General features: G+C 40.5%; 3 protein-coding genes and 1 pseudogene across 3 annotated transcripts; 2 read left to right on the top strand and 2 right to left on the bottom strand.

Annotated features, from left to right (window-relative positions):
* Window positions 1–6,689: 6,689 nt before the first annotated feature.
* On the top strand, window positions 6,690–11,460 carry LOC127193022 (heterogeneous nuclear ribonucleoprotein D-like; annotated as a pseudogene).
* Window positions 11,461–47,298: 35,838 nt separating this feature from the next.
* Gabpa (GA binding protein transcription factor subunit alpha) lies at window positions 47,299–73,649 on the bottom strand. Its single transcript, XM_051150163.1, has 9 exons — window positions 73,507–73,649; window positions 67,563–67,707; window positions 64,604–64,688; window positions 62,469–62,714; window positions 55,924–56,118; window positions 52,490–52,543; window positions 51,533–51,673; window positions 51,142–51,334; window positions 47,299–48,302 (listed from the first exon to the last, which is right to left on the bottom strand). Exons 1-9 carry the CDS (start codon window positions 73,581–73,583, stop codon window positions 48,074–48,076), a joined length of 1,365 nt encoding a protein of 454 aa, XP_051006120.1. The 5' UTR covers window positions 73,584–73,649; the 3' UTR covers window positions 47,299–48,073.
* Window positions 73,650–79,477: 5,828 nt separating this feature from the next.
* Atp5pf (ATP synthase peripheral stalk subunit F6) lies at window positions 79,478–83,026 on the top strand. Its single transcript, XM_051150162.1, has 3 exons — window positions 79,478–79,682; window positions 82,292–82,416; window positions 82,895–83,026. The coding sequence occupies exons 1-3, from the start codon at window positions 79,492–79,494 to the stop codon at window positions 82,930–82,932; spliced, it is 354 nt and encodes a 117-aa protein (XP_051006119.1). The 5' UTR covers window positions 79,478–79,491; the 3' UTR covers window positions 82,933–83,026.
* Window positions 83,027–88,529: 5,503 nt separating this feature from the next.
* On the bottom strand, window positions 88,530–139,587 carry Jam2 (junctional adhesion molecule 2). The gene is made up of 10 exons (XM_051150161.1): window positions 139,445–139,587; window positions 110,727–110,795; window positions 105,603–105,710; window positions 103,026–103,178; window positions 97,494–97,693; window positions 95,355–95,454; window positions 94,280–94,387; window positions 91,913–91,928; window positions 90,140–90,182; window positions 88,530–88,855 (listed from the first exon to the last, which is right to left on the bottom strand). The coding sequence occupies exons 1-10, from the start codon at window positions 139,509–139,511 to the stop codon at window positions 88,823–88,825; spliced, it is 897 nt and encodes a 298-aa protein (XP_051006118.1). The 5' UTR covers window positions 139,512–139,587; the 3' UTR covers window positions 88,530–88,822.
* Window positions 139,588–144,179: the final 4,592 nt, after the last annotated feature.

Genomic DNA, 144,179 nt, shown 5'->3' with positions numbered 1-144,179 from the left:
GAAACATCTCTGTTGAGGGTTAAGAGCTGCACTAACCTACGGGTAGAGAGATAGGAATTTAATGTGAAATTTGACACTGTGTTCATTTGGCAAAATTATAATAGAATGTTTAACCCTACAACCTACGAGCATCACAACAGTGGGTTCTTGGCCAGATTTACAGTACCAGGTATGCATTTCTGCCTATGGAATGGGCCCTAAATCCAATCAGAAAGTGGTTCGTTATCCCTGTAACCTTCATGCCACTATTGCACCCATGGGCATATCTTATTGTTGTAGCTAATTATGTTCACAGCCAAGTTTTGCTGTTGATGATTTTTTTTTCTCCCAAAGCTGACGTAAGACTTCTTGGGACTATGAAAGCTAGGCAACAGGGAAGAAGCATCTTTGTCAACTCCAACATGATTTCTCCGTGTTTTACGTGCTAAGCTTCTCTCATATATCTGAGTAGCTTTCTGTCGTTGAATTATATCCTACAGAAGGATATAAGCAAGGTCTTACCTCCTATATAAGTGGATGTGAACTTATTTAGGAATAAGGCCATTGCAGATATAATTAAATTAAAATGAGGTAATGCTAGATTAGGGTAGATAAGAATTCCAAAGACCAGTGCCATTTAATAACATGGAAACATAGAAGTAGTATACAAGGAGGCTACGGTGTGATAATGAGGGCTGACTAGAGTCACCCAGAAGCAAACCAAGGAGCACAGGAAGTGCTGGAAAATACCAGAGACAGGAAGAGAGGCCTGGAACAGATTGCCCCTCAGCTTCAGAATGAGCCATCTATGGCTACTATCTTTACTTTGTACCTCTTGCCTCTACCACTGTGAGAGAATTTGTTTGTGTACCACTAAGGCCCATAAGTAATCAGCATTTGTCTTGGCAGCCTTAGAAACTAATACTGCTTTCTGTTAGATATGCTTCAAAGTTAAACCAGGATTCCCCCCACTCCCTGCCTTGGCTTAAAGTTAACTTTCACTTCTAAAATCCTCAAAAGAAATTGCTATTGTTTTTCTCCATGTAAGTGGAGCTCTCTTGTGTAATTGCCTGTCAACAAGTAAGGTCATGGACATTCATTCTTTGTTCTTATGCCAAAATACACAGGGTAGAGTTGCTAAAGTGGGAAAAAAAAAAAAAAAAAAGGCCAATCATGTTTGTTTGGTTTGGTTTGGTTTACCATACTCTCAAGTACTCCTTCCTCAAACCACCAGTTCACTACACTTCATGGAACATTTTTTATGATGGTAGATTTGTGAAATTGTTATACATTCAGGATTACTATATATGTAAATATTTTATCAATATTCACAAAAAAGATGAGTCACCAAAAATCAAAATTCTCTTTATAATATCTAATATTTAAAGCAAGTTTAAACTATTTATTTATTTTACATATTCCTACTCTGGTATTATTAGATATGATAATATATATATATATATTGAAATCTAGGTTTACAACAACATGTAAATATTTTTATCTATAGCTTGGAGCCTGTAGAAAAGTCATAAAAAAGGAAATGCATGAGTTCTTGGAAGAGTAGAGTTTTCAAATTGACCAAACAATACAGAGTTTAGGAGCCAACTGGTCTCACAGTCCTGCTAGTGTATGGGGGTTTGGACCAGGCCTAAAAGTAGTTTTTAAAAAATGATTTTTCAGCCCCTTTCAAAGCATGCCTACAATCCCAGACCCTGGGAGGCTGATGCAGGAGGACCAAAGTTCAAGACCAGCCTTGGCTACAAGACAGATTCAAGGCCAACCTGTGCAGTCCTCTTATATCAAGCAGAGACTTCCTGCCTGGGTCAGTCCAGGCATCTGTCATCAGCTCTGACTGCTTATTTCTAATATGGAATACTGTTTACAAATATTCTTCACTTTAACAAGGAAACCTCATTTGGTTTAATTTCTTCTTTTCAGAAAAAAACATTGTTTTCAAAGAGAAGTCCATTCCCTGTGCATCTTCTATACTCTTCCGTCTATGGTGATGTGGCTTTCCAAACTGCCTTAATTCTGTCCAGCTCCCAAAGCATGCCTCCTGATTAACAAAGCTTTTCTAGTCATCAAGTCAAAATGACAGTTTTCCTGGCCTCAGTTGACCACCTTATAGCATTTAGTCACCTTTCCTTGGACACTCTCTTCTCCTGTGGCTTCTGAGCTATCACCTCCTTCCATTATGATATCCTTTCATGGCAGTGCTTGCTGATCAAAACAGGGAAGTGGGTGTCTTTTTCTTCTTCCTCTTGTTTCTTAATCTCCCGCTGTTGTCCCCATTGTCACAACTAACAGGATGCTATCAAGTGGAGTTATGCATTTTGTTTGGAGCAGAGGCCAGAAATCAGTTTTGCAACACTTAGGGATAAAATAAAATGCAAACCAATAACAAATCTACTTACAATATCTTAAAACATGGGGGTGCCTGGGTGTGTCTTTTTTTTTAATAGGAAAAAAGCGAGGGGTGAGCATCACTTAGTCAAATGCCAGGAACATGGCCAAGGTGTCCTGGGCTGCCTACATGTCCGGACATCACATTAAGAGCATCTAAAAGGAAGAAGAAACCTCACTTGCTCCCAGAAAGCACTAATTCTAACTCTGCTAACTGTTTATTGACCACAGCAGTGCTAAATGTTATCTCAGTAACACGAAAGACGGGGAAGACAAGCATTGGATTTCTCTGTGCCTGTAGTAGGCAGATGCAGGAGAAGAGGGATGTGTTATGCAAAGGTAACAGCAGCGGGTACTCCGTGATCTATTGGGGGCCAAAGTTTTGAATGTACGTATATAGGTGTAAAAAGGATGCAGAGAACTCGATGAATAAGGATGTTAGAAGATGCTTCTCATGTCACTGAATGCCATACATCTGTAAACCTAGCATCCTCATCCTATAATCTGAAACATGGGGGTCATAGGTTCAAAGCCAGCATAGGGAGTTCAAAGCTAGCCTGAAAATGACCTAGGGAAACATTGCCTAAAACAGAACAAAAGTTCCAGAAATAAAAGAAGTTTCTACCAGGTTCGTCCAAGGCAGTAGATGCAAACAACCATACCAGATTCTGAAGCACTTGAAATAGGGTGGGTGCAGGCTGAACGGAAGAGTACCTTAGTATAAAGTGTCTACTGGACCCCAGGTGTACAACATGAAGAAAAAGAATGCAAAACATCATGTCAATATCGTGCTTTGTCGGTTTGGTGTTGAAATAATAGTTCGGAATGAGCATAAAGCTTTAATACTTATTATTCTGTCTTATGTGGTGCTGTACGTGTGGTTCCCACTGTATTTCTAATGGATTGTTTTGCACTGATTACCAAATGACTCCCCATTCCTCTAAAATGAAGGCCTGCTACTCTGCCCCAATATGGGTTGTCATGGTTTTCTAAATCTGGGCAGATCTTACCAGAAAAGCATTTCCTATGGCCTGGCAACTCAAAAACTGTCCCTCCTAGTGATCAACCATAAATCATATAAAATGATTAAGCGGAGAAAAATATGCAAGCTAGGAATCAAATTATTCAACATCAGTAATACCCAAGGCTATCAAATGAAACAATTTGAATAATTGGCTGGAGTGAGAAATCCAATTTAATTTAATCCTTTACTTAATCCTAAGCTTTTTTATTTATTATTATTATAACAGGCAAAGAATCATGAAATTCTAATTTTGCCACAGCCTTCTTCATGACTTTGCATCAAAAATCTCAGTGTCTGGTGAGAAAAACAGGTCAGATATGAGAAGTCTACAACCCACCCGTGACAGAACAAAGTCACTTCTCAATGTGCCGATGTCCCTTCCCCAGACCTGTGTGTGTACTCCCCCACAGCGCAGGGACTTTACAGGCATAACTAGAGACCAAAAAGCAAGTTGGAGAGTAAATGGTTTCTCTGGCCTCCTCTTCCTATTGTTGTTCATTACTAAAAGAAATCAGGACAGAAATTCAAACAGGGCAGGAACCTGGAGGTGAAAGCTGGTGCAGAGGCTACAGAGGGGTGCTGCTTACTGGCTTGCTCCCTGTGGCTTGCTCAGCCTGCTTTCTTATAAATCCCAAGACCACCATCTACAATGGGCTAGGTCCTCCTGCATCAATCACTAATTAAGAAAATGCATCACAGCTGGATCTTATGGAGGCATTTTCAATTGTGGTTCTCTTCTGTCAGACACCTCTAGCTTGTGTGTCAAGCTGACATAAGACTAGCCAGCACAGCTTGAGATGAATAGACAGTTGTTGGTCAATCAGGAAGGTGCCATCAACTTGTATGGGTTCTTAAAGCAAGTACCCTTTTCCGGTTGGAGTCAGGGGACGTGACTATGGAAGAAAGTAGTATGGCAAGTGGCTTTTGGGGATAAAGAAGGCATGAGCCAAAAACAAGTGGCCTGCAGTACCTAGAAAAATGAGAGAAAAGTTATTGCTTAGAACCACCAGAAAGGCATGTAACCCTTGATTTTAGTCTAGCAAAACCTCTGTATCACTGTAGAGGAATTTAATCTAGTAACATGGTTGCTTTGGCAAGGGATCACATCCAAAGACCTTCTAGGTTTGTGTGTCTGGCTGGGATAACACACTTTTAATCCCTCTGGCTAGAATACAGACACACCTTAGTGCATACCTTTAATCCCAAACAATGAAGGTAAAGTTAGTTTGTAGAAGGAAGCACACAAGTTTGAAAATAGTATTTAAGCTGGGTGTGGTAGTGCACGCCTGTGATCCCGGCACTCAGGGAGGCAGAGGCAGGCAGATCTCTGTGAGTTCAAGGCCATCCAGGTCTAGAAAGCAAGTTCAGGACAGCCAAAGCTACATAGAGAAACCCTGTCTTGAAACACCCACCCACCCCCCCCCAAAAAAAAAAGAAGAAAGAAAAAAAAGAAAGTAACATCTAATTGAAAGGCAGACAAAGGGATGAATCAGAAAAATTGACAGAATGAGTCAGAGATAGGATACGCCAACCTCTCAAGAGAACAGGAAAGAGAGGCTACTAAGAGCAGTACAGTGAAGTTGAGACAGGAGAGTAGGGTACAGAAGAGAGAAAATAGAGAAGATGATACAGTAGAGTTGACTATAGTAGAGAGCTCAGTAGAGCTCTCAGTAGAGAGAAGACAGTCAACTGAGTTGAGGTCAGGCAGTTGGCAGTCAGGGGGGAGTCAGTTGAAGCGCAGTGCAGTGACAGTTCAGTCCATGGAGTTTAGAGGCAGTTTAACTGGGACAGTTTTACAGAGACAGGCTGTAGATAGAACAAGCTAGACTCAGGTGAAGACAGATGAGGCAGAGAATGAGAAGAAACCAGAAGATTAGAACAGATTGTTAGAGTTAGTTGGAGGCCAAGCAGAACAATTCAATCAGAAGCTGAGAGAAGCCAGTTTGAATCAGTCAGCTTGGAGAGGAGATTGAGCCAGAATAGCTGAATTAAACCAGCCAGTCAGAGTTCAGAAAGAATTAGAAAGGGTGAGCTTCTAAGATGACAAGTGCATCAGGCAAATAGATACTTTTATAGGCCAGGTATGGTAGCGCATGCCTCTATTCCCAGCACTCAGGAGGCAGAGGCAGGTGGATCTCTGTGAGACTGAGGACAAGCCTGGTTTACAAAGTGAGTCCAGGATCGCCAGAGCTCTGTTACACAGAGAAATCCTGTCTTGAAAAACAAAAAACAGGTCAAAAAGATACTTTAACATATCACTTTCTACAACTATAAGGCAATAATTTGTAGCAGTTCACACATGAAGTCCATGCTGATTTGTCCAGAATCAAAAGAAAATCTAGTACCCAACTCTGTGAGACAAGCACAAAAGGGCTGGGATATGGCTCACTTGGTAGATTGCTTGCCTAGCATGTGCAAGACACTGAGTTTGATGACCAGCAATGGTAATGGTTCATACCTACAACCCCAGCACATAGTGGGTAGAGGCAGGAGGATCCAAAGGTCAAGGTCATCTTTGACTACATAGGGAATTTGATACCAGTCTTTTTGTCTCAAAGAAGAAAAATAAATAATTTAAGGGATATAAATATGAAAACAACAACGCACACACTGACTTTGAAAATACCGCAGCTCATAAGGTTGTTAGCTGTCACCAAATCCTTCCCTGCATCTCTGTCACTCTCAGAATGTAAACCTAACGGAGCATCTACCACATGAGAAGCAATTCCATTGTGATGCGTTTCTTTGTCCATCTTTCCTTCTCCCCACAAACACACATTATTTCTTCAAATAACATAGCAATAAGAATAAAAAGGGTCTTACATGTTTGTGTGTATGTCTTATTTTCATTAGTTTATAGATGGATTTCTTTGCCTTAAAATGTCTCCGTTTCGTATGTATATAGCAGGAGTCCTTCTGTGACACTAAAAGTATGGTGTCTTTTTCTGTCTCTGTGAGGATACTGGTTCATTTGATGGTTTGCGTGGGGGAAAAAAAGGCAAATGAGACAAAGGAAATAGAACCCACGACATCTTTCTACACTGTATTTGGATTAGATAGTCAGATATGAGACACTGCTAATTTCATAAGCAAGGATATAGGGATTCCAGTACACTCATCTACAATGGCTGAGGCATCCCAAGCCAAGCTGTCACTCCGGTCCTCTCAACCACTCACCCATCATTTCGGGTCCTCTGACTCTGCCTACTGAGACTATTTAGAGGTGTCTGGTGTTGGTTTGTTTCATTTGGCACGCGTCAAAGTACTATCCTCTAACACCGGGATGTCGTGCAGTAAGATTAAGAATACAAGGGTGTGATACGCAGCAGAGGAAATCAGACAGCCCCGATGCTAAAGTCCAACCCCAGAAAACCCCCCTGTGACTGTCTCCCGGACGTCCCCATCTTCATCAGGAGTCTTCACTTATTGTCTCTAAATTCCAAGAACCTGGAACTGTCTAGAGTCCAATCCTTTTGGCACCTGGTGAAGGACCGCCCACATACTCTCTGGAAGAGCCTCCAGGTCTGTTTTCCATTTTAATTACTTATGGAGAGCAGTGTGGCTCCCACTGCTTTCTCCTCTCTAATCCAGATGGATCTGAGAGCCCTTGTTTTGTAACCAAATGGCACAGTAAGCAGCTTTTCTAACAGATAAGTAAAAGTTTCCGTGAAGTGAAAGCCGCCATCCCTACATACGCTAGTCAGCTGCGGTTTTCCTTCAATAATGTCTTCTGTCCCTCTGTAATCTAGGATCCATTTTCTTCTTTCATTGATTTTAGCTGTGTAAGCCCACAAACAGCTGCATCAGGATGGGACGCTGGTTTTAATAAAGTGCAGTTGCAGCACAGTGAAAACTGATCTGCCAGTCCAAGAAGGATACACATGTGCTTTTCAGGAGAGGAAAGCACTGGGATAGATCTAATTATATGCCTGCCATGGGGTGATGCCATAAAGCAATTCGCGAGGGAGTCTGCCTTCACTCCAGCGTCCCATAAAAGGCAACAGCAACTCCTATGTAATACAGCCAATTTCTCAATTTCCCTTTGTAGTTTATGTCTGTTTTCTCAAAGGATATGTACATATTCTAGAGAGACTATATTAGAAGAGTCTGTACTTGTCAGAAGAGTGGGTGCCTGCTGGGGAATCCCTTCCCCAAATGCCATGTGGAATCCAGGGATGCACTTTCTCAAAGACACAATTTCATTTTTATAGTTAGGCAAGCTTAGGGGTCATCCAGGACCTGGAGAGATAACTCAGAGGGTAAGAGTGCTTGCCTTTCAAGCATGAGGACCCAAGCTGAAATCTGAAACACTCACGTGTAAAGTCAAGTGTGAGCTCGGTGTGGTGGCATGTACCTTTAATCCTTATATTCAGGAGACCGGAGCAGACAGATCTCTGTGAGTTCAAGGCCAGCCTGGTCTATTTAGTGAGTTCCAGGCCAGCTAGGAGTTCTCCACACCCTGTCAAAAAGGAATAAAAAAGTCAGATGTAACCATTCAAGTGTGCCCAGAACATGTGTACTGATGGCGGGGAGGTAAGAGGATGCAGGGATACAGGGAAGGCAAAGCTGGCAGGACTTCATGGCTGCCAGCCTAGCTCCAGGTTCAGTGTTTGTGTCTGAAGGAATTAAGATGAAGAATGATAAAGATACTCCTCCCTGTCCCAAGACACACACACACACACACACACACACACACACACACACACACACACACACACACACACACAAATCATATCCAAAACAAAGTGCTCCCAATATGGAGTTAAACCCCTAACTTATTCTAATAAACATGAGCCATCCTCTGCATTTAAAGCTCTCTTGGTATAAAAGTAGGGTAAAAAAACAGCAGCATCTTCACAAGAGCAGCACATTTCCTCCACCTGATCATGGAGAAGAGTAACAGCCTTGACACGGTGCTATAAAAATGAAGCTTTGCCAAACTCTGTTCTTTCCTTTAATATTCACAGTCATTCTCTAGCCATGAGGGAAAAAATCAGAATAATCCTGACTGAGCTGCATGCTATAAAATACATGATGAGTAAGTCTCACAACTGTCAAGGTCATGTCAGTGTGGGGATTTCAGCACACTCAATCATAATTCTATGGTACAAAGCAAGAAATGTTTGAAAACTGCCAGAGCCAGCAAGAGGCCAAGAAGCCCTAATGATGTGGTGCAGTTTCACGGACAGGATTCTGAAACAGAAAAGAAAGAAAGAAAAAAAGGAAGGAAGGCGGGTCATGGTGGAATACGCCTTTAATACCAGCACTTGGGAGGCAGAAGCAGGAGGATCACTGTGAGTTCCACGCCTTCCTGGTCTACAAAGTGAGTCCAGGACAACCAGGAGTACAAGAGAAACTCTGTCTCAGAAAAAAACAAAAACCAAACAAACAAAAAAGGAAGGAAAGAAGGAATGAAAGAAAAGTAAATACTAAGTAAGACAGGAAAGTATGGAGTTACTTCTAGCATGCTAGCTAGAGGGGCGTTAATTACTTTGAGGGAACCATGCCACTAATGTGCATGCTAATATCAAGGGGAGCACTGCTGCTGCTGTTAATTTAAAGGTATGATTTAATAAATGTTATTAGGCTATTACTACGGTGGTATTTTCTAACCAGCTATCAATCAATAAAAGACATAGGCAGCTGTTGTATTTTAGAACAGAGCAGATAGTAATCCCCTAAACTACTTTCCAATGCCTCCCAGCCTCCATCCCATGCTATCTTTCTCTAATGATTCCTACTGAGCTGTTTCCAACCATAACCCTGAAGTACTGGCTAATGTTGTCCATCTCCTCCATCCACACCAATTGGGCCATGTGCTCTCTCCCATGGTGACAGTCCTGCTGCCTCCTCTTGTGCCTGTGCTTCCTTCCTCCCAAGATCCTCTCTGTCCTGCAAAGCCCACAGACTTTTGCCATGCCTACCTTCCTCTGGCCCTGCCCAGGTATGAGCTTTCTTTACCAGTCAAACAGGGAGGCGAGGTTAAAGAGCAATACCTGGGTTGCTTGAGGGACTCCAGTGAGAGTCGCAGGGGCAAGCGATTAACAAATACAAAGCACCAGACCATACTCCAACACCCTGCCACCAGCATGAGAGCCATCGCACCACTCTACCAACTGCTCTAGAAGCCTCCTATCAGCTTTACCGACATCTATTTTTAGAAACTTTTAAAATGAGAGTCAAGACAGAGGATGAGCTATGATTGTGTCCTTGGCATTCCCTTTAAAATCTTGCCTGTCTATAAAAACAACATTCCATATAGCTTTAAAAGTGTTAAAGTGAAAAAAAAAAAAAATTGATCCATTGATTTGACATCAAAGTGTGCCTAACTGTCAAGTTTAATTCTTCTACGCGGTTTACACACAAGGCTCACATGTTGTGTAATTACACATGGTTCTAGTAACATAAAATGAAGGTGAGTAATAAGGTCATTTCTTCTTACTATGCTGTGAATATTTGTGGAATTGCTCTAACTTCTGCCCGTTAGATATTCCTTATAGAAATTACTACCCCAAGAGTGTCCGTGGATAAAATGTACAAGGAAACACAGGAGTGGTTAAGCAGTCGCCATGAGGGCTTTGTATTTCTTTCTCAAGGCAGTGTGGCAGGAGTAAAATGGAGGGCCCACTTTAAATGTATCTGTTTCTGTACCACAAATCAATACCGTACTCACCCTCCAAGTGGCAGGACATCAGTCTTCTTGCACACCCCTTCTTGCAGCTTTCTGCCTAATTTGGTCTCTTCCCGCTGAGCTCCATGTCTCACCATTCAGGTAAGGCTGGGAGGATAAAAAAGAGCTGAAGGTCTTTCCCTCCCTGACCCTACATTACAGTAAAGCTACATGCTGAGTTTCATTGGCCTGTTGTTGAATTTCCAGGAATTCTTAAGTTGACCGTTCCACCGTCAGTAATCTTAAATCAGCACAGTGGGATATTTATGCCCCAAACACTGGCAGCTCTGTGGATCAGGATTTTTTTTTCTTTTGGTCTCCAGAGAGCCAGCTGGTGGCATGTTATTCGGCTGACTTAACAGAGCCTTGGTCCTGTAAAGGTCTCCAGGTGGGGTTTCCCTTTGAAATGTGTGTGTGTGTGTGTGTGTGTGTGTGTGTTATGTGTGAGTGCATTAATACCTTTTATATACGTATATATTTATGCAGATACATTAATGCATATATACAGATATGCATACTTTTGATTCTTCAATTATAAAAAGTTCAGGAAACTTTGAAGACCAAGGCTGTGAAAATTACGGATTTACAGTTGATTTCCTTCAGTGTTGAACAGTCCAGAAGTAATGCGCTGTACCTTCCATTGACTAAAATCATGAAGGTGAAATTGAATTCCCACTGTCTCCTCCGCGGTGGGTACAAGACGTGGCGGCCCTGCCTCTAGATCCTGTGGAGGTCTTTTTGTGTTGGAGTCATAAGCATGAAGGCCCTGCAGCTCTTGCTCTCTAAATTACAGAGTTTAAGGTACTCAAAAAAGAAATGGAAAGGCTTGTTTAAATACAGCTACACTCAATGCTTCCCCACCAGGACTGACTGTGTGCCAGCACAGCACTGCCAACAGCTCTGCCACCACTGGGGACATGAACTGATACAGAAAAACAGAGGAACTCCCAAAGGGATTCAAGACCAACTCGAGCAAGAACAAGCAGGATAACGGTGAACTATTTCTAGGAGGTCTAGATGCAAGCAAGCAAGCTCTGGCTGAGTCCTTGTCTCAATTTGGGGAAGTCGTAGAATTCCCAATTAAAGCAGATCCAGTAACTGCAAGATCAAGAGGCCTGGAATTTGTGCTTTTCAAAGATGCTGCAGAGTGTTGATAAAGTGTTGAAACTGAAAGAACACATTCTAGATATCAAACTGATAGACCTTCCCCCAAAGGGACAAAGCTTTAAAAGTAAAAGAATCACTTCAAAGGATTTATTAATTATACTGAGCCAAGAATATTTTGTAGCCTTTGGAAAGACTGAAAATATAGAACACCCCATGGACACAAAACATATGCAAGAAGACAATTCTGTTTATCACATACACAGATGAGGAACACTAAAGAAGCTGCTAGGAGCTGGGCAGTGGTGGCGCATGCCTTTAATCCCAGCACTCGGGAGGCAGAGGCAGGTGGATTGTGTGAGTTCGAGGCCAGCCTGGTCTACAAAGTGAGTCCAGGACAGCCAAGGCTACACAGAGAAACCCTGTCTCAAAAAACAAACAAACAAAGAAGAAGAAGAAGAAAGAAGAAGAAGAAGAAGAAGAAGAAGAAGAAGAAGAAGAAGAAGAAGAAGAAGAAGAAGAAGAAGAAGAAGAAGAAGAAGAAGAAGAAGAAGAAGAAGAAGAAGAAGAAGAAGAAGAAGCTGCTAGGAAGCACCTATCATCAGCAAATAGCTTCTATCAAATGTGAAACCCAAAGAGGTCTGCAGGCAGCAACAGCAACAGCAACAAAAACAGGGCCTACCACTGGTGGACAAGGCTAGGGGTCGTGAACCAGGCCAAGTTAAAACTGAAGTCAAGAATTAATAGCTATTACAACTGAAAATTTAGAAATTATAATAGTACCTATGAAGGTGATCAAAAATATACTGGTTATACTAGATGAAATTTTACTGGGTATATAGGCACCCATGTAACCCTGTCCTGTGGGAGGCAGAGACAGTGGATCCCTGGGACTTGCTGGCCTCCAGCATCTGCTAAGAGAATGAGAGAGAGAGATATAACAATAAATTTGATGTCCTCCTGTAGTGTCCACACATGCATAGATGCATGTTCCTGGATGCACACACACACACACACACACACACACACACACACACACACACACACACACACAGAAAAAATGAGTCTCCATTATTAGGTCATGAACAGCTAAGAAATTTTTGTTACTGCAGCAAACTCCTGCCCAGCCTCCCTGACACACTTCACAGAGCCAGTGATGATTGCACTCACTTGCTCTGATTCTGAGGTCACTGAGGTCATATACTGGCCACACCAGACGTAATTATACAGGATTATAATTATAGGAACTATGGCTATGGACAGGGGTATGCAGGTTATAGTGCTCAAAAGACCACTTAGAACCGGGTATCTCAAGGAGGTGTCAACCACCAAAGTAATTACCAGCCATACTAAAGGAGGCCATTGTGAGAAAGGAGGGGACGTAGGGAAACTGTTTTCCAGGATGACGGTTTGTAAGACTTTCTCGTGTACATCACACAATTGTATCTAACTGCAGAAAGTTGCCAATTAGTTTTTTCTTCCTTTTTTTGCGGCGGGGGGGGGGGGGGGTGGGGGGGGGGGGGGGGGTGGGGGGGTGGTGAGAGGGTTGGTTTGTTTTTTTGTTTGTTTGTTTATGAGTTAGTTGGTTGGTTGGTTTTGGGTTTTTGGTGTTTCAAGACAGGGTTTCTCTGTGTGGCCTTGGCTGTCCTGGACTCGTTTTGTAGATCAGGCTAGCCTCGAACTCACAAAGATCTGCCTGCCTCTGCCTTCCTGAGTGCTGGGATAACAGGCATGCAGTATTGCACCCAGCGTTAGTTTTTCTTTTTATAATTTGTCTTTTTAAAATTTTTCTATTTTATGTACATTGATGTTTTGCCTGCACGTATGTCTGTGCGAAGGTGTCAGATCTTGGGAGTTACAGATAGTTTTTGAGCTGCCATGTGGGTGCTGGGAATTGAACCCAGGTCCTTTGGAAGAGCAGTCAGTGCTCTTAACTGCTGAGCCATCTCTCCAGTCACTATAATTTGTCTTTTGATACTGTGTTGTGACTCAATGTGGATTTATATCTATGCAAATTTTATTTACATGACTTTACATTAATTCTTCAAAAATGTTTTATGTGAAAAATAAATAAGCAGCAAGAACTCAAGGCAAAAACCAGTCTCTCTGTGCACTCATTAAGCTCTGAGAAAGTCGCCTACAAAGCTTTATTGACTGCACACTTTCCCTAGTACCGGAGAGTGGTGCTGGCGCATGAAAAATACAAAGTTCCCTGAGAAAAGCCTTGAGAAGTCCTGTAACTTGAGCATTCTTTATTCATAGTTTGACACCAGAAGTATTTCAAATTTGCTTTAAAAAATTATGAAGTATTTATATATGGGACCACAGGGTAAGCTTGAAATTGATTTCTACTTTATCTGTAGCTTAAATACATGCATATGGGAATGAAATATTTTCAGTGTGTCTGCATTTTAATCGCCATAATTTCTTTTCTTTTCTTTCTTTTTTTTTTTTTTTTTTTTTTTTTTCTTTCTCTATTTTTTTCTTTTTCTTTTTGGTTTTTTGAGACAGGGTTTTTCTGTGTAGCCTTGGCTGTCCTGGACTTGCCGTGTAGACGGCTGGCCTCGAAATCACAGCTATCCACTGGCCTCTGCCTCCTATTTTTTCTTAATGTATATATACTGTGCGTATGTCGGTGCAGGAGTGTGTGTGCCATCGCTGGAGTATGGGGGTCAGAGGACAACTGCCAGGACCTGGCATTCTCCTATTGCAGGTTTTGGTGACCAAACTCAGGTGCTCTTCTACTGAGGGACACTGAGGGGCTGTTGCCATGATCTGGCTATTATGAATAAAGCCACTATGAACATGGTTGAGCATATGTCTTTGTTGTGTGCTGGAGCATCTTCTGGGTATATATTTCAAAGAACGGAATAGCTGGGTCTTGAGGAAGCCCTATTTCCAGTTTTCTGAGATAGCGCCAGATAGATTTCCAAAGTAGTTGTACTAGTTTGCATTCCCATCAGCAATGAAGGAGTGTTCCTTCTCCACATCCTCACCAGCATGTGGTGTCGCTTGAATTTTTGATCTTAGCCATTCTGATGGGTGTAAGATGAAATCTCAGAGTCGTTGTGATTTGCATTTCTCTGATGACTAAAGACATTGAGCATTTCTTTAAGTGTTTCTCAGTCATTCGATGTTCCTCTGTTGAGAATTCTCTGTTTAATTCTGAGCCCCATTTCTCAATTGGGTTATTTGGTTTGGTGGTGTTTAATTTCAGAGTTCACACGAACTCTGGTGCCCCATATTTACCATGTCCCCTGGATGGGGAGGCCCAGTGGCACTCAGAGGAAGGATAGCAGGCTACCAAGAAGAGACTTGATACCCTAGGATCATATACAGGGGGAGGAGGTCCCCTTCAGTCACAGTCATAGGGGAGGGGAAAGGGTGAAAGTGGGAGGGAGGGAGGAATGGGAGGATACAAGGGATGGGATAACAATTGAGATGTAATATGAATGAATTAATAAAAATGCAAACAAAAGAAAACAAAACAAAACTCAGGTCCTCAAGGTTGAGTCGCTGAACCACTATCTTCTTAGGAGATCAGATGTGGAATTTTTCACCGTGATGTCAAGTCGGCATACCAAAAGTTTTATATTTTGGGTTTCCAGTCCCAGTCTGTAGCTCACAGTTACATAGTTCTGCCTAGGGCACTTAAGCACATACATTCTGTGTTATCGTTACTAGCATATGTTCACTGTAGAAAATAACAGGCTTCACTGTAGCATTCTCAAGTATGTAGAATGTGTATTTGATCCTATTAAACCCCAACTTTACCCTCTCCCACCTCTCTCCACCCCTGCTGGCCTCCTTCTCAAATAGTTCCCATTAGGCTTTCAGATCTTTTCTTTACTTTCTTACAGTCTCATTCAACATATGAGATAAAAATACAAAATAGTATTTTAATTTGGCTTATTTCACTTGGCATGCTGATCTTCTGGTTTCAGTCACTTTCCTGTTTATAACGTAATTTTATTCTTCCTTATTACTGGATAGTACAAAAGTGTATGCATGAGCACAGGCGTGTGTGTGTGTGTGTGTGTGTGTGTGTGTGTGTGTGTGTGTGTTGTATCACAGAGCCTTTATTCATTCATTTGACCACAGATACCCAAGCTGAATCCATTATTTGGCTAGTGTGAAAAGTGCTTCAATAAACACAAAGAGGCTGGCAGATCATCTACATCATAAAATAGTCCTAATTTTAGTTTCCTGATGTCTATGGTGGTTCTACTAATTTATGCTCCCACCAAGACTATAGGAATTCCTTTCCATCTCATCCCTACTATCACTTTTAGTTTTCTCTGTGAATGACAGCCATTCTGATAAGAGTGATATGGAATCTCATTGTAACTTTTCTGTATTTTCTTATATTTTGTTAATATCATTAACTTGGGGAGATGGCATCATTATAATGAATTTTGGAGATGGAGAAACAGAGGTATAGAAAGTTTGAAACCAATGTAAAGAATCTAGCAGAAAGTAATATTGGAGTTTCATTTCAAGTCGTGAGTGAGTCTTGATATCAAGCTGTGATTTTATGCAAATTGTGTTTGTGTTGCTCAAAACAAAACCAGTCTGTTCATGGGCAAGCACTATGTCTGAAAAAAAAAAAAAAAAGGGAGAGACAGAAAATAATCAAATATTTAAAAGGAACTGATTAACTTGCGAATGAATCCATGAATCAAACCATTTCACATTAGTTTCGAGAGCTGGTATAGCAGGGTGTCAAGATCAATGGAGCAATGGAGTTTATGACAACACATTTATTTTTTTCTCCTTTTATGGGGCCCCAGTACTTAGTCACAATCCCCCCAGGATCTAGAGGGAAAAAACACATTCTTGTTTTTTTTTTCTGTTGTTTTCTGCCATTCACTAGCTTGTGGCAGCATTCCTCTAAACTCTGCTTCCTTCTTGCTCCTGTGCTCTGAGTCTCAGTCTTCTGAGTCTGGTAAGGGTACTCCATCTGGGTATCAGATGCACCTAATGAAGTATGCCTTCATCTCCATCCTTATCTAAGAAACATCTCCAATGGTTCTATTCCCAAACAACATTAGACTCTCAGACTGTGAGTAGACACAAATTGAGTGTGGTTAAAATACTTTTCTACTCACTATAATCCCTTAAAGATTATTTGTTAAAGTCGAGAAGAGTTTTAAGATTTGTAATGTCAATGCAAAACAGCTCATCTCAAATGAAGTAGAATTTATTATGACAAATATAAATGGCTATTGCCTACAATCACAGATTTAGGTTTTCTCAAAGGGTATCTTCCAACTTGGATATATATAGGCATTTGGCAAATCAGTCTTGGGTTTCTTTGCCATTTCATCCAAGCAAAAGCCACTTAGTGGAGAAAGGAATTGATCTCAGTTCACAGTTGCATACAGTCCATCACTGTGTGAAACTCAGAGTAGCAAGCACTTGAAGTCTAGAGCAAAGACAGAATGAATGCAAGCATGCTTCGTGCACAGCTCTTTCTCATATTTTATATAGTTTGAGTCCAAAGCTGGGGAATAGTGTCAACCATAGTAGGCTGGATCTTCAGCTAGCACAATCAAGGTAACCCACAGACATGCCAACCCAATCTACACAGTCCCTCACTGAGACTCTCTTCTAGGTGATTCTAAATTGTGTCAAGTTGACAAGTAAAACCATCACACTGGATAAGCAGGTTATAGCTAAGTATAGACATTTGTGCAAGTGTTTCAGATGTTATCTGATAACACTTAGCTTTTGGATGAGTGAAAGGTAGTGGTCTACTAAATGTATGTATTCCAAAGGATTTACTCAATAGGTGAAAGGATGCTGGGTTATAAGTAGAAATATATTCTAAATGACTGGTAAGAAAATGAAAGATAACCTGGAATAATTTTGCTCTGGGTCACCACGTTCTACTCAACCAGGTTTGTAGAATCTTCAACATGGGTGTGGCTTATTGTTTTCATCTTGAGGACTTTACAGTGATCGAAAGATTACTAAGAAGTCAGGCTTAGAAAACGTTGGGTTAACACAGTGCTTATTAATCTGAAAGCTAGGGTTAGCTTTCACACTCCTCAAAGAAATTTACACAGAGATTCTTTACCAGAATGAAAAGACCCTGGTAAGTTGGCATTCCCGGATTTCCCTCGTAGGAAGTTCCTGCCTGACTCTCACCTGCAGGAAGAACTGGGCCACATCAGTACCTGCCATGATAGAGCACCTTAAAAATATAGGATTCCATCCCAAATGCCGAAACCCAAAACACTGAGAGGTGAGCCAGCACTGCAGACCTGAAGCTGCACAGATGCAATCTCCTGCGAGGCCAAAAATAGCCTTCAGCAACTTAAAGGAAAGTACATCACAACGAAGTCCTTAGTACTGGCTATTTTTAGAGTCATCAGAGAATGGAATTAGAAGACAGCAATGACATTCAGATGAAAACATCATCACAGACTCTAGCCTGTCTTCTAAATGTTACATGATCCGGACGGGAAATGAACTCCGTTAGATTCCCTCAGAAATGCACACAGCCAGCTTTCTGAGGAGAGTTCAAGCTAGAGTTAACCGACTGAAAGCATTTCTAATTATTGCTGTTTCCTAGAAAGTGTCTGTAGCAAGATCCTACGGGAAATGGCATTCAATATGTCCACCACAGGGTGATGTTGGCAAGAGGGCCAAGCAGGAGGAGAGGAAGCTTGTCAGGGCTTCCAGGTTGATGAAGTTGTCCAAAAGGACCAGTTCCCTTCCCTGAGCTTCAGAAACAGCCAGAGAATAGAGAGTGAACACTGCAGCTCCCTTAAGGTCAAACTCCCAAAGGCCAGTGTAGAGGTTTGGGTAAGAAACATCCCCCCAAGAATCAGACATTGAACACTTGGTAGAGATATTTGTGGAAGTTTAGTAAGTGCAGCCTTACTAAAGGAAGTACGTCACTGGAGGGGAGGCTGTGATAGTTTAACGCCACCCTCTGCCACTTCCACTTTTGTCTGTGCGCTTCATGCTTGAATTGGAAGGTGTCAGCTCTCAGCTTCTTGCTCCCATCACTGTGCCTACCACTTGCTGCCATGAACTATTTTCCCCTTTTCTTGTGTCCAGTGACATTTACTCCACATCTTAGGGTTACTATGTTTCTGTGTCATTCATTTCTAATATCTCTAAATCAGTTACTCTTTGTCTTCAGTCGTTCTTGATTTATTTATATAACTTATCAGTCCACCATGATGGACTCTGATCCCTCAGGAATGCTGAAGCAAAATAAACTCTTCCTTCTGTTCGTCACCTTGGTCATGGCATTTTATCACAGCCACAGAAAGTAACTAATAAAGATAGCGACATAAAATGTCAGTCACCTAGGGTTCTTTGTCAACTGCCATTACATGCAGCTTTTAAACATACAAGCTTGGGCCTAGAGAGCTGGCTCAAAGGTTAAGAGCACTGGATGCTCTTCCAGAGGACTTTGGATTTAATTCCCAGCAGTTACATGGCAGTTCACCCCTGTCTGTAACTCCAGTTCCAGGGACTTCCAGTTTCAACACCCTCATACAGACACACATGCAGGCAAAACACTAATTCATATGAAATTAAAAATAAATAAATTATTTTTAAAACACACGAGCTTTCAGCCAATGATAGCACTGCTCTAGAAAAAATATCCTTACACATTAAGGAGACTGGGTGATTCTGGGCTTTTCAAGCATCATTCTGAGTCATCTCTTTAGACACTCAATTATTTATTAAATAGTCCTCAGGTGAATAATAAGCACTCTTGAGAGTGTAATGTTCAAAACAACTTCAAAGAACTTTAGAGAAGTCATGAATCGCCAAAGTAAATTCATATTAGATTTGGGCTCCAGGAGAAAATATAGAAAGCAGAAACTTCAACTGATACAATAATGAAGAATATTTGCGAAGTATATAAGCATAAGAAGATATGAACATATATATACAGATGACATGAAAGTAAAAGCTAAACTGGGGAATGAAGCAGACTAATGCTAGAGAGGAGGAAGGTGAGAGTGGGGGGTATTATATGCTTTAGTAAAAATACACCGTCTAACTAGTATAATAAAATATAAAGAAATAATTTACCAAAAGGATACTATAGCAAAGAGAAGAGCCAATAATATACCAAAAAGATGTCTACAGATATTAAAAGAGAATAAGGAAACGTCAACTAGCCTTAGCTTGCAAAGATCTTGAAAATCAATAGGAAATATTTAAAGGTTATTGTGAATTGGAAAAAAGGACTTGAACAGAAATATCCTAAAAGAAAACAAGTGACCCCAAACACAAACTAGCATTCAATACAGTCTACAGCAGAAGTGATTCTCAATCATCCAATGACACACATTGCGTTTGTCTGCAACATTTACTAGACATCATTATGTGCTGGTGGTCTAACATGCTGGCTTTCAACAGCTCACAATTAATAGGCACCATTGTTCCATCTCCTTTGGAAGTGAGAAAATGAAAGCATATGAATATAAGTAGTTTAGATAAAATCACAGTTTTAACAATTAACAGAGTCAGGCTCTAAACCTCGTCATCTAATCTCATAGCCATGCTCTCATGCACCATATTTGTCTAAGTAATGTTAGGTGCAGGCAAATTTGTACACCTGGCATATTTGGTAAGCAGAGCCATGTTTTACACAAAATTTCTATAATATATTTTGAGTGGGTTATTAGAAACTTAATGCTATGATGCATGCTTGTGTGATAGACCCTTCCACACTGCCCCCTAGCAACTATGACACCAAGAATAAACAGCAAGAAAAAGATCCCCTTGACAAAGCTGAAAGTATATAAGAAACAAATGTAAAGTCGTATTCTTTATCTTCACTTCATTTTCTTATTTTTAGTAACTAATCTATGAGACATAGTTAATGTTTGTTACTGACTTTTTTCCTGGCTGCAGAATCTATTTATTACTACTCGTCAGGTAAAATTTTTAAAAAGCAAGAAAAATAAAATTACAAAAGAAATTACAAAGGTATTTAATCTACTAATTTTAAAGTTGATTTTGGGGGGGGGGAATGAAATAGTTTGTAAACATTAATGTGAAGTATACTGAGTTGACTTGAATTTTTTTTTGAAAGATGACACAAGGGGCAATGGTTCATGGGATCTCAGTTATCTGGTCCAATCAACTTTTCAAACTACCTCTGATAAATATTGCTCCATCTCACTCAGTGCTCCTCATTTTTGTTTGGATTACTAAGAGTCTTCTCTTGGCCTGGGATTATGTTTCAGTCAGTAAAACATGGTCTTTTAAGCTTGAGAACCTGATTTTGACCCCATCTTAGTTCATCCCTCTTTTTATAGCTACAAAACTCACATATCTATGTCCTTTGGACACAAATCCTTGCTGATAATGACTGTTTGGTGGTCAGTGTACGTAGTTTTGAGTTTTACCAAGCACCATCCTGTTAAAGGAGCTCATTAGGTATGTGGGCTTTCTAGGAGTGATCTGGTATTTTGCAAGGTCTGTACTGTGATGCACCCCCACAATTGCTTCCAGCCTCTGACATGACATCAAGAGCCATTGATTTGGGAAGTTCAGTAGGCATGAGAGAGCTCTGGAAGGGATGTGGTATTTTGCAGGGTCTGTACTGTGGTGCACCCCAGAATTACTTCCAACCTCTGACAACTCTGTTAACTGTGCACTGCTGCATCTCTCTAAAATCTGGCATTAACGCCAGGTGTGGTGGTGCATGTCTTTAATCCCTGCATTCAGGAAGGCAGAGGCAGGTGGAATGCTGTGAGTCTAAGGCTAGCCTGGTCTACAAAGCAAGTCCAGGACAGCCAGGACTACACAGAGAAAGCCTATCTCAAAAAAACAAAAAGAAAAACCATCTGGCATTGGTATGAACTATCACTTTCTGGGTATTGACCAGCTCTGATTGAGCAAACTTCCTACAGGATCTTGTCAAGGATGCACTGTTGTTCAGATGAATTAATCCCTGATTATGAAATTCTTGATTTGATTCAAATAGTTTTAAAAGTCAAATTGTTTTAGATCTTCTAAAACAATTTTAGAGAGTTTATGGCTGCAATAAATACCTTTGTGGACCTCCAGATGCCTCACTAGGGGATAGATAGCCTTGTAGATTTGTGGCCTCAGATAAGCCTTTACTCCAGATGGCACCACGAATCCTCGTATTCATCACAAATATAGGCAAGATGGTTTAAACTTTCCATGAACCCAGGATATAATGGAGCTACCTAGAAATGTTTAAATTAAGTACAAACTTTAATTCTAAATATACAAACTGTTCTAATTCCTTATACCTTGTCACTTTGTGACATCTTATGTTGTCATTTTAAATTTACTCTGTTTCTTAGAATGAAAGATAAAATTATTGTCCTGAACTCATTATGAACTAAGAGATAGCTGGATAATGTATAGTTAGATCAGTCCTAATTAAAAAAACCATATATTATGGTAAGTTTTAGACCCTGTTAGCCTTTAGGCCTTGTCAACCTTTTTGTCACTATGAACTCACTATGAACTTATGTAATGGACACATAGATAAGAAATATTTAGCAGGCAGATTGCTGTGAGTTCAAGGCCAGCCTAGTCTACAAAGCAAGTCCAGGACAGCCAAGGCTACACAGAGAAACCCTGTCTTGAAAAACCAAAACAAAAAACAAAACAAACCAACAAAAAGAAATGTTTAGCTTTAAAACATGTAACCTGTTATATTTTAGAATTCATCTGTTCTTGTGATTAATTGCCCTTTTTTGACTATGAGGTAATTCCCTTTCTCAGAAGTATAAGTAGGGTGACCAACAATAAACGGCATTGAAATTGGGAAGCTTAACTTCAGTTGAAGTTAAGATGCCTAACTTCATCCACCTATTTGCTTGAATTTGCCCAAGTCATCAGTTCTGGCAACCCAAGAGATGAAGTGAACTGGAAGGGAATCCGCATCCTACCCCAGGACCCTACCCTGGGCCTTCTCAGAGTTGCAGCTGGGTATTAACAGTGTTTCTCCCAGGCAGCTCATGAATCCCTTAAGGGTTTTGCTATGTTTGCGGTTTAGGTTTGATTTAATTCACATTCATTGGCACTTGGATTACTCTTAATGTTCATTGGCACTTGGATTACTCTTAATGTAGAAATCTATGTTTCCATTCAGTGTCTGGGGAGCCTTATTGAAGGCCATTTTTCAACATCATTTTTTTTTCAGACTCTTCTATTGGAGATACAAGAATAGTGTTCGATCAAAGATATCGTTCATCATGACCAAGTAGGCTTCATTCCAGGCATGCAGGGATGGTTTAATATACGGAAATCCATCAATGTAATCCACCATATAAACAAACTGAAAATAAAAAACCACATGATCATCTCCTTGGATGCAGAGAAAGCATTTGATAAAATTCAACACCCATTCATGTTTAAAGTTTTAGAGAGATCGGGGATACAAGGCACTTTCCTCAACATAATAAAGGCTATATACAGCAAGCCAATAGCCAAAATCAAAGTAAATGGTGAGATACTCAAGGAAATTCCTCTCAAATCGGGAACAAGGCAAGGCTGCCCACTCTCTCCATATCTCTTCAATATAGTACTCGAAGTTCTAGCCAAAGCAATAAGACAACAAAAGGAGATCAAGGGTATCCAAATGGGAAAGGAGGAAGTCAAATTATCCCTCTTTGCAGATGATATGATAGTGTACATAAGTGACCCTCAAAACTCCACCAGAGAACTCCTAAAGCTGATAAACACCTTCAGCAAATTGGCTGGATACAAAATTAACTCAAAAAAGTCTGTAGCTTTCCTATACACAAATGACAAGCTTGCAGAGGAAGATATTAGGAAAACCACACCCTTCACATTAGCCACAAGCAATATAAAATATCTAGGAGTTACCCTAACTAAGCAAGTGAAGGACTTGTATGAAAAAAATTTCAAAACTCTGAAGAAAGAGATTGAAGATGACCTGAGAAGATGGCATGATCTTCCTTGCTCATGGATCGGGAGAATTAACATAGTAAAATGGCCATCCTACCAAAAGCAATCTACAGATTCAATGCAATCCCTATCAAAATACCTACACAAATTTTTAAAGACATTGAAAGTTCAATTCTGAACTTCATATGGAAAAACAGAAAACCCAGAATAGCTAAAACAATCTTGTACAATAAAAGGTGCTCCGGAGGAATCTCCATACCTGATTTCAAACTGTACTATAAAGCAATAGTAATTAAAACAGCATGGTACTGGCACAGCAACAGGCTGGTTGATCAGTGGAATCGAATCGAAGACCCTGATATGAATCCACACACATATGGTCACTTGATTTTGACAAAGAAGCCAAATCCATTCAATGGAAAAAGGATAGCATCTTCAACAAATGGTGCTGGTCTAACTGGAGGTCTATGTGTAAAAAAATGAAACTAGACCCATATTTGTCACCTTGCACAAAACTCAAATACAAGTGGATTAAAGACCTCAACATAAAACCAGAGACACTAAGCCACTTAGAGGAAAAAGTGGGAAAGAGCCTGGAACATATTGGCACAGGAGACAACTTCCTGAACAGAACACCAACAGCCCAGGCCTTAATGTCAACCATTAATAAATGGGACCTCATGAGGCTGAGAAGCTTCTGTAAGGCAGGAGACACGGTCAAGAGAACAAAGCGACAGCCTACAGACTGGGAAAAGATCTTCACCAACCCTACATCTGACAAAGGTCTAATATCCAAAATATATAAAGAACTCAAGAAATTAAACACCACCAAACCGAATAACCCAATTGAGAAATGGAGCTTGGATCTAAACAGAGAATTCTCAACAGAGGAGTATCAAATGGCTGAGAAACACTTAAAGAAATGCTCAACCTCCTTAGTCATCAGGGAAATGCAAATCAAAACAACTCTGAGATTCCATCTTACACCCATCAGAATGGCTAAGATCAAAAACTCAAGCGACACCACATGCTGGCGAGGATGTGGGGAGAGAGGAGCACTCCTTCATTGCTGGTGGGAATGCAAACTAGTACAGCCACTTTGGAAATCTATCTGGTGCTATCTCAGAAAAATGGGAATAGGGCTTCCTCAAGACCCAGCTATTCCACTCCTTGGAATATACCCAGAAGATGCTCAGCACACAACAAGAACATTTGCTCAACCATGTTCATAGCAGCCTTATTCATAATAGCCAGAACATGGAACAGCCTAAGTGTCCCTCAGTAGAAGAGTGGATAAAGAAACTGTGGTACATATACACTATGGAATACTACTCAGCTATTAAAAACAAGGAATTCCTGAAATTTGTGGATAAATGGATTGAGCTAGAAATGATCATAATGAGTGAGTTAACCCAGAAGCAGAAAGAATCAAATAGTATATACTCACTTATATCTGCATACTAGCCCAAGGGGCATGTCCCATGAAAGCCTTCACTTACCAGGAAACTGGGACAGAGGGGAAGGCATCCTATTGGGACTCTAAATGAGAGACGCATGGGAGAATACCAAAATAAAAGGATACAGAGGGTCCTAGAAATCTACAAGTAGAACAATATGATAGGCAGATTTGGGCCCAGGGGTCCCGCTCAAACTAAGGCACCAGCCAAGGACAATACAGGAGGTAAACTTTAAACCCCTTCCCAAATCTAGCCAATGGTCAGAATATTCTCCACAGTTGAGTGGAGAGTGTGATATGACTTTCTCACGTACTCTGGTGCCTCACATTGGACCATGTCCCCTGGAGGGGGAGACCCAGTGGCACTCAGAGGAAGGACAGCAAGTAGCCAAGAAGAGACTTGATACCCTATGAGAATATATAGGGGGAGGTAATCCCCCTCAGGAACAGTCATAGGGGTGGGGAATAATGGGAAAATGGGGCGGGGGGGAGGAATGGGAGGATACAAGGGATGGGATAAACATTGAGATGTAACAAGAATAAATAAATTAAAAAAAAAAAAAAAAGAATAGTGTTCGTCCTAATGACTATTTGTGCATGAATACGCCCATGAACTATTTTCCCTTCACTTGTTTCCAGTTGCCTTTAGTCCACACCTTAGGGTTATTTGTTTCTAATATTTCTAAATCAGTTATTTTTGTCTTCACTCGTTCTTGATTCGTTTATATAGTTTATCAGCTCTCTGTCTGTCCGTCTGCCTCTCTCTCTCTTTCCTTTGGAGAAGAATGTCCCTCTCAATTTTCCCTGTGTCCAGGCTGACCTACCACTCACTATGTAGCCTAAGCTGGCTCCCACTACAGAAAATATTTAGTTCGGTTTGAGATAATTCTCCCGTCTTTGAGTTCCTTGATGGCTATTTTGTCAGCTTCCTTTCTTTGCATAACCTGTCTTCAAGAGTTCCTGACGTTTGGTTTTCAGGCTCCCTGGGGCTGTGTTGGCTTCCTTTTTTTGTAGTCTGCTCACCAGCAAACTCTGCCTGACCACCTCACAGGAGGCATTGCAGTTCCGCATTGATCCACTAGAGGGCAAATGGCCACAAGTTCTTGCTGAAGTGTCTCTGCCTTTTAAGTCACTGAAAATGAGTGTCAAACAGGAAGGAGCAGAACTTCTGAATGATATATGCAGGCTAGAGGGGCCACTGCTAGCCTTACCTTCTACTGTGAATTAACACTGGCCATTGGCTTTTCTGGAGCAGTTTTCGCCACCAGTGCCAAATTCTCACCTCCCTCCGCCCAACTCTAGACTCACCAGGGTTCAAACCGTAATTTTGTCTTGGAACATCCCTGTACCTTTCCCTTTTTGCATCTTTAGTCAGCCATTGACACATGTTTTTAGCAAAAAGTGTATTCCTCAAAGTGAAGTCAGGGCTCTTACTGAGGGAAGGGGGCAGAGGTGTCCCTGCGTATTCAGGATCAAAAACCCCAAGGGTCTTTTTTTGTTTGTTTGTTTGTTTTTCAAGACAGGGTTTCTCTGTGTAACAGCTCTAGCTGTCTTGGAACTCTCTTTGTAGACCAGGCACGCCACGAACTTACAGAGATCCTCCTGCCTCTGCCTTTCAAGTGCTGGGATTAAAGGCATGCACCACCACCGTCTGGCTGGCCCCAAGGGTCTTAAACTTGGTTTTAATGATGAGAATGTTTTATAGTGATTTTTTTTCAGCAGTGTTGATGTGTATTGGGTAAAACAGCTATGTCCTCTGGCAAATAAATGTGTGATATCCCCATATCCGGTGGGACAATGACACAGAAAATAAACAGAAAAAAATCCATTAGGCACTGTAGTAAATGTATTATGGTGGTTTTTAAAAATATTTGTTTATTTGTGTGTATGTATGTGGGCATTCAAGTGCCACATGACTCTGTAGAGGAATTTTAATCCAGTAACATGGCTACTCTGGCTGGACATGCCTTTAATCCCAGGAGGCAGAGGCAAACAGATCTGAGTTCAAGGCCAGCCTGGTACAGAGCAAGTTTCAGGTAGAGAGAAGCTTATGTCCAGATGTGGTGGTGCACGCCTTTAATTCCAACACTCAGGAAACAGAAGCATGCAGATGTCTGAGTTCCAGGCAGTTCTGTTCAAGCAGTTTGCTGACAGTACAGTGGAATGTAGTTCATTGCAGCTCAGCTCCTGTAATTCAGAGGCAGTTTTACCAGGAGAGTTTTAAAGAGACAGGATGCAGAGAAAACAAACGAGAGACATAGGTGAAGACAGAATGAGCCAGAGAATGACATGGAGCCAGAAGATTAGAACAGATTGCTAGAGTTAGTTTGAGGCCAAGCAGAGCAATTCAGTGAGAAACTGTGAGAAGCCAGACTGAATCAGTCAGCTTGGAGAGGAGTTTGATGTGGCTGAGTTGAACCAGCCAGCCAGAGTTCAGAGAGAGCTAGAAATGGTGAGCTTATCCAGCAGTAAGTCTCAGAAACCAAAACATTCTAGGCCTAGATGAGATTGTATGGAGTCCTAGCTTCTAGGACTAAGCTTAGGTGAGCAGATGGAGGTGTAAGGCTCCCAGATGATAACTAAACCAGGTGAATAAAAGTTACGTTTACATGACCCATGTTTGGAAGTCAGTGAGCAACTTGGAGGAGTCAGTTCTTTCCTTCTAAGTGGGTCCTTGGAATCAAACCTAGGTGGCCTAGGCACTGCAATCACCTTATCCACTGAGCCATCTCAACTGCTCCATTTCTTCTTTTTTTTTTTCAATTTCAAAAAAGTGGAACATTTTTCCACAAACCCACAGTCTTCTCACCTTTTCAAGAGTAAAAGGTTTTGCCAAAATACTAGTAGCAGGTACAAAAAATATAATTGTGAGGACTCTACTGTGATGTCTCTTCCAGTTCTGGTGCTATTGGATGGAGTACTTGCTGTGTGGGCCTTGATAATGAAACAGACCGGAATCATAACTCCGTACAGCAACTGGTTATGGGGTGAAATGAATCTCTGCCTCAGGGAACAATTCTTTTTCTGAAAACCTTATTAGCTTTAGATTACTAGTGTGTCAGATACAATATGATTGTACTCAGATACAATACCTCTGACATTTCCTTTTTTAAAAAATCCATGCCAAAATGGAAGCCTTAATTCTGTGTTGTGTTTGTTGTTGTTGTTTGAGACAGGCTGTCTCAAACATATGGGCCTCCTGTCTCAGCACTACTCCTGGCTGAAATTACAAGCATACCTGACCACACCCAGCTCAAGTATGCCTTAAATTTAATGGAATGTTAAGATCTTACATTTCAAAATAGCAAGACAACAGAAATGACTCCTAAGAGTCAAGAAATCTCACTGAAAGCTCATTTCCAACCATTTCTTGGTCAGAGGCATAAAAATGGACCCTCTCCTTGTGCTGTTGCTCATTCAATACACACCAGCAACATAAAGTGATCATATATACCACCTGTTTCTGCTCCACCCTCCCATTGCTTCCTCTTTTGTATGTTGTTGTTGTTGTTGTTGCTGCTACTGTTGTTGTTGGTGGTGATGGTTTCGGTAGTCCAATAAGCCCAATTAATGCTGCTCATGTGTGCATGTTTGTGGGGCCATCCACTGAAGCATGGGCAACTTACTAGTGGCCACACCCTCAAGGCAGAGTGATTCTCCCTCAGCAACTATCAACTGCCAACCAGTTCTCACTAAGGCATATGGTGGTCCAGAGATCATCTCCCCCATCCAGAAATTTTTCTGGCTTGAGTTTTTGTAAGTGTTGTGCTTTAAGTCACGGCACTTGGAAGTAAGGCTGGCGGATCTATGTGACTTGGAGGTCAGCCTTGTCTGTATAAAGAGCTCTAGGCTGTCCAAGGGTACTCAGTGACATCGTCTCAAACATAAACAGAATTATGACCTTCATAGCATTCCTCCCTGTGCTCCAGTTCTTATGTTTCTTTCAGCCTCATTTTCTGGGATGTTCCCTGAGCATCAGTGGGGTTGAAGGATCAACAAAAATGTACCATTTAGGTTTTATCATGCTCCAATACCCCCCTGTCTGGCAAGGTTCCCCTACAGGTGCAGTACTAGCATGGCTCATACGGGGCGACAGTGTTCTTGTTGGATTTGAGATTTGTTCTATAGAAGTAACTTCAGATCTGGAACTTCAATTCTGATTTAAAAAAAAAAAATCCATGGCTTGGGGGATCCCAGACCTTACAGTAGAATTTACTGTTTTTTGCTAAGTGATCATGCTCCCTTGAGCCTTTGTAGCCCATTTCAATACATCAGTGACTGATGTGAATAGAGTCAGCTTTCCATATCTATGAGTTCCCACATCAGCTGCTTCAAGCAACTGTACATAAAAAGTTTGAAAAAAAAAATGCATCTGGCCAATCATGATGTAAGAGCCTGTAATCTCAGCATTTGGGAGGTGAACATAGGAGCAGGAGTTCAAGGCTACCCGCAGCTCCACAATGAATATAAAACCAACCCTGGGCAACAAGAGAATGTTTAAAAAACAAATATTTCATTGGTAGTGAACAAGAACCATTTTCCTATGCCCCTAAAGGGCGCAGCTAAACGACCATTTCTTTAGTGCTTACAATGTAGTAGGTATTCAGCTAGAGTTTGTGTTTATGTTATTTGCAAATTCTTGCCATATGAGTATTGGGCATCCTCAAAGTTTGGTATCTATGTCATGAGCCATTCTCCTAAGGACAGCAGAGGACAATTGACCTGGAGGATTGCTGAAAGACTATTCACGACCCTGTTGCCTTTTTCTACTAATTTCTCCTTAGACTTCTGTTGGGCCACTGAGCCTCAGCAACAGGTTCCTCCTCTAGTCCGTGGATGTCAGGGAGGTGCTGAACATAGGGACATCCTCTGGCAGAATTCCAATTGAATGCCGTTTCCATGGGAAGCATTGTAATCAACCCAGATTCCAAGAAGGGGCTCTGTGTTGGCTTTAGAACTGTTGATCTTGCACCCATGGATGGAATTTCCTTCAACTTTTCCCTAGGCCCTTTCTTCATTGAGGGCATTCAAAATCTTGATAGGGGAAGTTGGATTTTAAACAGGTAAAATCCTCTAAATTTAAGCGGGGGGGGGGGGGGGGGGGGGGACAACTACTCGTTAACCTGTAAATGTGTTTATTTCGTCAGATGAGGGCATGAGATGAGAGCCATAAAAAAGCTGTATGAAGACCCAGCTTGGGCTGAGCCCAGAGAATTCCTTTTCTGTTCTAGCTATCCCTAGGCCTAGGGCTAGAAGCTTCTAGCCTCTGTACAACCAAAATTGTCTGCTAACCAAATCTTGCAGGCTTCAGGTTCCAGCTTCCAACTGCTAACCTAGGCCTAGAATGTTTTCAGCTTCCGAGATTTACTGCTGAATAAACCCACACTTTCTGGCTCTTTCTGAACTCTGGTTCAACTCAGCTGTTCTGGTCCAAACTCCTCTCCGAGGTGACTGAATCAATTTGGCTTCTCTCTCAGCTTCTGACTGAGTTGCTCTATGTGGCTTCAGACTAACTCTGGAGGTATGTTCTGATCTTCTGGCACTTTCTCCTTCTCTGGCCTGTTTCTGTAAAACTGTCCCAGTAAAACTGCCACACACACTACTCCCACTACACTCCTCCTCCTCCAACTCTTCCTCCTTTTTCTCTCCCAGTGCTGCTCTGTTTTTGTTTGTTTGGGTTTTGGTTTTGGTTTTTTGAGACAAGGTTTCTCTATGTAACACCCCTGGCTGTCCTGGACTCACTTTGTAGACCAGGCTGGCCTCAAACTCACAGAGATCCTCCTCCCTCTCCCTCCTGAGTGCTGGGACTAAAGGCGTGCACCATCAGGCCTGCTCTTACGTAGCCTCTATCTCCTGTCCTCATGAAAGCTGGGCATATACTCTCCCCGATTCATTTTGTCAAATCTTTCTCTGAATTATCATTTTGTCTGCCCCTCGATGAGATGTCACTTCCAAACCTCATTGCTTCCTTCTATAAACTAATCTTCTTTTCATTGCTTGGGATTAAATGTATGTACTAAGGGAAAGTCTGCATTCCAGCCAGATCCTTCATTGTTTGGGATTATGGGTGTGTACTAAGGGTGTGTCTGTATTCCAGGCAGATCACATAGGCCTAAAAGGTCTTTAGATATGATCCCTTGCCAGAACAGCCATGTTGCTGGATTAAATCCCTCTACATTAAACCAAGGTATAAATCTACATTATACTATGTTCATAAGAAAAGACTCACCTTTCACACCAAGTGTGACACTAAGAAATGGTCTTAAATGAGACCTTTAAATGAGAAATTATGGTCCTATGGAGACAAGTTTCATAACAGACAACATTTGTGTAACCTCACCTCCAGCACATGGAATGTGTGAACAGTGCAGTATGCTGTGCAGGGAGCGTTAAGGAAGACATCTGCTTACCTCCCGAACAGCTGAGTAGGCTCTGAAAAACATGTCTTCCCATTCCAAAAGAAAGAAAGGAAAAAAAAAAAAAAAAAAAAAAAAAAAAAAAAAAAAAAACCAGGGAGCCCTTGTTGATGCACAGCTTTTAGTTACATAAATTTCCTTACCTTGCCGTTTAGACTGCATGTGTGAATACCCAAACAGCTGGTGGAGCTCAAGCATACACTGTTTATTTTGAAGCTACATGTCCAGGCAGATATTTTTTATCCTAGAATTTTCAGACACTGTCATCTAGGATAACTCTAATTAATAAACAACACTGGGCTTGCTTTGGGCTTTCTGTCACATGTCCAGGGGATGTGCTGGGAGGAGGACAGTGCCCCAGCCCGTCCCTCTACACCTTTCTGCAGAGCTCAGACTCAAGCCGGCGAGCTGTAAGCGGGGATCTGCCTGTTACTGAAGCACAGCACAGGATGATTTATCTATCTATCTATTTATCTATTTATTTATTTATTTATTTTCAAGTTTCATTCTGAGTTTAATCTCAGCTCCTACAGGCAAGAAAAGACAGGGAACATATTCACTACTATTTTTTTATGTTCTATTTTTCTTTTTCTTTTTTTATTAATTTATCTTGTTACATCTCAATGGTTATCCCATCCCTTGTATCCTCCCATTCTTCCCTCCCTCCCATTTTCCCCTTACTCCCCTCCCTTATGACTGTGCCTGAGAGGATGATGATTTAAATGCTGTGCCACTGCAAGGCCAGTGACTCCACCAGCTGCAGAGTCATTCCAGCTTTGTCTGTGAGTTTGCTGTGCCTGCTCCAACGATCAGGTACACGTGTTCTCTCAGCCTGATTCCATAAGAACATCAGCCACACCACCCCTTGCTTCAGCCACACTTTCAGACTTGCAGCCTTCTTACTCCAGGGTCTTGTGCCAGCTGTGTGGATACTTTAGCCACAGTGACATCAACTGGAAATCACTGGAACTGGGACCTTGCCTTGTCACAGGAACCCCACATTCACATGTTTCCACTCCTCTTGTTTAGACATATAACTCAGCAGCAGGCAGATCAGTAGCATAAAAAAATCCCAGTTGGATTAGGGGCAAAGGGGTTATCAAAATTCAACAGAAAAACAAAAATAATTTTAAAGATGTATGTTAATAGATATGATCGTATATTTTGGGAAGCATATTGATGATCATTTGAAGTTGATCTCTAGCTTTCAAGGTCTGTAAAAGTAGACTTCTTTTAATCATGACACAAGACAGGCGAGGTGGCACATGCCTTTAAACCCAGCACTTGGGAGGCAGAGGCAGGCAGATAGCTGTGAGTTCGAGGTCAGTCTGGTCTACAAAACAAGTCCAGGACAACCCATGGTACAAAGAGAAACCATGTCTTAAAAAACCAAACCAAAGTAAACCAAGCCAAACCAAACCCACAAATTAATAGTCAGTTAATACTAACACTTTCAGATTGTAATATTCAATGTCTCACAATTCCAGCTTTTCCCCTGTGGCTGGTGGGAGCACGGATCCTGTGTCTGCCAAGAATCACTTCCTGCTCTACTCAAGTATTTTCTTCCAGCCTCCGGCAGGCTGGGCCCTTTGATCATGTGCTGGTCAGAGAGTATGGGAGAAGCTTCTATGGACCTCACAAAGTGTCACCTGACAGCTGTGTTCTGGGAGCAAACTCTTAGACCCCAGTGGCCTATACCCTTTCCTGGTATTGTGCCCTGGAATCTCACTTCTAGGCACATGCCAAGACAATTGCAGGCTTTATCTCATTTATTTCACCCCCGCCCAACACCCTGTGCCTCATGCTGCCTGAACTCAGCACGCGAAACTTGCTTTGCCTTTGTCTTGTTTTCACAGTTACTTGAGGTGGGAAGGTATGAACAGACCGTTATTCTCTTCCAATGCCATCTTAATCATACAAGGAACTGTAACTACAGTGCTTTATTTTTTAGAGAATAAAATCTAGAATATACAAATTCTAAAGAAGTCTCTACTGCTAACAGATTAAAAAATGCTAGGGAAATATTGTTTAATTCTCTAACGGTACTACATAAATATACCGCATGTTAACACAAACACAATGTCTGTCTCTGTGAGTTCGAAGCCAGCCTGGTCTGCATGCAAAGCAAGTCCAGGACAGCCAAGTCTACACAGAGAAACCCTGTCGAGAAAATCCAATGGAAGTCATCATATCTAAATATATAGGTCCAGAAATCTAAGTGAGAACGTCTGGCCTGGGCAACGTGGTAAGAACAGAGGATGGATTTGTGGCCATGTCTAGTGATAGAATCATCACTGTTAGATTGTGTGCAAGGATGGAAAACAGGACCAAGGGCATTTCAAAGTCTTTCTTTAAAGCATTTGGGCTGACAGAGATTCCGTTAACTGAAAGGGAACCCTGAGAAAGGGCAGAAGTGAATAGAAGATGCTAACTTTGCCACATTTTGAATGAAGCATCCTATTATACATCTTTGTAAACACTTAACACTATTTGTCGATTCTGGGAGGTCATTAAGATTGTTTTATCACTACTTGCAAGTCATGTCAATGATTTGTGAAGCTATGGTCGCCTACCTTGAGGCTGAAAGAGGGGAGCCCAAAACTGAGCCACAAGGTAAGGATCAGGTAGAGTTGAGGTGGATGTGGTTTCAGAAATCATGTTCAAGGAGGATCTTGTCAATTTAAGACAGCAAAGGATAATAAGGTTTTTGAAGGCATAGGAGGAAAAGAAAAGATGGAGGCTGGGGGTGGGGAGATGCTCAGTCAGTGGAGTCCCCATCTCATAAATAGCTCTCCACATTAACCCCTTTGTAACTGTAGAATACTACTATATATAACAAGACCAACTTTTTATAAGAAATGTACCTGGTAGGCCCCACTGGAAGATAAAAATTCAACTATTTCTCCCCTGAGAGAGAACAGTTGAGTCACAGATACTGCCGATGACTTGAAAACAAACAAACAAACAAACAAAATTCAGGCATGTTCCTGGGCAAGAGTGAAATGTAGAAAACAACAACCACTTACTTTGATCTCTTTTCAAAGACACATGGCATGGCTTGCTTCTCAATGCTAAATAAATGGCAGGGGGATTCTCTTCCTGCAGGTGGAAAAGTCTATCAGATATACATCACAGCATATTTCGACCACAAATCTACTCAGGCAAGTGATTTTAACTCTGAGAGTTATCTGCCTTCTCTTTGCCAAACTCCTCAGAAGCTACAGCTCCTTGAAAATGTCACTTGGCAGTCCTGAGATTTTTGACAAGAACATGTTATAAGAATTCTGCTTAGCAGCTGCTTTTTCCAGATTATTAAACAACAAGTGTGAGTGTGAATTTTGAACCCCTGAAAACTGGGTTGGCTGGAGGGTGATCTAGCCACTTCTAGAATTGTGTACCAAGAAACAGGCTTGAAAGATAAAATATTAAAGATGTCTGACATTCCTCACTTTTTCTACCAAATACCTGTGATGTAATCAGCATGTTTTGTAATGAGATTTGAAATAGTCACAGACACATTAATCCAGAAAAAAATATCCCTCAAAATTTTCTATTCACCACTCCTTTTCACTCAAGAAATCTTTGCATGACTCTAAGTATCCTGGTATATAAAATAGGCTTAGAAATCATGCCTGTATTTATAATAAATTGCAAAGAAATTTATTTACAAACAATTCCATCCTGTAGGAAGCCACTTAACCAGGAAGGTAAGCACCTCAAAATGGCCTCAGGAAGTCCCTGAAATGGACCAGATTCACTACGTTCCTTCCTGACAGAATAAGCAATAAAAGCTGAGCACTCCTCTTAAACAGAAGGATGCAGAGCTGCAAGGAAGAGTCTTGTGAACATCCCAGCTGCCTGGAAGAAGCAAACCAACTTGCTGAGCTGCCTTCAGGCTGTGCAGCATGCTTCAGACTCTCAGCTTTGTGAGTTGTCACCCACGCTGGGGTCTGTTGTGGTTAATTTAGAAGTATGGCCTAATAAATGGTTATTATTAGGCTAATTATTATTATGGCAGTATTTTCTAACCTGCTAGTAATCCATGAAGTCATAGAAACCTGCTATACTTTAAAATTGCCTTGGTTCACCTGGGGCAGGGCAGATATTAATCCTTTAAACTGCCTCCCATGTTGGGGCAGGTATCCCATACCCTGCCCTATCCCATGCCATCTGCTTCTAATAATTTCTATTGCGCTACGTCCCATCCATAACCCCAAACACTTGCTAATGCTCTCCATCTGGGCTGAACCCTCCATCCACACTGGCCATGTGCTTTTCCTCCACCTAAGCCATGGTGTGGGCCTCCTTTCTTCTCCCTCCACTGCCTCTAATCTCCCTCCAGTATCTCACTGCATCCTTTCCCAAGAATCTCTCTGTCTGAGCAGCCAGGGAACCTTAGCCACACCCATTGCATTTATTTGCTCTACCAGCGTGTGTTAGCTTTTTATTGGTCAAAAAGGAACAAGGTTTTAGGTAAGGTTGAAAACATTTTGGGCAGCAACCAGCCCAACCTCCAACAGATGCAACTGCCTTTGAGTCATTTCTATTCCGCTAAGTAATCTCTTCCCCATATTCCTATAGCCAGTTGGACTTTGGTGGTATCTGTACTGTTGGTCTGTTGTGGGTTCCTTATCTGAGGTGAGTAGATGTGTGTGCTGTGTCTACCCCAGAAGTTTTGTCACACAACAGATGCTAAGACTGATGGATGTATTCCGGTATCATCAGACAAACGCATCCATCCTTCATAAAATAGTTTAACAACTGTCCCCCCTAGTGGTTTAGTAGCCATTGGTGATGCTTGTAGCCATTATTTGACTCAGGGTTTGTTACAGCTTATAAAACCTCAACTTATTACAGATGGAGGGAATTAGAGAAAATTTAACAAAAACATCTCACTTTAGGTAAGACAAAGCCAAGTAACACAAGAAAGGTACTTGGTGTGAGTTATTTGTTAAACAAATTGGTCACACCTTCCCTTGGTTAGTAAAGCTGTTAGCTGTCTTTACTGAGATGAAATGATCATCATTGGTTTCAAGTCTAGCCTGCCCATACACAAGTAACCTTGACAAATCCAGGCTTCAACTCCATCCTGTAAGTGTGATGGTACCAAAAGCCACATCAAAGGGTTAGGAAAACTAAGTGAAAGGTTAATTAAATGCTTGACACACCTAAGATGGAATTACTCAATTGAGCATTGAGCCACTTACTCAGCACTTTTTTTGGGTAATGCTATTGTTTTACCATTACATGAGATGAGCACCAATTTCACTTTCCAGGACAGAAAGTTGTATTCTTGATGAGTACTTTCCCCCATTGGTCCTTATCATTATTTACTGTAAGCAGATATATTAGCAATCCTAGTTTAGGATGAAATGGTTCTCATCACTCTTTTTTTTTTCCCCCTTATCATTCCTAACTGAAGGGAAATAGTGCATTTTAAAAGCAATGACATTTTCTAGACTGTAGAAAGAATCTCTTGTGTACTGTATGGACGCATCACCTATCAATAAAAAGCTAATGGCCTATTAGCTGAGACAGGAAAGCGGAGGTGGGAGTTCTGGCAGAGAGAGGTGAACTCTGGGAGAGTCAGAGACAGGAGAGTCACCCCAGACTCTGAGAAAGACCAACGTATGAAACTGAGGAGAGGTAACCAGACATATGGTGCACAGAAGAGAATAAACAGGTAATGTAAGTTATGAGCTTGTCAGGGAGTGAGCCAAAGCTTATGGCCTAGGCATTTCTTCATAAATAATGAAGTTTCAGAGTCATTATTTCAGGAATTGAGGCACTGGAGGGAAAACCCACGCTTACAAATGGTGTGCCAAACCTGGGGCAAGAACTTATTTCCTAGCAGCTGAGAAGCCGGTGCAAAGCAGGATGCTGCAGAGAGGCCTAGAACAAAAGACGTGGCTAAAGTCCCCGGTGCCACTTTGTCTGAACGGTCTGTGGGTGGAAAGCCACTACAGGTTTTCCCAAGCTTGGCATAGCACGTCTGCGGAGCCCTGTAAAGGCAACTGATCTCCTGCATGGTGTTGCTCTGAAAAGCGCGGTGGCTCAGAGAGGCTTGGGACAGACAGAGGTCAGAAGCAGCAGCCCAAGGCCAATGCACGTGGGACCAAGACTGAGATGGGGGTGTGTCACAGGCCAGTCCGGGAGGCACAGCTGCTGAGCAAACAGGAAGTGTAGCTGGGATTAGGAGAACTGCACTGGCCTGAGGGGAGCAGAGTCAGTCATAGCCCCTGAGGTCTGTACTTAATGCAGACACAGACAGAGAAAAGGAAATCCTAGCACAGAAAAACCTCTGAACATTTACAGTATGCTTAAAGATGCGCTGAGATGTTAAAGAATGGAAACTGGATATAGACAGTCATAAAAAAAAAAATAGCTTAAAATAATAAAGTCCTTTAAAAAGAGGGTTAAGTAAAATTAAAAAGTAGTAAGACAAATACAAGCGCAAAATGCAATTACAGAGAGCATTTGCAGACAAGGCTCTGCCTGCCTCTGCCTTCAAGTGCTGGGATTAAAGGCATGTGCCACTAGGCCTGGCTTGTTAGAGAAAATTTAATTGAATCTTTAGGCTTTGGAAATGCTAATGCTAGAGCTGGCGTGGTGGCGAATGCCTGTAATCCCAGCATTCAGACAGCAGAGACAGAAGAATCTCTGTTCAAGGCCATCCTGGTCTAGAAAGTGAGTCCAGGACAGGCAAGGCTGCACAGAGAAACACTGTCTCGAAAAACAAAAACAACAAACCTAAAAAATGCTAGTAGACCATTAAGGGCCAGATCTGTACCTCTTCATGAATGGATTAAAACTACTGTGGATATAGAATCTGATGCTCACAATTCACTTGTGGTTGGACAATTACAGGAGACATAAAAACAAAATGTCCATTACTACAGTGTGAAAGATGAGGTTATTCCCTAGAGAACTGTAGCCAAACAGCTCCTAAGGACAAATTCTTCTACAAGCATCATTATCATCATCCTTAGGGAGATAGTTTCCTGAGGAATGTAGAGGATGTGGTAGGAATAGACATAAGGCTCATGAATGTAGGTCATCCAGAGACACTCGAGGCAATTTCTTAATGTTGGAAAACTGACTAAGGGGCTTTGCTCAAGGCTTGAAAAAAACCAACATGAGCCATTCATTTCCTGTCCACCAATAAAGACCATTCTGAAAAACAACTAGAAAAATCAAGGCCTGATTGGACAAACAGAGCTGCCCAAAACATAAATAATCCAGTTAACAGAGAAAACTGGCAGCTGTGGATCCAACAAAAGATTCTAAAGATAAGAAGAAACAGGTATTTTGGCAAACTACTATAAATGATAATAAACCAGAGTTAAAATTACAGTTAGATGGAATTGAGATTGAAGGCTTGGTGGATACAAGGTTAGATAAAACAGTAATTTCAAAAGGTTCATGAATCCAGCTTGCTCACTTCAAAGCTTCAAGGAATTGGGACATTGTCTCAGGTTTTAAAAAAAAAGTCTAAATAGATTGAATGCACAGGACCAGAAGGATAAATAGGAAAATCAAGGCCATATGTGGCTGTTTTTGCCATAAATCTATGGGGAAGAGATCTACTGTAACAGTAGGAAACACAGATTAGCATTCTTCTAACCATAGAGACAGACAGTAAAAAAAAGAGATGCTCCTAAGAAAGAAATTATAAAATGTTATTGGGGATAGTTACAGACTGTCCAAGCTGTACATAAGCAGGATACAGCAGAGGCTGACTCTTCAACTTTATATGAGGGAGCCACTGCTGGTAGATCACCAGGTGTCTTACCTAAGGTGGTTGACTAACCAACTTGTTTGGATTGAGCAATGTATGAAAAAGCAAACATTACAGGTACTAGGACAGGTGGTCCACAAGTATCTGGAGGCTCAACATACAAGAGTCGACCAGCCCTTGGAATTCTTCTGTATATGTCATTAAAAAGAAATCTGGCAAATGGAGGATGTTGACAGATTTGAGAGCAATTAACAAAATCATTTAGTCAATGGGCTCTTTATAACCTAGAATCCCATTGCTTTCCTTGTTATGTAAGGCATGGCCTATTACAGCGATTGATTCTTCTTAGTATCCTCTGAGAAACAAGATAAAGATTTGCTTCCACTGTCCACGTTTAACCATGAAAAAACAACTAAGAGATACCAGTGGAGGATCCTGCCACAAGGACTTTAAACAGCCCCACTTGTGCCAATACTTTGTGCAACAGCTATTAGAAATCATTCATAAATAGTTTCCTTAATCCACAATTTACCATTATATGGATGATATCTTACTGGCTGATACAAATACAAATACCTTTGGAAAAAAATGTTTGATGAAGTAAAGAGAATTTTGCCTTGCTGGGGATTGCAAATAGCTCCTGAATTATCTAGGATATAAGATAGGTCTTAAAAATAAAAAAAAAGTTTTAAAAATTAAAAAGTTGACCACAGAAGGTATAAATCAGGAGAGACCAATTAAAAACTCCTAATGATTTTCAAAAAATTTTGAGAGACATTAGTTGGCTAAGGTCCACAATCGCATTAACTACTGAAGAGTTAAGTAATTTATGTCAAACTTTATGAGGTGATAAAGACTTAAACAGTCCAAGAAAATTATCAGCTGAGGCTGAAAAGGTATTGCCCAGAAATTACAAGGTGCACATATAGATTGTTTGGGCTCAAAGATGGCTTGTATCTTAGTTTTTTGTTTTGTTTTGTTTTGTTTTGTTTTTTTGCCTTCTACTCTTTCTCCAACATACATTCTTATGGAAAAATAAGATTATATCTTAGAATGGATATTTTTGGCACATAAACAGAGTAAAAAATTGAACACCTACCTTTTTTTGGGGGGGGGGGGTGACACCATAAGACACATCCTCCACCCTATGCGCCCCCCCCAAAGTATGTGTGTGAAATTAGGATGCACCTTATGGTCCAATTGCTGTTTTTACTGTTTTTCTTGTTTTACTGCTCTAAAAATTGTGTGCCTCTTATTGTCAGGTGAGTCTTATGGTCCGAAAAATATGATATACAGAAAAGGTTTCTGAATTGATTCTGAAAGGAAAAATGAGACTTTGTCAATTAGCAGTAATAGATCCAACAGAAATTGTGGTATCTTTTAGTAACGTAGAAATCTCCTTATTATGGGCAGAAAATGGACATTGGCAAAAAGCATGCGGTAATTTTTTTGGAAAAATTAACAACAAATATCCCCAAAGCAAGAGACTTCAGCTTATAAAACGAATTAATTGTATTCTCTCTCATATAGTAAAAGGGACACCAATTTCTGGAGCCCCTAGATTTTATACGGATATAAATCAATCAGGAAAGGCAGGTTATAAATCAGAAAAAATAAATGCAGTGGCTCAGAGCCCTTATAATTCAGTTAAAAAATCAAGAGTTGTATTCCATTCTTATTAAGATTTCCTGAATCTTTTAATATAGTTACTGGCTCTCAACATGCAGAAAGGGTTGTTTTGCATATAGAAACTGCTGAACTTATTAAAAATGAATTTCAGTTTTTAATCAACTAAAACAAATGATCAGAAATAGAAATCATTCATTGTATATAACACATATCAGATCCCAGATGGGTCTATCAGGGCCTCTATCACAAGGTAATGATGAAATTGATTGGCTGTTAATAGGAAATGTGCTAGAAGCTACAGAATTCATTAAAAAAACAAAAATAAAAACACCATGTTAACAGCAAAGGATTAAAGACTTTTCTACCACTTGGCAACAAGCCAAAGAAATTATAAGGCCATGTCCTACTTTTTCTTTGTATAACCAAACTCTATTACTTGCAGGGAATAAACCAAAAGGCACCCAAAGAAATAAAATTGGCAAATAAATGTTTCACTTTGCAGAGTTTGGAAAATTAAAACACGTGCACCATACTATATACACATATATAGGATTTCAGTTGGCAACTGATTGAAAAGGCTGGTTCTGTAATTACATATTTATTATAAATTATGGCAATTAAGGGAATACTGGTACAAATTAAGACTAACCATGCTCCATCATATATTTCTAGTAAAATGAAAGTTTTTTTTTGTTTTGTTTTGTTTTTTTACATATTATAATATAAAGCATGTTACGGGTATACCACACAATCCTACAGGACAAGCAGGTGTAGAGAGACCTAATTGTACTTTAAAGATGCTTAACAAACAAAAAGGGCAAGAACAACCCCCAGAGACATATTACATAGTGCTGTTAATTTTAAAATTTTTAAATGCTAATGATCAGAACACTACAGCTGCTGAGAGACATTAGATTATGGGGGAAAACTGCTGAACAGCAGCCTGTGTATATTAGAGATGTCTTAACTTTCAAATGGAGGGAAAAAAATGTGTCCTGCGTGGGGGAGGGGGGAGGCTTAACATATGTTTTCACAGGAAGAGGAGCCATGGATTCCTTCCAAATTAATAAAGATAAAATTTGACCAGGGGAGACCTCCTGAAGATCTTGGCTACAGACAGGAAGAAAGAAATCAAGAAGGAAAGCAAAACAGGTAAATAATATGCTCATCCTCTATTTGGGAACATTTCTGAGACTGGCTGAGTTATGAAAAAGTCTCTAGACAGGGCTTAGTTGTGCTTAGGCAGTAAATCTTGTTGGCTACAGATTTCTTAGGTATATCAATGCCATCATTTCATATGGCACAGATGAAAATCTGTATTAGTTTGGTTATATAGTCCACACTGCTTTATAGAGAGATGCCTTTTAACTGCTCCAAGAGCAGAGAATCATTTTCAGCTCAACTGTGCACACCGCACATTCCATACATGTGCTAATGCAAAAATGTGTATCACCTGTGAAGGTTTATGTTTACAGAACTAAAGAACCAGGCACCAACAAAGTTAAAGTGGACTTGACCATTAAGGATGCGGAGGATGCTGAGTTACTCCAGCATCTGATTACAGACTGCCTCAATAATTGTTTCCTCAAACGTCTGCACCCAGAAAAAATTCTATATGCTAGCTAGATCATTCAGCATCATAGACTGTTCCAATCAAGGCTTCAATTAAGCCCTGCACTTTCACAGCACACAGAGACAAACGATACAGCTAGCTCACTTAGGACTTGACCAATATCCCAATTTCCTTGGGCTCCCGGAAAGAAAAATGACTTCACACAGCAGGAAGCAGTTTATTAGAATGCCTCTGGGGCTAGACAGATGGCTCAGAGATTAAGAGCACTGACTGCTCTTCCAGATGTCCTGAGTTCAATTCCCAGCAACCACATGGTGGCTCACAACCATCTATAATATGATATGACGCCCTCTTCTGGCCTGCAGGTGTACATGCAGGCACAATATTGTATACATAATAATAAATAAATAAATCTTGACAATGCCCTATTTCCACAAAAGTGGGGTGGGTATTTTTTGGTTGTCCAGTTGGTTACAAGTTGTTAAATGGTCTTGGTCAGGGAGAAAAGGTAGAGGAGCTTAGATTCAAGAATTTCTCTTTTTCATTTTCTTCCCTCTATTCTTCCTCTCTTAACTCTAGTGTTTGGGGAAAGGCAGAGAGGGGATAAAAAAACAAAAACAAAAACAAAAACCCAGGGGATATAGGAATAATAGGATAAAAGGGTAGATTATTGAATCTTCTCTGAAACTATAGAGCTACTACTAGCCAAAAGTCTTGAATTGGTATAGATCTTTGTATCCTGATAAAATTTAGGTTATTTTTGATACACGTATTGTTTCAACTCTTGTATAAGGTATTCTATGCAACTCATTTAAAGATGCAACGTGAAATTCTATGGCGCCCGCGCCACCGCAGTACCGAGTCGAGGGCGAGGGACTGCGGATTTAACTCATGCACATACACACACACATACACACACACACACACACACACACACACACACACACACACACACACACACACACACACACACACACAAAATAACACAGCAGCAGCCGCGGCATCAGTTTATTCTTCTCCCAGAGTTCCAAAGAGCCTTCTTATAGGCAGCAAAACAGGAATCCTCCTCCCAGGTGAAATCCCTCAAGAGGTGATTGCACACAGGAGGAAAAGTCTCGAGGAAGGGAGGGGCGCGTTCTCAGAGCAGTAAACGGGACTAGCTAACCAAGATAAACACAGACGTGGAAGCTGCTAGAAACAGGACATGAAACAGCAAGACAGGCAGGCAGCCCAGTCGGGCCTGGTTCCTACAAAGTTCTAGTTCTTGAAAGCTACTATTACCAACTGTTTAGAATTTCATAATGCAAGTTAGCAGTCAAACTCGATACTATTCCAAATAATTACAGAAATGTTTCCTATGTTGAACAAATAATAAATAGCTAGAAATGAGTAATATTTGCCCAGATATACTACTGATAAATAGATGGTCTTCAAAAACCTTAGCGATCTGCTGTGGGCACGCAAGAAACAAGTTGATTGCCCAGTTTTGACAAGATAAAATAGGCAACACTTCCTAATTTCTGCTTCACAAGAAAGTCTACCAGGTATTCTGGGCCAGAGGCTGAATATGATGGCCCAATATTATAGAGGAAACTTGGGTGACTGTCCAGGCAGCCAGCTGTCTCTATCATTTCTATAATTTTGCAAGCTGCCTGTTCTGCACTTCCTCCACACTCAGGTAATATTTATTCCTTTTCAAGTCTGATGTGGTTGAAGAGTAAATAGTTATAGTCTCAGAATTAAGCTTAAGTTGTTTAGGATTTAAATATTTTAAAAATATTTTTTAGGTTGATAAGTACAAACTTTAATAGAAAATAATTTAGGTACAGAACTCTAAAGTCACTAAGACAGGATCGATAGTAGGGTAATTTCTCCAAAGTTGCCAAATACATTATGAATATAATTCTTATATGATAGTTTTCATAGATTTCTTATTGTTTAGTTTATTGTAAGAGAAATAGTCTTTTATTGAACTAAAAGGGGAGAGAATAATTGTACTAAACTGAACTAAAATGGAGAGACTATCTTGTATACTGTGCAGAAGGATCATCTGTTAATTAAAAGCTGATGGCCTATTAGCTGAGGCAGGAAATAGGAGGTGGGAATTCCAGGAGAGAGAGAGAGAGAAAGAGAAGAGAGAAGAGAGAAGAGAGAAGAAAGAGAGAAGAGAGAAGAGAAGGGGAGAGAGAGAGGGAGAGAAAGGAGAGAGAGAGGGAGAGGAGAGAGAGAAACTCTGGGAGTCAGAGGCAGGAGACTCACCCTGGACTCTGAGGAACACGGATGTATGAAACTGAGGAGAGGTAACCAGCCATGTGGCACACACAGAAAAGAATAAGTGAGTGAAATAAGTTATGAGCTTTTCAGGGACCAAAGCTATGGCCTAGACATTTATTCATAAATAATACAGTCTCAGTGTCATGATTTCCAGACCTGGGGCACAGGAGGGGAAATCTGTGCTTACCCTGGTCTCCGGATTCCTCCTCCGGGTTTTGTCTGAAACATCCTGTCACTGCAGGCAGGACTCAGGAGCCAGAAGCAGGGAGATCACAAGTTTCAACTGAGACTGCTACAAAGTGAGACCCTGACTAAGAAGAGGTGAGGAGTTAACAAACAATCATTCTTTTTAAGGAATAGCATTTCCAAAAGGATTTTTTTATTCGATTATGTACATGTGTGTTTCTGTTTGTGGGTATTTGCATGTGCATATAGATATCCATGGAGGCCAGGGAGAGGCTGTATCAATCTCTTAGTTATCAAACCTGGGTCCTCTGCAAGAACAGTAAGTGCTTTTAAGCGCCTAGCTTCCTTTCCAACAGGTGTTAAACCTGTTTTCTTGTTACTAACCCTTAGTTCTTGGATGAGATGAGAACATGCTACTTTTTTCACTACCTACTTTCTACCAACTAATTACAGCTCAGCAGACTCTGCTCTCTCCAGACTGATATTTTGGCTGTGTGTGTGTGTTCCTGGGGTACCACTACTTTGACAGGTTTTAAGTAATAAGAAGAAATACAGAGGAATCATATGTATAATTATCAGAAATAGACTTTCAAGATTTTAAACCAACTAAAAATCCCAGGTATCTGATTTTTTTTTCAGAAGAAAACAAAAACCGAAAAACTTTCAACATAAGAATTTATTGTATAATAGTTTTATTTTTCTCATTTACTATTTTTACATTTTATGCACAAATATTTTTTATCTGAGTAAAAATAGAAAATAACTGTTTTATGTAAAATTACAAAAAAAAAACCCCAAAGAAATACATAATTGTTATTATGGTAGTATAAGTGTCTTTATTTAAAGAGTAAAAATGTATGCAAAAATTCTCCTCCCTTCTACAAAAGACTGAGAGTATTTTTTCCCTTGGGAATAAGTGAAATATTGAAATATCAACATTTTTATAGCCTTTAGATCTGAAGATCACATGTTTGTTTTGTAATTATAAATTTTAAAACATTTTTGTGCTATTTCAAGGATATACTAGTTTTTTTTATAAAAGGCAGTAGCATAAATGGCAAATGCAGAAAATGACAGAACTTGCCAAAAATATTTGGAGGTACACTCTTTAAAACAAATAGGATACTAGAGCATCACCATTTATCTGCGGGAAAAAATTAAATAATTTTTCCTAATTTATTTACATGGACTGACACCAAAATGGAGACACCAAAATGGATGTAATCAGTTAGTTCACTATGTGGAGATGACCCACACCGAGCAATTCTGCCTAATAATCTGGACTTTTCCAATGTCAGCACAAAGGCTTAGACTTCAGGCTAGTACACGTATAAAATGAGCTCAATGTAAACATTACATGGAAGAATTGTTTTAAAACAAAAACAAACATTTTATTCATTATTCTTGAACTTACAAGGTACAAAAGATGGTCAAACAATTTTATGGTCTTTTTTGTTTGACTGTATCTTAAATTCTATGAAAAATGCATGATGAGACTCTGCAAGAATACCACAAATTAATATTTTCTTTCAAAATGTGAGTTGTTTTTTAAAAAGATATAAAAATGTGGCCTCAATAAGAACAGCAAGTGTTTTATATCTAACTAGAGACAGAGTAATAAAAGCTTGAGTCAGGGAGAAACCCCTCTCACTTCCTGTGTGAAGGTACATAGGAAGCAAGGGACGAAGAGGAATGAGCATCTCACGTCGGAGGACTCTGCTCAAATTACAGCTAACACAAAAGCTACCAAAGAAAGAAAATCTACAGAATGCATCTTTAAAAAACATTTGGGAACGAATTTTAGGGACCTAGAAGAAATATGGAAGTTCCTTCCTTAAAAACATATTTTTACAAATGAGACCTAAAATCTGTCCTCTCGTCTAAAACTTTAACAGAGTGTCTCCAACACTGGCACTCTTCAAGAGTCTCAAGCTGTGGACGCAGTAGGGAGATGTCCTGTTTTGAAGCAGGCTTTAGAAGACGGGGGAAGCCTTCTCTATAGCTGCTTGCTTGTTATCTGAAGTCAGGGCCTCTAACAGGGCAGTTGTAACATCACGACGACCAAACTGTACTAATAATTTGCCAGCCTACTGGGAAAAACGAAACAAACAAACAACAACAAAAAACAATTCAAAATTAAAGGATACAATTTAATTGCTTTTAACTATTTACTGTATAATCTTAAAGGACTTAAGATAAACAATCTAACAGTACTTGTTGAATTCTGATGGTGCGGCACTGGAAAGTATGATGTAGGGGGTAAGCAACCCTTCTTTCTTGTCCCCGCTATTCCAAGCCACTGTCAGTCCTGGCAGCACCATCAGGCTGCAGTCACATGTTGCATTCCCTTCTAGTCCACTTGTCTAAAGTCTTTTGGGGGCATGAATTAAAAGAAAAACAAGTGATAGAGGTGTATAAAGTAACCTTTATACTGTTCTGAGGAATACTTTTTTGTTATGAAAACTATATGCTAGTCTCTCATATCATGATTTATGTAAAGTAGTTTAAAATAAAAAAAAATTTCTAGCCATTTTTTCTTAGTGTTAGCAAGCAGTAAGGCATTTCATATAAGATTTATTTAAAGATTTTAGAAATAATAATAATCTCCCTTTTGAATATATTTATGTTTTCATATATGTAGAAAGTGGTTAGCTGGCCATGTATATAGTATTTTTAGAGTCATATATGCAATATTCAAAAGAAAAAAGGTAAAACAAGTGGGAAAGTTTATTTAAAGAAGATCACCCACAGCGCCAAGTCAAATGTCATTGTAACTATTCACAAGTAATTTACTTCAAAGGGTAAATCTTCAGAAGTTACATACTTCTGTCTGACCTAAAATCTTCATTTTATCAGAAACACAGAAATGGAAATACAAATGGCATTGCATAATAATCTGATACTATAGATTAATTATTAAAAAAATAAAAATAAAAGAAAGTCAAACTAAACCAAATTTTTTTTATGACTGTGGTATACTTTTTAAAATCTGAGAGAAAGAATGATATCATTTTGGAATTTTTGCAATAGCTGGTTTATTAGAATAAAATGCCCCTCTCAAAATAATTTAAGTTCTTGGCCTGACATAATGAATAATCTATACAGAAAACCATTAATAATGTTTGAGTTAAGCCAGTTTTAAACCTGGGTCTCATTCAACACTTTTCTGCTAGTTAACTTATTTTTTACTTGTAAATATATAAATTAATAACCTGATAGTTTAGTAATTATATCAATATAATTTTATTTGATATAAATGTTTAGCTCTGCTTGATTAGATGAAACAGGCACACATGCTTTAGCTGAGAATTTCCTTTTCGGGCTCTGTGTAAAGCAGCAGGGAGGAAACAACTATACCTCAGTAGTGGCTACCCCAGGCTGTTTCCTGGACATGCTTCCTTACTTTCATCTTCAGATGCTATTGGCTGTTTTTGGTAGGGCTAGACATTAATACTGACCAGTTTAGCTTTCCTGACTGTTAGCAGACTACTCCACAGTGAACCTGCTCTCACGCTGCAGGCATTGTGGTGATCTTTTAACACACATTTTCTAAAATATATGTTCAAAGTAAAAAGATCCAAATTCACAAGAGTATGAAATATTTATAAAAAAAATCATGCATCAGATTGTACAGTCTAGAAATAAGATTCAAATTCAGTAATAAAGATTAGAGCAAAGTTTGCTCTGAATATTTAAGAAAAACCTTAGATTCCTAGGACGTCCTAGGTCTCAATTGTCCTTTTCTGTTTGTAGAGAGGCAGCTGCCAGGGCTACGGCTGTGACAGGCTGGGCTATTCCATGGAGTTGCATCTTTGCAAGTTTCTTCTGTTCACATTCTGTTACCAAGCGGTTCAGTTCTGCTGCACTGTATCCAATAAGAGTCTTCAAGTCACAAACAAATTTGTACACAAATCTCTTGCCTTGAACTTTACAAATCATGTCCCCATCATAATAATACCTTTAAAAATAGAAAACACATTAAGACCTTGTAAAGAATGAAGAGTTTGTACATACACCCATTAAGTCTTAGAAACATAGCAGAGTCAACTACTGTAGTTAACACTGACATCATACAGAGAACTTACCATTACAAATCAAATTCCAGAACACTAGTTAAAAATGTTTAATCCTAATTACTCCCAATTAGGGAGTACTTTCAAAGACGAAACTTTCAAAATCAATTTTTAACAACTATAACATTGATTTAGAAACCAACATAATTACTAAAGAGAAGACAAAATAAGAGCCTTGGAAATACCAACATAACCTAACCAGGGACTTTTAAGTCAGCGACCACACTGCAAAGTCTCATACATGGACCTGTTGCCTTTGTGACTTATAGGGAACATCCTATTTCCTCTAACCCTTCAGTCCTCATCTATAAAATGAGGTTAAAGCAGTACTTACCCTCACAGAATTGTTGAATAGAGGAATAACCTTTATAAAGTGCTTAGCATACAATGACTGCCACAGTTAACTCTCTATAAAATACAAGCTATGTTAATAAAAATCCAAGTAACAAAAAGTTACAGATTGTTGTAAAGTCCACTTCTTTTGTTTTACATAAAATCTAATGCAATATATTTTAATATAATACAGACATATCTTCATCTTTTCCATTTACTGTATCAAGGCTCCCCAAAATTTGGGGTCCCAGAAGCATTAGGGGTCCCAAAATAATAAACATAAGAGCCAGAAGAAACAGGCTAAGGAAAAGAGGTGAAGGGCATCATAAAGACTGGCCCCACAGCTGCCCAGTTTACAACTGCAGAGCTGCAGACTGGACCTGTAGTCCAGGCTAGTAGGCTCGTTTACTACACTTTCTATGGAGACAGAGGAGCTGAGTTTATAGCTATTTTGTACATCAGACTTCACACCAACAAAGATTTTGAATCTCTGCTTTACGACCCACCAAACTGCTTTTCATATAACTTAAAAATACAAGTTTGTGAGAAATGTACATTTGGGAAAAGGAAAAAAAGAAAGTGGTTTCATCTTTCTAGAATGTACTTAGGATTGGTATAATCATCGTTTCTTGGTAAAAGAAACAGCATACGCACACAAGCCTTAAGGGGGGGTGGTAATGCTTTCTTTCTTCAATATAGTGTATGCATCACTAGACGCCGTACAGTAGCAGGCACTGCATTTGTTTTCTCCCTACATTCAGTCTAACCCTGCTGACCTCTGTCAAACTAGTTTTTTAAAGCTCTTAAATTCTGAACTACATCATATAATAGAAGAAACAGTCCAGAGACTCAAAATACCAATTCATGATTAAGTATCACTAGACCTACAATCGGACTGTCAATACCTAGAGACCCTCTGTTCCCTCCCAACCACCCTCACTCTGAACGGTCAAATGCAAGCCTGCTTCAAGATTTCATTGCTGCTCTTTGTGTTCTTTTCCTTAAATGCAATCCCTGAGTGCTGCAGCTTGCTCTTCCTATTTTATCAAACTATACTAAGTGAACACACTCACGCACTGCATTATACAGTTACTATACAGTCCTTTGGGCCTGGCCCCTTCCCGAACATCACTGTGTCATCATTTGTGTCTGACGTTCATCTTTAACGCTTATCACAGCTGGCTTACTTATTCACCCACACACACAGGTATGAGTGATTTCTGATTTATGACATTATAAATGTGTGTGTGTATGTGTGTGTATACATTCAGACATTTCTGTTTGTGATCTACTGAAAGACATTACTTAGTAATTTAGCAGAGCACAGGTTCTATCCTTCCTGGACACGATTCTGCACGGTACAGCTCTGGCTACAGTGTGGGAGTACTCCCATAGCCTCACTAACATGCAGTAGCAGAGGCCTTTCCACTTAAGATTATTCACACTATTTAGGGAAATCATTCCAATTTCTACTTTTGGTTATTCAGATTTAGGCAGATATAAAAGAATAAAACTATAAATATAATTTTAAAAATAGAAGACAGTATTCATCTATTTGATATAATACATACTCAATTTAATATGTAAAGCCTCTTTGTAATACAACTTATACAAATATTTAAGATTAATAAGCAGGTTAGTTTTATACAAGGAGTTATATGCTTTTAAATCACATAAGACAATCTTATAGTAATCTTTTTTAAAAGCTTTATGTAGCTCAAAATTATCAAGAAAACTCTCTTAAAAGTCACTTTTAAGTGGGAGGGAAGGAAGAATGGGAGGATACAAGGGAGGGGATAACCATTGAGATGTAACAAGAATAAATTAATAAAAAATTATTTTAAAAAAGTCACTTTTAACATAATGCATAAAACTTTTAGCTTAAAAAAATATAAACCACATTCGCGGTTTACTCTGTGTATCTACACGTGTCTGCAAGCTGGCTCTCCTCTCCTACCATGTAGATGCAGAGAGGAAACTTAGCTGGGCAGGTTTCGGGGTGAACACCTTTATTGACTGAGCCATCTCATCAACTGAGCTTGTGCAGATGCGCATGTGCGACACACACACGCGCGCGCGCGCGCGCGCGCACACACACACAAGAAAAAAGTATTTTGGGCTGGAGATCACTCAAAGGTTAAGAGCAGTGGCTGCTCTTCCAAAGGTCCTGAGTTCAATTCCCAGCAATCACATGGTGGCTCACAACCATCTGTAATGTGATCTGGTGCCCTTTTGGTGTGCAGACATACAAGCAGAACGAACACTGTATACATAAGAAATAAATCTTTGAAAAATTTATTTTATTTCGTTACCTACCAGGTTTATATCGAGAGTAGGAAGACACATTTTTTAGAAAAGTCTGATATTAGAGAAACAAAAACAAATGCTTACCGCAATGCACGGCTGAGTTTCTCATAGTTCATCGTAGGCTTGTTTTTACGTTGTCCCCATTTTTGTGCAACCAATTCGGGCTGATTTAGCTTAAATTCACCTTCATCACCAACCCAAGAAATACAGTCTCGCGCATCCTTGTCAGTAAGAAGTTCTAGCAAAAACTGCCACAGTTGGATCTGACCATTGTTTCCTAAATCCATAAGCAGAACAAACATCGGTCATGTTAGAAGCTAACACCTGACCACAAGGCCTCTGGTTCAATCTCAACCAAGGCAAAAACAAGCTTCTCATTTACAACTATTAAGTAAGCACTGTTAGAGACACAATCCATATTTATGCTTTCACATATCTAATTCGACAAGTTTTATACCAATTTATGCAAAAATACCTGTTCTGTTCCCAGGTGAGCTTCTATCTTCTCCTGAGATCCTTGGGGATCTTTGTACTTTAGCTGCCTTTGCACTACTGTTTATAACTTTAATCGTGGTTGGTGTAGCCGACTGCACTGATGCTGGAATAATTTGCACAGCTTTAAAAAATAAAAGGCAAAAAGGAAAATATATTTAGCTTCTAACATAGAAAATAAAAAGAAATGCAATCAATAAAATTAATGTTCCTATAACTATGTCAAGGAAAGACTTCAGACCCACATAGAGGATAAAGTTAAGTTGTTTCCATTGCAGTCTATGAATCTCAGCTTAGTAATAGCTAGTTTTTCATGTTTCAAAGTAGCAACTTAAAATAAAAAATATCCACTATAAAAAGGAAATCTAAAATGATTTCAACTCTGGCAAAAGAGTAGACCAGTGGGAACTCACATCTGTCTACAAGCTATAAGCTCACAAAGTGAGGAAAGCCAGTGCTCACTGGAATTGAAAGGGTAGAAATAAAAATCCTTGATACTGTCTTAAACTTACTAATCTAGTGGTTTTTGTGGCAATTTTAGACAGCTATTCATCAGTCAAAATGAATGAAATGGCGTTGCAAGTATCAACAAAGCTAAGTCTCACCACAACTCGGCTTATCAAAGATACACTTAAAAAGCCTCAAGCATGCATAGAATAATGGCTATGGAGTATTTAAGGTGGCATAAGCTGATAGAAAGAAAAAACACTGTGACAATAGCTGAAGACAATTAGTTCGCAATTTAGAGAGGGAAAAATAGTCACTTAAGTAGGCAAATTCAACACACAGGGATGGTCAACACTCTTCGTCTACACAGGGTTAGTTCAGATGCTTCAGTCCTCTGTAGTCAGAAAGTTATGCTGGAAGCTTTAATGAAGTTATCCAATAACAAAGCATTTCTTACTGATAATTAGGCAAATCTATAGGAATAAGTACTCACGTTGGTCAATTGTAACTATCTCATTCATCTGTTGCTCTTGGCTTGCCAAAACATCTGAAGAACACACACAAAAAAATCATTTTCATTTAAAACAAAAAATATAATTCCTAATAGAGTAAAAATGAATTTAGCAAACATAGCCTTTTAAAAAACCTCCATGATTAAAACCAAAACCAGTGAGATAAACCAATATATATATACACACACACACAATAGCAAAACAACCGGAACTTAAGATAATATTCCTAAAGTTAAATTTTCAATAAAACCATAGTTGTACTAAGTGTTCCAAATCAGTCATGTTTAAAATACTGTCCTCAACGAAAGAGCTACTACAGCCATGTATTAGTTCTATCAGTCTGTTCCTCAGGGGACCCTGACTAACACAGGCCTGAACAGAATCCTCTAAAAATCCTTCATTCACTCTGTCACTCTTCCCAGATCAAACACTATCCCTACTGTTACATAATTACACACCCTAGTCCTAGCACATCAGACACCATAACTGTGCCTATCTACTGAAGCTGAACCTGTCGGCTATCATCTTCAGACTTAGTGAGTCATAAGACTGGGACCCCAAAAACCGCTAAGGAGGTCCTGCCTGGGTCCAGTTTGAGATACAAGAGCTGAGAAGAGCTAGGAGACTAAGATAGGGTATGAAACCTATCTGCCACAGGTAATTTTCTTTGGGGCTCATAGGTTTGAGGGCTTAAATAATTATTTGGGACTAGCGTCAGAGAGATATGGGTTTAGTTCTTAGCAATCACTACCTCTTAGGTAAAATTCCAACCTTTGATATTAATTCTTCACATCTGAATGAGATCTCACAAGGCTGTTGTGATTGCTAAAGAAAACTGTTTTTAAGAAGCACACTACAAAGTTAACTGTTCAGTAAAGTGAGGATTATTATGTTTAACTCAGACCTCTGGTTCTGAACATTCTACCTTAGGGCTTCTCTGTGTAGCCCTTGCTGTCTGGAACTCACTCTGTAGACCAGGTTGGCCTCAAACTCAGAGGTAGATCGGCATACCTCTGCCACCTGAGTGCTGGAGTTAAAGGCAAGCACCACCACCACCCAACTAAAGCTTTGTTTGTGGTAGAGTTTTCCTCAGTATTTTTAAAAGTCTCAATGACGAAAAGTGTTATTACAACTAAAATTAATTTGTTACTAAATTAATATAAGTGGCTTAGCCTAACAGAAGACAAGTTAGAAAGGAAGCATTCGCTAGACAGCACAGACCCTGGCCACCTGTGAACTCAGCTCCAGAACTCTGACTCTCAGAGCCTTGAGCTTGGCGAGATTCTCAGGGACTCTCAAGACGGAAAGCAGAACACAAAAAGTGATAGGTAATCTAAGAAAATATAGGAAACTCAAATACCATACTTCCTCTAAAGTCCCCCAAATTCTGGCTATGCAGCAAAGAAACAGAATGCTTAAAAGCCAAGTCCTTGGGAACATGGAACAGTTTTAAGAAAACATTAGGACCTAAGGGTATGACGCTGAGCAGTTCTTTTTCCTGAAGACTTTGGTTTTTGCTGACAGGTAGATGCTCATATTAAAAGCATTCTGAAGTATTTGCATCCCTGGAACAGTTCTTATTTATCTTCCCCAAATATAACAAAACCTGAAAGAAGTTGTAACTTAGGAGCTGCATGAAGTGGGCCAAGTAGTAATTGAGTTACAAAAGGAGTCCTCTTTCTCCAGACAGCTTCACAAGAGATCACTAAGGCTGACTAGACAGCAGGCAGGCCAGTAACAGTCTGTCCCAGGAAACATTACCATTTAGAGTTAGGCTATCGGCCTTTCTTCTTTCTGCTCACAGAACCCTATTCTGAGAAGACTTAGGAACAATAGAAAGTCAGCCATATGGATCATCAAACTCATTCTGTAAATGCTGAACTGAGCCTTAGACTCTAAAACCAAATGTCATTTCATCAGTAGAGCAGGGCAAAGATCCATGGTAGAAAGGCAAGCAATTCTATGAGATATTTATGGAAGGTGTATAATTCTTTAGTAGAGGTTCTGAGGAAAACTCCTTCTACTGCATAGAGAAGGAAGCATAAACAAGTCTCTTGTCTTTTGACTAGGAAAAACAAATGAGTAATAACATTTACAATTAGAGAATACATCAGGTGGATCAAAAAGTGACAAGCACAAGAAAGAGTTGAACTGGGAGAGACTGGGAAAACTGCCTTTGGTGGAGCCTATTCTAGGTACAATTATTGCTGTGGTTCCAAGAATTCCAACAAGAAAATGTTTGAATGAATATGATTCAGTTGAGACCTGATACTGAATGACAACCAAGACATTAAATTTACTCATGTATAAGATATGAAGCTGGTGATAACCCTACATGGATAATGAATACAGTTAGTCTCTTAGTAACATTGCAAAAAACATCAACTAAAGTCTGTTCAACAGGAAGCAAGTAGAGCTTCTTCCAGAGCTCATCTCTCACTCAATAGCAGGGATGAACCTTGGATGAAGATGGCAAGCATCAGATTACTATGTATGATCCTCTTACTTTACCAGGTGTATACTAGTGCAAAGTAGGAACCATGACTTTCCATTAACAAAACAACAGACTCTGCCTTCACTTATAGACAAAACTAAGGATGTCTGGTTAGCATCGCAACATATAAAACAGGTTTAGGGGATGAGTTGCTGGTAAGATGACTTAATAGAACCTTAGAAGTTATTATTACTTAATAATTAACTGACTTTAGAAGTTATTGAGTTATGGGGTGACCTAAACCAAAAGTTTACATTTATTTGAACTCTCTGGTCAGATCATAATCTGTCTGGCTGTCTTATAATCTTATTTATTCAACTAGTAAAGGCTTTTAAAAATGCCTAATCCCACAAGTGACTAGGAGGGAAATCTCTGTGACCAAATAATCTTAAAAGTTTCTAGAAATGCAGGTGATGACTGGGCAAAGACAAGGCGGTGATCAGAATATCTGAACAGGGCTAACAGTGGAGCATCATATGAGATGCTAAGGACTTGGATTCTAGCCAGTTACACCTGTAATCCCAGCCACTTAGGAAACTGCAGCAAGAGGATCATGAATTGAGGTTAGCCATGGCATATAGCAAGACCTATCTCAAAAAGAAAAACAAAAACAGAGAGACCTTGGGATGTGGTAGAAGCCTGGCTTAGAATCTTAGTTTGGACATTCCCCAGGTCTAATACTCTGAGGGATCTTACATCCTCAGTATCTCACATAAAAACTAAAGAATCAAGAAATACTTTATGGCATTACTATAGGTACTGATTTAACACAGAAAGAACTTTTCACACTACCTAGAACAATGAATGTTAATTATTATAGCTCAAGTGTTTGCTTATTAACAATAAAATTAAAACAACATTAGAAAAAATAAAATTAGGCTTTAGTTAGAATGCAAATAGATAATAACTCTAATTTTATACATTTTCGAAGAAGCTCCAGATGACTCCAGAGAATTTCTCCCCGAGGGACCCGCTGAAAAAAATCTTCTTGGTTGAGACTACATAATTCTCTTCCCGAAATGTTGAGTGTGGTGAGGTCTATATCAGTCATGCTGAACTCCTTCATTACCCAAACCACCCAATGCAGGACTTGGTCTGTGGACCACTGTATAGGATCTAGAAAGAAAAATATTACCTTTAGCCTAGTTCCATCTTAGATAAATTTACAGTTAATTTCTTAATACACATATATACACATATGAAATCCAGACAGGTGTTTTTCCCAAGTGAAGCAAACTGACTTTGTGAAGAACAACTTTTATGCTGATACTGCATTTTCTCCTCAATTCTTTCTCAATTTCTCAATCTCAGTTTCCAGTGGAGTCACTTGGTTCTACATCAGTCTGGAATTTTATTAAGAAAAACAAACTATAATTCTTTTCTGGTAGGCCAAATAACACTAGCTATCTTATCTTAGAGACAATGAGGGACACTGCCCAAGCTCAAAATATTATTTTGTAGCATTGTATAGTTTGGTGCCTTACAAAATTAAATGGAATCCTAGGCAACTAGCCTTACTCTTCAAATTGCACACAAAATGCACCTGTTCTCATTCCTTCTAATAAAAGGTCAGTTATCTTGTCCTCACCCTTGGTGGCACTTTTGATATATGGCATTCTAACTACCTGTTCACTCAGTTGTTTCCCTAGTGGCATTAAGGCTGTAACTCTGAGGACTGTGTCTCGTAAATCTGACTTCAGAGTCTACCACGGTGCTTTGAATAGACATCTGTTGAATCTATACAAAGAATACCCAAATTATTTCATCTTGTCTATTAATTTCTACAAGTTACCCAAATTTGCAAATAGAAAAATAGAAGATTGTCAGCATATATAAAGATCACTATATTTATGACATCTAATTGAAGATGTTATCTGTGGTTATTTAATGCTGGGCTAATTTTGTCACTGCTGCTCTTGCTTTCTGATGATCTACTTAAGTAGTACTGAGCATATTCACAATAAATGAGTGTTAGTAAGAAAATGTGTGAAAAAGTAAAAATTAAGATTTTTTTTTCAAGGAATAATTTATAGTAAAAATAACCCAAGGAAAAACATAAAGGATTGAAAGTCATAAAGAGATGGGGGGAAGCCCAGGAAGATGGCAATAAAGTTTACCTTCTCTGAATATACACAGAAAAGTAGAAAAAGCAACTGAGGTTAAAACCAAAAACCTATAGATGCTTATAAAAACCAAACAGACACTCAAGTGAAAAATTATCTACCATAAATTCCACAATATACATGGGTGAAGACAAAGCCATTTTTATGAGATATTTGGGGTGGTTATACTCTTGTAACCCCAATTGTTGAGGAGGCTTGAGGATAACTTGGCCAATAGTCAGCTCTCATCTCAGGGAGGAGAAAAACTCTCAAAGAGCTCCAGGTTTCCAACCCTGTGCAGAAGAGTGCAAAGGGAAGCACAATGACACGATTCACTCTGACCATAGGAGGTAGGAACAGTCAAGACGCAGTCACTGAAAGCTCAGTAATCCAAGACTGGAACAAGGACTAAAGAAGAGTTTTCTGAATGCAGGAGCAGCTGAATGCAGGGTCCACAGGGAAGGAATAAAAACAAGAGAAAAAGCAAAGGGACATGACAGCAAGGAAATGCAGGTAAAAGTGAGCAGGAAAGAAACAAAAGAAAAGTGAACAAAAAAGATTCTGGGCTTGGTGGTGCAGACCTATAAACCTGGACACCTGTTTGTTTGATGCAGGAGGATCATTGATTCAAGGCCTGCCTGGGCATCACAGTTCAATGGCAGCCTGGGCAATTTAAGGAGATGATGTCTTGAGAGAGAGAGAGAGAGAGAGAGAGAGAGAGAGAGAGAGAGAGAGAGAGAGAGAGAGAGAGAGAGAAAGAAAAGAGGACTGAGACGACAACTCAGCGGTAGAGTGCTTGTCAGCATCTGTGAGTCCATGGGTCCAACCTTTACTATTGCCAAAAAATGAGAGACGAATGAGAGAAAGGCAGTCAGGATGAGGGAGAGTGAAGGGGTGTGAGAGTGCATATGGCAACAAACAGCTGAGAAAGCACGCTGCCCAGCTCTGGATTGCTACTTTAGGACACTGTAAGATGGCTCTAAGTTAGCCAAGTTATAACTAACTACACTGCCTTTTAAAATATTTAAGAAAGCAAGGTCATTTTAAATAAAAACATAAAAGAAACTATCAAGATCAAAGAAAGTAAGGAAAAACATTAGTCTGACTTGTTTTCCTCAAACACTCCTAGGACATCTGGTTTAATATACTAGACTGGCTGTGTATATTTTCTTTTTTCAAAAGTAATAGCAAAATGCCAGAGAAACAGTTTTTTAAAAGATGCACAAGCACAACAAGCCAGATACAAAGTCAGAGTTGAAGGGGAGAACTCAACTAGTTCTTAAAAACAATTAGCTGGGCAACAACCTATTAATTCAGGAAGGAGAAAGTATGACCCAAGTATCTGTCCAGGAGGACCCCAGTATAAAGTGTTCAGAGTGTACAGCAGGAAAGGCAGAAGGGTCATTTAATATATGGCAGGACTGGTTTTTTAAGAATATATATTCAATGAATAGATACTAATGCATAATATGATAAAGGAAGGGATTCTTACTATAACCAAACTAAGATAAAAACCAGATACAAAGAGCAGATGAAAAAGCCAGTGCTCAAGAACGTGAATGTTTCCCAGGATAACAATAATGGAACGGGGTCATCAAACTTAATAGAAAAGTGACGTTTAATGTGCCACACAGACACTACCACAAGCAGAGCAGAGTAAAATAAATACTGTTTGGAAGTGTAAAGCCAAACATGATTTTTAGGAACCCAGAGAAATTGAAAACAGAATGAAAGACTTGTGACTAAAACAATCGGCTGCAGCTATAAAAATGGAAAACAGAGGACTTAGCACTGCAGAGGAATAAAAGCTAAGACAACAGCTCTGAGTGTGTAGAAACTGCTTCCAGATATATGTGAGAATGAGAAAAACTAACAGCTGATGAGTTAAAGTGGGAGAAAGCCTTGATACGGACACAAGCCTCTGTAACTAACAATAGGACACTTAGGAGGCTGAGCAGGAAGACTGCTACAAGGACAAGGACAAGTTGGCTACTTGAGCTACAGGACAGCCGGGGCTAGAGTGAGACTATCTTACAAACAACTAATCACTCGACAAAAAAAAAAAGTCAATATTCAACTTCTGAAACCTAAAAATTGTCTAACTACACTAACAGTTCTACAACAAATGAGCAGTCCTAAGGCAGTAAGAATAGCCTAAATCAAACAGAAAGGGAAGCCTGCAAATCCAGCCAATGGGGAGGCTTAGGTTGGATGACCACAAGTTAAAAGTCCATACTGCAAACACGGGAAGACTTCACCTCAAACAACACAACAAAACAAACCACATACACTGCACCACACACACCACCAAGTTGCCAACATGAAAAAGAGCAAAGTTTTTGTTGCACACAGAGCTAGGTAAGTCTCAGTCACTGCAAGGTGAGTTAGTGATGGATAAAAGCAGTTCAGTATAGCACAGCTGTGGCTAGAGAGCAGGGCAGATGACAGGAAAGCAGGTGCAGAACTGGTTCTGAGAAGCTTCTTTCTTTCTATCAGACTTGTGAGAGAAAACTAAAGAAAGGCCTTACCAATGTGGAGAAGACAGAGCTACAGAACTGGACAGCCCGTTAGATATGCTCTTTAGTACCTCTTGTGTAAATCTATGCTTACACCTAAGAATCTACATGTGTTGTTAGATGTTAGTATCTGGTAAAAATAAGAAAAAAATTTAAATACTTTAAAAAGTACAAATCGTAGCCTAGCTAACATTTCAATATTTATATTTCATAAAGGAATAATATATATTTGATATTGAATTGGTTTATTGTTTTAATATTTTGTATAGCCCATCTTTTTGGATGGATTTCTAACTGCAGTTATCAATTTCTTCTTCAGATTAGTTTAATGGGCAATACTAAAAAATATCCACACATACAACCACATGCATGAAGAAGTATCTAAGCGGCTATCAAGATAGCAAACTAGTTTATGTTCATGTGAACTTCAGGGAATTTCCCAATGTGGGTGACCATTTCAAAGATTTATAGTATCTGTAACTAGTTAATTATATTTCAGTGTTGCTTGGAATTAATTAGCAAGTCAGTCAAAGAACTGCATGTAGGTATAGAAAGGGAAGAATCTCATCAACGATGACCTCAGTGTTTTAAATGAATTTTAAGTACACGACATTCTTCACAGAACCCTGAGCCACACTGAATCAGTCATCTTGTTACCCATGGTCATCTTCGTGTATTACTTCCTGTGTAACTCTACTGCCAAAGATGTCTCAGGGAAATACAGCAAACCCTGCTCAAGAGTTTTCATGTCCCTTTCTTCCCTCCCCGGCATTTCTTCTCAGATGATTCCTAACTTTATTCACAAAGGTCAAATAAACTAACCACACTCATTTCCACATGCCTAAAATAAGTTTCTACATGTCATAATAAGGATTGCATGAAGCTATCCCTTGGTATTTGTGGGGAATTGGTTCCACTGAGGGGCCACCACCCCTCAGGAATATTAAATCCCTCAGACACTGTCTCCTACAAAATAGCGCAGTATCTCCTTAAGAAGGATGCACATCAACACGTATAGCTTGAACCACGTCTAAATAAAATACCCAGTGCAACGCAATGCTGTTAGTAGTTAGTACTGAGAGAACAGTGATGAAAGCACACTACCAACTCTCTGAGAATTTATTTCCCTAATACTTTTCTTCTCTATTGCCTCAAAAAACTCTAATGAATTCTCAATTTCTAAGTAGTTGACTATAATTCAGCTTATCTAACTCTAGAGTAATTTAAACCTAAATTGAACAATAATTCTCTGATTACCAAACTAGATACTAACTCGTATTCTTGACATTCTCAAAAGCTTTTGGAGAGTCTAAACCACTACAACTCTCAACAGCAGTTATACTATAGAGGTATTTTCTTATGTTTTCAGCGGTGCCATTGGTTTTGGATCTTATTTGAGTCTCACTATGCAGTCCTGGCTGGCTGGGAACTCAGAGAGATACGCCTGCCTCTGCCACTGTACGCTGGGATTAAAGATGCGTGCCACTGTATCTGGCACCTCTATCGTTTCCTGTTTCCTTTCTCCTTCCCCTGCCCTACAGGTACAATCTTAGAACCAGTAATAGTGTTCTCCATATTCCTTCTCTCAAAAGATTACTATTACTGTTATGGCTTCAGATACAAACCCAGCATGAACAAAGTCCATACAGTATCTGCATCTGCAGCCTGAGATCTGTGCTCCGGAAACTATGTCAAGGCTACCCTAAACTGACTGTGCAGTTTGCTTCAAAGTCCAGTGCTATCAACACTTTCCCTTAAGAAATCTTTCCCAAACCAGACATCCCTACTTCCTCAAAGACTTTCAAAGGTCTGCAAAGGGTTATGAATCTAGTCTACTTGTCAAGTGCTTGCCTAGCACACATAAGGTATTGAGGCTAGCCCTACAAGGGTTAAGTGGTTTGTCATCATCACCAAAGGCATGCTCTATTTTTATATATCATTAACCCAGAATTGACTACAGTGTCTGGCAAACAGTATTATTACTTTACACATGTAATGAAGATGCAACTGATTTGTTTCAAAACTATTGCCCTATTTACTCAAGCTTGAGAAGTTAGGTCAGTACATGAATATTACCTCTCCATGTTCATAATCTGTTGTCTTTACCCACATATTTCTTCATTTTTACTATCAAAGGCATTACATAGTCTATGTGAATCTGGACAATACTAATATTGTACAAATGATAAAAATATTTTGTTTTCTCTGCACTCAGCCACTATGTGCCTTATGGGACATATAGGCAACATTAATTTTTTTTTTAGTTCTCACTTTCACTGATCAAAACAGTTCTACAGTGTCTGAGATAACTCTTGATCCAATATATCCTAAACACTCTTGCCTCCAAGCCAGTCTAAGCTTTGTTCTGAATGTTTCCTGTTTTATGAAATTACAGTTTCTCAGAATAAACTCTCTCCCACTTTCTTCAGACTTTGGTCCCTATTACAGTCTTGTTTATTTTTTGAGAAAGGGCCTGCTACATAAGCCTAAGCTTGCCCTGAATTCATGAACTACTGCTTTAACTCCATTTGGCATTCCTCAAAATATTCAGCTTGATTTCTTTGAAGTTCTAAAGATATGCTTTGTTTGTGTTAGTTTAAACTTTATAACACACTTTCTTTTCAACTACACTGTGAGCATGCTAAGACCAGAATTTCTTCTAATAATTCTTTGCATTCCTAGTAATGAGCATAGTATTTGTTCATTATGTTACAGTTCAAAACTACTAGATATATAAAAGTCTTTCTAGAAAGTAAGTCTACATTAGAAAATAGTATATCATATCCCAGGGGTGTTTTGTACATCTAATTTAGCACTTACTGCACCTAACCAACAGTTATCTCATTACCATAGGGGATCCCGAGGCGTTCCTGCTCTTTTCTGTAGCCTTCCAGTGCAGCAGCCCATCTTGTTACTTGCTCTGAGGTCTCATCTGAAATGGTTGTGATATGCTTGGTGCCATCAAGAGTTATCACTTGGGCTTCTTCAACAAGATGTGCTTCTGCTTCTGCATGGTGAGCATCTGGATCAATGACCACTTCAACTGTTTCCGCGGTTTTAACAATTTCAAGAATGTTCAGCTTTGGCTCAATTCCTAACAGTGGATAGAAACAAAAGCAAAAATTTAAATAAAACCTCCAGTCACAAAGAAATAAAAATAAAGTTCATTTTTGCAAATGAGAGAAAAAATGGTGATGTTCTTTAAATAGTGAGAAAGTGAACAGATCCTTCTTGCCAGTAAGTATAATTCAACATGGACAGTACTGTATCAATATTAACTTTCTCATCTTGGTAATTATAATGTGTTATATATGAGAATGAACATTCTTTTATGGCAACGCTGGGGATCAAACACAGGGTGTCAGATTCTCTAGCACCAAGCTGTATCCCCAGCCTAAGTTAGACTCTTGTTTTAAGGGACCGGTTACTGATGATAGATATTTAGAGACTGAAAAAAATAACGTTTGCAATTTATCTTGAAATAGTTAAAAAAAAAAATGCATGCTTGAGGAAAAAAAGTAAAAGCAAATGTAGTAAAATTTAATATCTACATAAAAATATCGAAAAGTTCTTCAATGTAGTGTTGAAATTTTTTTAGCAATAATTTGCACATGGGCACATAAGCTTGACAAATATTACCTACATATACCACATGGAGAAAAAAGTAACAGTTCTTACAACAGTAATATAAAAAAGCGTGAAAGAACATATTAACATGAATTTAAAAAAAAAAAATAGAAACCACAGTAGAGTGAATAAATGAGTAGCTACATAGTCTTCAAAATTTTACAAACTATCTAAGAAAATTAAAATGAGAACACCCCTCTCCAAATAAATAATGCCAAAACCAGCCCAGGTTAGTCACAAACTCCCTACAGAGCTTACGATGGTAACTCCTTATCTCCCTGCTTTTGCCTCCCAAGTACTGGGCTTACAAACCACTAGGCTTGGCTCTGCCTGCTTTCTTTTTACTTCATTATTGTGTTTGCAGTTTGTGTGTGTGTGTGTGTGTGTGTGTGTGTGTGTGTGTGTGTGTGTGTGTGTGTGTGTACATGGGTGTATGAATGCACATGAAAATCAGAGTTGACGTGGGAAGTCTCTTCCACCTATTTTTTGAGTCAGGATCTTTCACTGAATCTGTACTTTAAATTTATCTGACCAGAAAGTCACCAAGCCCCAAGGATTTTCCTTTCTCTGTCCCCCAATATTGAGATTACAGCTTAGTACCACTGTGTCCAACTTTTTACAAGGTGCTAGAGATCTGAACTCAAAAATTCATGCTCACACAGTAAGCACTTGACAGCCATCTCCTCAGCCTTTCGTCTTTTGGCCCTAAATATTGACTGACTTTGTTTAATTAAACTCACACCAATTAACCCAAATTCTAAAGACATTCAAGCCCTGTATTAGTAAGAACTGTAGTTCCTGTGGACAGGAAAACAAACAAGGTAAATGATTTATCATTACAAAGACTCCTCAATGGAGATTTAGTCAGGCAAAAACTTAAAGTTATTTCAGAAATAAGAATTACATTTAGAAAGCATACCCTAAGAGCAATGAGATACAGCTGTAAAAAGCTATAGTATTTATTAAAAAGAAAATAAATTGTTAAGGGCAGGAGTAATATGATAAAAATATAATGAAATTCTCCAAGAGTAAGAATTCTTTGGAAAAATAGCTCTTTATAATGTGATTCTGGGGCTGGAGAGATGGCTCAGCCATTAAAGGCTCTGGCTCACAACCAAAAATAACGCGATTCTGCTAACACTGGAGTTTGGTATATACCACTATCTACTTTATGTGGAATATGCTATAATTTCAGTTTGAACCTAAGAGATAGAGCTACTAAAGAAAAGCATGAATATGAGTTCATGCAAGTCATCTGAACACTCATCTTAACCACCTTCAACAGGCAATTTTAAATTATCTTGTCAGAAAAACATAAGCTACATTTTTAAATACCTGCTGATAAAAGTAACTTACCTTGGTAAGAAATTACCTGTACACTAAGCTGTACAGTCCCATCTGTTTTCACTCCTTGGTCAAACAAGCTCCGGTCTGGATCCAGCTAAACATAGATAAACAAGATTATTTTAACTCAGTCATTTGATAATTACTATGGTTTAGTATACATTAATGTAGCAAATAGGGGCTAATTTCTGAGCATACTAGTTAAATTATAAGAATGTATTTAATTATCAAAGTTATCTGTGACATTACTTATTTGCTAAACCTAAAACTATTTTAAGCATTGAGGAGGTAATGGAGCCCTGCCAAATTTATTTTTCTGTTTTGGTGGTACTGAGGACTGCAATCAGAGCCTCACACATCCCAGGCAGCCAGTCTGCAGCCATTCTCTGCCACAGCAAAATAATTTTACAGGGCAGTTTTCTGCAAGAGCTCTGTAATCTCAGCTTGGACCTTAATAATGCAAACAGGCAATTCTTCATTCTGCATTTAAAGTACAAGACTTTAAAGTACAATGCTTACCACAATAAGGAAGGATGTTAATTAGTGGCTGACAATTTATCTGTTTACTAACATGCCCTATCTCCTTTGTAGCTAATATCACATATTAAAACTTAGGATTCACTCTAAAGTCTCAGGTCATGAAGTTAATAAAATTAAATGATTGATGACCTGAATACTGGATCTACTTTTATCATAATTCCATATCCTTGGAATAATGGTGCTCTTTTCAGCTGTAATGGTGGTGCACTCCTTTAATTCCAGCACTTGGAAGAGGTGGAGGCAAGTGGGATCTCTGTGAGTTCGAGGCCAGTCTGGTCTACAAAACGAGTCCAGAACAGTCAATGCTACACAGAGAAACCCTGCCTTGAGAACCAAAACCAAGCAACCAACCAAACAAAACACACAACGGTTCTCTTTTCCCTTCATCTCTCCTTCTAGTCAATGTATTTTCTACCATTGCTTACTAATGGAATGAAAATAATGTTTACTTCTGATACTGGATTACTAGCTTGGAATAGGCTTCCATCGGAGTCTGCATATATGCTGTTGTACATGGAAATCTCCGGTCACTCTCATTAGCAAGAATTCAGTCATGGTACAATCACAATTTCAATCATTTACAATGTCTTATACATAAAGCCTACAGTATTAAGCGGACTTCATATCCAAATTGAGCAGAGACAAAACACACTGCATTGGATGTATGTGGCCATTTTTACTCCTTAATGTGAATCTTTGCCCAGCACTTAGTTCTCTTAACATCAAGAATGTCCTCTGTGTCTAGAGGACACTAGCATTATCCACTAAAAGCTATGGCCAACATAATATATCTTGAAGAATGAGCGTTTTAGTCCTAAATACAACAGCACACTAAGACAAGGACAAAGACAAGGCTCCAACATGGTTGATTGTGTAATATATTCATCAAAGAAGTACAACTCAGTGATGCTTCCTGCAGCTTTCAAGTAGGCATTTATCTGATGATACAAAGGTTTTCCCAGGAGCCACACTCTGATGCCAAATGCATGCAAGCACTGACATGAGTAACAGAAGCTGCCATGCTCACACTGTTTGTTCAGGTGAGGAAAGGTGCCAGAAGGGAAGTGAAATGCCCATAGATCCAAGCACAGACCTTGTGTTAATGGTCCACACTTACTTCCATTCTTCCAGAAATTGCTTACTGAGACACTAGGATAAAATAAGTCCTCTGCAGGCCATGTCTCATTATGTATAGGACAGGTATTCTATCTGTCACTGTAGAATATAATTAACAAAATGGTCATTTTTTAAAAAAGACTAATATGATTCAATAGGATCATTTGGATGTGCTGTTTTAGAGTGCTAGTTTACCACTTTTAAGGACTACTTTGCATTCTGAATTTATTGAAATTCTGTTTTTAAAAAAATTTGTTTTTAACTGTCTGCAAAAATATGATAACAATCTTTATGAATATACCACTGGTTTTGCAGGTTGCATCACATAAGAACAATTTCTTGATGTGGAACTGTTGGTTATTTTACATTTCTAATAAAACACTAAACAGTAACTGCTTTCAAGAGATTAGGGTAATTTTATCTTCTCACTACTAAGAAGAAACTTAACATGTTATTTTAAGTACATTTAACCATAGTCCTTAATTTTAGAAGAGCAATATCCAATCACCATTAACGTTTACTAGGTATATATTGGATGAGAAAGATGAAAATATGGATAATGTAGCTAATGCATAAATTCCATTAACATGTTTCAATTTATTTTCTAACAGAATCTTGGTTAACAGTAACTGCAGAGGATCTGAATTTTTTAAATTAAAAGGCAAAGCTCCGTAATAATGGGAAAATGGTATCACAAGACAGGATTACAGACAATACAGAATAAAGCAAAGCAAACAATTCAAAAGATATGCATTCACATGTTAATGTGAGAAAAGTATACAGATACCAGTACTAATTTGTGAATTTAAGAAGTCATGGAAAACTATTTCAGCAAGGCTACCTATTTCTTATACATTAAAGTGGTATTACAACAAGTCTGTGAGGATGTTTAAAACACTGTAATACTGCAACAGGAAATCCTACTGCACTTTATGCCAAAAAACAACAACTGGCATTGGAAATTTACTACCAGAGAAAAAGGAAATAAAAACAATTTAGTCAAGGGATCTCATTTTAAAGGTAAAAAAACTCACATAAAAGCAAATTGTCAGTCAATACAAACTTCTTTAGTCTTTGGGGTCAATGTGCTTCCCACTACTCTATTTTTAATTTGATTTCTACTTTAATTTGGTTTCATTTACTAATAAAAGTAAAAAGGAATGAGTGATTTATTATTCATTCGTTTCAATTTTATTACCTAATCTTTGAAATTTTAGGTATAGAAAGTTTGCTGAAAGAATTTTTATTTCTAAATGGTCAAATTTTATATCCTAGGTCAGGTCTGTTTATAGATATCGATGAAGATAAATCTTACCTGAATATCTTGCAGACAAATTTCATGAGCATCCAAAGAACACTGCAGTCTGGGTTCTAGAAGTTTCTTTAAATTGCCTATTGGTTCATTGATGTCTATGGCCTGGCTTACACATTCAGCTGGGGCATACGTTTGTTCCACAATGCTAAATGTTAATGTAAATAAAGGTTAATAATTACATGTTACCCAATGTAAAAGTAACACTATGCTTAAAACGAAATCAACACACACACACACACACACACACACGATCTTCGAAATTCTTTTCTTACTACATCTCAATTCATTTCTCCTTTGAGCTGTGTTAGACTCATCAACTAGTTTTCTCAATGTGAAAACTAAATCTCATAGCTAATTTGAAAATTTAAAGCACTCTTGAAAACATGCTTAGTCATACATACAAATGTATGTGCTAGCACATAAATAAATATTGGACAAACACCATTGAAGGGAAAATTGTGTGCCTTTGTATTACATACTAACTCATTTTCAAGAACTTAGAGAATTCTCAGAAACATGGAAATACATTGTGTCCTTAGAAACTATAACTTGTTGAGCTAGTGGTAGAAGCCTGTAATCATACCACTTGATAAGTAGAGGTAGGAAGATCAGTAGTTCAAGGTCACACACCTGGGCTGTAGGTATAAGGTTATTGCGTAATTCAAATGCTGATGTCTGTACACCCCATATATGGTTGCAATCTTCTGTCTCAATGTTGTATAAACACTGCTGCCCTGTTGTCCACTGCTATGCCAATAAAGCAGCTTATAGCTAATAGAGCAGGGGAAAGAATAGGGCTGAACTTCCTGCAAGCCAGGGGAGGAGTTAGAAGAGGAAGTAGGAGACTCAGCCACAGGAAAGGTTCAACAGTTGAGGAAAGAGCTCAGCAACGAAAGCTACAAAGTGCACGTATCTCTCTGGGATGTACACTGGGAGGAAACCAAATGAGCTTAGAGGGTTAAGAATAGAGTAATAATTGCTTAGTTATTGTGTTGTGAAGCTTATTATTAAACAAATAAAAAAGAATCTCAATTATTTGTGTGATAGCCAGGTTGAGAGAAACTGAGAAAGTTATATAAAAATAACTAATATTTTGGTATACCATATGAGGCAGAATTTACACTAATCTAACCAGAATTTACATAAACTCTAAACTTAAACAGAAAACAATTTCTTAGTTCTGTTTGTTCATTAAGATCAACGGTAGTGTATAAGGCTCACAGCTTCCTGATTAGAACCCCCACCACCAGCAAGCATCAAGGCCTCCAGCAGGCTGCAGAAAAACAACTGATACAAACTCCAGAGAGGCAAAGCAAAAGCAGTTCTTTTAAAAAGCCTGTGCTGTGGTGTGTGTGTTGGGGGTGGCGTGAGTTCGGAGTGACTCTTTAACACAAGCAACCTGCTAGAAGCCAGGCTTTCCTAGGCAAGGGGAGCAAACACTTGTGGACTGAATAACTTCCCAGAGGGGGTGGGTGGGTGGGTGTGTACGTGTGTACGTGTGTGTGTGCGCGCGCACGCACGCGCACGTGTGTGTATCAGCAGAAAAAAAAAAAGCCTCTCCTTGGAAGCAGAAGTCAAACACAGACTGAGAAGCCTCAGGCATCTGAACTGGTTACAGTCTAGAAGGGAAGCTGGGTCTAAGAAAGTAAAGTCCTTCAGGAGAGCTTTTCTTTCTTTCTCTCTTTCTTTTCTTGGAGACAGGTTTCTCTGTGTAGCCTTGGCTGTCCTGGACTCACTTTGTAGACCAGGCTGGCCTCAAACTTACAGATCTGCCTGCCTCTGCCTCCTGAGTGCTGGGATTAAAGGCCTGCACCGCCACCATCACTTGGCAGGAGAGCTTTTGAGACTAAAGAAGATTATTTTTTTGTGTTGAAAAGGATGGAAGACACAATGACAAAGTGCTTCTGGACTACATTTGAGTTTGTTTCTCTTAGCATACAAATTTGGGAGAGAACAGAATAAGGCACACCTGGAGAAAGAAACTGCAGAATGGCAGCCCACTGAGATGCTGGCTAGAAAGGCTTCAGCTATAGGCCAACATGTCAGACTAGATACCGTATGTGTATTGTCACAGTTCAATTACTGGACAAAGGCCTATGTGCTAAAGTAGAAATACAGATCCTGTTTGGAACTGCCTTGAAACAAAGTCATACAGTGGCTTGTGTGCTCCATTTTACAGAGTTTGGAAAACTAAAATATATGTACCATGCCATAGGTTCACTTTCAGAATTATAGATTATTAAATGAGCGCACCTGCTAAGATACACTGGATTTTTAGAAAGGAGTTCTGATTACACCAGTATATAAAGGTCCTAATTCCAAAATGGAAAACAGAAAATGTGTTACATTGGGGAGGAGAATATGCTCTTGTCTGGTGGAAATAAGATTTGACAGGGGGAGGCCTCCTGAAGATCTTGGCTACGGACAGAAGTAAAGAAATCAAGAACAAACAGGACACGTAACATAATTTACTGATCCCTCACATGGGAACAGCTCTGAGACTGGCTAAGACATAAAAATTTCTCCAGCCAGGACTTCAGTTATGCATGGCCAATAAATCCTTGGCTACAAAATTCTCAGGACTTATCATGCCATTCTTTAAATGGTATAGATAAAAATCTATTTTACAGACTGAATTGTTCTCAGTGCATGTGCATGCACGCACACATACACAAATGCATTAAGCAAATATAGAAAGAATTTCCATTATTAGTGTGATAGCCAGGTTAAGAACATAACTGGGTTAGTAGAGAAACTGAGAAATGAACAGTTTTGTAAAAATAACACTGGGGTATATTAGCCATCTCAAAGCTAAGCCGAAACAAACCAGAACTTTGTATACCATTTCTACTAATCAATTTCCTTCCCAATATAATTGAGTAAATATAAATTGATAAATGTAATAATATAAATCAAGTGCTTCCAATTTAATTTGAATACTAACCAATTATTATAACTAGCCTTACTCCATGTTATTCTCAGAAAATTATAATGCCCCTTAAAACATCCTTAGAGTTCTTGTATATTGTTATTTCACAGTTAAAATAGGTTTGAAGCTTTGGTAAGTAATTGTACATATGTCTTTGTAAATGCTTATAGGAGGGCAGAGGAAACATCCCTTCAAAAGAAACTGTTGGTTCAGATCTTTAAAAACTGAGAAAATACTTATTTTAAATATGACTTAAACTTCTTTACAGTTATGAAAAAAATATGCATTAAAAGTGTGAAGCAGGGACTGGAGCGGAGTCTCAATGGTTAGGAGCACTTGGGGACAGAAGTTGATTTTAGGTGGCTTACACCCACCCGAAGCTCCAGTTCCATGATATGATGCTTTTGTCTCTGCTGGCACCTGAACTCACCTGAGACACATCAAAAATGAAAGTAGCTTCCAATAAAATAAAACACCAGTGAATGTCTAGGGAAATGGCTCAGTAGAATAGCACTTGCTGTACAAGTTGAGGACCAGAGTTTGCTCAAAACCCATGTAAAGCCAATGTTCCTATGGTGAGATGGAAGACAAGACAAGGAAATCCCCAGAAGCTCACAGGCCCACCGGATGGGCCTATGCAGCAGCAAACACAAGAGATCCTGTCTAAATGATGAAGACCAAGACCAGAGGCTGACCTCCGACATCCCCATGTATGCGGTGGCATGCAAACATTCACATTCAACCCAAACTTGCATAAGTGCATGAGTGTGCACACATAAACAATTTGTTGCTTTATTTCTACATATTTTCTAAGCATAATGACATATGTGCAATATTTAGTGAATATATACATTATACTTTTTTCTTTTCTTTTTTTTGTTTTTTGTTTTGGTTTCTCTGTACAAGGCTGTCCTGAAACACTCTATGCAGAACAGGCTGGCCTTGAACTCACATCGATCTGCCTGCCTCTGCCTCCCAAGTGCTGGGATTACAGGCATGCACCACCACGCCTGGCTACATTTTCTTTTTCTTAAAATGTTTAAAATTTATAAAACAGACCCACTCGTGATAATATTAGTTTAAAATAAATAATGCCATATTATTAATCTTGGTTAATGTAAAAGTTTTGTTTTGTTGACTAAGTGAACACTTTTGGTGTATTTTTTGGTTATAAGCACAATAGCCTATCCTTTTTAGTAATGATTTTTTTTTTTTTTTTTTGAAAGATCCAAATGCTACTTTAAAATAGAATCTAAGTTTTCACTTCTGTATGAATACTGAGCATTAAGTTTTTCATCTAAACCTTGGGAAATCTAGAAATCTGAATAAAGAGTTTCTTTTGAATAAATGTGGGTGATCTCATATTTCTGTTTCTTCTTTCCTACAAAGCAGAGCAACAAAGTGCTATAGCTGGAATATGTTTAACCTCCTTTGCGCTGATTCAATGGTAGCAACTCATTCCCTACTTAGACACCTGCAAAGGGCCTGTGCTAAATTCTTCAAGCTCTGTGGATCACTTGGGAGGGCTTGTGTGCATAAAGGAAATACACAATGCTAGGCTCCAATTTTGTAGCTCCTCCCACAATCCAAACAAATGTTGAGGTGTGTGACCAAAAAACTAATGCAGAAATGATGTGTGGTTTCTTAGGTTGAGTTACTTAAAAAGACACAATGGCTTCTACCTTGCACCCTCTCAGAGGATCTGCAAAGCCCTAGAGAAAGGCTCTCTAAGCACACTGAGGCTCCCTGTCACAGTATCAAGAGTGATCTGGGGGGCAAATCTTATAGCTTCACATCAGTCTTAGGTGATTTTAGACCATACTGACAACTCAACTATAGGCTCTTAAAGTCAAAAGCACCTGGCTAAGTAAGCTGCTCCCAGGTTCCCAACTCTGAAATGAGCTTCAATAATAGCTCTTTCATGTTCAAGGTGCTCATTTAACTACGCTGCTAGGGTTTGGCATTATCTATCTATCTATCTATCTATCTATCTATCTATCTATCTAGTCAAGAGAAACATGCATTCTGTTTCTTCTGCTCCAGAAAAAGACACACAAATTGAAAGCTCTCTTAGACCCTGAAGCTCACACTTCAGCTGTCTCCTCAATTCAGCATCCTCTCGATGTGAGTTATTCTGCCTTTTTTGCTGCTCTACAGAAGTTTCCCATGACCCATCAGTTGCAATTGACTTTAGTATATTATCTCATTTCCTGCTTTACAGAATAAAATAACACCTACTATCCATCATTTCCCACAGCCTTCTTACTGACTTTTTCCAAATCTGTCTCTACCAGAAATGCTCCCTTTATTCTAAATTCATCACTACCCTCCTTCCAAGTAAGGCTCCATTATAAATCCACAAACCAGCACTTTTACTCTGTATTATGCTCAGTACTGTGCACAGTATTGTGTTCTTAGACAAGTATGTCTTTTCAAATATGAGGCTTTCCTAATGGCATCTGAAAGTCTAAGACATTTCACTCATTGATTCCTGACATCACCAATATGCAGCAGTTATTTATAAATATAACTATTGTTAAGTAAGTCCAGGCTGAATTAAACTTTCTTTGAAATAAAAGTCACCAGCACTTAGGGGAAAAAAAAAAAAAAGAGTGCCCTTTAGGTGGAGGTGGGTGCAGACATTACAACTGTCTGCATTTCCAAAATGCCCTCCTCTCTGAACTTGAGACCTACTAAGTCAGAGAGGAAAAATCAAAAACAAACAAACAATAAAAACTGCAATACATCCCCTAAAATGCTGAGGTCAGATCAAAGACAAACATATTAGCCTGTTTTTTTTGTTTTTGTTTTTTTTAAGACAGGGTTTCTCTGTTTAGCCTTGGCTGTCCTGGACTCACTCTGTAAACCAGGCTGGCCTCCAACTCAGAGATCCGCCTGCCTCTACCTCCCAAATGCTGGGATCAAAGGTGTGCACCACACACCTTATTAGCTTGGCTCTTGATTTAACTTGGTATACTGGTAATATTAAAAACTGATCAATTCAAAAATGCTGACCTTTCTTCTGTGCACTCTGGTTTCTCAGTCCCATCGATCTCAATTTCTATCAGTTCCTCTGCTTCTCTCTTAGTCATGGTTGAAGTACTTCAAATTTTCAGTCCTGTAAGAGTTAAATTTTAAGAGATTTTTAAAGATCATGAACAAAAATGATATGCAAGAAAGAGTCCAAAACTGAGTCAGAGTAGTGGGAGAAGAGGTACTCTACATATGCAGAAGCACGCTTTCTCTCTCTCTCTCTCTCTCTCTCTCTCTCTCTCTCTCCTCTCTCTCTCTCTCTCTCTCTCTCTCCCACACACACACACAGGTTTTATAGACTAGTTTTTGTTTAATGTGGCATTTATTAGCCTGATATAGTAATTTTATTACTCTATGTACTGGAACTTGTTAGCCCAGTCTAAGTCAGTAAATTAATTCAAGTCAAAAGCAAATGAAAGATAACATCAACTATACTAAAGCAACTAGGATTCAAACCTGAATCTTAACACGGAGGGAGATGGATTATAACTGTATAGCTAAAAATCTGATTTGATTACATCAACATTAAAATTCTTGTTTAATGCACAAGTTACAGATAGAAAAGGTATCCACATCTGAAAGTGACAAGGGAGCATAGAATGGAAAACTCTTCAGCCAACTGATGACCAAAAAGAGAGAAAAAAAGTTGGGACAAACTACCAAAGTTGACAAAGCATAGCACAGAAGAAGGAAATTCATACCAAAGCAAATTGAAAGAATTCAGGGTATTAAGAAATAAAGAACTGGGCATGGTACCCATGCCTTTAATTCCAGCACTTGGGAGGCTGAGGCAGGCGGATCACTGTGAGTGGAGGACAGCCTGGTCTAGGACAGCCAAGATAACACAGAGAAAGCCTGTCTCCAAAAACCAAAAAGAAAGAAATGTACAGATGTAAATAATTCCAAAATTAAAACTAAAAATTCACTTGTATTGTGTATTTCCTAGAAAATACCATCAACATTAGGGAAAAGTGTGTAATGAGCAAAACTCAAATCTGTACTGATAGTGCCTTCTTTGGGTGATGGGCATATGGGTTTACCTATTACGTTTCAATTCTGCAGGTTTTAGTTGGCAGAAAATCGGGTGACTAGTGTTAGTTCAGTACCTGGTTTCTCCTGGCTCCTCTAACTAATACCTCACTTAGTTCTTAATTCACTATGTCATGTCTATGTCTCCCCAAGATATACTTCTGTACTTGTCGTAAAGGTAAAATGAACTTAAATTCAGTTGGCATCCAGGTATACATACAGAGAAGGGAGAAAAACATGCTAATGAGGTAGTCAGTTTCCTGTGGAGTTAAGACTGTGGGGTACCTAAGAATGTGACAATGGTGAATCTGTACAAATATTTTACTCTTCCCAGCAACCAGACCTATCATTGGCTCAATCTAATTCTGTGATTTTTAAAACTGCACTTAATTATTGCTAGACATGGTGGTGTACACCTTTAATGCCAGCGCTCAGAAAACAGACAGATAGGTCTCTAAACTCCAGGCCGGCCTAGTCTGTCTACATAGTAAGTTCAAGATCAGCCAAGCTGGTGTGTGACTTATGCACACGAACACACAAACACATGTATAATGTGGGCTTGCACACGCGTGGCTGTCAGAGGACGGTCAGTTATCTCTGCCATGTGAGTCCCAAGGGTTGACTGAACTCAGACAGGCTTGGTAGCAAGTGCCTTTCCTGTCAAACTATCTCACTGGCCTACCAATGGGTGTATTCTCAAATGACTATTCACCGTCTTGAATCGATGCATTGGCACCATTATGCACGCTGTTGATCCTAAGGGTGGAATCCTTAAACTCCCACCGTTGTGTTCACTGCACTACACCAACGACAAGAGGAAAAAGTTTGGTAAGTTATATTAACTTTCACTGACTTCTTCGTGATAGAAACAGAAAGTCCTATAGATCAGTATGACCGCCCTGGAACAATTCTGAACAATTCCAGAAGGGAAACTGGATTTGTAGTGCGGGGATCGCCGAGTACGGTGGCAGACTGGGGTGGCATCTTCCAAAGGGCCCGGGGAACGCCCGGACTAGGTGGGCAGCCAGCAGCACGCGGAGCACGGGACTGCGCTAGGAGACCGGGCAGGTCCGCAGCGTCCCGCAGCGCGGCCGCGGGCCGCGCCGCTCCCCGCGCCCCTCCCCTCGGCTCCCCGCACAGCCTCTCCCGCCCCTCCCCACCCGGCTCCCTCAAGTCTCCACGAACGGAAATGGGAGTCACATAGCCGGGGACCAGCGGAAACAAAACACAGAGGCGGTCGCGGGGGGGCCGCGGCGGGGGGAAAGCCCCGGAACCAGGCCTGCCGCGCGGGCCCCGCGCTCCCTGCCAGCCCGCGGCCGCACTCACCAGCTCCGGAATCGGCCCCGTGGCCCTCGCCAGCGCTCCAGAGCCGGCTGGGAACGGCGGCGGCGCGGGCTCCACGTACAGTGCCTCTCCCGGTAAGCCGCGCCGCTCCCACGACTCGCAGTGTGAGGCCCCGGGGCCCTTCCCGCGGAATCGGCGCTAAGGAACCCCAGCCCCTCTCCCGCCTCCCAGGCACCCCTGGGCCCGGAACTACAACTCCCAGCAGGGTGCGCGGCACGAACGCCCGCGGCAACGGGGGCTCACGAGGCACAAACGCCTCAAGTCGCTTGGCTTTTTTTTTTTACGCGGTCGCTTTTTCCCACACTGCTTTCACCTCCCCAACACCAAGAATCAGGACGCTGACTCCGAATGGAGCTTGAACTAAGAGAGAGGCCAAAGCACGCATGCGTAGAGTGCAGTGTTTCCAAGAGGGGGAAAGAGGTGAAGTTAAAAATGAAGGAAAGATGGCGGAGACTTAGCTGAGGGACCCGGAAGCACTTACCCTCCACTTCCTCCTCCTGCTTGTCTCCTGTCTCACTCAGAGGCGTCCGGTCGCAGACTCTATCCGAGGCGCTTCCTGTCCGGTGAGCGTCGAACGACTGAAGCGGTGGCCCATAATGCATTGCGATGGCGGGTAGGCGTGTGTAGGCGGAGCCAGGGCCGGAAGTAGAACGGTGGCGGCGGCGGTGACTCTGGCAGCTCGGGACTCAGTGCAAGGTGACTGGGAGGGTAACTCGGCTAGCTTGGCCTCTTGGGATCGCGATTCTGGGTTTCTTCACGAGGCAAGGGTTGCCCATCACCTCTGCCCTAGTAAGAGAGAGCAGCTGTGTGTCCTTGGCGCCTTATGGTCTGGCCTGGGGTCCCAGGTGACCTCGGCCCCGATGGGTATTAAAATTTGCCTTGCACCCAGTAAATAAGACCGTTAATACCCTTTTGAGAGCTAAACAGGCCAACTAAAAAAGCAAAAGGGCGGCGTGGTGTCCCTGTGGCCTGCGTGGGGCAACCCAAGGTCAAGGCAAGAGGAGCTTGTGAATTATGCACGAGCAGATCATGCCTCCTAAGACGGAAAAAAGAAAGTGGTGATATCACTAAGAGTGTGCGTTCAATCTAGAAACGATGGTGCTAAATAGCTTGGTGGATTGGCTTTATGATTAGATACTAACAGCCAGCAAACCGATTAGCTTTTGGCTGGGCTGCTCTGTCATCGCTATAAATAGGAGAGCCATGCTCCTTCCCAAGGCTACACCTCTGGGTTTGGACTTTGATCTAACCCCCCTTCCCCAATCCATACCTTCCCCAGTATCTTAATATCAGACCCCTTACATGCAGCTAGCACCTGATATTACTCAAAGACAGAATTTGTCACAGATGGTGTTTTACACTTCTAGTGACACTTGCCTTCTGTGTGATAGTGAACAGTTTTTATATTCACTGTTTAAATCTGAAAAAGTGAAAGCAGTAAAGTAGAAGCAAGACGTAGTTTTGGTAAGAGCATGTGTTCATTTTTTTTTTTTCTTGGATGATTGTATAGGAATTAGGAGGAGAATATACATATACATGCATGTTTGGGGCTCAGAATAGGATATAGATCAGGAATGAGAACTGGAAATCATTATTTCCATGGTGCATTTTTGAAGAGAAAATTGTTCTGCTTGTCTTGTCGAAGAAATGACCATCTCTGCAGTCGGGCTGGGAGCAGGTTGGCTGCAGAATGCTGGGTAGCCAATAACCATCTTTAGACAGAGTTTTTCTCATCTCTCAGCAAGATAAACTTCCCCTAACTCTTTAACTGGATGTGGTGGCGGAAGCCTTTCATCCCAGCACTCAGGGAGACAGAGGCAGGCGGATCTCTGACTTCGACTCCAGCCTGTTCTACCAAGCAAGTCCAGGACAGCCAGGACAACATAGAGAAACCTCGTCTCAAAAAAAAAAAAAAAAAAACAAAAAAACAAAAAAGTATTTCCTGAGTGGGCAATATGGAAGTATTTTGCAAAATTTTTTAGATCTAAACAAGTGTTATTACCTTAGTGATGTGTGTTCCTCGATTTCTAGAAAAGAGAACAAACATTGAGTTGGGAGATGCTTTCTTATTATAAGATCTTGTTTGCTTGCTTGTTGTCCTTTCACCTGTATAAGTTTCTGGTAGATGATGAGTGACATATTCATCGAGTGTTTTGTTTCTTCTAATGTTTTGTTTTCATCCTGATTGGTGAATGATAACTTGCTGCTTATTTGATTTCTGTGAGCAATACTAAATATTATTCCAAGTGTGTTGAAGTTGGGGTTATTGACACTTTAGATAACTCTTTGAGCTGACAGAGGGGAGTGGTGTTACTTTTCATGTTGCAGGGAGTATAGCAGTATGCCTGATCTCTCCCACTGGAGACTGCCTGCTTTCAACCTATTCAGGGCAACCAAATTGTCTTCAGACAGCAGGTGTGCCTTTGGAGATGAAGTGATGCCCCCTCTCCTTCACATATGTTTAAAACCCATTGCACCATTCAGCTGCCTTTATATAGTTAATGAGTATTCAACTGTTAAGTGGTAAAGACCACTCAAATCCCTCTTTGCAATTCTGTCTGTCTTATCTATGTGCATCTATTATGTTTATGTAGGGGTGTGTGTGTGTGTGTGTGTGTGTGTGTGTGTGTGTGTTACACACTTCTGCATGTGTCAGAGGTCAGGCTCAGCTGTTTCTCTTCAGGTACTATGCACATTGCCTTTGAGACAGGGCCAGTCAGTATCCAAGACTAGGTTACCAAGTGAGCCCCAAAGATCTGCCTGTGTCTGCCTCTCCAGTGCTGGCCTTATAAGCTTGCTGCGGATCCATCCTGGCTTTAAAAACAAACAAGATGGACAAAACTCATGGGTTCTGCGGATCAAATGCTACCCCCTCCACCACTGCTTTTGTAATTGTTCTTACTAAACTACTAGTTTTGGCTTCAGGAGGTCTGAGGGTTTGAAAGGCTTTAGGCTTTAGGCGCTGACTTTTGACCTTTTGACTTTGAGCTTCTGCAAACTCCCTTTCTCTGATGAGTTTGTATCCAATATCCATTACTGCAGGGCTCACTTGGCAAGCTTGCTGTTTTTCTTTGCCTTTTTTTAAAAAGTTGATTTGGTTACAGTGTTAAGTGGCTAGGATCCTGCTGTTGTTAACAGGCGAAGCTGTTTTCCTTCCTGTGGGCCTGTGAAGTGGAAACTTCCAGCCTCTTAGTCCTTGGCTAAGACAGCTGTCTTGGCTCTCTTTGACAAACTCCCTTTTGGCTTTTGAGGGGTCATGGAAACTGGCACATTGTGAGCAAATTGTCTCTTCCTGCTAGAGACAAGCAGCGCTCTTGAACAGCCTCGCCTTACTGTCTTCTCAGCTCCAAGATGAAGTTCCTGGGAGAAAAAAGCACCACCCCATATTTTGTGCTTTCTTTCTGTTTTAACTCTCAGCTATTTCTTGGTCCCAGAGCTTTTTGGTCAAAAGTAAAGGCCTTGTTATGGAAGGGTCACACAGCTGGCCAGGCAAAGCCTGGGTTGAGGTGTAATGTGTTCTGTAACCTAATCCACAGATGTGGCTTCCCACCACAGGCTGTATTGGAGTTTTATAAAAACTGCACTAACCTTCTGATGCTTGTCCAGTACCACAGGCACACCATGATTCTTCAGAAGATCTTCAGGCTGTCCTCGGTCCTTCGCTCGGCAGTCTCTGTGCATTTGAAGAGGAACATTGGCGTTACAGCGGTGGCGTTTAATAAGGAGCTCGATCCTGTACAAAAACTCTTCGTGGACAAAATAAGAGAGTACAGATCAAAACGACAGTAAGTGGGTAGATGATGAAGCACACTGTGAATAGAAATATGCAAAGGACGTAAGGTTCAGGATGTTAGTCTTCCTTGTATCTTATGTATAAAGGCTCCAAGGGACAGGTCCAGTTAGTTTATTGTCATTTGAAGTACTGGCCCAGTAATGTCATCATAATGAAGTAAGTCAAGTCACAGAAGTATGTAGGCTCTTAAAATCATTTAATAACTATTTAAGAAATTAAGTGCCTTAGACATTGGTTAGCTTAACATCATAAAACTAAGAATGATTGGACAAAACAGACAAAAGAGTATTTGTTCTGCCTCTTATTTAGCGTTTTCTGTGGCATGATTTGAGGGTTGTGCATAAGCAGCAGTTTTCTCTTTAAGGCTGTTTTCGTGGTTATGGGTCTCTGGAAGTGTCAGACAACTTAAGGACAAAAGTCTCAAAGTGGCATTAAGTAAGACTAGGAAAACTGCACATTTGAGATGAATGTCCAGTTCATCCATCATCTGATTTAACCCCTAAATCTTAGGAAATTGATGTCCATGTTTGTAATTCTTCTGTTTAGTCATCTGTCATTTACAAAAAGCATGATGGCTGACTGGTATGGGCTGTGTTGTGCTTTAACAAAATGCAGATCCTTAAAACCTGAAAGAAGTAGAAAGCTTATAAACAAGTAAATACTAGGTGCAAGGTGGCATCCGGTTTTGGAGAGTTGAAAGGGGGGGAAAAATTCCTTATCTGGAGACATTTTGAAAGGTATTTTGGAAAAGTTCATGTTAGGGTTTTGAAGGCAGTGTGTGGGGTCATTCTGCCCTTTTGGGTGTCTCATGGACACCTAGAAATCATCACCCCAGTATTAAAAAAAAAAAAAGAAAGGAAAGAAGGAAAGAATTTACTCATAATTTTGCTTATAGCTTGTTCTTAATCAACTTTGGAGGATATACCCAGGACTCTAGCCATGTTAAGAATAGGTGTTTTAAAGACTGGATGAGTAAATGGAGTAGGAGGATTATATCTTTTAGGATGGAAAAATGATGTCAGATAAGGAATGAAAACTAGAAAGCACAAAATTTGCTTGGAGAATTACACAGTTTATATCCTAGAGATATGGGGCTCAGGAGGAGTATGCACAGTTTCAAGTATGAACTTTGTAGATGACCCTGTTGAGTTACAATGCAGTGCTGGTTGGTTGTAGTTCCACCTGACACAAGCTAGTCATCAGAAAAGAGGTAAACTCAATTGAGAAAATGCATCCGTAAACCAGGACCATAGGCAAGCTTGTAGGGCATTTTCTAAATTGGTGATTGATGAGAAAGGGCCCAGACCATTATGTGGGAGGCCAATCCTGGAGTAGAAGTCGTGCGTTCTGTGAGAACGCAGTCTGGGCCAGCCATGTGGAAGAAACCAATCAGCACCCCTCCATGGCCTTCCGTCAGCTCCTGCCTCCAGGTTCCTGCCTGCTTGAGGCCCTGTTCTCACTTTTTTTGATGACAGCAGTATATGGAAGCATAAACCAAACAGACCTTTTCTTCCCAAGTTGCTTTGTTCATGCTGTTTCATCATAACAATAGTAGCCCTAATGTCAAAGGTTGGACCTACCTGATTTAGCTTCAGTGCCAGATCATTATTTTGGAATTCTAAAGGTAACTAATTAACATGTAGTCATTAAATATCTTGAGGACTCAGCAGCTGGTTAAGTTGGTAAAGTGCTTGCTGCATAATAAGGGTGGAACAGAGTTAGGACCCAGCATCTGTGTAGAAAGCCAGATGCGGTAGCCACAGCAGCCTTTGCCTATAATCTGAGCATTAGCAGACAGAGATAGGAGTGTCCCTGGGGTCTTGTTGGCCAGCCAGTTTTACCAGTTTGCAGGCTCAAGTTCAGTGGAGAGAGAACTCACTGGATGTCCTATCGCCCTCTGGTGTTCACACATGCATATAACACACATACACAAATGAATACAACACACAGCTTGAAAAACCATGTATTTGTAATAATTAACTCTTTTGTTATTTCTTATATAATGCGTATGAGTGTGTGAGTGTGTGCATGGTATCCATGGAGGTCAGATGAGGGCATTGGGTCCCCTGGAGCTGCTGTTGATGGGTGGTTGTGAGCCCACTGTGTGGGTAATGGGAACAGACCTGAGTCCCCTGCAGGAGCAGGCACGGTCTGAACCGTTGAGCCTTTTCTCTAGCCCCTTGGTCATTTATTGTTTAGCAGCCCCAGGCTCAACATTCCAGTGGTCTGGGGTTTGCTGGCATTTTTTGTTATTGGTTTGGGTTTTTCTTTGTTTTCATCTGGCCTGCATCATTCTCCATATACTGCAACTCAGGTCCTGAGTCTGATTAGTAAATGTCTTTGATGCTAACAGTCTTGGGTGTTGAGATTTGTTTGAAATTACCTCATCTTTGACACCTTGTCTTAAAATAATTTGAGTTGAAATGCAAATAGATTAGTTTTTTTTTTTTCCTAAAGACTTCTTTTTCTCTTCACAAGTATACCTTTAAAAATCGTTTAAACTTGATGGTAAAGAGTAATTTTAGGTATGTTTGTTTGTTTGGTTTTTAACTAGCATATAAATCAGGATTTTCTTGTTAATTATTTTTAATTATATAATAGGGCATCTGGAGGACCTGTTGACACTGGCCCAGAGTATCAGCAAGACCTGGACAGAGAACTGTTTAAGCTTAAACAGATGTTTGGTAAAGGAGACATGAATACGTTTCCCACCTTCAAATTTGAAGGTAAGGCTAACCACAAATTCAGTTTTGGAGATTATTGTAAGTGGAGAATATTCATGTATGTTTTTTCTTTTGGATGGTGGTGCTAGGATCAGGACCTTACATCTGTTAGTGGAAATGGAAATGCTCCGTCACTGAGCTATATCTCACCCTTAAGTGTTTTTTGTTTTGTTTTTGTGTTTTTGGATTGTGTGGAAGTTAAATGACAATGGCATTTGAAGTTCCTACAGCCATAGAAAGCACTCAGATCTCTGCTTTACTTTGGCACAGGAGAACATGTGAATTATGATACCTTTCTTGTTTGATTCATCTAGTTACACAGTGCTGTAGAAAGTTGATCAATTGTTATGTTTTCCTATACATGGTTAAAAACAGATGTTTTCTATTTTTAAAAAAAATCTTAAAACTGGTAAATTTCAAGTATTGTAACTAATCTTGTTATTTCAGTATAGCTAAGCCTGAAATTTTTCCCTCTTTTTAGATCCCAAATTTGAAGTCATCGAAAAACCCCAGTCCTGAGGAATAATGTAAAATCCATCTGGTAATTTGTCATGAATTAGTTGTACAACTAATTTTAAAAATTTAAATAAATAGTCGTTTCACAATTATCAAATGTCCTTTAAATTCTTTGGTGGTATGGAGTATGTGCCTAGCCTTGATTGGTTTCTAAGTCCTTTCATTTTTGTTAGAGTGAAGCAGATGGAGGTGTTGGATAAACTGGGTAGCCTTGCCTCGCCCGTGCTAGACTCTTCCGGTGTGCAGTGTTCTCTACTAGGGGAGATCACGCCCTAAGGGGTGTGTGCTATGAAGGGAAGGTGTTGTATGTTCCTTCCTGTAGGACGGGCTGTACATCCTTTGTCATGGCTGTCTTAGGAACTCTGTAACTTCATGGGCACGGGAATGCCCCTTGTGTCTTAACCACTGCCACTCCAACTGGAATGCCTCATTTGCTGCAGGTGATAGATGTATGGATTCGGGAGGGAAGGTGGCTTGGAACAAAAGGCTCTGAAAGATGTAACTGTTTATGTAACGGTCTTTGGCCCAGCCTGAAGAGAGCCAGCAGATATTTTCTGGGGAAATGGCAAATCAGGAACTTTTCCATCCAAGTTCCAGCAACCATAGGTAGCGTTCCTCATTTCTTCCCATCACTAATACATGCAAACACACTTAGAGCTTACATGGATGGGGGTGGGAGGGGCGGCTAGAATTTCAAGGTAGTACTGTATTTGAGCAACAAAGGGGTATTCATACCCAGCGCAGTCATCGTTTTCTGTAGGTGTGGCCCTTCAGTCTCTGAACAACAGAACAGTCCTGTTAGCACCTTGTTAAATGAGGATGGCATCATGAATATTTCCTTGCTGTGTGTTACCCCGAAATCTAGAAAGATAAATGTTTCTTGATCTTCTGTTACTTCAGGTGATTTAGTGGTAGTTGTTCTTTTTGGAAGGACAAGTCAGTTTAAAATGAATATAATGAGATAGCATGTTCCTCTAATGGCAGTAATTGGAAAGTAAAGATAGGAGGATGGGAAGTCCAAGGCCAGCCTTGGCTCATATTGAGACCCTGTTTAAAAACAACAGAAACTGAGTAGCAGTAGTTAACTACAGATCATGGAAACATGCTCAATTTTGGTACATCTTTAAGAACATGTATAGGTACCACATTAAAACTAGAAAACCCATCATAAAATGGATATTAGAAAGTACCTTTAATCTTACATTAATTGGATTCTTTGATGACACACTTCATTATTTTGAGAGCATTTTCTTTGTAGAAAGACACATCGAAGCATGTTTCTGTTAGTGAAGTAGAAATACGACCAACAAATCAAATATGATAGTTCATCTCAGGCTTCCTTACTGTTAGTATGTGCCAAATCTTACTGAACAAGAAGCAAGAGATGAAAAAGGTCTTAAGAATTGTGTGGATAGGGCTAGAGAGATGCCTCCACAGCTAAGAGCACTTCCAGAGGATTTGAATTTGATTCCCAGCACTTACATGGCAGCTCACAACCATTTCCAGGGCATATGAGTCCCTCTCCTCATGTCTGATGACATCATGTATGCATGTGATGCACAGACATACATGTAGGCAAACCATTCAAAATCATAAAAGTGGATTGTGTGGAAATGGACAATTGTTAAAAGAGAAAAGTAATTTCTGTCCAACCTTAATTCATGGAATAATTCATAGAACACAGAGTTGTATCAGAATATAATGTTTTATTAATATTCTAAAGACACTTTACATTTAATTATTCTTTGTGCTTCACTGACATACCAGCATTTTTAGGATCTGTTTTCATGTTAGATACTAGTAAATATCTGGGGTTTATGAAGACATGAGTCTTTTCTCGGGGTTTCAGGTTGGTAGAGGTATCAGACATATGCATACCTACCTGTACCACAACACAGAAACCAATAAATATCACAAAAGAATCGAATACCTTCAGGATTCAGAGAAGAAACTTGCACTGGGAAATGAGAGAAGGCTGTGCTAGAATGGGTTAATTTGACTGGTCTGTTAGGAGTAGATAGAATTGCCATGGCTTGTGATGAGGACCAGCTTTCCAAGGCAAGTATTGCAAATGTATCCAGGAGGGCGGAATACATTTTCAAGACATACATAGTTCAGTTTGATTGGTGAATAACAAGGCAGCCAAAGGAAGTGGGGTGTGGTTGATCAGATGGGTTATAATATGAGAGCTTATGTGTAAGGGAATAGAGGGAGCCTTTTAATTCCCAGCTGTGGAATATAGACTTATAAATAAAGGAAGAGTGCAGGGTGTTTAGTCAGGGGAAGAGAAAGGAGTTGTCATTGGGCATGACAATCCTTAGGCAAACTGTCAGATGGGGCTAGGAAGGGATGCCCTAAGGCAGGAGAGATTCGGCGATTGAAAGGTCCTTAAGACCCCAGAAAGAATTTGACCACGTCCTCTGGATGAGGAGGCCTGGTGGCACTTGGAGGAAGGATAGCAGGCTACCAAGAAGAGACTTGATACCCTATGAGCATATACAGGGGGAGGAAGTCCCACACAGTCATAGGGGAGGGGAGTAAGGGGAAAATGGGAGGGAAGGAGGAATGAGAGGATACAAGGGATGGGATAACCATTGAGATGTAATATGAATAAATTAATAAAATATATTTTTAAAAAAAGAAAAGGTGAGGATAGTGGAAGCCTGAGGTGCCAGTTTTTTTATGGCATCATTAGGAAGTTAAAGATGGGAGAAATTTAGGGGTGCAGTGGTTCTGCTGCTAGAATTTACATGTAACATTGTTGATGGCCAATTTTAGCATTTAAAAACAAAGATAACAACAGAGTTTTAGTCAGATAGAAAATTGCCAGAAAAGGGATGAAACTGGAAAGGATTAGGCTCAGAAACACAAAAGCCATCAGTCTCCTGTGGATTCTAGCCTCTAGCTGCTGCAGATACAGAGCTGGATGGGAGGAGAGGTGAGGAGAGCCCAGGAAAGTAGAAGGGGACCACAAGAGAGGCTGAAGAGCAGGGTATGGGGAAGATAATAGGACAGAGTGGAAGGGAGAATACTGAGGGCCTTAGGGTACAGCAGGAAAGGGAGGAAGAAGATGTGGGATTGATAGTCTGCCGAAGTGAAGTGTGCTTGGAAACACACTATTTTCTAAGGTAAGTTTTAAAGTACCAGATCCGAGATCTGGAACTCAGAGTGGATGACGATGATGTGTCCCACCATGACAGAACGGGAGGAGAGAATAGAAGACAAAGATCAGTCTGGGGACCAGGGTGGATTGGGGGAGGCAGCAGTCACAGAGGGTGAGAGAAAGTGTAGGGAACTGGAGACTTTAACATGAGAAAGTATGAGCTGTGGAGCAGCTAGACCCATGCTCATAATGACCCCAACTCCTCTAGGGGACAGCGCTGCAAACCCGAGAAGTCACCAACCGTGAACCGATAGGCCCCTCTTGGAAGAGGAATAGGGTTTTGAATTCCTTTATCCCCAACTTCTCACATACAAGAAGCATCCATCAAGGAGTTCACCCTTTTTGTTTTCTGACTTTAGATGTTGGCAGGTGGCCAAGCTGAGCGATAAGGGAGAGCTGCGGCACAGCTGCAGGTGGGAAGGGGGAGGAGTTTCCTGGGGTTTACTGAACAATAGGTGAGTGACTTCCCATGCCCTGTGGAATGGGGCTAGCAAGTTTAGCTGTGTGTAGCTATTTTTGTAATGTGAACTTTAATCAAAGTGCGTTGAAGAATGAAGGAAGTTCTTTGTAAAGTTGTATTGAAAAATAACCATCCAGATGGAGGTAAGTTAACCTCATCCCAACTAGAAATAAGTTGAATCTAGTTACAACAGCAACAATACTAAAAAAACACAAAAAACGAACAAACAAAAATAACTTCCAAAATTTTTAGAGCCCCATCAACTTCACTGTGGAAAAATAAGAACATAATGCTCTACAAACCACAGCTAGATTTTTGACACATTGTTAAGAGTTCAAGTCTCATAAAACAGCAAGTGGACAAGTCTGGATGGCAGTGACCCACAGACAGACTTAATAACTGGACGATTGGTGTGCACAGTTCCATGTAGAAGGAAGCATTCGTTAAGCAGTGATTTCCGCTTAGCTGTATACAGTAGTTCAGTGAAGAATGTGGAATAGGTATTTGGCACAGACTGTTAGATTTCTACACTGCATGGAATAAATCTTTAGACTTCAGTATCTTAAAAAGAAGCTTTTCATCTATTAGTGAAGTTAAGGCACTGCATAATAGTCCTCACACAATGTGGTTTTGTGTCATTTTAAGTTGAAGCAGTTGGTCTTGTGATGGTTTGTGGGCCTGAAGAAGCATCCTTGAGAGTTATATGTCTACTTAGCACTGCATAAGGACAACAGCATTCCTCCTAGCAAAGCAGATCTCATAGTCACAGCATAGGCAGCATTTACCTTGATTTCTTATACACCATGGGTGTTTCCTTGTCACTTCCTACCAGGACTGAGGAGCTTGTATCTGTGGGCAAATCCCATCTATGTCGTTGATTTTGTGACTTGTTCTCTTAGAGCAGAGGCACACTTGTTCAACATTGTGTGACAGAGTTGAGTGGTTGCAACAAGAGCCATGTGAGTTAAAATGTGTTCTGTCACCTTTGTAGAGTATGCTGGCTCCATTACGTGTGACTCTGACCTAGAGGGATGAGCCATTTTATAGAAGTCACACCTTTAGGAAGGATTCTACTGAGAAGGGTTCAAGGCCACAAGATTAAAGGGGAGCAGGCAATGCAGCAGTGAGCATCTGCCCAGGGTCCAGATCACTACCAAGTACTCAGTGGCCACTTACCCATTTATTCAGTGAATCCTGAGAATCTGCTTTGCCTTTTGGGTAAAACGAACAAATTCTTTTGAAGCCAACTTGACCATGTTCAAAGCTGACAAAGGGAGTAAATGACCTTTTCATGTCTAATTACCCAGAACTAGACATCCTCAGTTGCCTTTTGTTTTTAATAGGGGTAAACCACAGGACTGGTTTTACTGACGAGCTCTGAGAATTTGATATTCTGACACTAGCTGGTTGGTGGCCTTTGTGGTTAACCAGTTGAGAACCATTAGACCAGCCATGGTTTCTCATGTGCCTTCGCTGGGTCAAGTGGGTTATAGATGCTGCAAGTCAAAATGAGCTTGTGCATTCACATTGTACTTGGAGCAAACGCTTCTCTCCCTCATGTCCCTGTTTTCATCTTAAGCAGATTGACAACCTTTTGTCTGCAGCAGTGAGGGACTAGTCATGCACAGAAAGGTGTCTATGAAGTCAGGTAGGTTCTAGTAGTGCGTTGTGATGTCAGTTCACTGAGCCTCTCCAGAGGCAGCTGAGGAAATGGCAGCGGCAGCACGCAGCTCCATTCTTGTTGCTTTTGGTTCTGAGAAGTGAAAGGAAACATAAAGTGCAAATCCTCGGGCAGAAGACCCAGCCCTGGGCTTCCCTTACAGATAGATAAGAGACAAAGGACCACGAAGTAAGGGTTGTTTAGAGGTAAGGAGAGAATTGAGAGCAGTTTCCGTTCTGCAGGGTATTTCCTGAACATACAGGCCGGTTTCCACAGAGAGCACATGCAGTGTCAGCCTGCCTCCCGAACGACCTTCATGGTCGGTGTGACACTGCAACTCTCAGAAACTGAGGATACTAAACTCAGACTGCTAACATATTTCACTTCTCTTTAGTTCAGACACGAGGTGCCAGATTGTATTTTAGGTGATAGCAAGAGCATTTTGCTTAAAACCTCAATTTCATGTGGGTTAGAGGCCATAACATTATGATGAATCATGCTCATTTCCTTATTCATCTCTTTGCAAATGTAAAACAAAGCAGACTTTTATAATATTTTAATAACTTGTGTGACAGCTGTGGTTTTGGTGCATCCCCAAAGTGGAATTCTTTTAAATTATAAAGGATTTTGTGTGCTTGAAATCCTAGAGAAGGAAAAAGAAAACCAAGTTTAAATACAATGTACTGCTTCATATTTAAATACATTTATATAATTCTTAATGAATATCAAACAGTATATATCTAACTAAATCTAATTTTATGGACAGTTAAGTAAATTCTAGAAGCCATGAACCTTGAACTTGGCTGAGAGTAAAGAACTTGGAGTGAAGCGAGAGCAGTGGGGGATGCGACTTGTTAGAACTGGGGCACTGTTGCTAGTCGTCCAGCAGTGCACAGGGCCACACAGTAGTGTGGCCAACACTGTGAGGCAGAAACCCTACCATAGGACAAAGCCAAACTGCAAAGTTGTGTGGAGCTGATGAGGGCAACTGAGAAGAAAAGAGCCCTTTTTCCTTTTAATTCAGAGACAAAGTCCCTTTAGTGTTTCTGTAATTTATAGAGGATAAGATGTGATAGTTGTCCCCTAATTAAAAAGAATGTGCTTAGTCGGTAGTAAACTACAAAATACAGTGAGTTCTGTCATAGAAGCTAAAGTAGGTAAATTTTAAAAGAACTTATGAGGGGCACTTTAAAGAGAAGTAAGTGGGTATTAAACACTAGGGCCCACTAGAATCACCTAAATGTTTAAAGTACTACTGCCTGAGTTCTTGCTGTTAGAAGTCTGAGAATCCCTTTCGTAAGGAGTTCTGGGAATCCTCCTTTCTCAGGAAAGGGTTTAAGTTTCTGAAAATGTTGGGTGTCCCGCCTCTATTATTACCAAAAAATAGTTCAGCAGGCCCAAATGATGTTTTGTACGTGATCTCAACTAGATGGTAATTTCCTTTTAAGGGTTGTGAAATGCTCTATTCCAGCAGCAGCAGATGATATCTTATGTCTCTAACATTTCCAAGTGCTTGAAACAGCCAATGGCAAGTTCTAGAACCAGAGCATGTTGGCAGCCATCTGCTGGGTCAGGCTCCCAAGACACAGGGTACCTGGGCTCTGCCAGGGTTAGCCCATGAGAGCTTGTGCTTCTGTTTCCTCATCCGTCAAGAATGGCTGAAAATGCCAGACTCGGTCACATCAAGGAGGTAGATTTAGAGTCAAGGGAAATGCTAGGATAAAAATCACATCCTGTGATTACTCTGCAAATGCCAACCATCTTCATCATGTCAACCCAGATGGAAAGAAAGCTGGCATTTACTTAGATCCTTTAATGTACCAGTGGTAGACACCAGTCTAATGTCACAGCATCCAAACATTGCTTCGTTTCCCTGCCATAGTCCCTAAATATACCTAGTCTGTAATCATGCTTTAATAGTACTCACATTTTCGCTCACTGTAGCGGCTTTAGATGCAGGACTACCCTTCCTGTTTGTAGAACATAAAGACAGTGTTTACTACATATTCACTCCCAGTCCTGGACCCCAGCCTCACTCCGCAGGACTATCTAAGCCAGGCAGGAAGAAAACGCAGCAGCCCGGCCTGGGCTGCCAACAGGTATAGACAGTATGCTGAGAAGCCATGCAACAAAGTACAGGTTTGTAGCAAACCCTGAGCAACAAAATGTAGCCTACATTGTGTAATACACAATCAAGAGACTCATTTTCAGCCTAATATATTAACATCAAATATTTTTAAAGTTTGATTTTTATCATCTGAACTTTCATTTGTCCATGGAAAGTTTTATGTGTTGATTGGGGTACTAATAGAAGCTAAGTGAATTTGAAGACTAGATATCATGAGTGGACGTACAGTGTAAGGCAATAAAATGCTCCTTCCTGGATTGTAAAGGCTCCTGCCTGATTTGACAGGCCCAAATTCAGAATGTATAAATCTTCCTGTTTATTTAAGATCATTTTTCACTCTGTTTAAAATCCTCCAGTCACTTTGCAGCCTAATAAAAAATTGAAGTGTATGGGGCTGGGGTGGGCTTAGGTTCTGAATTGCCTTGCCTCTGCTCATCTTGGTGTCCTAGACTTTGTCCTGTATTTGTACTAGGATATCATGAGACACCAAGGTTGAGGCAGACATCTGGCAGTAGAAACTCAGTGACAGATGAGTCTTCAAAGAATGTAAGAGAAGCCATGGCAACCAAGTACTATGGAAACTATGGGGGACATGTGTAAAGAGAGGTCAGCTACAGATCATGTGCAGCAAAAGTGAGCCTCGTATGAGCTCCATGTCTCATGCATGACTGCAATGTTTTTATTAACAGTTAAGATATTTTCCCCCACGAGCAGAGAGATGCTTTGGTGGTTAAGAGCACTTGGGGAATCTTGCAGAGAACCAGGGCTCATCTCCAGTACCCACAAACTGGCTCATAATCTGTAAGTGCCTCAAAATCCTCAAAACTGCTTAGCAACGTCTCCGTATGGTCTGTCCCCCAATACTTTTGTGCGTTCACTGCCTCTCTTTCCCATACTGTCTAGGCACAACGCTCATTTTCATACCTTCAGATATACCGGGCATCTTGACCTTGAGCTCTTTCAGTTTTTTCATCCCTCTACAAGAACACCATTGTGTATATCTGCTTGGCTTGCTTCCTTCCTCAGTCTTTATCGAAATGATAGTCCCCACCACATTCTTGCTATTCTCTACTTTCTTACTGCGTTGTTTTCTTCCACAGTTCTTGTCACCTCTGTAGTGCTGTACAGCCTGTGGGGTTAGTTACTTTCTGCTACTGGACCGTAAGCTCCAAAATGAAACTGATTTTCAATAGAGATTTTATGGGTGTTTGCCCTCCCCCACCCCCTTTTTAAACTGAAACAGTGGCACTGCCTAGAGCACTGCTGGGCACAAAACTAGTTAAATTTCAATTAAGTTTAAAAATTACTAAGTGAAAGCTTATTTAAAGTTGTTCAATTTCGTGATACATAGAAAGGTGCCTTTAAAGTTGTCCTATGGAAATACCTACGAAATTGGAGACCATGTTTCTTCTCTTGTGGCTACAAGTAGGTACAAAGACAGGGGCAGTATGTTTTTCTTGATAAAGTTGAATAACTTCTCACTCTGTACAAATAAACTACTTTTGACACTAAACATGATTAGAAAGTAGAAGGATAGGAAGAAACACATGAATATTAAGAAATGATACTTACTGGAATGAAGTTTCTTCTACAAAAGAACAAGTATATATAATTAATGCGAGAATTAATGTACAGGTTATCTACAATGACTGGCTTTATTTCCTTTTGAGTCTAACCTGTAACATTTGTACCTTCTAAATGCAAGTTTTCCTATAAAACTTTTGGTCATACATACAACAGATGTTTGGGCTTAAAGGGCTCCAGTAAAATAAGGATACTTTGAAGTTACTTATATTATCAAGAAGAAAACAAACTTTCAAAAATTCATTAAAATGTAAAGCATAATAATCAAAGTCTTATCAACTTATTAACTAAAGGAATAGGAGTCTTTTGGTGGAGGCCAAAATTTCTTTGCATGCCCCACAATAATGTTACTATTATTAAGTAATTGCAAGTTTGCCCCTGTGAAAAATTACCTAACAGGCCCTTGAAAATCAGGTAGGGAGCTGTGCCTGTTGATGCAAACCTGTAATCCCAGATCCTTGGGAAGCTAAGGCAGGGCGATCATAAGTTCAACACCATTCTGGCTAATTTAGTGAGACTTTGTCTTAAAAGATTAAAAAGAAGGCTGGCCGTGTTGTTCAGTAGCAGAGCAGTTGTCTAGCATGTATAGTGTCCTAGGTCCATTCCCTAGTACCAGACTTTAATTTAAAAAAAAAAAAAAAATAGAAGGAGGAGAAAGGCATATATAAACTAGACCTGATGCTGATTGATCCTAAACTCAAGTTCAAAAATGTGGTTCCCTTGACAGGTTTTCTGTCCTATGAAAATGGAAGTAATAATCTTGGCTAATGAGCTCCTACTCCTAATGCCCATGTCAACTCTTTCAGTATTTTAAGAATTGTCTTTACGGACTCCTCATTTAAAAACCATCAGATATTTTTCCTAAGTAGGTAAAAATGACAAGAATTTTACATGCTAATTTTGTTTATAGTTTCACTGTTGACTAGCAGAGGGAATTGGCTAGATTCTATTACTAAAATAGACTAGGCTAGGTCAGACTGAACTCTCATTCACAAAACAGTTAACTCTCCCTTTTCTTTCTTGATGCAAGGTCTGACTTTGTAGACCAAGTTGACCTTGAATTTATGATCCTATTGCCTCCACCTTGATGAGTGCTGTTGATTACACAATAGCTAAGTGTAAGGAATTCTCTTCAATCAATTTTCATGGAAACATTTTTGATGCATAAAATTTACTTTAAATGTCATTGGCAGTTCCTTTTGTTTTACTTCAATATGAATCATTTTCACCCTAAGTTCCAAAACTAATATCCACTATTAAATGATGGGTCTAAAATTTGTTCATACTATAATGTATTATTTCATTTAAAATTTCAACTTCATACCCTTTGCCAGTGCAGCAAGTGGAAGCTCTTGAGGTTTTATACATTTAAACACTGGGAGTGAAGGAGTGTACTAAGAGAATAAAATGTTTACATCTCAAAAACTTAAAGCAATTGCCCAACTGGATGTAGTTTGAAGTTATAAGAGTGCTAAGCATGAATAACTAACAGCTTTGTCTGGCAGCTTCTCTAATTCATTATGGTCTATGTGTGCTCATCGGTTTTGTTTCATAATGTTTTTGAAACAGGATCTCATTGTACAGCTCAGGCTGACCCTAAACTTTATTCTCACTGTGACTCTATGCTATACCCTCTAGTACTGGGATTACAGGCATATACCAGTGCATCCAACTAGGTTTCTAGTTTTGGATGACAATTTTCCTTGTAGTTGTACTTACTATATTACTAAATTAAACACTCAACATTATTACATTATTACTGAAACATTTCACTGGTTGTTATTTCAATGAAACTATTTTTAAAATTAAAAATCAATCTCAGCTGGATGTGTTGGCACACACCTTTAATCTCAACACTTGGGAGGCAGAGGCAGGTGTGTCTCTGTGAGGTTGAGGCCAGCCTGGTCTACGAAGAGAGTTCCAGGACAGTCAGGGCTGCTACACAGAGAAATCTTGTCTCAAAAAACAACAATAAATAAACAAACAATAAACAAAAATAAAAATCAATCTCTGTCCTGAAGCACATAATTTCTAACATAAAATATAAGGACTTCACATATATCTTAATATACCATAAACATCTGTCTACATTCAATGACTTTGTGCTGTTACACTCCAAGGATGATTCTTACCTGTTCCATGGAGTTGCCCAGAATTTTGCAAAAAAGCAGCATTCTTTGGTTGCCGAGGTACCTCACAACCCCGATGCACGTTATTGTGGGCATTGTCAACAGCAGAATAGCAGTAAAAATACTCTCTAGGGTTGGTAGAACTTCATAGGAGCAACAGTATACTTAAAATAAAAATCTGTCTTCACAAGAATTCATGTTCCTGAGAAGGGTGAGTTTAACTTACTTGTAAAGTAGCCTTTTCTCTGAGCGTAGCATATACTAAGGCCACATACGGAAATCACGAAGGCCACAACTACAACAGCTGCTATGATGCCACTTATGTTGAGAACATCTGCAATGTGAAATAAAGCATGTGTGAATCCGTGTTACATAACTGGACAGATGTCATCATTAAGTCCAACAGTCATGAAAGCTTTCCTTGGTAGCTATGCTGAGAATAACCATATGCTTTTGAAGCCTACTTAACTAAGTTAATTTCAAGACATGCCACAAAACTAAAAACATTTAGAGAACCAAGCTTTAACAAAATCTTAACTGTTAGGACCAGCAAGATGGAGCAGTGAGTAAAGGTGCTTGCCATCTAGCCTGAACACCTGAGTTCAAGCCTAAAACCCTTTGACGTCTACTCATGCCCTGCGCTCGATCCCTACTCTTGGGAGTGGGGGTTGGGGGTATGCTCTGAAACTCTTATTTCCTGAAACCCTCATTCTCTTGGATTCTAAAAGTCATTTTGTGAAATATAATATATTGTAGTCACATTTTGAACCATCTAGATCCATAACTATCCCTGTGTCTTTTGGAAAACCTACCCTGCCATTAGTATAAGCTTTGTGTATCAGGGCATTGTCATTGTCATGAATGACATAATTACAATAACCCGGATGGCTCACAGCACATAAGCACTGCTGTGTTATTTTAGTGTAACCCCATGAAGAAAGTCTGCCAGGGCAGAATGCAACAGGTAGCGAGTTGGCAGCTGTTTATATGGGGCCCCAGCAATACATACTATAGCACACTTAGCCGTGATTTGAAAGGCGGATTTCTTGCAAAGGCCCATTTTAAAACACTTATTTGAAATATGAAAAACTTTGTTATGTATAGGCTAAAATTGTCTTGCCTTCATTAGATGACAAACTGAAGTCAACACTGCTGATATATATATACACATATATTAAGCTCATACCATTTCTTCCAACTTGTCCTTTAAATTACTCAGCCCCTTCCATCTCCTTGCTCCATTAACCATCAAATGTCCTACTCTCTACTCACATCAGTTCTTCTCGCTGTCCCATGCTTACCTACTTGCATTCGTTTCCCAGGACACCTGCGGTATCCGACAGAGTTACGGGCTTCACAGTAATATTCTCCACTGTCCATCTTGGAAATCATGTTAAATTGCTATTTGTACAAGGAAAAATAAATAGATCTTGAAGCTATAAAGCTGCGAGTAGACTCCTAAAAAAACACTAGTTTTGAATTTTGTCCTGAAGTGGTTCTGCCCTTTCTAATGACTCAGAACTTTGTATTTTTCTTGTGACTTGAGCTATCTACCAGAAGCTGCCAGGACTTTAAGAAGTAAATAGCCAGGCCTGTTTAATTTGAAGAAGAAGACAGGTATATCTGAGGAAGCCTGTTTCCCTCTCTTCTCTCCTTACCTTCCCCAGTGTGCCACTGTGGAGCGGGTTGGTCTCAAACCCAATCCTCCTCCTTCAGTCTTCAAGCAGCATTACGGCTGTGTGCTGCCTCCGTCTCTCTAGTGTCTGGGAAGTGCCTTTCATAAAGGAAGAGTCCCTAGTGAAAGGGCTAGTGTACTTTCTTAGTCACAGTGAGTTCATCATGGGAGCAAATCGTGAGCACTTTCTCCAGAGTCAGAGCCATGGCCAAGAAGTAGCTTGGACCCAGGAAACCTCAACTGATGTTTACAGGATTGTAACATAGCAATTTCAGAGTACTTGAAAATACTGAAAAAGAAAAGTTCAACCCTGCTGGGCAGTGGTGGTGAACACCTTTAATCTGAGCACTTGGGAGGGAGGCAGAGGCAGGTGGATCTCTGAGTTCGAAGCCAACCTGGTCTGTAGAGCGAGTTCAGAACAGCCATGGCTACACAGAGAGACTCTGTCTTGAGAAACAACAAAAAATTCATTCCCTTACTACTTCTCCCTACCATAAAATGAGAGGTAAAAATTTCATATGAAAGGCTTTATAATTTGTGCCAGTCGTTTTATAGTCTTGGAGGGTTTCTCGAAGGGAAGAAGAAAGGGACGGAGCTGGAGGGAAGGAAGAAGAGGCCACTCCAGTGTAAGCTGCCTGTGGGCATAAGGCATCTTTATCGCATACCCCAAGGGCTGATTCCCTGAGGAGTGTGGATCCTAGCACTTCAGACTTGCCTCAAGGCTTTTATCACCCTCTCAGAAAGAAATAAATCTGAAAAGTAAATATAACAGTGTGTGACGGCAGTGTTTGTGCCCAGCTTCACAGTGTAAAACCGTTGGACCTGCTGACTGCTCCTGCTGACTGGAAATGCTGGGACATGGCCTTATTCTGAGGACAGCAGCCTCCACTTCTGTTTTTGGTTAGGTACGTAGCTACGTGTGCCTTCCTGGGCATCAGAAGATCTGCCTTTTAAATGACACTGCGCTAGTAGAAAGAATAGAAGGAAGCAACATACCTGTTTCAAAATCCTTAAGACTGTTGTTAGTACTATCTTACCTATAAGAGTTTTTTTTTTTCATAATATTTGTGGTAGTGATTTTGCATTGCTGAAAACAAAATATTAAAAACCCAACATATTATCTTGATTGGAAATAAAAGGCTTCAAATTAAATGTTCTGATTCCACCCCCCCTCCCACACCCTCTACTCTGAAAAATCACAGATGAAAAAGTAAAAATGGTCATTAAGTTTGAACAGCTCATTTCGAACTGTATCAGTTATCTAGGAAAGGGAGAGGCAATTAGAAAATCTGGACTAAGTTTACGGTAACAGATGTGTAAGTCACAAAGACTACCATGAAGGAGCCGGGTCCGTGGGACAGTTCAATGACTCAGACATCCTAACGTGGTTTCTGTATGGTCACTGTTGCCCAGGTTTCCCCAACTGAGTTTTTTGTGCATTTCCTCAGTGGTTTAAATTGAGACTGAGGCTAAGCCAGAGAAGTAGCTAGAGAGTACTGGCTCATCTATCCTGGCCAAAGTTTGCTCTGCCCTAGGTTAGTGGTCCCACCTTGTTTGCTTAGCTCCCTGGTTTCCTATACCACCTGCCCACGTCCCACAGTCGTATCTCCCGTCATTTCTTAGTATAGGTACCATGTTTTTCCCGCTACCACCCCTCTCCACTTAGTGAGCAATGACATTGATCTTCTGGTCTATATAATTTAAAGTCCTGATAACCCTTTTCTCACAATGGCAGACAGCACTTTAATACCTGAAATGACCTTACCAGAATTCCAGATTTTGTATTCATTGTATATGAGCTGTTGTTGTGTGTGCCACGTTTTGGATTCCCTAGCAAACTTGTGCCATCTTTAAACCATATGTACTCAGGAGCTGGGTTGCCTTCTTTATCTTGACATCGTAGCTCTACAACGCTTCCACTCATAACAGAAGTAGGTACTTCACACGAAGGAACCGCAGGAGCCACTGCACAATGGAAGCCAAATAGTATAGATTATTCATCAGCTGACCATCATTTCAATAGCCTCTACTGACTGGACATCTGAGATACATGTTTCCTTTTTTTCTTGAGTGTAGAATATGCCACACTTTTTACCCTTCCTGCTGCCAAGTAGATAACATACAGTAGTTTGGCCAAAGGAATATAAATAAATGTGACAAAGCCATTTCTATATCCTACCTATTGAAACTTCATTTATGCTTCATTTGCTCACCTTATCCTCACCTACTACCAAGTAGTTGTCAGTACATTTAGTTTGGAAAGCCATGTATTGAGGATGCCAAGCCTATATTTTTCTGAGTCTCTTCATTTCATAAAGTTGGATTAGTTATGGTTCAAGTATGAAATACCCTCCATGGGTTGGCCCATGTTTCAGCACTTGGCCCACAGCTGTTTGGGGAGGTTGTAGAACCACTAGTGAGGAAGTGTGTCACTGCCTGAAGACTGGCCTTGAGTCTTACAGCCTAATCCTGCTTCCGGCCCCTCGCTGCTTTCTGGTCTGCCAAGCTGTGAGCAAGCATCCTCACGCTCCCATTTCCACGGATGAGCTGGTCCCATTCCCATGGCTTCGCCACCATGCTAGACTTACATTCACTCAAAACATGAGCCTTCCATAAGTTGCTCCTTGTCATGCAGGGAGTCACAGAAATGAGCAAAGTAACTAAATAGTGAAAACGGAAGCTCTGCCAGGAGGGACTCTCTGACCACACAGTGCATAAGCCTTAGGAACCGATTTGCAGGAGGACTGATTTGTAATAGAATTTGGAGCTGTAAAGAAGCCCTGTATTGCTATAAGCAGAAGCTAATGGGTTATTTTGGAGGGAGTGTGGAAGAGTGCCAGTAGATGGGCGAACAGTAAATGTTGTACTTTGTTTATATGGCTTCAGGGGATCAAAGACCCGACTTGTATCAGAAATTGGAGAGGAGGGCATTACTATGACATCTAGACAAAGAGTCTAGCTTCTTTTTGCCAGTGTCCTGAAAACTGGGGCTAGGCTGATTTTTTTAAAGCAGTGGACTAAGTTGTTTGGCTGAGAAAATGTCAAGACAGCATAGCATGCAGGCTGGGTGTGGTAACCATGGTAACTCTTCACTGCTTCTTGTCAAATTTACAAGGAGAAAGTAGAAAGATGCAAAAGTGAAGGTTAGCAAAGAAGGTTGCACACAGATGTTGAAACTGCGGGCACAGAGGACAAGGTGAGTTCAGTTAAAACAGCTGTGATTGTTAAACACATTGTCCCATGAAGGAAGAAAGGGTACCTTCAGGGAAAACCCACTTATCAAGGAAAGCCCCATGGTGTAACAATTCAAAGTCATGTAGAAGAAGCATTCCTGAAACAGCCTTGGAGGCATCATTCTGTAAAACACCAAAGGAAGAGTTTTCCGAGTTCAGTAGCAAAGGCACACAGGGGCTGTTAGAGATGTGGTCCAGGAAGGTTAGGGTACATCTTCAGTAGGCTGCAGTACTTGGCATCATTGCTGTGCTGCTGTTTCTGTTTCTGTTTTTGTTTTTTTCCCCCAGGTAGTCTGATTTCATGTGAAAGGCAGTTATGCCAAGATCTCAGAAAGCCTCTGCCACATCTGTGTAGCATGTCGATTCTGTGTATGAAACTGTGAAGGTAAAGGCCAAGCTGTAGTGAGACCCCAGGGTATTAAAACTGTACAAGGCTCTGATCTTCACTAAGGAAACATTCAGCATCAAATGGAGCTATTGCAAAAGAGAAGCCACATGCGCCTCAGGTAACTGAACAGTGGGGCCACCCAAGGTCATTGAGGCCAGATGACACCACCAAGAACCCCAGGTAGTGGACATGGAGCTGAGGGGTTTGGTACTCTTCTTTCTATCTTGGCCCTACTTTGGCCCAGCCTTTCCTTGCTTTGCCCCATTATTTCCTTTGGAATAGGAATGTTTCTTCTGAAACCCTTTGTTGTTGTGGTTGTTGTTGTTTAAAAGGGGTTCAAGGTTAGTAAATGATCATCTTGAATGACTTAAGACTTTAGAACAGTCTTTGGACCATGAGACTAGTAATTTTTGAAGTTAGACTGGATGCATTTCTCCTTATTAAATTTCTGTGAGTGTATGGGGATCAGGGGCAGAACGGTACAATCTGTATATGAAGTGACCCCCATGCAGCTCATTTGTCTGAACGCTTGGTTTTCAGCTGGTGGCACTTTAGAAGAGATTATGGAAGCTTTAAGAAGAGGGGCCTTTTATCTTACTTTATTTTATTATGAAATACTCATTGGAGAAAATGGGTCTTAAGGACTTGAAGTAAAGCAGAATTTAGTTAGTATGTGTGGTGGTTAGACTAGGAGTGGCCCCCACAGTCTCATGTGTTTGAATGCTTGGCCCATAGGAAGTGGCACTATCAGAAGGTTTGGCCTTGTTGGAGGAAGTATGTCACTATGGAGGCAGGCTTTGAGGTCTTATATGATCAACCTACACCCAGCATGGTACAAAGTCTCCTTATGCTTGGATTCTGCCATGCTTCCAACAGTGATGATAATGGACTAAACTTCTAAAACTCTAAGCCAGCCCCAATGAAATATTTTCTTTATAAAAGTTGCCATGGTCCTGTGTCTCTTCACAGCAATAAAACCCAAACTAAGACAGAAGCTGTTACCAGGATTGGGGTATTGCTGTGATAGTCCTGACCATGCTTTTGTTTGGTGGAATGTGGATTTGGGACTTTGAATTAGAAAAGCAGTGGAATGCTTTAAGTTGGGTTTAATGGTAGGAACATAGAAGACAGTGGTGCTAAGGGTGGTTTGAACTGTGGGGTCCTGGCTCAAGAGATTTTAGGGAGAATAACTTTAGTATATTGCCTAGCGATCATTCTTGTGATATTTTGGTGAGGAATGTGGCTGCTTTTTGCCCTTGTCCAAAGTCTGCCTGAGGCAGAGATTTAGATTAATTGCATTAGCTAAGGAAATCTTAAAACAGCCTAGTGTAGACTTTGTCCTGTAGTTCACTCTTATGAAGAGTATTTTGATGAAATGGAACAAACTGAGCAAGGGAAAAATATACAAAAATATATGGTTCTAAGAGTAAAGGGGTACCAGGAAGTGGAATGGAGCTAAATTCTATGTCCAAGGAGATAAACAAATTAAAGACACTAAATGAATGAAGGGAGAGGTGACCTCAGGACAAGATCCCACCCAGCTAAGCTTCCTTTTTGTGAAAAGGAATTAAAGAAAAGCTTAGGTTCAGGTGTGATAGTACAAGCCTTTAATCCCAGCCCTCAGGAGACAGAGGCATGCAGATCTCTGAGTTCAAGGTCAGCCAAGCTTAGTCAAGGAAAGAAAACCATCCAAAATTGAAAGCTGAAAGGATGAAATTGAACAGGGGAACTGTGTGCCAGCCCCAGCAAGCAGCAGAGCTGTGCAGCTTTGGTGACGTGGTTCTAGCTTTAGAGTCAAGGATAGAAGAAAGGGGGTTATGAAATCTCCCTCCATGACTAAGGAGAGCGGCTGAGGCCAGGGGTGTTGAATGGATATTCCTGGATGGAGGCCCAGAGAGGTTATTGTGTGAAACTTTGAAGGTGAAGCCTGCACTGCCTTGGAGACCCCAGGCTGTTAGAGATGCCAGAACTGGGGGATACCTGCCGAGGAAAGCTGCTAATGGAGTAGAACCAGCCCAAGAGAAAGAAGTGTATTACAGTCAACAGGGCTGAAAAGAGCTGAAGCTCTGAAGAGCATTTTGACATCAGACATAGAGATGCAGTGTTCAGATTTGCCCAGCTGGTTTTCCCTCTTGCTTTGTTCCTGTATTTCCTCACTGTGCTCCCTTCCCTGTGCTGTATATCCTGTGCCATTGTATTTTGTAAGTATGTGATTTTTTTTAGTTATATTTTTATAGGGGATTATTACAGTTAACAGGTTGCATGAATCTAAGAAGAAACTTTGAACTTTTAAGCATTGTTGAGACTGTGCTAGACTATGGGGACTTTTGAAGTTGCACTAAATGCATTTTGCATTATGTTATGGCTGCAAGCCTATGGGGGCCAGGGAATGGAATGTGGTGATTTGAGCAGGTATGACATGTGTTTCAGTGTTTGGCCCATAGAAATAGAGTGCCACTATTAGGAGTTGTGCCCTTGTTGGAGGAAGTGTGTCACTGTGGGGATGAGGTTTGAGGTCTGGTATGCTCAGGCTACACCCACTATGACACACAGTCTCCCTCTGTTGTCTTCAGATCAAGTATAGAACTCTCAGCTCCTTCACCAACACCATGTCCGCCAGCACACTGCCATGCTTCCCACCATGATGACAATGGATTAAACTTCTGACATCTCAGGCCAGCCCCAATTAAGTGTTTTCTTTATAAAAGTTGCCGTAGTCATGGTGTCCCTTCACAGTAATAAAACCCTAACTAAGACAATTGATAACTATTAATAATATCCCAGAAAACTCAGGACAATGATAGACAGAACTCTAAGACAACCACACAATATTCCCATCTTTAGTATATGTATATGATCTCTCAGTTATTTAAAATATAAAAGTACTGTGAAGAAATCTGGCAGATGTAATTAAATTCCAAATCCATTGGATGTAATATAGAAAGGTGGATTTGGCCACACGACATGGACCTTTTAATGAGTTATTTATTTATATTTAATGTGTATGAATGCTTTGCATGTATGTATGTGTGTATGTATATCTGTATGTATATGCATGTATGTATGTATGTGCACCAAGTGCATGTAATCCCGATGGAGGCCACAAGAAGGTAGCAAGACCTGAAGTGGCAGAAATGTGAACCACCATGTAGATGCTGGGAAATGAACCTAGGCCAGAGGGATCTGTGGGAGCAGCAGGTGCTCACAACCACTGCTGGCCCATTTCTCCAGTCCCCAGCACGGGCCTTTTAAATGCAGGGTTTATTCTGGCTAATTACCAAAGGAAATGTCTAGCAATTCAAAGTACAAGAAGGATCCATCCTGCCTCTGCTGCACTGAAGATGAAAGGGTGAGGTAACAGGAAACATGTGATATTATCTAGGCTACTAAAAAAATAAATCAATAAAATCAGGATCCTGGGGAAATGGTCAGTCATCAACAAACAGATTTGTGGGAATGAATTCATGGTTTTGACATCCAGTGAGATGATGGGACTAGTCTGGACCTGGCTGTAAAGGTGCGTGTGGATTCTATGGCCATACTGGTTGGGGCTTTGGTTAGTGTCTCGCATCACTGTCCTTACCTCCACCCCAGGATCGGGGATGAGGATGAGACAGGTGACAGCAGTTACATATGTGCATTTGAGTTACGCATTACACATGTGTGTGCATATTACCCAGTACTTGTAGGGTGACTGTATCTTCCTGCAGATTCTGGCCTTGCTCAGATGGAGCACTGACTTCACAACGGTACTTTCCAGCATCACTTCTTGTAACATTTTTGATCCGTATGTTGAAATCTATCATCTCAGCACGGTCTTTAAAGTCACCTTTTCAGGGGGAAAAGACAATAACATTAGAAATGATGCAAATAACTTTCTGTGAAGTGTCTTCCTCAAGTCATTTCATTCAAATCCAAAACATCCTAAAACCAAAATGTGCATTTTTGGAAGACATTTTTAGACTATTAAAGACTGTTTAGGAAAAAAAAAAAAAGAAAGAAAGAAAAAACCTGTTTAGGTTCACATTCCCTCCCCTCCCCCTCTCTCTGAGACAAGGTCTAACTATATAACCTTAGCCTTGGCTGGCTTAGAGCTCTCTAAATAGACTAGATTGGTCTTGAACTCACAGAGATCACCTACTTCTGCGTCCTAAATTCTGGGATTAAGGTGCACACCGCCATATCTGGCACTATATTTGGATTTAAAGAACTCAACCAAATTCCTGCCTTGCCACCTTTCTAGTATCTATTCCAGCTTTCAAAAACTAAAGAGTGTGATTTAAGTGGTCAGAACAGTAACTTTATATATGGTCATTCAAATACCAGAGAAGAAGTAGGTGGCAAGGATCTTAAAAACATTATCTTGATTAGATATTTTTTTTTCTCTGTGTAGCTCTGGCTATCCTGGACTTGCTTTGTAGACCAGGCTGGCCTCAAACTCACAAAGATCTGCCTGCCTCTGCCTCCCAAGTTCTGGATTAAAGGCTGTGCCACCATGCCCATCTTCTTGATTAGATTTTGATAGTAACGAGCACTGAATTAAAGTGGGTTTTTTTTGTGTGTGTGCTGGTGAGATGGCTTAGTAGGTAATGACACTTGCTACCAAGTCCAGTAATCTAAGTTTCATGCCAGCGTTCTGCATGGTAGAAAGAGAACCAACTCCTGCTAGTTGTCCACATGACATTATTCTCCCATCTCCCCCAAATAAATAAATATAATACAATTTTTAAAAATAAATAAAATAAAATGGGGTTTTGGGTAATATGCAGGTGCCCAAATTGACAACTGTAGACAATGAAAGTGAAAATAACAGTGCTGTGAGCCATTTGAAATTCATAGTCCTATCTTAATGGAGTAGAATCAGATGCCATATTTTTTTATTTATTTTTAATAAGGGGGTTTCACCATGTAGCTTTGAGTGTTTTAGGACTCATTACTTAGGCCAGGCTGGTCTTGAAGTCACAGAGCTCTGTCTGCCTCCACCTCCTGAGTGACTGGGAATAAAGGTATGTGCCCTTCAGTGGGTATCATGGTTTGAAGAAGAAATTTCGTTCATGGCTTTAAAAACTTGGCACTCTGCTGGGCATGGTAGTGCATGCCTTTAATCCCAGCATTCTGAGGCAGAAGCAGGCGGATCGCTGTGAAATCGAGGCCAACCTGGTCTACAGAGAAAGTCCAGGACAGCCAAGGCTACACAGAGAAACCCTGTCTTGAAAAAAAACAAAACTTGGCCCTCTGTTTTGGGAAGTTATTGAGCATTTAAGAGGTAGAGCCCTGCCAGAGGAAGTAGTACATCACTGGATTATAGCTTCACCCCACTTCCTTTTGTACATCTCTACTTCCTGTGGATGGATGAAATGGGACCAGTAAGCTTTCTGATCCAGCTGCCGCGCCTTCCCTGCCATGATGGACTCAGCCCCTCTGGAAACGTGAGTTCCAATAAACCCTTTCTTCCTTAAGCTGCTTTTGTCATAGTATTTTATCACAGCAACAGGAAAGTTACCAATACACAAAGTAATGCCGTAGTCCAGCCACCACGATCACATTTTAGTTAGTAGTAAATTATATAATCAGCAGGAAGAGTTGAGAGTGAAAGACATGTACAGCAAAGGAAAAGTACTGGCTAACAGTTACTGTAACTACAGTCTAACTCTCCAGCCGCCACTGTGGCTGATAGTCCAGCTTCTAACTCTCCAGGCTTCTCAGTGGTACACTTGCTTTCTAAAGAGAAATAGGAAAATAGAGTGAGACTCTTATTACTGAGCAGGAACCTTATATCCCAATCTTATATCCTTTGTTTGATTGTTTTGTTTTGTTTTTGAGATAGAGTCTCTCTTTGTAGTCCTGGCTGTCCTGCTGGGTAGACTATGCTGGCCTTAAACTCACAGAGATCAGCTTCCTGCCTCTGTTGCTGGAGTGCTGACATCAAAGCCATGTGCCATCACTCCTGGCCCAATCTCAGATCAGTCTTTTTCCCTTCTCTCAACAGTTTAATTTACCAGGCCAGCAAAAATAATTGTGTTTTGTGGTAAGCAACCAAGGGTCTCAGGACTTGGTGGAATTCACCTACTTTTGCTCTGCCTAGTTTTTGTAGCTGTTGTATTTTAGTCTCAGAAATGATTCGTTTCATCTCACACTTACAGAAACACATTTTTAGTAATCAGTCATGTCCTGTTCCCATTTGTAAATTAAAGGATATGGACTGTACGTGGTGTCTTCTCTCTGTGGCCTCATCAAGTCTACAGTTTCTTACCTTGGAGAGCTTGTTGATAATAGACCAAGGAGACACCGTGTCCTAATTTCTTCCACTCTAATCTGGAGGAGGTGGTCTTCTTTGGGGTTTTACAAGCTAAAATAGCCTCTAGGAACAAGAGGAAAAATACATTTTTAATTGTTCCTATGAATTTACACCTTACATAATTAAAAAAACTTTAAAACATCTTAATTAATTTCCTGCATTTCCATCCATCCATTCATCTCCTCCCAGTCATGCGCACATGTACATAAATACAGCACATCAGTAACTGCCATGTTGGCTTAATCCAAAGATGAATGGGAACATGACAGCTCTTTTCTGTTATAATTACGTGGCACAATCCTGCTTTCTCTAGTTGTATAATCTGTGTTGCCGTCATCGAAATGGGATAGTAGCGCACTGTTGTGAGTCTTCAAAAGCAGCAATATATGTGAAACATGCAGGCCTAAACATGCTAGTACTAACAAACAGCAACCATAACTAATTATTTACTTGTTATTCTAAATCCCAGCATTTGAGGAGGCTGAAGTTTGCTGGAAGATGCAGGTAAGATAATGTCACTTCAGGCAACGATTGAGCATTAAGAGGGTAGTCTAGGCCAGGCAATGGTGGCACACACCTTTAATCCCAGCATACAAGGCAGAGGCAGGCTGATGTCTGAGTTTGAGGCCAGCCTGGTCTGGAGGTCTAGGGGAATATTTTATATTTCTACCTAAGAAAGATACTTAGTCCATTCCAGACCGTGCTGGCAAAATGCACAGACATCCCTCACAGGCTACATTCCCGCTCGGTTCCTTTGTGACTCACTCTATGAATATATTAATATACAGCTAATTTAATCCTATAATAAATCGTAGGTTCCTACTTCAGAATGACTGTCTGTAACTTTGCCTCAACTATTACAAGATAATTCTGGTCAGTTTTACTTCAGTGTAGTAAAGATCATTTTTATCACAGTAAATTTACCACGGTTGCATCATTACAGAATTTCTGGAATCTTGCAGGGAGTCCCCTCTTTTGACTGTCTAAACAAGATGACTAGGGACAGTAGGCCAACACTGGTCTCAGTGCTACTTTAAGCTGCCAAGCAGAAGCTCCAGCTATAAATAGTTTAAAAGTATGTTTCAACCAGTGCCTTGGAGTACCAATTTCATATTTCTGAATATTTTTAACCATAACACATGGGGTTTGGCTTAAAATACACACATACACACACACAGACACACACACAAGATCTTTTACTGAGAGAAATAGTAGGGGGCTGGAGAGATGGCTCAGTGCTTAAGAGCACGGGCTGCTCATCCAAAGGTCCTGAGTTCAATTCCCAGCAACCACATGGTGGCTCACAACCATCTATAATGTGGTCTGATGCCCTCTTCTATCTGATGCTTTCTTCTGTCATGCAGGCAAACATGCAACAGAGTGCTTATATACATAAATAAATAAATCTTTTAAAAAAAGAAAGAAAAAGTAGGTGAATGTGGTTTCTGTATGTCTGATTTTGATGTTTAAGAACATTTAATGCCATTTTTGAAAAGCCTCGATTTCATATGCACAATCATGGACAAAAAGTCTATAATAGGGCATATGTTTGAAATTTGTAACTGAGTGGTGATTGCTACGTGATAGATAAGAGCTCATTGCTGTTGTTATGTATAGCCTGTGCTGTTTCTAAAATTTCAACTGTACTTCTATTGACAGGAGTAAAAATGGAAGGTATTAGAAAATTGCCTGGGGAAAAGAAATGCAAGGAAAAACAGAACCGCAAGCTCTTTTAAGGATGCTTAAAGCTTTAGGCTTTTGCACCACACAGAGAAATCATTTTCAGAGGTGTTTACAACTGTGCTGCAAAGACAAATGTGTGCTAAGGGACCTGTCTGAGGAAACAGCTCTGTTCTGTTGATTAAGGAGAAAGGGTGGTGACTTCCGGAGTCTTGAGTTTTAGATAGGTTTCCTTCCCGTATGTTGTTGAGTTTTCCAACAATTATGCACACACCCACACTCATTTTCACCATTTCTCTCTGTCTTACCCCTACATCTTAAGAAATAGTTTTGTATGGCAAAATATTCTTTTATATATTTAACTAATCATGCACACAAATACGTCTTTTTTGGTGAGTTCCTCCTGACTGCTACCTCACAGTTCTGTTGAAAAACCTGAGGAAATTCTATTATAAAATGTAACCAGTGTTCCTGCTTTATATAGTCTATTTTATTTATGTGTAATAATATAAATGTATCTGCTAAAAAGAAATATAATAAAAATGGAAAAAAGTTTTTTAAACAAATAAAATGTAATCAATGACTTTGCCCACCCAGGTGATTTGACTGTAGTCTGATATATATATATATATATATATATATATATATATATATATATATATATATATATATATATATTTATATATAATGCAAAGAAGCAATCTATACCGTTGTCAAAAACATTCAGTAAGCTGTGTGGCCAGCATTGTTCCTGACCTGTGACCAGCAAACAGAGCAAGGACCCTTTGCCTTTGGGATCTGACAGTCTAGCAAAGAAAGTCAGGCCAACAAGCAACAAGTGGCCCCAGAAGACTGAGCGAGATGGATGCAGCAGCAGGGAAGCCGTGGGACTGCAGGACAAGGATGCAACGTGCAAAGCAAAGTCGACTTCTTCCAGAATAACAGCTGACCAAAGATTTAGAAGATAGGGAACTTAGTTCTAAAATTCTTTGAGATAGTGTGACCTGCAGATGGAAGAGTCAGGACCAAGGGCCCTACGGCATCAGCACCTCTGCAACTGTCAGAGAACAAGCTTGCTGTTTAGAGTCTCTAGTATGTTGGTGTGGCAGGCCTGGGATATTAATATAAACAGTGAACGTACTAGGATTATGGAGCTAATATCTCAGGATAAAGAACCTAGATGCTAATTCTCCCTTTTCTCCTTCAGCCAAAATTCCGAACTCACAGGTGGCATAATTGTCCTTATCTGGCTTCTGGGTTGTGGTGACCTGCCAGTGCACAGCACAAGCCATCAGGTTAGACAAGGGAACGTCATAGGCATATCAGTGAGGTCATAGAATAATCATTCTTGTCACATTATATCTTGCATACAGCATATACTCCATAAATGGCCTTTGTTATTTTCATTCATGGGAAAATTAGTTTAACTGTGAACTTGCCTCCGTGTGATAGAAATCTATACAAGATACCATCACAAGTCTACATTTACATTGTCCACATCTGAACTTACATGTTACCTCTGTTTTGGACAGTAAAACAAACAATATTGATATAAATCACATTTCTTTACCCAAGACACATTAATACACAAAAATGTGCCAACCTTTTCTATTAAGGTGGATTATGTGGCCAGTTTTGTCTGTTTAATCTTTTGGAAAAAAAAACATTGTCTAAGAAAATGGTTGGTATTAAGTTAAAAACTCTGATTAATAATGTTCATGTTTAGGCACTGCAGAGAGCCGCTCATGTGATACACAAGCCTGGCAGAGCTGCCCTGGTTTCTAGCTTAATCTGCTTTTGGCAGCACCATTGGACGGGAGACAGACCAGTGCCCTGAGAAGCAGGGATTAGTTCACAACTTTCTGACATCAGAGAAACATGAGAAAGAAAAAAAAAAAACCCTGAATGAAATGTGTTTCATAAAATGTCACAAAATTTAAGTTATTGAAAAAAAATATATATCCCCAAACAAAAATGTGGAAAAAACTAGACATTGATTTTTGCTTAATGGAGAGCAGAGTACAGATAAAATAGAACTAAAATGCACTCTAATTAAAAGAGAAGTGAAAGAAGAAAATAATAAACATTTACTCTGGGTTTGGATTGCTACCCTCTTTGGTATCAGATTGCCTCTCTCTCTCTCTCTCTCTCTCTCTCTCTCTTCCCGCCCCCCCACGTGCACGGGTTGCATTAAACCCAGTGCCTTGTATATTGCAAGCATTGGCCTGCCATAAAATAATTTCTCACTGGGCGTAGTAGCTTCATCCTCGGGATTAACATAGGTTGCAATAAATTATGGAAAGATTTTCTATATTAAAAATAAAGCATGCCTTTAAAAAGCAATGACAAGTATGCACAGGACTTCACTTTGGTGGAAGCGTTCTGGGTCTAAAGAGGGGTTGTGGTTTTAGAACGTTTTGGATATGCTGGGTCCCACTCAAGTGTTTACATCTGAAGATGTCAGGTGTTAACCTTATGTGAATTGTAGTGCAAGAATAAAGTGTGCAATCTTGACATTCAATAGAGATGCTCAACTCCAGGCATGCACACTGTATCTTGTTGGACCTGAGGAAGTGCCTCTGGGATGTGAGTAGAAGACCAAACTTCATTTTCTTTGACTCTGGAGGTCATGCTCTCCTGCTGTGTGCACTCTTTGTTCTTGCAGCCTCCCTTCTGGCCTGTAGCCCAGCTCTGTCAGTACGCTACTGGGCTTTATTTCCTCTTAGCCACCTTCCCGTATTTGAAACTCACAATAAAGTGTGTTGCCTTAGCTTAACTATGGAGCATATTACAACTTAAAGGCCTTAACTGAAATATCTGAGTGCTTTTTGCTTTTCCACCATAATCTTGTACTGCGTAGGTGACCTAATGCAGCTTCTACCCCACCTTCATCTTGCTAACCTTTGAAAATGGTGTCTGAAGGCTAAAAATTCCTTTTCAGGTGAACAGCCCCAAGCCTGACTGGCTGTAAGAGTCAGTGAGATGGCTCAGCGGTTAGAAGACTGACCACAAAAGTCTGGAGAACTGAGTTTCATCCAGAAAACTGATTCCACAAAGTTGTTCTCCTACACTGGATACACTCCTAAACACACACACACACACACACACACACACACACACACACACACACACACGAGAGAGACAGAGAGAGAGAGAGACAGAGAGAGAGAGACAGAGAGAGAGACAGAGAGAGAGAGAGACAGAGAGAGACAGACAGAGAGACAGACAGAGAGACAGAGACAGACAGAGACAGAGACAGAGAGACAGAGACAGAGACAGAGACAGAGCGAGAGAGGCAGAAGAGCAAGCAGATCTTAAATAGAAAGACAGCACCACGTATATGACATCCTCACAAGGTCTGTAAATAAATCAGTCTACTTAAACCTGTAAAATGTATACCTTGGTACTCTATTACTGTAACTTCTTGATGGTGGTCTTTTGATGCAGAAAATCCATTTGCCTTATGATCTGAAAGAGTAAAAGCGGAGAATCAATATGGAAATCTCTTTTCAAATGTTTGATTGGGATACAGCATTCAACAAAGCCAGCCTAAACAGAGTAACAATTGTTACATAATTCATACCATAAAACATAAAATATCGAAGCACGGAAACCATACCACACATGTCACTTTCATTTCTTTATGGTGGTTTGGGCTTTTATATATTTCTCAAGCAGAAAGCACACTCTTCTCAGCACCTCTGAAAACAGTATGCCCTTAATTTACCTTATATGCAATAGTCTGTCCATCCACCCATCATCCATCTATCCACCTGCCATCTAACCACATCTGTCCATCCATCCTTCCATCTACCCACCTACACACTCACCCATCCCTCTATCCACCCACTCATCCACATATTCATCCAGACATGCATCCAACCAGCCACCCATCCAATATATCCACTCTCTTACCCACGTATCCGTCCAGCTACTCATTCCCCCACCCATCCATCTACCCACATCCATCCACTTATCCATTCATCCTAGAATAGCTTCTTAGAGAAGACTCAACTCTTTCTCTTTATATAGTCTTTTATACTCTCATTGATTCAGTTACCTTTTTTTTTTCAATCCTTCACAAATCTTTATCATTAGTTCTGACATCTCTTCTGGGATGACACATGCAAGTCTCTCTTTCTACTAGACACCTGTATCTCCTTTCTCTGCTTCCACCACAAACTCATCGGCAAAAGTAACACAACAGCTTAGATGCAAACTGTCTCTTATTTCTACAAATTTTATTATACTGAAAGGCGTCACAATGGACAGGGTCACTCATGCCAGAATCTCACACGTTTCCTAGGATACATCTATCTTTGCATCCATACGTGATGAGAATTCTGCCACCCACCACAATGCTTTTGATTATTTGTACTTTTTGCTCTTTGTCCTTTACTATTAATCAGTGTTTCTTGTCTTGAGAGGGCACATAACTATCCAAACTCAAGCAAGAGAAAAATAGAGTACTTTTTGCCTCATCACCTTAAAAAAAAAAATGGCTTAACAGACATGGGAAAATCTGATAGCTTAGGCAAGCCTCTGTGTCTAGGATCTGCTTTGACATCAACTAGGGAAACCAAGGCAAGGTCATGGGTCCTGCAGCTGGATGGTGATCCTGCAGACTTTCTCTGAGGGCAACCTCCCAGGCAAGAACTGATTGTTACTGGCAATAACTTCCACTGATGGTGGCAAGCATCTAAAAAAGAAAGGGAAAGAAGGAGAGAAAAGAACCGTACACACACACACACACACACACACACACACTCTTGATGATGAAATAAGACAGACTCTAGCAGGTGGGTTTCAACAAGCTGCTTCTTCCAAGTTTCTCTTACTTTACACATTCATGTACATACATGCATACATACATACATACATACACACACACACACACACACACACACACACACACATATACATATCTTGGTGGATGGAACAAACTCCAAAGAGCAAGGTCTACAACATTACACACATGCATCTTTGTGGATGGAAACTATTCCAACAACCTTGTACACATGCATACGCACATATATACTTACACACATCTTTATAGATTAAAACATATTCCAACAGCCTTATTACTTCTTCCACAGCTTATATATCCCAGCAAGATCTTTCAAGCAGTACAAAAATCACAATATAGTTATGTTTTCTTTAAGTGGATGATTACAATGAGAATATGTAAGAAAAACATGTTCTTCAATACCTTCACATGATCAAATGTTTAATGTATCATGGGTGAGAAAGAAACATGAAAACCAAGTTGTTCCAAGAACCCATATACATTTATAACTAAGCAACTTGTTATATATTAACAGAGAATAAGCAAGCAAGGTGATTTCCCAGCTAGCTTTTCTTTACTGGCACGCTGCAATTTGCAGCTACAAAGAAATAATTATCTTAAAAAGTAATCTTATAAAGATCTTAAAAGAATCACAAATCTAAACTTCTACATAAAAATCATTAGACATCCCTACTTTAAATCTTAGAGGTGCTCATCTACTCATTAATATGTTTTATTAAATCACATTAGGAAGCTGAGGGCAAAAAATGAACATAAGAAATTAGTCACCTTGATGTCCAGTTTCAGTGTGAGAGTCACATCTGCTATGCTAACTGGGGTATTGTCTTTGCTCATCAACCTCAAAAAGTCCCTAGCTTTCCTATTAGGATTGTACATCTTCTTAACTTCAATTGTTCTTTAAGATTTTCTGCATCAGAGCCAATAGCAAAAACATCTTTGCCTAGCCTTGTTGAACAATCTAATCTATTTTTCCAGATTCTTTCTAAGGGTCATTGTTAGCAATCTACATCTGCAGGTTCTTTTCATGGGTGATGGTTGAATCATTAATCTGCTCCAGCAGCAATGCCTGAAATAGATCAAGCATTGTTATTGCATATGCCAATGATGCTGCCCGGTGAGGGGCTGGGAGCCCCCTTTATAGTACTCACACAATTCACATATTAGGGGGATTACGAGGACCACAAGGATAACAAGCGGAGCTATGCTCCATAACAGCATGAAGTCAAGACCCGTAGTTCTCCGGGTTATGTTTTGTCAAGACACACCCATCGTGGGTATGCTAACCAGTGGACTGTATTCTATGAGTTCTAGAGCTGTTTTACTGTTCCTCGTGCACAGCCCCCAACACATTTGAGAGAAACCACCATTACTAAAATGTACCTCCTTCCCAGACTTGTGGTAGAAAGAAGAAGCGACTTGGCCAACATAGATCTTTGTATTCCTGTGAGTAAAATAATATGGCCAACATGCATTAAGCACTTAGGTATCAGACAGCTTCCCTGGTGTTTCCTAAATATCTACTCATTTAACTTATAATAATTATCGGTGGTTATGATTTGAATATGAAGTGCTCTCCCAGGGTAGGTCATGGTTGTATTTTGAGAAGTTCTGGAAACTTTATAAGGTGTGGCCTCACTGCAGGAAATAAGTCACTGCGGTGGGTATTGGAGTTAACTTTATCTTGGCCCCTTCCTGTCTCCTGCTTTCTGCTTCCTGTCCACCATGGGGTGAACAAGGTCGTTCACCCCATAATTGGGCTGCCATAATGATCTTCCCAAGCTCCTCAGGCTGAGCCATGAAACCATGAGCCAAAATCAAATGTTCCAGCCTTAAGGTTTTTCTCAAGTATCTTGGTTACTGCCATACAAACGTAACTAATGCAGTACCCAAGTCTCCCATGGTTATCTGTACCGTACTATGCATTTCTGTTCTACATTGTACTGTGCTGTATTAGACACTGTGCCCCATTTCCCTCCAGCTGAACTATGCACAAAGACTGCCAGTTAATACAAATGTCCCATAGAAAGGTCCTTCATTCTACTGAAGGTGCATTGGGGAGAAGAGAAGTTGGTATTAATGAAGGCAAGAACCTGGCTTTGGGCTCCGCAGGAAGAGAGAAGTGAAGAGACCATGCCCGGTGATAAAGGCCACCACAAGAATCTCAGAAGGCTCTTGACCAGGGTTTCTCATTACTAATGTTCTGCCCTTTGGGATCTGATAGTCTTTTGTAGGAGGCTGTCCTATACAGTATGGTGCAGTTACACCATTGCTGGCTTCTACTTGCCAGATGCAGGTAGCACTCTACCCATGTCCTGGCATCTAAAACTGTAGAAATGGACAAATAAATGTGTATTGGAAGTGTGCTGCGGAAGTCACTCCTAGTTGAAAAGTCCTGCTCCTGTCAGGCTAACTTAAGAAGCATGTACAGAGATAAAATATCGAACTAAAGGAGAACAGAGAATTGTGAGATCAAGGGTTTTAAAGTTCTTGTGAAATAGAAATGTTATAATGATGAATGATAATTTATTATATTTCTGAGAGGGAAAAAATTTTCATGTGAGATGGCATCTTCTCTTTTGCTTATTTATCTAATGGTCCTTCTCACTCCTAAGGAACATGGCCATTAAAGAGAAAATTCTCTCTCTCTCTCTCTCTCTCTCTCTCTCTCTCTCTCTCTCTCTCTCTCTCTCTCTCATGGCAACAAGTCTCATTGCAAAGTAAAACTCCCCAAGACTTAACTATCTAGTTCCTCTATTCGGCATTAATTCTAAATTGTTACTGTCTCTGCCATGGACACTGGTAACCTTGGTGTGGGTGAAGAATGCTCGACCTCCACTGGTCCTTGTCACTGATGCCCACAAATGCAAATGGGTGCAGAAGGCAGCAGGTCACTGCACTCAGTGATAGAGAGGAGTCAAGGCCACCGAAGAATCACTTCAAACAGCCTTTTTGGCTCCTGTATTTCAAGAACCGTGAGAAGGGTCCAGGGAATCTCTTTAAGTCTTCTGTCTGCTTTTCCCATGCACTTCCTTCTGACGCAAGCTGTTTTTCTTTCCTCCCATGTGCCTCTGAAACCTCTCACCTCACCCTTCCTCAGAGCTGCTCTGTCCAGCATCTTCTCTTCTTTCTCAATTTTCTTCTCTAGAGTTCAAAGGCAGAGCCTTGATCTTCAAGAGAGCAGAAAAAGGGTCAAGACCACAGCTAAGCCAGGTTTTTATCAGTGAGCTTAGGAAGAGGTAGGACCTCCTGCGTTCTCTTCCATTTAAATCTCTAGATATTTTTGTAATAATTATGATTCCAAACTGGAAAGGTTTTGAAACTTTCAAAGGACACTTGGAAATGTCTGAGAATCAGTTTCCCACAGCGGTTCTTGATTGTGACTGACAGGCCTTGTTGAGTGGCAAAGTATTTTAGTGGACTTTTTAGACAAAACAATGAAGAATAATATTCTCTGGGAACCAGTTAAGGGGAAATCTGAGCAAAAGAGGAAGAGATAATCTTTGCTCCTTTCGCGTTGTCCTAGCTTTGAACTCTCCAAACAGCACATGCCTACTGAGAGCGTTTGCTTTCTTCAGCCAGCTGGAAGGTTTCCATTTATCCAGGAACGCTTCAATATAATATGGGGCTGGGGGTGGGGGTTGGAAGGTAGGTTTTATGACTCAGAATAGGAACATGAATTCTTTTCCTTTTTGTCAATTTCAATTTCCTACTTACTAAGACTTCTTTTAAGAAATATTTTTAATTAAAAACTTTCATTTTAAATTATGAGTTTTATTTATTCTTAAGAATTACATACATTAAAGGCATTGCATGTACATATAAGTGGAATTATGATCATACCCATCTCCATTTAGTCTCCTCTAACTCCTCCTGTATCTCCGAAACACATCCCTCCCCCTCCCAACTTCATGCCCTGTGTATGTAGGTCTGTTTATATATAAAAACTGGTGACCTGAGTTTGATCTAGAACCCCATGGTAAAAGGAAAGAATAAACACACACACACACACACACACACACACACACACACACACACACACAATTGAAAAAAGTTTTATTTTGTTCTATAATAGACTTGGATTGTGTTTACAGACAGTCCTCTTCCCACAAATGTGGACTTCCTTTGTGCTATAATTTTGATTGGAGATAATAATTAGTAAAATAGCCAACTGATAACAGTGTCGATGGTAGAAACCTGTTCAGGTCCTTCTGCTACGAGGTATGAAATGGGTTCTTTTACGGCTCGTCACAAACCACAGTGCTGAGGCTAGAACCTTCCAGATTTTAAATTGTCCTTTTGATTCTACCACAGATCCAGCCATGCGCGTCCTAAGCAGCCATTTCACCTGAATTATGACACATAGGCTCTCTCATTCCATATTTAGCACAAAAAACTTTGTTACCGTCTTTTAATATTTGATTTGAGTGAATTTCAGAAATTGGGCCCTTCTTGCTATTGCACACGCTGTCCTGATGTCCTCTGACTGTTTCAGGACACAGATCCAAAGGTCCCAGAGATTCAAATGTATGCACATGTCCATCAAGCCACTTTTAAAATCTTTTTGGTTGACTGACCCAAGCAACTACGTGTTCTGTGCACTCACAGATGGGCGTGTAGGACCACTTTGTAAATGTACGTCAGAGAACTGCCTTTATCAAAAGAAAAGGAAATTATAGTCCTTGGACTTACAAGAAACGAGAGTAGCTAAATGTGAGTGATCTTCAGCTGCCAATCACGGTCATGACAGTCAAACAAGGCTGCCAGACCATTGTTACCATGGTCTGCACTTTAAGATAAACAGTTCTTATTCTGTCAGCTTCCTGAGCGCTACTCAAAGGAAACCTGAAGCAACAAGAGGCAGGGAGGTTTCCCTGGGCTTTCGGATCCCTTCTGTAAGCATCTGTGTCAGCAGACTGTAATTGGGAGCATGTGTGTGAAATTGTAAAGGCCCAGATTCTGTGAGTCATCATCTCCCCCAGAGACACGGAAAATAAAATATCTACAACCTTCTCTGTTAGGGATTGAAGTTTGATAGCGCTCATAAGTGTACACAGAAACTCACTGGTCCTGTGGGATCCTCAGGGTTTTAATGGTGGAATAGTCAGACCACAGTCCCTGGAGATCACTTCATTTATCCAAGCCCTCTGGTAATCAAACTGGGAAGCTAAATCAACTTGCTAACAAGAAGCCCATAATTGTATGCTCTGTGAAAACAGTCCAAGAAAGTGTCCTTCTTATGCCAGGGATGTAGCTTAGTGAGAGAGCACCTGCCTAGCACATACAGGGGGCAAGCCCTTGGTTTAATTGCTAGTAGTATGAAATGAAAAAGAACAAATGGAAGAAGAAGAAGAAGAAGAAGAAGAAGAAGAAGAAGAAGAAGAAGAAGAAGAAGAAGAAGAAGGAAAGAAAGAAAGAAAGAAAAGAAAAGAGAAAAAGAACAAATGCTATTTGTAAAAATTTTACAAAAATACTCTTATTAACAGGTCCTCCTTACCCCATGTCCAGGGCCTTCGGTGATACCCAGGCCAAGACTGGCTCCAAAGGGCCTCCCTTAAGAAGCCTATTTACTCTATATTTATAATTACTCTGCTTCAGACATAATTAAAAACACTAACAAAGCTAATGCAAGATAAATGTTCATTCAAAAATTATAATTCTGACAGCATGTCAGAATTTTACTGATACATCTTTATGCTAATCTTTACAAAACACAATTTGTATTCTTAGCTGCTTTAAACAAACTGAAAACATTGAAACATTGAGCTGTTGTTAGTGACCCTGAAATTGCTTATTAAGACCTAGAGGTAGAACTCAAAGGCCACAGAAGGGTTAAAACAGTACTAAGCATGGCTGTGGGCAGAGAGTTTAGTAGGAGGCAGAAGTGCTATCTTGCATCTGCTACGTGATTGCATTTTAGGATTTTTGGGGGGGGCGGTATGAGTGTTTTGCCTGTATGTATGCATATGTAACTGTGTGTGCCTGGGACACACAGGTCCTTGGAGCTGGACTGCAGATGAGTGTGAGCCGCCGAATGAGTGCTGGGCACTGAACCTCAGTCCTCTGGCAGAGTGGCAGCTGCTCTTCCTGATATACCATCCTGCTAGCTCCTGCTTATGTGACACCCAGGCTTATCACTCTATGATATCTGATATTGTAAGTAATTTCCTTGCACTGGGCGCTGTGGCACATGCCTGTAATCCCAGAGTTCAGCGGGTACAAGCAGTGGGATCTCTGTAAGTTTGAGGCCAGCCTGATCTACAAAGTGAGTCCAGGCCTGGTCTACAAAGTGAGTCCAAGACAGCCAAGACCACACAGAGAAAGCCTGCCTCAAAAAAACAAGAACAAGAACAAGAAGAACAACAACAAAAGCAAAAAAAACAAAAAAAAACAAAAACCCAAACAAAAAAATAAGACCTTTTTTTTTCTTGCTTGCAGTTGGCTTCATCTTAGAGGAGCCAAGAACAATATGGAAATGAGGAATATCATCCCCCAGCGGTTAGAAAGCCAAGTGCATATTCTCTGCCTCCGTCTCATTCTCTCCCCTCTCTTTTTCTTTCCTCCTCCTCCCTAGAGCTAGTATGGTCGAATGGCTGTAAAAGAGATGGCCATGTTATCTAACTTGTAATTCGTACCTCACAGAGCTACTTTCTAGCCATATAAGCAGAATCCATAACAAACTCTACAGAGCATCACTGTCCTCCTGAAAACCCTGTGCAATTTGCCCTATGAGTTAATGCAGTCATTATCAGTTATTCTAAAAATGCATAGTGACTTAAGTATTTATTTTAAAATATAAGATAATTTATGTCCAATTTTATAATAATTTTATGCAAGATATTGCCTGTATTTTCCTTTTAAAATAAAACCCCAGCGTACTTCATATATTGAATCCTGTTTTCAATGAAACATAGTAATTTAAATAATATCTTATAGTAGTCTAAAACTCATTATAGTGTAAAGTAACTATTTATTCTTAGTCTTAGCAGATTATCTTAGAGGAGTAAGAGAAGCACCCAAGACTTTTTGTTCTTCGGTTGCAGGGCGAGGCAGGGAGAGGAGGGAGAGTCTCACAGGAGGCAGGACTTGAGCAGGGGCTGTTCGCTCTTATGGAAACAATCATCTCTGCCTTGTCTTGTGAACCTCTGCCAGTGGCTTTGGGATTCATCCATAAGAATTGAGGATGTTTTGCAGCTAACTTTGAAACAACACTGGCCTCAACCGTCGGGCCTACATTATAAGTTTTTGTTTATTTTCCTACTCACTTTATTCCGAAAAAGTAAAGAAAAACTTGGTCCAGTAAAGCAGCCAACAGAGACTGTTCTTGACATCTGCTGATGGAATGCTGAGGTGGAATCCAACGTTTTGTCTTGATTAAAAGAGTTATTAGGTGTAGGTTTTTAAAAGTGATGTCTGAGGAGAAGGACTGAGGCAAGGCTAGAATATTTAAACATTTACAGTAATTTAAAAGTTAAAGATTAGATGAGAAACTTGTCCTGTTTAAACAAGTTCAATCTAAGTGGCCATGTATTAAATGTGCTTGTTTGATTTGCAAGCAATCTTTTAAGTAAGTGGGATTAAGAGAAGCACAGGACCTAAAGATGATCCTTAAAAATCAAAGAAGTTAATATAGCTACCAGTCTCACCTATATTATCTAAATGTTACTACTATTACATACCAAGAACAACTACCTGTATGTCAACATAGCCAAATTCATCTTCAATACTGGATACGTACCCAACAGAAATAAAACTGACATGTCAAAGAGACATCAGCACTCCGGTGCTCATTGCAGCAGCACTCACAGTGGACAGGAAACGAAAAGACTCTAATTGCCTATCTGCTGATGAATGAATAAAGAAAATGTGGTGCATACTCACACTGGAATACGAAATAAATTTTGTTATGTGTAGCACTGGGAACTGCACTGGAGATTGCTGTGTAAAGTGCAGCAAGTCAAGCAGAAGGGTAGGTCCTACACACTGTGCCACTTACGGAATCTGCAAAAGTTGGCCACCTGGAAGTTAAGAGTAGAATGGCTATTACCAGACGCTGGGTAGAGTAGGAAGGAGGAAGTGGTAGGGGAGACATTGATCACCAAGTGAGAATTACATTTTAAAAGGCACAAGGAGCTGTGGTGTGCAGTTGATGACTACAGGCTGCAATAATACACTGTATAGTTTTAAAAGCTAGAAGACAGGATTTTTCAAAGGGTTTATGATGGAGAAATGATGTGTTCAATCTAGTTTAGACATTGTGTAGTGCATATATATAACAAAATGTTGCTTCTTGTTCCTCTGATAGGTACAACTTATATATTGTTATGTATCAGTCAAAACTAATTGCATAGACTATACAAACAAAAAACCTCTTAATCTTTGTGTATTTTTCCACGTTGTTCTGCTAGTTCAACTTTTTCAGTATATGAGAGCTTTTTTCTTATTTTTCTATTCAAATAAATTTACAGAAAGGGTTAAACCAGGTATGATAGGGCTTGCCTATATTCACTTGGGAAATGGAGGCAGAGGGATCAGATTAGACGTTAGGTCACTCAGCTACACAACCACATCAAGGACATGCTGGCTACAAAGAGCTCTCTGTCTCTGTCTCTGTCTCTGTGGGTCTCTGTCTCTGTCTCTGTGGGTCTCTGTCTCTGTCTCTGTCTCTGTCACTGTCTCTGTCTCTGTCTCTGTGGGTCTCTCTGTGTGTGTGTGTGTGTGTCTGTCTGTCTGTCTCTCTGTCTCTCTCTCTCCCTCTTTCTCTCTCTCTCTGTGAAGGTTTGCTTTGTCCCAGAAGTTTGAGATCAGCCTGAGCAAAATAGTGACACCATATTTTAAAAATGAATGACCCCACACCTGTGCACACAATGGGCGCACTAATTAGATATGGTGGTGTGGGTTTTACTTGCTGAGCCAAAGTGGAATCCTTACACAGAGCTCATGTATTTCGTATTTGAAGTAGAGTCTTTCTGTTTTCCTGGCCTAACCCAAACTCTGAACCCTGTGGCTTCAGCCCCTTGATCTAGCATTAGAGGCATCTTCCTGGCTTATTAGAACTGTCTTTGGTCTTCAGAAAGTCATAACCAACTGAGAAGAAACAAGATCAAGTGAGATCCGTGTCACTTTGGGTAAGATGCAGTGTTGGTTCCCTTCCAGGTAAAATGAATCTGATGATACCATCCTTCACTGGTTTGAAAAAATTCAGCCGAAGTCCATAATTGTTTAGCCTAGTTCTCCTCACTGTTTGATGGTTTTTATACAATGTTCTCACGCACACTTAGTGTTCCAAACTGACCCCGCAATAATCACACACCAGGGTGGGCTATCCAAATGATGAGTTGTTAGGCTTCTGCTCTGTTTCTAGGAATGATTAGGACATCTTCATTTCAGAGGCTACTCAGAGTGGGAAGGCGTATGTTGAAAGCTTTTCTCTTTTTCATTCTTGTTATGACGTGTTTTGAACAGCTACTGGCCCTTTGGACTGTCTCAGTACCCGTGAAACAGAATTTATGACAATGACAGCTTCCAACCTGCCTTAATGGACCCGGTTCATCAGGCTTTTCTCAACACACGCCCCGCACTTAGCTCCCAGGACAAACTCCTTTCTGGTCCTCTCCCCATTGGTCTTGTGCTTACCTCCTCTCTCTGCCCATATTTCTCCTCACAATGATGCGATCCAGACTCCTGACATTAAGCACCAACAAAGGCCAACAGCTCGTAAATATTTGTCTCTAGTCTAGACATCTTTACTGAACACACTGGGCTCAGAAACAAATGTCTATTCAGCCTTGCCACTCAAAGATTTAAGAGACAGTCCAAACCCTATATGTAAATATTATCTTCTAAGCCTACTCCATCTTTCCTAGCCTAGATGGTGACAGTCTAACTGCTGCAGTTGCTTTGGCTAAAATTTGAGCCACTTTCCTTAATTGTTCCCCTTATTGAAAACAAATCTAATCTATTCATAAGCTCTATTCACTCCACTTTCAAGATGCATCTACAACATGGGGACTTCCCACTGCTCCCACTCCCACTTGTGAGGTCTGAGTACAAGAGGTACCTGCTCAGACTGCTGCAGTATCCTGGGCCTTGTATTCCGCTTCTCTCATTTCAACTGGCCACACTGGCTGGAGTGGCCCTCTCTGATGCTGTCACACCATGAAAGGCTTAGCTGCAAGTCCTTGTACTGACCCATGTTAACAAAGTATGCGTTCAGTGACTGCTCAGCACATTCTACAGTCACTGTTTCGGAACACCTTTCTCATAGAATTCGTTTCCCACATCAGCTAAAATTAAAGCTTGAAAGTGAAAACGTACGGCATACTAAAACAAAACAAAACTTCCTTTTACTGCCACAAACCTAAAACTTGGGTGCAATGATGAAATGTATATAACTTGCATACATTTATTTTAATTCATTGGTTCTTAACTCTATCAGAACTTTTCTGTGTTAAGGGAGGGACTACTGAGGGAGGGTACATGGGTGCACGTGCGTGTGGAAGACAGAGGTTAACCGCAAATGTTGTTCTCAGGAACTTGAACCTTGTTTTTAGAAAGATGCTCTATCACTGGCACATAGAGCTCACTAAGTCAGCTAGAATAGCCAACCAGTGCATCCCAGAGACTTTCCTGTCTCTCTTGTACCGGGGCCAGGATTGCAAGTATGAATCACCAAACCTGACATTTTCTGTGGTCACTGGGAATTGAACTCAAGTCCTTATGCTTGCATGTAAACACAATCTAGCTATCTCCCCAGCCCAGAAAGTCTATAAAAAATGCTGACTTCCCCCTTCCAAACAAAACATATTGACAACATTATATATGTTATATACGTATATGTATGTTCAAAAGTTAAATGTGAAGTTTCTTTTTTTTGAAGTTTCTTAATGTTCAGGATAAGTAGAAAGAATACAAATCAGTATATATTTTAATTAATAAATACTCATTCATGCGTACACCAGAAGACACTTGGAAAGTTATACCTAGATTTAGTCAAGAGGATCAAAAACCCTTCCAAATAAAAGAGTCTCATAGCTGCAGATATTAAAATAGAAATTTGTATATTTAGTTAGAGGAGACTACAAAAACTGCTTATAGGTTAAATAGCGTAAATTATAGGCTTAGATAATTACACACCATTCAGTTACATGAGCATGCGGTTGGGTTTTGGAAAATCATGAAGACTGAGGGCATGTGAGGGGAATTCGTCACTTTGATCCAGGATTGATCCACCGAATGCTAACTAACAGCCCTGGCCACTGCCCAGTGAAGCCACAGCCTCTACTTATCACAGCACCAATCAAATAGTTCTACAAAGCACAGCACCTTCTCTTTTTGAAAGAAAAATCATTAATCATTTTGGTTTTTTTTATGTTGTTGGATTTTTTTTTTAATGATTTATTCATTTTCATTTTATGTGTGTGAATGTCCAAGGACCCTGGATCCCCTGGAATCAGAGTTACGGCTGCTTGTAAACCCCCATGTGAATACAAGGACCTGAACCGCCATCCTCTGCCAGTGCACTGAACTGCCAAGCCGTATCTCCAGCCCCTACCTTTAGTTGATTTTCTTTGAGAACCTCGTACATGAGTGCTGAATTCACACCACTCCTGTCTTCCTCCCCTGTCTAACTGCTCCTGTGTGCCCCCAAATTCATGATCTCCTCTTCAATGATCACTCTTAGATGTATATACAAATGTATATGCATATATACACACACACATGCACATATGTATATGCAATCTACTGAGTCCATTTAATGTTGCCTGCATGTACCCATGGCCAGGAGTAACCCCTTGAGATTCACATATGGGAGCTTGCCCCTGTAGCAGGCTAATTCTCCTTCTTCAGCAGCCACTGAGACCATGTGGACTTCATGTAGGAATCAGACCTTGTGGGATTCCCCTGTTCTTATTAGCACTGGACAACACTCACTCCTGATGTAATTCTTGAACACATTTTCACTTAGAAAAGCTTGACTGATTTGTTTTGTGAATTTTTTTATATCTACATGATAACATAACATGATTTTAAGTGAATTTTTAAAGTAAAACTTTTCCTCCTCACTACGCTCTGTGGGCTCTACTTGTTTTCACAGCTACAAAAGGCATGCTACAGAGGACACAGGGTTTATTCATGGCTACTTTTTGTACAGCTTGAGACCTTTTGACTCTTACTTTCTGTCTGACCTCTCTGGACTTTTAACTATTCACTGCTCCAAATTGAAGCCCAATATAATTCCTGCTATGAACAATGTGTTATAAGGGATTACATTTCAGTTGAAAAATGTAACCAGGATAATTACTGTATCCTTCAATATTTAATTTTTCAAGCACACAACTATCATATTTTAATATGATCTTTGATCCAAATCTCTAAGGAAATCTTTGAAAATACAAACATATCAGGAAATCATATGCTGAGTTTCTCTACTTTAAGAGAGAGACTCATAATAATTAAACTACAATTGTCTGGACCCAAGTTATAAATCCTGGGCACAATGTTTTAAAATAGTTCCAAATACTTCCTGATTTATACAGTTGCCATAGAAACTGAAGTTGGGAAGTGGTAAAAGACAAAAGACATTGTCAAATAGGACCAAGGGAGTAGGTTAAAAAAAAAAAAAAGTTATCCTTTGTTTAAAAACACAGCTTGTATCCTTCCATCAGATAGCACATTGCAACTGTAAAAATTTGCACATGTATAGACTTTTAAAAATGTAGGAGGGCCAGTGACATGGTTCATGGATGAGGGCACTTGTATGCCTTACTTTGACCCCAAGAGCCCACACACGGGGAGGGGGGGGGGGAGAAGTAAACCTAGGGAACCTATGTGGTAAAAAACATTTAACTTTTTTAAAAAGAAAATAGTAACAGGTGCCATGTGGTGCTGGAGAGTGGAGAACGCCAGAGACAATTCCATGCTGAGTACATCCAGAGGCTCTACACTCCACTAAGATGAGCAAGGAAGTGGGGGAGAGATGGAAGAGAAAGAAAAATGGAGCAGTATGGGCATAATGAAGAGAGGCAGAACTGTACAGTCGAGGATACTGATGTGAGTAGCCTGCAATGCCACCTTAGGCCATGGTGAGGTCCTGGCCCATGCTGCCACCGAGGACCGTGTCTGGGTCCACTTCCCAGCAGCAGCAGCAGCAGCAGCAGCAGCAGCAGCAGCAGCAGCAGCAGCAAGGATCTGCATCAAAGTCCATGGTCCATGTTCCCACCAAAGGCTGTGCGGACGTCCCTGGTCTGTGCTACTGCCAGGGGATATGTTGATGTCTGAGGGCTGTGCGTAGCTTGTCCCCACTCCTCATCTGGGCAGTGCAGCAGAGCTGGCCCAGGTGGCATGGGTGCTGGAGAGCTGGCCCCTATGGTGTGAGTGTGAGAGAGCTGTCAGTCTGGCCAACTCAGCTACCACCCAGGCTCAGATCCAGGGTTTGAGTTGGCCCACCCCAACATCTACCCCATCTATGAACTGCGGGAGCACGTGAAAGGGCTGGTCCTGCAGATCCAAAGCTGTAAGATCTCCACAACAGGATATCTGAGAGGAGTCTCAGTGAGGATCAGATGGCGATAAGGGTAGCAGAAGCCAGAGGCCTCAAACTAGATCATAACTTAGTGCAATGAACAAGCAAAGCTGTTTGGGCAAAATACTGTGTGTGACACACCACAGCTTCCACAGTGAGATTTTGTTAGTTAAATAGTTAGTTAGTTAGTTAGTTAGTTAGTTAGTTAGTTAGTTAGTTAGTGTGTTTTGCAGGGGAGGCTGCAAAGGTGAATATGAAGGTGTTGAGAGATGAGTAGGATTGGGGTATATGATGTGAAATTCATAAATAATCTATTAATAGCTTTTTAAAAAGAAAATATTAACATTTCCTTTGATAGTTTTTTGTTCTGCCTATAAAAAATAATCCACGATTCTGTTAGATGGCATAATTGAATAATAAATCTCTTCAAATATTGGGTTATTTATAACTGGAAGCTCCATTTAGTTAATTAACTATTTTCCTTTTTTAATCATTATTTTTCTTTATTTTTAACTAACTACTTTCTATAGTAAAGCATTTATTATAGGCTTATGGCTTATACTTCACTTTGATATTGCTTTGAGATTGGTTTGGGTTGTGAGTGTAGAAGACATTTATATATGTTGAGACAACTAAGGTCCAAAGACAGTTAGTGTCCAAAAATACTTTAAGGATGCATTAAGATATATAAGCCATTTACCACGTTCCTAAGTAGAGTCCTCTAGTACCAGGACAGAGAACATGAGTCCTGCCTATGCTTTTACAGCATCGCTGCAGGATCCTCGTGCTGACTAAATAAATCCACATGTAGACAGACAATGACTCTCTTTAGCCCTAGCCTGGCCTCAAATCTCTGGTCCTCCCAGCAGCTGAGACTGCAGTCATGGAACACAATAGCTGACCAATTTTAACTTGTGCTAAACCAAGTTGGACAGCTATCATTTAATCCTGGATCCCATTACCTAATGCTTCATTTGGTTCCAGTACGTTTTTTTCCTCCCCAAAGTAAAAATTACTATTTACCCTTAATATCATTTTTTTTACACTATGCCATTCTTAAAAACATCCAGAAACTTCAAGTTGCTTCTGCATCAAATCAAGAGACTTTCTAGCCTAATATGCAAACAACCCCCCAAATACCAAAATATTTTAGAGACCCCCTACTGTTTTTCTTCCATCCAAAATCCTCTGTTCTAATCCATAAGAATTCTGAAGAAGACAATTTAGAATTTTTTAAAAAATGTATTCATGTATACATGAAATAAACTTATTACAGACTAATTGGGGTACATTTTCCCATCCAGAAGTGTTAAGTTAAATGTTAGAAGCCATCAATCTCCATTAAATCAAAATCTCTTATTGTGCAAGTAAGGAAAACAAACCTAAATGAATTAAAGTGACTTTTCTCAGGTCATATATAGGAATTACTAGAAGCAGAACTAAGTCAATCTTGGAATGTTAGTTCTATTTTATTGGTATTGTGCTTTTTGAAAAAATTTCAGAGTGTATTTGGGGAAAGTGGCACCCAGTGTGGAAATAGCTTCCGACATAATGACTGGAGAATGTGTACATGCTGCTGACACAGGCTCTAGGCTGCTTCTAATTCGGCAGCTAAATGCCTCTACTTCTTCCATTCTTCCCCATAACTGCTGTTTTCTTGAAGGCATTCCTAGGAACTTGTGTGTCTTCAAGGTTAAAGCAAGTGTCAAATCGTGTTACATAAAGAGCCCAAATGGAGCTGGGGTGGTTGCTCAGTTAGTCAAGCCCTTGCTACACAGTGAGCATGAGGACTAGAGTTCAATGCCCAGGCGTGTGTGAACAAGCCAGGCATGGTGTGGGCCAGGGACATCCCAGGGGCCTGTAGTCAGGAGCCAAAATTTCCTACTAGGTGAGCTTCAGGGTAACTCTCTCAAAAATCTGGGTGGACAGTTCTTGTTGAGTGATGCTCAAAGTTGACCTCTGGCTTCCACATGCACATTACACAGATGTGCACCCATAAGAACACACACACAGAGGTGGAGGGGGAGGTGTTCATATGGAACTCAACATTAAATTTTTGAGTATTAGTGGATTTGAATGTTAAATGAGTTATTTCAGGAAGTGTGAATAATTTTTAAATGTGGTTGAGTTTATGTCAAGTGTTGGGTGTATTTTGGCCCTGTAGACTGCCAGACTTTTGTTGTTGTTGTTGATCAGAAGCAGAGGGTCCTCAAGAAAGGCTTGGTCAAACTGTCTCCATTTAGCAAACCTAGGGTGAATTTTTAGATTACTTTCTTTTTTTCCTTTTTTTTTTTTTAACAAATAAATCAATTTCCTAATCAACTTTTCTTTTCATCAATCTGTGCATGCTACATGCACTGTCTGATCAGCAGTTTGACTTTTTACACTTTTTAAAAATTATTTATTTAATTTATTCAGATTACATCTCAATTGTTTCCCCCTCACTTGTATCCTCCCATTCCTCCCTCCCTCCTGATTTCACTCTATTCCCCTCCCCTAGGTCTATGACCAAGAGGGACCTCCTCCCCTACTATATGGTCATAGGCTATCAAGTCTCATCATAGTAGCCTTCTTATCCTTTCTCTGAGTGCCACCAGGCCTCCTCCCCATCATGGGGAAGTGGTCAAATATGGGGCACCAGAGCTCATGTCAGAGTCAGTCCCTGCTCTCCACACAACTGTGGAGAATGTGCTGTCCATTGGCTAGATCTGAGTCGGAGTTCAATGTTTATTGTATATATTGTCCTTGGTTGGTAGAGTAGTTTGAGTAGACCCCGCTGGGTCCAGATCTGCCCATCATGGTGTTCTACTTGTAGGTTTCTAGGACCCTCTGGATCCTTCTATTTTCCCATTCTCCCATACTTCTCTCACCTAGGGTCCCAATAGGATGTCCTCACATCTATCTCAATCTCCTGGTAAGTGAAGACTTTCATGGGACCTCCCTTTTGGGCTAGTGTCCACTTATGAGTGAGTATATACCATGTGAGTCTTTCTGCGTCTGGGTTAACTCACTTAGTATGATCACTTCTAGTTCCGTCCATTTGATGACAAATTTTGGGATTTCCTTGTTTTTATAGCTGGGTAGTATTCCATAGTGTAAATGTACCACACAGTTTCTTTAACCATTCTTTGACTGAGGGACATTTAGGTTATTTCCAGGTTCTGGCCTGGTGGGAGTGCAAACTTGTACAACCACTTTGGAAATCCATCTGGTGCTTTCTCAGTAAACTGGGAATAGGGCTTCCTCAAGTCCCAGCTATTCCACTCCTTGGAATATACCCAGAAGATGCTCCAGCACACAACAAGGACATATGCTCAACCATGTTCATAGCAGCCTTATTCATAATAGCAATTTCACTTTTGAGAATCAGATGTGTAAGCCCCTTTCAAAAGCAATGCGGTGGAAAGTATGACAACAACAACAACAACAGCAACAACCTGCTGATATGCAGTGAGTACTAACGGCTTTTGTCCTAAACTCAGACTTGTGAAGTTCTAACTGATGGTAGTATTCTGACTATTTTAAAGGAGTTTTTCTTTTTTCCTGTTAGTCTAAAATAGACTGAATACATTAAAGCACTCCTTAAAGATAATTCATGTTTGTTCATTTGTTTTTTTTTTTAATATAGACCACCCTGGTGAAGCTATAAATTTATGAGTACAAATATTTCATATATTTCCAGCAGGCTAATGTTAGTTCATTTTTGCTGCTGTGATAAATAACCTTAGTCTGGGTAGTTTATAAACAACAGACATGTATTGCTCATAGTCTGCAATCAGGGGAGCCCAAAACAGAGGGACAGGCAGATTTGAAGTCTGGAGGGCCAGCTCCTCATAGATGAGCTTAGAAAGCAAGTCTCTGGGTTGTCACACAACAGAAGGAGGGAAAGTGAACAAGGTCTCCAGGACTCTTTCCACCCATGTATCCCATGTATTAAGACAGTATTGACCGAGTATTGCACCTAGTTTCAGACATGAATACACACACAATTTCCAAAACACTATTAGGCTAGCTTCTGTCTGTCTGTCTGTCTGGTCATGTACCAACCTCAGTGATTTAATTCTAGACATTCTACAGCTTGTTGCAATAAGGACTATCAATTACCATTTTGTTTCTGCTCCTGCTGAGGGTGGTATTATTTACTTTTATCATTTTATTCATCTGATTCTTAATCTACATATGTCTTTATGAATAACAGTAGATGTTGATATGGAAATGCATATCCATCATTTATGTTGGGTTATGATCTTTTGTAATAAAAATGTTTGAAGATTATTGCCCCAGGCAGTGACCTGGCAGTTCCCGAGTCACATGGATGAGAGGATGAGTTTCCTATGCTAAGGAGCAGATTGATTCCAGAAGATGTTATATTTGACAAGAATGCCTAACAACACTACTAGGGGGTTGGAAACAAAAGGCCACTTTAGCAGCTAATCGTCTATCTCTTTTAACAATCTTTGGTCAATTATGGGGCACAGGTTTCTGTAATCCTAGTTAGAGTTAAAGAGGTTAGAGCACGAGAAAAGACTCTGAGTCCTGTGTTTCAAAGCATACATTTCCAGCTCTCCAGCATCCTTTGCTTAATTTCAGGCAACTGCACTGAGATGGACTGTTGATTCATCTGAATTTGTAGCGAGAACTAAGCAACTCAAGAGAGTGTACTTCTACAGTGAGACAGCCAGTGAAATGTCTTACAGCTCTGGAAAGCAGGCCAGTGAATATGTTTCTTTCTAAACTCTCAGAAGCTGTGATGGATACTCTTCATTGTCAATGAGCTTGGAATTAAATTAAAATTAGAAACACCTAAGGCACTGGTGAGGTGGGGTGGCATTTCCAGAGAGGATCATTTAATGGGAAACCCATCTTGAATGTGGTTGGCACCATGCTATAACAGATGTGGATAGAATAAGAGGGAAGGAAGAAGAAGGCCAATGACCACGGGCATTCTCCTGTCTCTACTTCTAGCCCAACACAATATGACCTGTGTTTCCTAGGATCTTTATCTGGAAAAGGAAATGTGATTTTATAATGCAAAAAACAAACTTCAGGACATACGGACACGCACACACACACACACACACACATACACACACACACACACACACACACACACACACACACACACACACACACACACACACTCCACACCTCTCACCTGTTCTGGAAACAAACCATTATTTGGACCCAACTGAAAATATCTCCGAGTTCCAATATATTTATTCAGTATGTTATTATTTGTGTGTGTGTGTGTGTGTGTGTGTGTGTGTGTGTGTGTGTGTGTGTGTGATATAAATGGCTGAAGGTGTAGGTTTACTGAAAAAAAAAAGGGACACTTGAGTCATAGTTCATTCCGTTGAGTCACTTCTGCTGCTACCCAGAACCCATCGCTATTTTAAAATACCTCTAGAGCAGTTTATAAAACATAAACACCACCTTCCCCTTCAAAATTAGCACTTCTCCAGCAGCTCACCACATTCCCTTTTTATTTGTGGTCATTACTTCTTTTCTGATCTCTTTAAATAGCAGCCATTCGCCCTTGTCTGTGAATCTTAGCTGTAGCTGGTGTTCTCTCTGGGTCTGGCACACACCCTCTTCTCTGGACTCTCTAATTGGATCGAGGTTGGCATTCCTCCCTCTTTAGCTTTGGCCACTGGCTTGGAAGTTGATTTCTCTCAAATGTGTTAATTGCTCTTTGCCAGTACTTTTGTCAGTAGATTGCTCCTGCTGCATTCTGGCATGAAAACGCTCAAGGCTTCTCTACGATGTTATCATGAGTCCTAACTTTGAGAGGGGTTTCTTTACTAACAAAAAATATTTTTTAGTAGAAAGGAGGGAGCACTCCATCTATTGTAGCACACTACACAGTAGAGTTTTACGTGGTAGGGGATACAAAGCAGCAAACTTTGATTTTAACTTTATTTTGAGACATGGTCCTAATAATACACAGCCCCAATTGGCATGAAACTCTTTGTGTAGACTAAACTGGCCCAGAACTGTTGTTAATTTATTTGTCTCAGTGGGCAACACCTTGCTTGTGTCTTTCATTTGCAATGAAACTACATTGATATACTCATATTTCACTGCAACAGTTGTTTTTTATTTTCTAAAACTGTATGAAAGAACTTAAGAGAGTACCCGTAAGTCATGCAACAGGAGTCAGGAGCTGCAATGGAGGCCTAGTTTCCTGTTATATCCTTTCCACATATGTGACTTTACCACATGTATATGTTATTATACATACTTATTATGTAAGTAAATGCATTACTAAGTCTTATTTTTATGTTTGGTTTTATTTGTAGTAAAGTATTTAACAGGTCATCATGGTGGGGAAAAGTTGAGATCAAACACTTCAGCAGACTTGAGAGCAAGCAAACTGGACGCTCCAAGCAAGAAGAGGACTAGGAGCTGTGTCTTCACTCTCGACTGGCTGAAGGTCACTTTGTCTGAAAGGCTTGGCTGGCACCAGAACTGTTTTGGATTCTAGCATATTTACACAGGCATAATGAGATATCATAGGGAAAGGATCCAACTCTCAACATAAAATCTGTTTCTAGTTCATATGTGCCTTATAACCTGAAAGTAATTTATACACTGTTTTCATTGTACCCATGTCCACTGTAGAATCTTCTACTATTAAAAAAATTGTAGGGTTTTGACCACTGAAAAATTTCATATCAAGGAATTCAGTGGGTAAAAGATAAATTGTCCCTCTTCTGGAAAAGGGCAATGTTGACAACTAAAATAATACAGAAAATCTTATACAACTAATTAAAAACTGTGTGTTAGTAAGGAGAGAATGAGGAGATAGAGACAAAGACAGAGACCTAGATGGGGGAGAGGGGGAGATAAAAGAGAGAGGGGGGAGGGAGAGGGAGACAGACAGAGAGACAGACAGACACACACACACACACAGAGAGAGAGAGAGAGAGAGAGAGAGAGAGAGAGAGAGAGAGAGAGAGAAAGAGAGAGAGAGAGAGACCTAGAAGGGGGAGAGAGAGGGAGAGAAGATACACAAAGAGAGACAGAGACAGAGAGATAGAGACATACCTAGAGGGAGGAAGGAGGAGAGAGGGAGAGAAGAGAAGAGAAGAGGAGAGAGAGAGAGAGAGAGAGAGAGAGAGAGAGAGAGAGAGAGAGAGGGAGGGAGAGAGAGAGAGATCCCAATAAAGAGCCAAATTTCCTGTAAGTTAAGGTCACAAGGATTTTTGCTCAGGACTTTTGGAGCCAAGGCAGTGGCTAGCTAAAAGTGCACTCTTGAGTACTTCACACTCACAGCTCTGGGTCAGTGCAGTCCTTTGTTCAGCTGCTTGTAAACAGTAGGAACAATTCAAACCAGAGAACACTGTCTTACCCCCTCACTGGTGGTTGTCAGAATCAACACCTGTCCAAAGGCTGGAGGTTGGCGGTCTTGCCAGCTGAGAAAAGCAGACATTTACCTATATAAACATGTGGACACTCATATTCTGTGTGTGTGTGTGCATGTGTGTGTGTGAGAGAGAGAAAGAGAGAGACAGAGAGAGAGAAAGAGAGAGAGAGAGAGAGAGAGAGAGAGAGAGAGAGAGAGAGCGAGCGAATGGGGAGAAAGAGATACTATACATGAAATAAAATAAAATAACCATCTTAAGGGTGGCAACTCATGGAAATTCAGAAACATTTAAACGAATGCTGAAGAAAGATAAATCCAGGGGAGAGAAAGGGGACAAAAACTGAAAGAAGGTGAATAGTAACCAAAGAGCTAATGATTTATATCCAGAGGTGAACAGGAAGTTGGATATACCAATGGAAGACATTATTCTTAAAAATTCCTTAGGGGCTTGAGAAACAGATCACTGGAGACTTAATGTTTATTATGTTTCAGGTGATAGTTAATACCCAGACAAGAAGAGGGAGAGAAACATTTAACTACTTTTCAAATATAAGACAGTTCTCTGTAGGCATATAAATTTGCATAATCAAGTATGTGCAAATTTTAACAACCCATTAAGAAATAATTATAGAAGCAATTGTCTACTTGACAGTCACCCCCACCTGTGTGTACTCCATACACACCACCCAGTATGTCCTCTTCGAAACTTTAACTGATCGCATGTGTATAATAGGTTTGGCTGGCAGCTCCAGTTTCCTAACTGTGTCAACACACTTAATTCTCACCCAACTGCTATAAGATCCACAACATTATAGACAGGGATTGTCAATATTGGTCCCAGGGATCAAACTCAAGGCATCAAACTTGGCAGCAGGTGCCTTTATTGACTGAGCCATCACTCTGGCTCATAGTGCATGTTCTTTACTGCTGTACCATGCAGTCAAATGCAAAGCAATATATATATATTTCTCACTGTGAATGGCAGCCTACAGCTGAAGGTTATGCTGCCCCTTGTGAAATGTTCTTGACCGTCACACTGACCACACTCCAGCAGTGCATATATATCCATAGCCCATTCTCCCGTCCTATAAATGTTTCTTTACACCATAAATAGAAATCAAAGCTGTGGCGGAACTGAAGTTGCTAATCAATTGACTTTGAAATGGGTACGTTAGCCTGAATTACTCAGCTGAAACAGACAGAAGGGTGGGAGCCACAGAGGCAGCAGCATGTCATTGCTGCTGGGTTTGAAGACAGCTGGATTAAGCCCTGTGGTCACTTCTAGAAGCTGGCCCAGGCTGAGAAACAAGTACTTATTGATAAATTGGTTTTCTCCCAGTGAGGTCTGTTTCAGACTTACAGAATGTTAACATAATGAGTTGGTGTTGTATTGTTGTGACCTTTTCTTTTTTCTTTTTTCCCTCACAGCAGTAGACAACTAATCGTTGGTTACTTATAGTTAGAGCTGGTTTTTCTGAGTCCTGCACTTGAACACAGTAAGGCGTTCCAAGAGAGCAGTAGTCAGTTTTAAGACTGACCCAGTGCTAATTCCTCTTCTCTAAATTCACCCTCACCTTTCCTGTATAAGAGCTGAAGAATGGGCTCAGCAATCTACCACTGGCATTGTGTGAGTAAAACAAGCAAGCAGACAGACAGACAGACAGACAGACAGACAAAGGCATTTGATATGACAACCTTAGCAGATCCCTGGTGGTCTTTGACCTAAAAAAAAAAAAAAAAAAAAAGACAGCAGATTTTGCCTATTCCTCCACTGACAAGCCCCTTGGGAAAAGGCAGGAAAAAGAAAGGTGTGTGGTCCACATCCACGAGCTCCCACAGGCCCCCAGTCCTCACGCACAGGTAAAACATAAAGGAGAGTTGGTCAGAGAAAACTCACCATTCTGCTTAAGGCTGGAGCTTTTGCTTGAGACTTTTTGAAATGCAGTATCTGACACAGTCTTTAAATGATTGTCAGGTCCACCAACAAACTCGCATGTTGACTTTTATGTGCTTTAGATAATTGAGACTGTACTAGTCTCAAATAATTCCTCTTAGCCAGTTGATTGTGATGTTTTGTTCTTGACAATGTTTCCAAAACCCGGTAGTTTCCTGTCACTGGTCCCCTGGAGTGTATGATGCTATGGAAGATCCAGACCGTTCTTTCCTACCATAGTCCTGATGATGTTATGAGAGATTACAGCCTTGAGCCAAGTGGCTGGCTGGAGGTCAAAAGCACATCTGAAAGCCCAGCTGCAATCAGCCTGCTAAGTGGCTGAAAGTGCTGCCTGAGAGACCCAATACTCAGGAGAGTCCCATTCCCAATACTGACCACTTATTCCTCCTGTTTTTTGTTTTAGAAGTAACAGCCTATTGCTTTACAGAGATGTGCCACTCCACCTAATCCACATGAAGTTGGTGCTTTGTGATCCACGGTATTATCATTAGTTCACCCTGTCTACTATGTCTGTCTTATCTGCCTCCTGTTCTATAGTCTGGACAGTTGTGTCTACCAAAGTCCTATATGGAAATCTGATTACCAACATGATAGACTGCATTATGACATGGGACTGTAAGGGGATTAGGTCATAAAAGAAGCCCTTGCAGTGGAGATTAGAACCCTTATAAAACACGCCCCTAGAGAGCTGCCCTGCCCCTTCTACCACGTGAGGATGTTGTGAGGAGCCATATATGAACCAGACGCTGCCCTCGTCAGACACTGAACATGCTCTTGTCTTGCTTGTTCACTTCCAGCTTCTGTAGCCGAGAGGGATAAAACCCTTTTTCTCCTGGGTGTTCTACTTATCATTGGGGGTGGGGAAGAGGGAACCTTACTCCTTCCTCTCTCTTGGTTCTTTTCTGAGGCATTACTCTGTTCCTTGTATTCCCCGTGGACAATGTCAACACAGCCCCCAAAGCAGAGGCCAGACATAGACTGAAACCTCTCAAAGTGGGAGGTAAAAAGATCTTTGCTCTTTCTTTTGTTGTCCTTGTTTGTTTGTTTGTTTTTGAAGACAGGATTTCCTTTTTTAATATTAATTAAATTTATTTTAAGTTATTCAGATTGCATCCCGATTGTTATCCTGTCCCACTCCCACCCTCCCTCTCTCTCCTGCCCTTTTCCTCTCCCCTAAACCTCTGACAGAAGGGGACCTCTTCCCCAACATATGACCACAGCCTATCAGGGCTCATCCTGATAGTCTGCTTCCCCTTCCTCTGTGTGCCTGCCAGGCATCCCCACCAAGGGGAAGTATTCAAATTGGGGGCACCAGAGTTCATGTCAGAGGCAGCCCCCCCCCCCAACAACAATGGAGAATGAGCTGTCCCTCGGCTAGATCTGATCAGGAGGTCTAGGTTTACTTCATGCATTGTCCTTGGTTGGTGCAACAATTTGTACAGCCCCACTGGGTCCAGATCCACTGGCCTTGATCCTTGTGTGGTTCTGAGACAAGGTTTTTCTGCATAACAGAGCCCTGGCTATCTTGGACTCATATTGTAGACCAGGCTGGCCTTGAACTCACAGAGATCTGCCTGCCTCTGCCTCCCAAGTGCTAGGATTAAAGCTGTGTGCTATCGCCTGACTCACCGTTGCTCTTTCTAACATGATTATCCTACTTTGTTTCTTTAGCTAATAGGGGGCCAATACATCAACTAAATACAAAAGTAAATGTTCATATAGCAGGTGATGTTGAAGTCACACTTTAAAAACAAAAATCACAACAAAAATTTCCCTAGACTGTTGTGGAAGACATTAAAAATTAGCAGTAGGAAGAATGTGATAAGTACAATATTGTAACTACATGTGGTTGGATTGGGACAAAGGCCACAGTACAGCTATATTTGAGAGGAATATTAAACAAATGAGGGTGAGATTTCAGCACAAGGGCTGCTCTAGTTCCTTAATAAATAAAAGCTAGTATTCTATTACCAACTAAATACGTGCCATTATGCATATATTAATATGCTGATATTAAAATAAGTGATTAAGCAGGTTTGTAAATATGTTTGAGGAGACACATTTCTGATGCATACAAACCCCAAATATTTTAGGAAGAAAATTCACCCTGAAGGAAATGAAATACACGTTCCTTCGTGTGTGTCCATGTGCTGTGTGGGCTCGTATGTGTGTATGTTCATGTTATGTAAGTGCTTATTTCCAGCCCTTGCTTTCCACCCCTGAGCCTCACTGCATCCTCGTTCCTTGACTGTGTTTGGAGATAGTCTCACTAGGATTCATGCTGTCCTTGAATCCTCTATGGCTTGAATGATCCTTCTGTTTCCCCGCCTGATTGCTGAGATTATAGTCACGTATCAGCAACCTAGCTTTTGTCTGTGTGAGCTGCAAATATTGACATCTCTCTAAAAAGTTTAGTGCGGAATTGAGGCCAACACAGTAGAGAGCCTGTGGAGAAACCTGACACACACTGCCTCCACCAGGCAACGAAGGTTGGTGTCATAGTGATACAACATGTCGACATGCTCCCTGGACTGTGATTGGTGAACATGGTACTTTTTTCTATGCTCTTCCACCATAAAATCCTATGATCTCATCTAAGCACAAATGAAGCATCTGAGATATACCAGTTGAAGAAAATTTAACAGCGTATTTGACCAGCACCTGTCAAGGTCGTTAAAAAAACAAGAGGTTGTCTGAAATACTGCCACAACCAAGAGGAGCATAAAGGACCATGACTATTAAGCACAATGTGGAATCCCAGAACGGAAAAGAACATTCCATAAAAATGAGAAAAATCTGAGCAGAGTGGTCCCTATGACACTATAATAGGACAATAATGGTGGCATCTGGGTGTGGAGTATGTGGGAACTTTCTATACTGATGTGCTTGTTCTTTAGATTTTAATTGTCTTAAAGGTTTTAAATGCATTAAAGGGAAAGAAAATACTTTTGAAATGACAGACTTTCTGGCACTGGGGGAACAGTATGGAAAAGGTCCCCACACTGCTTTCCAATTCTTTCCTTACAGGTATCAGGGTTAGCAGTGTCCACAGGTAACCCTGTACATGGAAGAGCTCTTCTACCATTCAGTAAGGCTTTGCAGGCTGCTGGGTTCCTCACTGCAATCTCAAACAGCATCTATTGTTTCTATTTCCATGACTAGATGGCAATAAATAACAGAGAAAAACTTTTTTTATTTTATGAACAATTCTACACCACAGTCACTCTGCTGTTAAAGTGAGACTTAAGAGCTCAGAGGAACAGACAACTTTGCCAGCCGAGGTTTAGTTACACTCCCTCCAGACTTCAGCTCCGTTGTTGCTGACTGCCTCCTGAGTACATCACCTCTCAACCCAGGAATGTTCCGATTGATACAAGCTGATATGTCAGAATGCATAAAGGCTTCATTGTGAATCTTCTACTTCCTGGCTTGACACGTCCCTTCTCTGCGATAGCAGGCACCCTGCCCACGCTCTGAGGGACACATCACTTTGTGAGCTCCCTTCACTTTGGAAGTCTGAGAAAAAGCCTTAGTGTTGAGGCGTTAAGACGTTCATCGGGCAGAGTAATTTTATTAATTTAAATTCTACAAAGTACTGTGACTAGAACATGAACGTCAAAAACACATTCGGGCACCCCTTCAACACGGAAAGGAGAAAAAAAAAAAAAAAAAAAGTTAAGAAGACTTCATCGCTTAAAATCCATCGTAATTTTCCCCATTTTCCTAAAAAGTTAACGCGAAGAAAAACAAATCAGATTTCAAATCACATCAGCCCAGCACCCGTGCAAATCCTCTTTAAAAGCACCCAAAGAGGCTGGCTTTGGGACGCCTCAGCCGCTAAGCCAGCTGCCAGCTAGCTCATTCATCTCCTGCGCCTTTCTAACAATCCTCCTGTTGGCTAGACGTCCCCTGAGGACACGGCAGCTGGCCGGAGTGGACAGACAAGACTTCTCTAACTGGGTTTTACAGGCAGAAAGGCTAAAAGCTACTGTAGCTCAGCAGCCTCAAACTTTTGCCCGCCACCTTCTCTAAAGTGTTCCACAAGTCCCTTGCTGGGACTCTGCCACTGACCCCTGGGCCTCTGGTACTTAAGGGTGGCCTTTGCTAACCCCGGATGCCATCTTTCTTGGGCTCTTTGCATCTTGAATACTTAGTGAGTTTTGAATTCCGATCACGTCCCCGTGTCTTTGAAAACTTCCTCCGACTTTGAAAGGAGGTGAGATTCGTCTAGCAGGGACTCTTAATTTTCAACCATAGCTGACAAAACCCAACACTAGTTACAAGACACTCAAGATTTCAGTCTTCCCGCCCAGAGCTTGCCAGCATCCAGAATGCTCCCACAGTGCAAAACCTGGTGCCCCCAGGACAGACGCCTAGCCCTGAGCGCCATGCCTGCAGGCAAGGGTCGGAGAGGCGGATCCGAGACGGGGTAGATGGGTGGCGAGATGGAGTTACCCCAGAGACTTACAGTCCAGGGCGACCATCAAGTAGTGCAGCAGCAGCAGCATCAGGAGGCCTTGGGGACTCCTCGCCATCTACGTGGGCGCCAGCTGGCTGAGTAGCCGAGGGTCCCCCTGCAGGAGAGCGACAGGCAGCCGGGTCCCTCAACCCTTGGCGGGGCGGCGGAGCAGAGGGGAAGGTCCTGTGGCGATGTCAGTCTCTCTGGTCTGGGGTGTCTCCACTTACTGCCTTGGGACAAGTCTTCTGGCCCTAAGACGTAGGGTCTCAGATGTTCCTTCTTTTTAAGGGTGGAGAAGCTTGAGGAGAGGGCGTGGACGCGGGGCACGGTGTCCGCTGGGTCCTAAGCGAGAGGTGGCAGAAGGCTGGCAGCTGAAGGGACAGCCCTGCAGGTCGGCCCCCGCCCCCAGACTGATCCGCTTTGTGTCTGGTCCCGCGCTGGGCTGCCAGCTGTCCTCAGGGCGAGGAGCCGGAGGCGGGAGGAGGACAGCCGGGTGGGATGGGCACCGAAGTGTGTGTGTGTGTGTGTGTGTGTGTGTGTGTGTGTGTGTGTGTGTGTGTGTTGGAAGCGGTGGTGGTGACTCAGTCGGCTTCGCCACGTCTCTCTTCTTGTCACAAAAAAACTTATTTTTTAATGTTTTACCTAGCCTGAGAGATTTTTGGAAATTTTCTACCTAGCGTACAAAATCGCTGGGAAAGGGCTCTTAAAGTATAGTTCCTGAGCTCAGCCTCAGCCTCCAGAAAAGGGAAAAAACAGCCATCATTTGTCCTGCAAGTCAGGTCCCAGATTTTATCATAAGCCTTGGCCTCTTCTCGGTTCAAGTTTTTCCCTCCCTTAGAGAGTTAAGGTGTCTTCTGGATTCTTGGCTTTTTTTGTTTTCATCTGGAAGTTCATCTGACGGTGTGAAATATTTATCTTGTTTCTTTTCCGTTATATAACTGCCGCCTGTGGAGTTTTCCACATGCTAAAACTCTACAGCTGCCCTTTTGTCAGGTTTATTTTTGGTCTCCTGTGCTTTTAAAAGGGAAATCCATTATGAAGGCTCCAGTGCGTGCTTTAAAATTGACCCGCACTTCGGAAGCGCGCACTTGCAAAGGCGGTTTTCACATTTGCTCTCCAAAACGGATTGTCTAGAGCGGTCAAGACATAGGGAGGGGAATAATGGGAAAATGGGGGGGGGGAGGAATGGGAGGATACAAGGGATGGGATAAACATTGAGATGTAACAAGAATAAATTAATAAAAAAAAAAAAAAAAAAAAAAAAAAAAAAAAAAAAAAAAAAAAAAAAAAAAAAAAAAAAAAAAAAAAAAAAAAAAAAGAAAGTTGAGCCGTCTGTGTGAGGGCTGTTTTCAGGTGAAGACACTTAAAAAAACAAACAAACAAACAAACAAAAAACCAGACCGGCTTAAGCAAGGTAAAATAATGAGTAATTGTGTCTAGAAGGGCTGATTTAGTGGTGGACCACTTAACAAAGAATTGAGCCAGCTTTGCGGACAAAGGCTAAGATATACTTAGAGATGCAGAGCTGTGAAGAGTGAGGCATCACCACTGTTGCCTTGGCAACAGTGATGAAAGCTTTGTCCCCATGGAGAAAAGGAGAGGACAGAGGACCCCTGGGGTCAAGAAAAGGGGGGAAAAAAGGCAAAAATGTTGGAGCTGGTAGTCCAAAGTCTAAGCACACGAACAGTAGGGGTGTCATCCTGTGCTCCAGGCAGGTTAAGTCAGTTATCCTCACAAGCCAATTAAAAGCATCAAATTAGTAGTGGGGGAGGGGGAAGAGAGAGGGGAGAGAGAGAGAGAGAGAGAGAGAGAGAGAGAGAGAGAGAGAGAGAGAGAGAGAGAGATCCTCAAAAGCCAATTAAAGGCATCAAGTTAGTAGGAGGAGGAGGAGGAAGAGGAGAGAGAGAGAAAGTAGTGGAGAGAAGAGAAGAGAAGAGAAGAGAAGAGAGAGAGAGAGAGAGAGAGAGAGAGAGAGAGAGAGAGAGAGAGAGAGAGAGAGAGAGATTTTCAATGTGGCCAGTTGGGAAAAGGAATACAGAGACCCAGTGAACCCCAAGCCAAGTCTGTCTTTGGAGTCCTGAAGTGAGTTGAATTCAGGGCCAAGGATACGCACGTCTAAGCAGTCCACATCTATCATTGTCTGGGCTTCAGTCTCATCCTGTCGGGTGATATGAGAAATTGTTAGAAGTACATGGATTCTTTCTCAGGCATACAAGTGGCCCCTCTGGGTGATGTCCTTTCCTTCTCTCAGCATGAGATTCCTGGGGAAATTCCCACTCCTTGTTTTAATAGTCTAAATATCATTTAGTAGTTCATCACTTAGAGTGAGAAACTCATGCTTCTCTTTAAATAATTTTAATTTCTTCCAGGCCTTTTAAAGAATACCGAAGTAAAATATCGGCTTAGACTGCTTAATCTGCTTTTAGGGGAATGCTGGTTATTGTTGTTGTTGTTGCTGTTGTTGTTTTGGTGGTGGTGGTGGTGTCACAGGTATGGGGTGGCTCAGAGATTCACCATGACCATAAACACATTTTAATAAGAAGAGTTTTTTTTTTTTTTTTTTTTTTTTAGATAATAGTGTCCAATGTGAGGCCAGGACAGTACCTTGAGAGTACTCCCAAGATGCAGCCTCTAGGCATATCAGCCCAAGGCTTATGAAGGCAAAACCCACATGATGATTTGTGTCCGTATATGTGAAGACAGGGTCTAATTTTAACATATATCTTGTAGTTGTCCTAGTCATCTTTTTGAGCAGAGTAAGCAAGCTTGATTACAAAAGCAGAAATAGCATTATGAGCTACTGTCTTGCTAGAACAGAAAAGTTTACAAGATCAGTCAATTTAAGGATAACCTTCAACATCTGGGAAAAGAGACGATGGCTGGTAGGGTACAGCCTATACAAGCTAGGTGCTGGCTTTCTTTAGAGGCATTTTTGGGCTTTTGATCTAAGTAAGTCTAAACTTTAAGTGTAATGTTAATGATGACAGTTGTTGTTTTGTTTTGTTTTGTTTTAACAAGGTCTCTGTACATAGGCCTGGATGTTCTGGAACTCACTATATAGACCAGGGTGGCCTCAAATTCATAAAGATCTGCTTTCTCCTGCCTCCCATGCACCACTACACCTGGCCCAAATTTTTAATGCCTTTTTATAAGACAAAGTTGTTAGAGTTGTTCCCCTTGATCTTCACCGTAACTATGTGTTTTTACGTCTCCTTAAAGAATCATGTTTTGTTTTGCTTTGTCTTTAAGGGATATTCAGAGCTTATTCTGTAACATTCTGTTTAGTCACTGACTCATTTGTTATCAGGCTAGCAAAAACATCTGCCCAGTGGCTACAGTGTATCTCCAGCGAGAGCACTGAAGAAGACCAAGCTTTGCTGTTAATAAACTCACAGACTCCTGGAGGGAGACAATTCCATTTGTTAATATTTCTAACATCACATGATCACTGTTGGGTGGGAAGGATAACAGCTGCTTCTATTTCCTGCTCTCTCAGTGGTAGAGTTTAAAAGCATTAATACTTAATCTCTCCCAAGGAGGAAATGTTATCATTTCACTTTACAGAAGGAAAACTAGGTTGAGAGATGCCACATGGCTCACCTAAGGTCAAGGAGAAGGGCATGGTCTTCCTGATGGAGATGAGATCAGGGCTTTACTTAATAGGTCTTGAAAACATTTGAAAGGAAGGAATTTAAGGATGGACAATTTAGGTAGAACAAAGAGCAATGGGAGATCTAAAACTGGGTTTTGCTTGGGAGAAGCAAGACTGCAGAGCTAGAATATAAACAAGTTGGACAGAGGACATAGTGGTGGAAAAGCAAGAGATTGGGTTATGAACGCTTTTCAGTATCCTACTACTGACTGGACATTATGCTACAGGAAATGAGTCCTTTGAAAGCAATGTGATCAGGGAGGAAAAGACTTATATTTATTAAAGCAGTCTCTTGCTGTGAAACTCAGGCACTATTAACAATGCCACCTGGACTGCTGGTTTGCTTCTAACTCATTTCTTACAGTATAGATTTATCTTGTGCTCTTTCTCTGCATTTCCGTTACCACCACCACCACCTCTTCTTTCTTCTTCTTCTCCTCCTCCTCCTCCTTCTTCTTGTTCCTCCTCCTCCATTTTATTTTGCTTTTCAAGACAATATATATATATATATTTTGTGTTGTCCTGTCTGTCCTAGAATTCACTCTGTAGACCAGGCTGAATTAGAACTCAGAGGTTTGAGGATCTGCCTAATGGGCTCACATCCTACTTCTGCTTGTTTGTTTGTTTGAGACAGGGTTTCCTCTCTGTAGACCAAGCTGGCTTCAAACTCACAGAGATCCGCCTGCCTCTGCTTCCTGGGTGCTGGGATTAAAGGTGTGTGCCACTACACCTAGCTCAGCCTACTTCATATTATAGTTATTTATGACCTTCCCACCTCTGGCCCCCATCCCATCCCCACCCTCACTGCTAATTGATCTCCTTTGCTCCAATGGTTCCTTTTGTCTTCCAAAATCACTTACTGCCTCACACTTTCAATTCTCCTGCCTCTGCTACTGTGATCAATTTAATACCTATTTTTAAAACTGCATCATCCAGTGTGGTAGCCTGTAGACTCACATGACTACATAAGTTTGAATTTAATTCCATTTAAATTTCAGTTCTTCATTCCTACTTGCCATACTTGTAGTTCCTAATAGGCACTTTGGGGGAGGAAGGAGCTGCAATATAGAATGACATAAGAATAAAGCATTT

The sequence above is a fragment of the Acomys russatus genome, chromosome 8, assembly GCF_903995435.1.
Source record: "Acomys russatus chromosome 8, mAcoRus1.1, whole genome shotgun sequence".
Lineage (NCBI taxonomy): Eukaryota > Metazoa > Chordata > Mammalia > Rodentia > Muridae > Acomys > Acomys russatus.
The sequence above is the reverse complement of the archived record's forward strand: the minus strand, read 5'-3'. Positions and strand labels throughout refer to the sequence as shown.

Bases quoted from the DNA above. Each gene is read 5' to 3' on its own strand.
- Gabpa (XM_051150163.1), bottom strand. From the start codon at position 73,583: ATGACTAAGAGAGAAGCAGAGGAACTGATAGAAATTGAGATCGATGGG. The intron at 56,119-62,468 runs GTAATGAGATAA...TTTTCTTTCTAG, and splicing joins ACGCCTCGGGATCCCCTATG to ATCCTATACAGTGGTCCACA. The intron at 52,544-55,923 runs GTATAAAATTAG...TGTGTTCTTCAG, and splicing joins TCTGGAGCTTCTTCGAAAAT to ATGTTTTGGCAAGCCAAGAG.
- Atp5pf (XM_051150162.1), top strand. From the start codon at position 79,492: ATGCTTGTCCAGTACCACAGGCACACCATGATTCTTCAGAAGATCTTC. The intron at 79,683-82,291 runs GTAAGTGGGTAG...ATTATATAATAG, and splicing joins GAGTACAGATCAAAACGACA to GGCATCTGGAGGACCTGTTG. The intron at 82,417-82,894 runs GTAAGGCTAACC...CCCTCTTTTTAG, and splicing joins TCCCACCTTCAAATTTGAAG to ATCCCAAATTTGAAGTCATC.
- Jam2 (XM_051150161.1), bottom strand. From the start codon at position 139,511: ATGGCGAGGAGTCCCCAAGGCCTCCTGATGCTGCTGCTGCTGCACTAC. The intron at 103,179-105,602 runs GTAAGAAACTGT...CCCCCTGAAAAG, and splicing joins TTATCAACAAGCTCTCCAAG to GTGACTTTAAAGACCGTGCT. The intron at 88,856-90,139 runs GTGAGTACTATT...TTCCTTCTCTAG, and splicing joins CCGCTACAGTGAGCGAAAAT to GATTTCAAGCACACAAAATC.